At 43.3% G+C, this 144,179-nt stretch overlaps 1 protein-coding gene across 1 annotated transcript; it reads left to right on the top strand.

Annotated features, from left to right (window-relative positions):
* Positions 1-30,215: 30,215 nt before the first annotated feature.
* Positions 30,216-103,489, top strand: Depdc1b (DEP domain containing 1B). Its single transcript, XM_021180211.2, has 11 exons — positions 30,216-30,313; positions 38,166-38,431; positions 70,828-70,963; positions 75,623-75,750; positions 76,856-76,986; positions 82,246-82,293; positions 87,141-87,281; positions 96,151-96,317; positions 98,122-98,298; positions 100,714-100,899; positions 102,479-103,489. The coding sequence occupies exons 1-11, from the start codon at positions 30,266-30,268 to the stop codon at positions 102,638-102,640; spliced, it is 1,590 nt and encodes a 529-aa protein (XP_021035870.1). The 5' UTR covers positions 30,216-30,265; the 3' UTR covers positions 102,641-103,489.
* Positions 103,490-144,179: the final 40,690 nt, after the last annotated feature.

Raw genomic sequence — 144,179 nt, 5'->3', positions numbered from 1 at the left:
CACATATGATTCATATATGTTATATATGCACGTTACATTTGCTTACACATTTCTTTTTAAATATTTTTTTATATTATTTAAAACAATATATATGTGTGTATATGTATGTATGCATGTATATGTATGTGTATATGATATGATATGCCACAGGGTTTCATATAACCCAGGCTGTCCTTGAAATCACTATGCAACCAAAGATGACACTTGATCCTCCTGCCTCCATCTCCTGAGCCCTGAGATTACAAACAGGCACCACTACACCTATTTTATGGCTGCGCGTTAGGCCAACATTCTGTCAACGGAGCCATATCCCAAGTCTCTGACAAAGTTTAAACTGCTCTTATGTAGACCCTGATCGTAAAAGGTTTTTAGAAGGCCTACATAAATAGTAAATAAAACCAAGGCAGGCTACATGTTGCCAAGTGAAAAGTTTGTTGCAAAAATATGAGACCTTTCCCTAATAAATACAAATTTTCTACAAACATTAGAAAAGAAAATGGGAAACTTTTGACTGAAAATAGAGAAAACCTAAAAACGTAGAAAAATGATTAACAGTGGCTGCTTTTACTTTCATTTTATCCCTTTCATTTGTCACTGAGAGTGACAGGACTTGTAATCATGAATTTAAAATAGCATACTTGCCCACAGTGTTGAGAGAGGTTCACAAACGATTGGCCACCTCTTAACATCGCCTAATGTGATGTTACCAACATCAACTATGACATATGTATGGCATATTCTCATTAGAAACAACCTACATCCTTTTCTTTCCTTTTTTTAAAGAAACACCTATTTTACATTTTTGTTATAAAACATTATTATAAAATATACAAGGAGATATAGTCTCATTTTATACTTGAAATAATATTTCCTGTGTTTTTGTAAATCTATGTGTTTTATTTACTTGCTTACATATTTCTTTTTAAGGTTTTTGTATCATTTAGAATAATTTTATTTTATTTTATTTTTATTTTTTTGAGACAGGGTTTCTCTGTATAGCCCTGGCTGTCCTGGAACTCACTCTGCCTCCTGAGTGCTGGGATTAAAGGCGTGTGCCACCACGCCCAGCTTAGAACAATTTTAAATCTAAATAAAATTTGACTATATTTTCTCCCACCAAGTCCATCCAGATCCTCTCTTCTTCCCTACCCACCCAACTTTAAATTCTTTCTCAAAAAATAATCCACAAAATCAATACAACAAAACGCCCAACACCTAGAAAACAAAATACAACATCACTTCCCCACTATGAAACAAAAAAACTCATCAAATTATAACCAAATAAAAGCATATATTGAAAACCTTAGGTTCCATTATTTGTTGGTCTGCTTTTCCTGAACATGAGATCTGCCCCGGAGTGGTTGATATAACCAGTGTCACTCCATTGTAGAAAACTGACTTCCCCTTTCTCAACCCACAAATGCCAGTTTGATTGTTAACCCTTAGCCTACAGTGGCTAGGTTTGCACCCATTCAGTCATTTTTTTTTTTTAATTTAACAAAGTAAAACATAATGAGATAATACAAAAACCATCACATCCAAGTTGGATAAGACAAACCAACAGAGGGAAAAGAGCCCAAGAGAAGGAACGAGAATCAGAGACCTGCTTGTTCATACACTGGGCAATCCCATAAAAACATTAAACTGGAAGCCATAACAGAAGCACTGGGTGCAGATCCCCGCCCTGCCCTGCCCCGCCCACCCCACCCTCGCCCGGTGGACGCTGACTATGCTGTCTCAGTCTCTCTGAGTTCATAGGAGCTTTGCTCAAGTTGATTTAGAAGGCCTTGTTTTCTTGGTGTCCTCCATGCCCTCTGGCTCTCACACTCTTTCTGCCTCTTCCTCCAGTGGGTTCCCTCGCTCTGAGCGGGAGGGATTTGATAGCGACATCCCATTTAAGGATTGAGTCTCTAGCTCTCTGCATGATGTCTGGAGAAACAGCTTACATCCTTTTCAGTCTTCCCCCGGGCAGCCTATCCCTGTGTGGGCAGATAAAGAGCAGCATCTGGGGATGCTGAGAGATGCCTGAGGTTCTACAAGCACAGTCCACCATTCCCTGCGCCCCACTAGTCTCTTTGGAAAGGTGGCATTACCATAAGTACAGGGCATTTAGCCAGGCAGAGATAAAAGGACCTGGTAGATTCGTCAGTCGCCCAGTGACGTCATGGCAGAATGTCTGAGGCAATTAACTTGCAAAGAGAAAGAAAGCATTATTTTGGCTCACGGCTCCGGATGTTCCAGGCCAAGATGAGGTAGGTGTTCTCCACTTTGGCATTCTGGTAAGGACAGCAGGCCAAAGCACAAACACATGGCAGAGAAACTACTTAAGGTTCAAGCCAGGAATCCGGAAGAGACTGGGTCCCCACAATCCTCATCAAAGACATATCCAAAATGACCTATGGACGTCGAAAAGTCCACTGTACCTAATACTGCTACCAGGGAATCAAACCTTTGACACATGGACTGGGGGGAGCATAGACCTAATTGTAGCTCCTGGGATCTGGACTTAGGTCGGCCCCAAATGTAGAAAGGAGCTGCTGAGTCCTCTGGGACTCTGAGCCCACAAACGATGAGCACATAAAAGAAGCTCCCGAGGTCTGAAAGGAAAGTAGACGATAGAAGTAGAGAAAAGTCAATACCTTGAAGTAGATGAGCAAGGAATTCTTAAGTGCCACAAGAGGCTTGGAGAGATGACTTCCTGCTCTTTCAGAGGACCAGAGTTCAATTCCCAGCACCATCACCATGTTGGACTCATAATCTCCTATCACTCCAGCTTTTGGGGGTCTGTCCTCTGAGGACACCCGCATACGCACGTGCACGTGCACTTGAGTGTATGTGTGTGCACACACATACACACACAAATATGAATGCAAGAGGCCATGATTTGAGATCAAGTTTTGTTTCTTAATTTTTTAATTTTTGTTTCACGTTTGTAAGTGTTACCACAGTGTATGTATGGGTTCCATGTGTGTACCTGGTCCCTGCAGAGACTGGAAGTGTTGGATCCCTGGTGAATGGGATTAGAGATGGCCAGGAAAGTGCTGGGAGTCAAACCTGGGTTTTTCAGAAAAGCAGCCAGTGCTCTTAACTGAGGAGCCGTCTCTCCATCCTATGAAGACCCTTCTTTTCTGTGGGTCAGATGATTTCCTGGGCATCCTGGGTGTAAAATGATGGAGAAATGGAGTTAAATGCCAGCATTATCTCACTGTCTCCTGGTTATGCATGTGATGTGACCATCTGCTTCAAGCTCCTGCTGCCCTGATGCCTCTGTCCTGATGGACTGAATCCTTGGACTATAAACCCAGAACAAGCCCTTTCTCCTGGAAGTTACTCTTGTGGGAGTGTTTTATCACAGAGACAAGAAGATTAAGCAAGCGGTTCTGTGCCTGACAGACTATGCAAGCGGTTCTGACTCCCTGACTCTCAAGTACAACCCCCTGAACTAGCCAGTCTGTCTTCTGTTCCCTTACTTGTGCCTTCTGCGGCCTTTATTTGCCTATGAAATAACTTCTTCTCAGATCACTAGAACACCAACTCTATTTCATTGAACGAAGTGTCGAAGTGTCGCTTGATTCCAGCCTAGACAATCAGTGGAGGGAAGAGCTCTAAGCTAAATGAGTTGAATTCCGTCCTTCAATAGATCCATATTTGATGTTACGTACACAAAACTACACTTAGCCTTGGCAAGGAGGTGGACATTATTTTCAGAGTCCCACATCTCTGAGGTCTCTGAATCAGACACAAATGATTCAGAGCTCAATGCAGCTTCTGGTTGCTATTGATCATCGGCCCTATGGTGTCTGTTGTTTGACTGAGTTGGCAGCAGTGTGTACCTTCCCCTCCTATCTATCTTCCCCTACTGAGCACTTTCCCCTCTTTCCCACACCATGTAATCAGCGAATGGATGCAACCAGGATCCAGCTGTAAGAGTATAAGGTGCCACGGAGAGAGCCGCTATCTTGTGAACCAGAATCGGTTTAATGCCTGCAGGGGCTGTGCAAGCCTCCTGTGGTAATTCCTTCTTCAAAGCACATTTCCAGGTTGTCATTTATTTCCTGTACTGGGGAACACTTTGCATAAAGAGGAATATATTTTGTCTGCATGTGTTTTGTTTGTATAAGCAAAGGAGCAACCCCTTATTTCTTGACCTTGGCCAGAAGAGAGAGGTCCAGTAGTTGATCATCCAGCTGTTGTGGTGCTGGTGTGTGTGTGTATGTCTGTCTGTCTGATCTATCGATCTCCTTCCTCTCTCACTCCTTCCCAATGGGTGACTAGTGACTCCGGTGGATTGATTAAGCAGGCTCTAGACCTTCAGAGTACAGAACAGCAGATGAATCAATAAAACGGATCCAATTTCTGCTTTTGGGTTTCGTGATAATCTGCTGCTCCCAGGGACATTTGCATGGTGGCACAGAGGCTGCCTTATCCCCCTCACAGGTAGCCAGGCTGGCCTGGAGGCTGTCACGCAGCTGAACGTGACCTTGAACTTATAATCTTCCTGCCTCCACCTCTCAAGAGCTTGGTTTTCAGAAATGTGCCTCCATGCCTGGATATGTGTGATGCTGGGGACTAACTCTGGGCTTTGTGCATGCCAGGCAAGTACTCTGCCAACTGAGATACATCCCCAGATGGTTGTCACCTTTTAATCTTTTCCTTTTTAAAAAATAAGCTTCCTTTTAACTTTTTTTAAAAATTTTTTTATTAGGTATTTTCCTCAATTACATTTCCAATGCTATCCAAAAAGTCCCCAATACACTCCCCCCCCCCCAGTCCCCTACCCACACACTCCCACTTTTTGGCCCTGGCATTCCCCTGTACTGGGGCATATAAAGTTGGCAAGTCCAATGGGCCTCTCTTTCCAGTGATGGCCAACTAGGCCATCTTTTGATACAAATGCAGCTAGAGACAAGAGCTCTGGGGTACTGGTTAGTTCATAATAATGTTCCACCTATGGGGTTGCAGTTCCCTTTAGCTCCTTGGGTACTTTCTCTAGCTCCTCCATTGGGGGGCCCTATGATCCATCCAATAGCTGACTGTGAGCATCCACTTCTGTGTTTGCTAGGCCCCGGCATTGTCTCACAAGAGACAGCTATATCTGGGTCTTTTCAGCAAAATCTTGCTAGTGTATGCAATGGTGTCAGCGTTTGGAAGCTGATTATGGGATGGATCCCTGGATATGGCAGTCTTTAGATGGTCCATCCTTTCTTCACAGCTCCAAACTTTGTCTCTGTAACTCCTTCCATGGGTGTTTTGTTCCCAATTCTAAGAAGGGGCACAGTGTACTCACTTTGGTCTTCATTCTTCTTGAGTTTCATGCGTTTAGCAAATTGTATCTTATATCTTGGGTATCCTAAGTTTTGGGCTAATATCCACTTATCAGTGAATACATATTGTGTGAGTTCCTTTGTGATTGTGTTACCTCACTCAAGATGATGCCCTCCAGGTCCATCCATTTGGCTAGGAATTTCATAAATTCATTCTTTTTAATAGCTGAGTAGTACTTCATTGTGTAAATGTACCATAATTTCTGTATCCATTCCTCTGTTGAGGGACATCTGGGTTCTTTCCAGCTTCTGGCTATTATAAATAGGGCTGCTATGAACATAGTGGAGCATGTGTCCTTCTTACCGGTTGGGACATCTTCTGGATATATGCCCAGGAGAGGTATTGCTGGATCCTCCGGTAGTACTATGTCCAATTTTCTGAGGAACCGCCAGACTGATTTCCAGAGTGGTTGTACAAGCTTGCAATCCCACCAACAATGGAGGAATGTTCCTCTTTCTCCACATCCTCGCCAGCATCTGCTGTCACCTGAATTTTTGATCTTAGCCATTCTGACTGGTGTGAGGTGGAATCTCAGGGTTGTTTTGATTTGCATTTCCCTGATGATTAAGGATGTTGAACATTTTTTCAGGTGCTTCTCTGCTATTCCGTATTCCTCAGGTGAGAATTCTTTGTTCAGTTCTGAGCCCCATTTTTTAATGGGGTTATTTGACTTTCTGGAGTCCACCTTCTTGAGTTCTTTATATATATTGGATATTAGTCCCTTATCTGATTTAGGATAGGTAAAGATCCTTTCCTAATCTGTTGGTGGTTTTTTGTCTTACTGATGGTGTCTTTTGCCTTGCAGAAGCTTTGCAGTTTCATGAGGTCCCACTTGTCAATTCTCGATCTTACAGCACAAGCCATTGCTGTTCTATTCAAGAATTTTTCCCCTGTGCCCATATCTTCAAGGCTTTTCCCCACTTTCTCCTCTATAAGTTTCAGTGTCTCTGGTTTTATGTGAAGTTCCTTGATCCACTTAGACTTGACCTTAGTACAAGGAGATAGGAATGGATCGATTCGCATTCTTCTACATGTTAACAACCAGTTGTGCCAGCACCATTTGTTGAAAATGCTGTCTTTCTTCCACTGGATGTTTTTAGCTCCCTTGTTGAAGATCAAGTGACCGTAGGTATGTGGGTTCATTTCTGGGTCTTCAATTCTAGTCCATTGGTCTATTTGTCTGTCACTATACCAGTACCACGCAGTTTTTATCACAATTGCTCTGTAGTAAAGCTTTAGGTCTGGCATGGTGATTCCACCAGAGGTTCTTTTATCCTTGAGAAGAGTTTTTGCTATCCTAGGTTTTTTGTTATTCCAGATGAATTTGCAGATTGCACTTTCTAATTCGTTGAAGAATTGAGTTGGAATTTTGATGGGGATTGCATTGAATCTGTAGATTGCTTTTGGCAAGATAGCCATTTTTAAAATGTTGATCCTGCCAATCCATGAGCATGGAAGATCTTTCCATCTTCTGAGATCTTCTAGAATTTCTTTCTTCAGAGACTTGAAGTTCTTATTATACAGATCTTTCACTTCCTTAGTTAGAGTCACGCCAAGATATTTTATATAATTTGTGACTATTGAGAAGGGTGTTGTTTCCCTAATTTCTTTCTCAGCCTGTTTATTCTTTGTGTAGAGAAAGGCCATTGATTTGTTTGAGTTAATTTTATATCCAGCTACTTCACCGAAGCTGTTTATCAGGTTTAGGAGTTCTCTGGTGGAATTTTTAGGGTCACTTATACATACTATCATATCATTTGCAAAAAGTGATATTTTGACTTCATCTTTTCCAATTTGTATCCCTTTGATCTCCTTTTGTTGTCGAATTGCTCTGGCTAGGACTTCAAGTACTATGTTGAATAGGTATGGAGAAAGTGGACAGCCTTGTCTAGTCCCTGATTTTAGAGGGATTGCTTCAAGCTTCTCACCATTTACTTTGATGTTGGCTACTGGTTTGCTGTATATTGCTTTTATCATGTTTAGGTATGGGCCTTGAATTCCTGATCTTTCCAAGGCTTTTATCATGAATGGGTGTTGGATTTTGTCAAATGCTTTTTCTGCATCTAAGGAGATGACCATGTGGTTTTTGTCTTTGAGTTTGTTTATATATTGGATTACGTTGATGGATTTCCGTATATTGAACCATCCCTGCATCCCTGGGATGAAACCTACTTGGTCAGGATGGATGATTGTTTTAATGTGTTCTTGGATTCGGTTAGCAAGAACTTTATTGAGTATTTTTGCATCAATATTCGTAAGGGATATTTGAAGTTTTCTATCTTTGTTGGGTCTTTTTCTGGTTTAGGTATCAGAGTAATTGTGGCTTCATAGAATGAGTTGGGTAGAGTACCTTCTGTTTCTATTTTGTGGAATAGTTTGTGAAGAACTGGGATTAGATCTTCTTTGAAGGTCTGATAGAACTCTGCACTAAACCCATCTGGTCCTGGGCTTTTTTTGGTTGGGAGACTATTAATGACTGCTTCTATTTCTTTGGGGGATAAAGGGCTGTTTAGATCATTAACCTGATCTTGATTCAACTTTGGTACCTGGTATCTGTCTAGAAACTTGTCCATTTCATCCAGGTTCTCCAGTTTTGTTGAGTATAGCCTTTGGTAGAAGGATCTGATGGTGTTTTGGATGTCTTCAGGATCTGTTGTTATGTCTCCTTTTTCATTTCTGATTTTGTTAATTAGGATGCTTTTCCTGTGCCCTCTAGTGAGTCTGGCTAAGGGTTTATCTATCTTGTTGATTTTCTCAAAGAACAAGCTCCTTGATTGGTTGATTCTTTGAATAGTTCTTCTTGTTTCCACTTGGTTGATTTCACCCCTGAGTTTGATTATTTCCTGCTGTCTACTCCTCTTGGGTGAATTTGCTTCCTTTCGTTCTAGTGCTTTTAGGTGTGTTGTCAAGCTGCTAATGTGTGCTCTCTCTAGTTTCTTTTTGGAGGCACTCAGAGCTATGAGTTTTCCTCTTAGAAATGCTTTCATTGCGTCCCATAAGTTTGGGTATGTTGTGGCTTCATTTTCATTGAACTCTAAAAAGTCCTTAATTTCTTTCTTTATTCCTTCCTTGACCAAGATATCATTGAGAAGAGTGTTGTTCAGTTTCCACGTGAATGTTGGCTTTCTATTATTTATTTTGTTATTGAAGATAAGCCTTAGTCCATGGTGATCTGATAGGATGCATGGGACAATTTCAATATTTTTGTATCTGTTGAGGCCTGTTTTGTGACCATTTATCTGGTCAATTTTGGAGAAGGTACCATGAGGTGCTGAGAAGAAGGTATATCCTTTTGTTTTAGGATAGAATGTTCTGTAGATATCTGCCAGATCCATTTGATTCATAACTTCTGTTAGTTTCACTGTGTCCCTGTTTAGTTTCTGTTTCCATGATCTGTCCATTGGTGAAAGTGGTGTGTTGAAGTCTCCCACTATTATTGTATGAGGTGCAATGTGTGCTTTGAGATTTACTAAAGTTTCTTTAATGAATGTGGCTGCCTTTGTATTTGGAGCATAGATATTCAGGATTGATAGTTCCTCTTGGAGGATTTTACCTTTAATGAGTATTAAGTGCCCCTCCCTGTCTTTTTTGATGACTTTGGGTTGGAAGTCAATCTTATCAGACATTAGAATGGCTACTCCAGCTTGTTTCTTCATACCATTTGCTTCGAAAATTGTTTTCCAGCCTTTCATTCTGAGGTAGTGTCTATCTTTTTCTCTGAGATGAGTTTCCTGTAAGCAGCAAAATGTTGGGTCTTGTTTGTGTAGCCAGTTTGTTAGTCTATGTCTTTTTATCAGGGAGTTGAGTCCATTGATATTAAGAGATATTAAGGAAAAGTAATTGTTGTTTCCTGTTATTTTTGTTGTTAAAGTTGGCATTCTGTTCTTGTGGCTGTCTTCTTTTAGGTTTGTTGAGGGATTACCTTCTTGTTGTTTCTAGGGCGTGGTTCCTGTCCTTGTATTGGTTTTTTCCTGTTATTATCCTTTGAAGGGCTGGATTCATGGAGAGATAATGTGTGAATTTGTTTTTGTCGTGGAATACTTTGGTTTCTCCATCTATGTTAATTGAGAGTTTGGCTGGGTATAGTAGCCTGGGCTGGAATTTGTGTTCTTTTAGTGTCTGTATAACATCTGTCCAGGATCTTCTGACTTTCATAGTCTCTGGTGAAAAATCTGGTGTAATTCTGATAGGCTTGCCTTTATATGTTACTTGGCCTTTTTCTCTTACTGCTTTTAGTATTCTATCTTTATTTAGTGCATTTGTTGTTCTGATTATTATGTGTCGGGAGGTATTTCTTTTCTGGTCCAGTCTGTTTGGAGTTCTGTAGGCTTCTTGTATGTTCATGGGCATCTCTTTCTTTAGATTTGGGAAGTTTTCTTCTATAATTATGTTGAAGATGTTTGCTGGTCCTTTGAGTTGAAAATCTTCATTCTCATCCACTCCTATTATCCGTAGGTTTGGTCTTCTCATTGTGTCCTGTATTTCTTGGATGTTTTGAGTTAGGATCTTTTTGGGTTTTACATTTTCCTTGATTGTTGTGCAGATGTTCTCTATGGAATCTTCTGCACCTGAGATTCTCTCTTCCATCTCTTGTATTCTGTTGCTGATGCTCGTATCTATGGTTCCAGATTTCTTTCCTAGGGTTTCTATCTCCAGTGTTGCCTCATTTTGGGTTTTCTTTATTGTGTCTATTTCCCTTTTTAGGTCTAGTATGGTTTTGTTCATTTCCATCATCTGTTTGGATGTGTTTTCCTGTTTTTCTTTAAGGACTTCTACCTGTTTGATTGTGTTATCCTGTTTTTCTTTAAGGACTTGTAACTCTTTAGCCATGTTCTCCTGTAATTCTTTAAGTGAGTTATTAAAGTCCTTCTTGATGTCCTCTACCATCATCATGAGATATGCTTTTAGATCCGTGTCTAGCTTTTCCGGTGTGTTGGGGTGCCCTGGACTGGGCAAAGTGGGAGTGCTGGGTCCTGATGATGGTGAGTGGTCTTGGTTTCTGTTAGTAAGATTATTACGTTTACCTTTCGCCATCTGGTAATCTCTGGGGTTAGTTGTTATCGTTGTCACTGTTTAAAGATTGGAGGAGACTCTGTGTTCCACTCACCCGAAGTCTCAGGATCCTGTGGTGGGTGTTATGGGTAGTTGGCGAGTGTCAGCCGACCCTGCGCCCTAGCTACCCCTGTGCTGTTCTGACCGGAAGAGGCTTGTGGCCCTACTCAGGCCGGATTTCTGCCTCCCCAACCAAAGCAGTCTCAGGTCCTGTGTGATTGGACTGGAGCAGAAGCTGTGTTCCACTCACCAGAAGTCTCAAAATCCTGTGGGGGGTGTCGTGGGTAGCTGGAGGGAGTCAGCCGATCCTGCGCTCTAGCTACCCTGGTGCTGGTCAGGCCGGAAGAGGCCTGTGGCCCTACTCAGGCCGGTTTTCTGCTTCCCTAACTAAAGCAGTCTTAGGTCCTGTGCGCAATTGGATTGGAGCAGAAGCTGTGTTCCACTCACCAGAAGTCTTAAGATCCTGTGGCGGGTGTTGTGGGTAGCTGGCGAGTGTCAGCCGACCCTGTGCCCTAGCTACCCCGGTGCTGTTCTGACCGGAAGAGTTGGGTTTTCTTCATTGTCTCTACTTCCCTTTTTAGGTCTTGGATGGTTTTATTCAATTCCATCACCTGTTTGGTCTGGTTTTCCTGCAATTCTTTAAGGGATTTTTGTGCTTCCTCTTTAATGTCTTCTACCTGTTTAGCAGTGTTCTCCTGCAATTCTTTAAGGGATTTTTGTGCTTCCTCTTTAATGTCTTCTACCTGTTTAGCAGTGTTCTCCTGTAATTCTTTAAGTGTGTTATTAAAGTCCTTCTTGATGTCTTCTACCATCATCATGAGATATGCTTTTAGATCCAGGTCTAGCTTCTTCGGTGTGTTGGGGTGCCCTGGACTGGGCAAAGTGGGAGTGCTGGGTTCTGATGATTGTGAGTGGTCTTGGTTTCTGTTAGTAAGATTATTACGTTTACCTTTCGCCATCTGGTAATCTCTGGGGTTAGTTGTTATCGTTGTCACTGTTTAAAGATTGGAGCAGACGCTGTGTTCCACTCACCAGAAGTCTTAAGATCCTGTGGCGGGTGTCGTGGGTAGCTGGTGGGTGTCAGCCGACCCTGCGCCCTAGCTACCCAGTGCTGGTCAGACCGGAAGATGCTTGTGGCCCTACTCAGGCCGGTTTTCTGCCTCCCCAACCAAAGCAGTCTCAGGTCCAGCACGATTGGATTGGAGCAGAAGCTGTGTTCCACCCACCAGAAGTCCCAAGATCCTGTGGCGGGTGTCGTGGGCAGCTGGCGGGTGTCAGCCGACCCTGCGCCCTAGCTATCCTGGTCTCCTTTTAACTTTTAAAAAGGCATATATATATATCTACCTATTTATTATTTACTTATTTATGTTGTGGTAAATATTATTTGTGTGTATGGGGGTTTGACTCCACCTAGACCATATAGTTTCCACATTAAAAGCACTAGAGCTGGGTAGATATCAGCCCTCTATTCTATTCTGTTTACTTCCCCGTCAAAAATCCTGAGACATTACTTGCCATATGTTCCACTTGGGCTGCTTCTGCTCCAGCAGGCCAGCCCTCATGGCTATGTGCTCACGACCCATGTTATCCCATGGTAACCTTCTCCTTCTTCCTCTCCTCAGGGTCCCTCCTCAACCCCCCAGGCCCATGAACCTTTCTCTGCCCCTTTCTTCTGCCCAGCCCAGTCTGTAGGTATTAACCAATCGGATAACTTAGGTGGCAAGATTTATACAACAAAAGCTGATATATGATAGGATCCTTTTGTCCGTGAAGATCTCCCCATAGGGTGGTGGGGGTAATGATATCTTCGAGTACAGAACTCAGCATTTGAAAATAGTAGCACCATACCAATCCCCTATGTATGTAAGTGTATGTATGTGTGTATGTATGTATATGTATGTGTGTATGTGTATATATATATATTTGTGTATGTATATGTATGTGTGTATGTGTGTTTGTATGTATGTATATGTATGTATATGTGTTTGTGTGTGTGTATGTATGTATGTATGTATACATGTGTGTTGCTATGCTTGTGCTATAGCACATGTGTGGAGGCCAAAGGACAATTTCTGGGAGTTTTCTGTTTCTACCATGTGAATCTTGGAGATCAAACTCAGGTTATCAGAAGCTGAGCCTCTTGTGTTGTTATGAGCCAGTATAACAACAGATGCTGAGGTACTAAACAAAAGTAAAATCTCACGTGGCCTAGCAACTCCACTTGGGGCTACATACTCCCTCAAAATCAGGTCTTTGAAAGACATTTGTATGCCGTGTTCACTGAAGCATTGTTCACAAAAAGTAGGAAGAGCCAAAATGACTCATTGACAGGAGGATGAGTAAGTAAATTGTAAAACCAATGCAATACTGTTCAGCCTTCAAAAAGAACAATTCTGATAATGTCCCAATAGGGATGAATTCTGAGGTCACCACAGTCAGTAAAATAAACCAATCACAAATAGACAAATGTTGTATAATCCACATTGGAGGGAATTGCAGAGTAAATAGAACAATAACTGGTGATAGCTAAGGGTTGGGAGAATTTGGAGCTGGTTTTAATTAATTAAAACTCACAAGAGGCCATTGTTTTGGATCCTAAGTTCTTGCATTTGACCCCAAGAGACCAGGCTAGAAATCAAAGTACAGCCATGGTGCATGTATGCATGCATATGTGTATGTGAGTATGTGCATTATGCATGTATGTTTATGTGTATGCATATGTGTTTGTGAGTACGTGCATCTGCGTGTATGAATATGCATGTATTTATGTGTTTGCAATATGCATGTGGGTATGTTCATTGATGTTTATGTGTCTTAGGGTTTTATTGTTGTGAACAGACACCATAACCAAGGCAACTCTTAAACGACAACATTTAGTTGGGGCTGGTTTAGAGGTTAAGAGATTCAGTTCATTATCACCAAGGCAGGAGCATGGCAGTGACCAGGCAGGAGTGATGTAGGAAGATCTGAGAATTCTATATCTTGTTCTGAAGGCAAACAAGAGAAGACTGGCCTCCAGGAAGCTAGGATGAGAGTCTTAAAGCCCATGCCTACCATGACACACTTCCTCTAACAAGGTCACACCTCCTCCAACAAGACCAACCCTTCTAATAGTGCCACTCCATGGGCCAAGCCTCTTCAAACCATCACAGTATCTGTGTGTATGTTTATGTGTATGCATATGTATATCTATACATGTGTATATATATATATATATATATATATATATCCACATGTATTTATATGTATATGTGCATATGCCAGGTGTGTGTATATGTATGTGTGTGTGCAAGGATTTCAGGGACACATCACAGTGTCTGGCTTTTACATGGTGTTGGGGGGTCAGATTCCTTAGGCTTTCATAGCAAGTAAGTACTTTACCCACTAGGGATCACCCCAATTCAAAATGGACTCACTCTTGCTACAACTCCACCCCTAAAACCCAAATCAAGCTATTTATCTTCCCAGAGAGATCATGACTAGAAAGAGAGCTAACTATCCCCTCCAGTCCAGTTTCCATTGGTGTGAAATTCCCTTGATTCGAATCCTACGTAAAAGTGGTAGCTTCCTTGTGCTGGTGAAATATTGTGGTCCTACAGCTTGGGAAGTAGAGGCAGGAGAGAACACTTGAGGCCAGGCCTGGTTGCACAAAAAATAACACAATAACCTGAAGTAACCAGGCATTAACCAAGGGGTTTGTTTTCTGTTCTTAAATCACTCTACACCTGCCTTATAATGAAGGCACTTTGAAATGTGTTGGATTTTTATTCTTTTTTAAAATTTATTTATTTTTCAGCCCCTTTCTGACTACCAGACTAGTCTCCTCTGCTCTATTTTTGAAACATTTTATTTCATAGCTCAATTGTATATGCTTTTACCTGTTTGCATGTTTGTTTGTTTGTTTACTTATTGTCTTAGTTAGGGTTTGACTGCTGTGAACAGACACCATGACCAAGGCAACTCTCATAAGAACAACATTTAATTGGGGCTGGCTTACAGGTTCAGAGGTTCAATCCATTATCATCAAGGAGGGAAACATGGCAGCATCCAGGCAGGCACGGTGCAGGAGGAGCTGGGAGCTCTACAGCTTCATCTGAAGGCCACTAGGAGAAGACTGGCTCTCATGTGGTTAGTAGGAGGGTCCCATTGCCCATCCTCATAGTAACCTACTTTCTTCAACAAGGCCACACCTCCTAATACAGCGCGCTCTGTGCTAAGCATATTCAAACTAACACACTTATTTTTCTGGTTATGTTGAGATAAAGTCTTGTTATGTTGACCAGGTTGGTCTTGAACTCTTGGGCTCAAGTCATTCTCCTGTCTCTCTGGAGTAGTGTGTACAGCTTTGTACGTACTTTTATTGTTGTTGTTGTCATGGAAACAATGTTTCATGCAACCTATACTGGCCTCAAATTCACTCCATACAGGAGAGAATGAACTTGAGAGACTGTGGGGGCATACCTAACCACACCGGCTATTTATTCATTTAGACAGATCCTCACTATGTTGTCCTGGGTAGCTCCAAATTGTAACCCCTCCCTGTCTCAGTCTCGCACGTGCTGGGACTATTGGTATGATCAAGTATACCTGGCTCTATATATGCTTGAAATAACTTTTTATTGATTCTGCATAATTTCACATCATGCACCCCAATTCCACTCATCTTCCTGCCCCTTCGTATCTGCCTTCCACCACTGCAGCTTCCCTCAAAAGAAAACAAAAAATAAAAACTATCTCACGGTGGAAGCTACAGTGTGTCCCACAGTGTACCCTTGGTCCACACATTTTGACTTGCAAAGGTTCATTGCAGTGAGTCATTGGTCCGGTTCAAGGCCTCTGGCTTGTGCTATCTTCTCAATACTGTATCTTCATGGGGACTCCTCTAGGATATCCTGTTGGTTTGGTTCTATTGAATCAGCCTGTTGAGCATGCTCCAACAGTTCATAGATGGAGAAGATGTTGGGGTGGGACAACTCAGAGCCTTGGATCTGGGCCTGGGTAGAAGTTGAGCTGGTCAGCCAGCCAACAATCCTGGGTCTGGGCTCCAGGGGCCAGCACTCACTCCTGTTTTGCCCAGATGAAGAGTGGGGCCAACTCTGCTGAGCGAACGTGCCTTTAATCCTACATTTCAGGAGGCAGAAGCAGGTGGATCTCTGAGTTTGAGGCTAGCCTGGTCTAAAGAGCAAGTTCCAGGACTGGCTGGGCTACCCAGAGAAACTCTGTCTTGAAAAACAAAAACCAACCAACAAATAAATAAACAAACAAACAAAAACTGTTTTAAGCAATACTCAGCATTATCTTCCTTAAAAAAACAAAAACAAAAAACTGTCTTTCAGCTAGCTATCAAGGCTAAAATTCCCCATCCCTCACCAACATCTCCCCGAAGCTCTCCATCTTTTCCTGTGCTTCCCACTTAGAGCTGCTCCTTATTTCAGACTCTTTCCAGGGCTGTGTCTTACAGAGGCAAAAGGACTTCCCGGCGTGGGAGAGTGAAACCAAGCCTGTGCCTCTCTCCCTCCTCTCTCCCATCCCTCCTCCCCTCCAAAGAGTCAAATTAACTTCGAGCTCCTCCACATTTCCTCTCCCTCCCCCATACATCTCCGCTCCACTTAGGAAGCTTTTGATGTTTTCAGACTCCGGTATGTTTGTGTTTCCAAACTCTCAGGGTCAAACTCAACCTCATCGTGGCATTTCCCTAGAAGGCATAAAAAGGGGGGATGAAGAGGGGGGCGGGTTAGGATAGAGCGCTTAGGTTAGAGTTTAGTTAGACTCCTTATTGCTTGTAGAAACCTTTAGGAAGCCACAGAAAGGGTGTGTGCTTGTTCAGTGGCAGGAAGTGACAGTGATGTTTCACAGGCCCCGCCCTAGAATGTATTTGCCAGCATCCTGTGCTGCCAGCAGAGCCCTCTGTCTGGAGAGCTAGCATGCCTCCTTGCTCCAGCCAGTATGCTCCATTAGCCAATTTAATGGTAAAACACAGACTTAATTATGCATCTCTGTGTAAGCCCTGTAATGGCTTTTGGCTTTGCTGGGTTGGGAGTGGGGGAGGGCTGCCCTCAAGACCCCACAGAGACAGCATCTGCCCAGCTTCACAGTCATGGTTATTGTCCATTTTGATCTCTGGATTCTCAGCTGTTGTAAGTTTCTCTCTGTGCCTCTGTATGGCCCTGGTCACCAGACTACCTCTCCATATCACCCTCTCAGGCTGCCCCACCCCCCACCCCCAGTGACACAACCCCCATCCCTTGGCCTGAGAAATCCCTATCAATATTTTAGATTATTTTATCTCAGTTCAAATTCTTAAGGATGCTATGTCCCTACTACTTAGAACCAATTCCTGATATGTTCCCAGAAAGTCAAAGAGCCTACTTTTCAGAGCTTCTACACCATATTGATTTAAATATATATAATCACCCAGCTCACGTTTATCTCCCCCATCAAGATAAGCACTCTAAAGAGAAAGTCTGTGTGTCCTGCTGAACACCCCCATCCACACACCCCCTCATGCACGGGCTCTGTGGCTAGCCCCAGCACATGTGAGTGTGCTGGTGACATTCAGTGGCAAGGGCACAGAACAATCGTCTGAGGTATGTTAAGCTCTGTAGGCTCCCCACCCTGACCCCCACCCTGACCCCCAGAGGTTGGGGGGGCTGTTTCTTGCCTATTTCATAATTTGTTGAGACTTTTTTTTTTTTTTTTTTTTTTTTACTTTTAAGTTAAGAAGAGATCTTGTTGGGTTTGGTCATCTAGGCCTCCTAATTCCATCACTGGAAGTTTAAGAACAGCTTCAGTTAACCTCACACCAAAAATGGATGTTTAGGCTGGGCCAGGTAGCACAAACTCGCTCCTACAATTCCTAGCATTCAGGAGGCTAATACAGGAGGTTGTGAATTTGGGGCAGCCTGAGCTACAGAAAAAAAAAAAAAAAAAAACATTGCTTAACGAAATAAACCCAAACCATGGATCTTGAATGCATAGTGTTCAAGTGCTCTACCGCTGAGCTAGATAGCCCTGGGACTGTTTGTTATTTATTTATTTGTATGTGTATGTGTGTGTGTGTGTGTGTGTGTGTGTGTGTGTAAAATGTATGTGATGCATGTGTGTGTCTGCGATGAGTGTGTATGTGTGTGTTGTATATTGTGTAAAATGTGTGTGTATATAAAATGTGTGTATATCTGTGTGATTTCTGTGTATGTGTGTGTATATAGGTGTATGTGATGAGTATTATATATATATATATATATGTCTGTGTCATGCATGTGCATATGTGATGTGTATGTAAAATGTGTGTGTACAATGTGTGTATGTGCTTGTGAGGTGGGTGTGTATGTGTGTGGAACAATGTGCGCGTGATGTGGATGTGGTGGGTGCATATGTATGTGGTATGTGTGAGAGGCAATGTGTATGTGGTGGATATATATATATATATATATATATATATATACACACACATATATGTATATATATGTGTGTGTGTGTGATGTATATGTGGTATGTGTGTGATGTGTGTATATGATATGTGTGTGGGGCAATGTGTATTTGGTGGGTATATATATGTGTGTGTGTGTGTTTGTGTGTGTGTGTGTGATATGTATGTGATGTGTGTGTGTGTTGTAGTAGCATTGTGTGTATCATAGTAGCATGCCTTTGCCATAGTGCACCAAACCATATCCCCAGTTGGTTTTTATTTTTTATTTAGATACAGGGTTGCCACAGTTTTCCCAGCCAGCCTTGAACTCAAGGCCTCCCTGCATTAGCTGGGGTTACAGACCTAAATCAACTTTAAACAGTAGCTTTAAGTGTAAAAGAAGATAGAAGACTAGCAGTGACCCCTTATGCACCTGCCATCTAGCTCCAAGGGCAAATAATTCACACACAGTCTTCTCTTTCTGTCCCTGCCTATGTTCCTTCTTCTACCCTGCCTTAAAGTGTGCCTTGGACATTGTATCATTGTATCATACATGTTCTCAAAATACAGTTTTAAAGCAATGCTGCCCAGCATGTGGTCCTTGGACCTTCATCACCACAATCAACCTGGAAACTTGTGGGAAACAGTTTCAGGCCCAAGGAAGTCATTCTGAATTAGAAATTCTGGGAGCAGGGCCCAGTAACCTGTTCTAACAAGTCCTCTAGGGTTTCTGACATAATCCAAAGCCCCAGAGCAACCTTGCCAAAAGATAACTGCAATTACCTGCCGCAAAACTGGCTCATTCTTCCTTCCTTCCTTCCTTCCTTCCTTCCTTCCTTCCTTCCCTCCCTCCCTCCCTCCCTCCCTCCCTCCTTTCTTCCTTCCTTCCTTCCTTTCTTCTTTCTTTCTTTCTTTCTTTCTTTCTCTCCTTTTTTCCTTTCCTTTTTTCTTTTCTTTTCTCTTCTTTTTTTTTTTTTGAGACAGGATATCAGGCTGGGCTCAAAGCTATGAACTTCCTGCTTCAGCCTTCTAAAAGCCAGGATTGCAGATGGGTGACTCCCCACTGCTGGCTGTGAATTGCTTCCCACTTCTTTAAAGAGTCCCCCACTCCCCACTCCCTCCTTCTTCTTTGAAAATATAAACACTGGGCCACTTTTAAACCTTTCATATTCCAAATTCTTCAGGGTATAACAGCCCACAGCTTATAGCAAGTGACATGGCCAGCTTGAGGTTCAGATTTGTTTTCTGGGTGTTTTGTTTGTTTGTTTTTCAGGCAGAATTGGTAGACGCAATCACAGTTTCTCATTCTGTAGAAGCTCCTTGTGAGACTTGGTTCTGGTGCGTGCACTTTAGCTCTCCAGCTGTTCCAGGCTCTGCCTGGGACCTTCCTCTTATCACGTGGGCTTCTTCTAACAATTCTTCCAGCATGCTATCTTTGGTAACTGGGAGCATAATGTACGCAGGAGCCATTGACTCCCTCCACCCTGTCCTGGTCCCCCTGATGTTGCTTGACAGGGCTTTCAGAGCCCAACTCCAGTCCTCAGCCTGTGGGAGGAGGTCAGGTAATCACTCCTTCTGTCTCCCTAGAGAGGCTGCTCCCAGAGCCCTGAAGTCAGGTCTGAGACAGGTCTGAGGGTAACATTGAGTGAGAGCTGCAGAGCCTGCTCCCTACCATCCTCTTATTGGAACTGCAGCCAAGCCATTGCCTGCCAATCAATTCCAGAATCCAGTCAACTAGCACTTTTCAGAGAAAGCTACATTTAAAAAAAAATGCAGTCAAACAGGTTTCAGGGTCTGGAAAGTCTCGAGCTTTAAATAAAAGGAAGAAACTCACAAATGGTATATCTAGTAAAGGCTGACAGCAAATGCTTTGAGCAATCCTTTAAATAAAACCCCTTTATTCTTTCTCTCTACAGGCACACACACATTTCAATCAATCAATCAATCAAATAAATAAACAAATGTAGTGAGCCTGCTCAGTGGGTAAAGGTGTGACTGACGGTCCTGAAAGTTGTCCTCTGACCCCTACGGCAGGTGTGTGCCTCCAATAAACAAATAATAAGCGTAACCTGTATATTATTTTAGATATTCAGAAGATTTATAGGTTTCAAAGTATTTAATATGGTCAAATGATAGGCCTGCAATCTGAATGATCATTAGAACTCTCGAAAATTAGCAAAAAAAAAAAAAAAAAAGATGCGAGATGAAGAAAGATGGAAAGAAGGGAGGGAGGGAGAAAGAGAGCAGGGGAAGGAGGGGGGAAGAAGGCAGTGGGAGAGAATAAGTAAAAGAAAAACACACCATAAAGTAATCATTATTACTAAGGACAAAAGTGTAAGATGACGCCCAAGCCCAAGCGAGTGTCAGCCACAGGGCTCTGAAAGGGTATAAGGGCCACAGTGTTGGGAGGAACACAAAGGTGCTTGTTGCCTTTGTGAGCCTGACACACACACACCCCTTCCCCCCAGCCGGCTCACAGGCCTCCCTTGTTCCCTGAGAGGCCTAGCCTCTCGGTCCCAGTTTCATCCAGTTTCTAGCTTGGTGCTGCAGAGCACCAAAGCACTTCAGATTCCAGTGTGGGGGCTAACACCCCATCCCCACCCCACATTGTGCGCCACTGGCCCGGGCCTCCCAGGATCCTTCGCGATTGTTGCCAGGAGTAGGAAATTTGCTGTTAAATATTTTTGCCTGGCAGGAAGTCCCTTACTACTTCCAGGTGTTGCCTGTGAAGCCATAGGCCTTCTCAGCGTTCTGCATATTCTCCTCTGACCTCCTTTTGTGAAATGATGCCCTCCCCCGCCCTCCAGCTACATCAAATATGTTTGCTATTCAGGGACCATTTGTGATGAAGCCTTTTAAAACCTAGATGATTTTAACCAGCTTGGTAGGTTTCTTTCAGAGCTGAGCTTAGATGCCGCGACTCAGACAAATCATCCGCTAATCCAGGGACTTTAGCCTTTCATTCATTGTTTGATGGCAGCCAGCACACTCTTAGAATGTGCCATCATTATACGTGGCGTGCACTGTAATTCGGCAGAGGCCAAACTTTAATCTTGTACCTTTAAGAGTAACTTAGAGGAGGCCTTTGATAGCTGGAGGACGATCCCTTATTATAACTGTTGCAGCCACAGGACAAGCTGTGGAGGGAAAGGCTGGGGTGGACAGACAAGCCTACATACACAGTGAAGCAGTAGGGGCAAGGGTCACAGGACCCGGTCAAGGCAGCAGAGACAGGGTCTGAAGTAGAGGACTGGCTGTATTTTCCCCTCTCTCTGTTCTTCCTCCTCCTCTGTCTTCATTCATCTCATTGGCTTCTCTTTCCACCGCTGTGGCCTCACTTCTTGCGTGAATATCTGACTATGGGATCTCCTTATTTTCAGGGTTCACTAGCAATCAAATGTATGTCTAAACTCCAACTTCCTTTTATTAATTAGAAAAAAAAATTGTGTCGATACCGTGTATTTGTGCGGTGTATGTGTACATGTGTGTGTGCGCAGGTGCTCATGCTTGCATATGTGTGGAGGGCAGAGAAAGTTGAGTGTCTGCTCCATTTATCACTCTCTGCCTTATTTCTTTGAGACAGAGTAACTCAATGGACCTGGAACTAGGCTGATAGCAAGCCACAAAGATACTCCAGATTCTGACCCTGCCACCCCCCCACCCCCCACCCCCTGGTCCCCCAGTGCTGCGTGTATAGACAACACTATGATGCTCAGCTTTTTCTGTGATGATTCAGGATTTGAACTCAGATCGGCAGACATGCATGGCAAGCGTGCTTACTGAGAAATCCATCTCACCAGCTCTAAATTCCAGCCTCTTCTGGCCTTTGTTATTCCAAGGATCAGAGCTGATGACTTTGGTGAATTTTCGAATAGCAGAACAGCATATACGTTGCTTACAGAATACATAGGCATGCAAAGCAGAGAACTGTGAGGTCACCGTGCACCAGCGTACAGCATGCAGAGGCACACAATGAGCACAGCATAGCGAGGTCATTATACGCCCGCAATTGTAGGTGTTTGGGTGAGGTCACTTACAAACTGGGGAATAGCTTATACTTGATTTCCAGGGTGAGAGTTTCATTGAGATTAGAAATTTGTGCTTGTCATAAGTATCTGAAACTCTGTTAGTAATAGTCAAAACCACAAACCAGCTATGGAATCTAGGTATGTCTGTGTATAGAATTTGTAAAATTGGATCATAAGCTACTGTCTTAGTCAGGGTTTCTATTCCTGCACAAACATCATGACCAAGAAGCAAGTTGGGGAGGAAAGGGTTTATTTGGCTTACACTTCCATACTGCTGTTCATCACCAAAGGAAGTCAGGACTGGAACTCAAGCAGGTCAGGAAGCAGGAGCTGAGCAGAGGCCATGGAGGGATGTTCCTTACTGGCTTGCTTCCCCTGGCTTGCTCAGCCTACTCTCTTATAGAACCCAAGACTACCAGCCCAGGGATGGTCCCACCCACAAGGGGCCTTTCCCCCTTGATCACTAATTGAGAAAATGCCTTACAGTTAGATCTCATGGAGGCATTTCCTCAACTGAAGCTCCTTTCTCTGTGATAACTCCAGCTGTGTCAAGTTGACACAAAAATAGCCAGTACAGCTACCTTGGTGGTTTGGGGCATAATGAAGTCTGTATCCCTTCATATTCTTTCTTATTTACACAGACATCTCCAGTTTCCTTGTGGCTTGTGGCTCAGTCTTTCTTGCAGTGACTTTGAAGTCACATTTGATCCCTCACTGCTACCCTACCCCCCACATCCCTTATAGCTAGTCACACATTAAATATTGACATTCTTTTTATACTTACTGTCCTGTTGTGGCTATACCAGGCAAACACTTGAGAGTTTTGTCTATAAAATGTGTATGAGTTTTCTATTGTTATACAAGAAGTGACACAAGCCTAATGGATTGTATACAACACTTAAAGGCTCACAGCTTTCAGATCACAGTGATCTGACCTGGTGTGGCTGCCTCTGCTGAGAGTTTCAGGTGTCAAGAATGGAAATCAAGGTATTAACTAGGCAGAGATTGGCGGAGAAAGTAGTCAAAACCATAAACCAGTTACGGGATCTAGAGGCCTCTGGGTATAGAATTCACAACATTGAATCATAAAACACCTTGGTGATTTTGAGCATAATGAAGTCTGTATCCCTTTGCATTCTTCCTTGTTTATACAGACATCTTCTGTTTCTCCTGTGGCTTGTGGATCAGTCTATCTGCTTGTGACTCATTTAGGTTTGTAGAACCCAGTTCTGCTATAAATCTCTGACGTCAGCTCTAAGACCAACTGGAGTGTACTGGCTCATGGGGCTCATGTGATGAAGCCAGCCTTATCTGGGGTCCTGTTATAGCTCTAGTATGGTAGATAATGGATTGGGGACTTTAGCTGTATGTGCAAAATGCCTCAGCACAATACCTAGTGTGGTGTTTGGTAATCACTGAAAGGTCTGTGTGCTTCAAATTGAGAACTACAGTTCATCTCATGGAGCAACTTGACTGGGTCAAAGGATACCCAGGTCAACATTATTCTGAGTGGTGTGTGTGTGTGTGAGAGTATGTATGAGTGGCGTGTGTGCATGTGTATATTTGCACATGTGTGGGCATGTGTGCATGCAGGTGCCTGTGTGCTTGTGAAGGCCTTAAGTTGACATCTGGAATTTGCTTGGACTTTTCTTCCACCGGATTCTTTTGATGCAGGGTGCTGTGATCTGCACAGCTTAGGGACTAACCTAACTGCGGCCATGGGGGAATGAAGAAACAGCAGACACATATACAGAAAAGCTGCAATCAGGCAGGTCATGTGCTCTGATAGAGAAATACCAGAAATAGCCTGAAACCTCAGCACATTTGTTTCATAAGCTGAAACAAAGGAGCAGGTGTATTCTATATACCCAAATGAAGAGGCAGGTTTCTTATATACAGCTGACCAAGGAGATGGGTTTAGCTCAGCTCAGTAGGGTGGGTCTCTGCAGGGAAGCCGTCTCAGGCTGTAAACACCTCGGAGAAGGAGGTTCTGCTTGACATTTTCTGTACACAATGGCAGTATCTGTACATGGCCCCCAGACTTGGTCAGTCCCATGAGTTTGGAGTCCTTGATGGATTGTCTTTACCAGATGGGTCTCGTGGACATGTTTGTGGGGTATGTTCTTGATTGATGAGGAAGAACACAGGCCACTGTGGCACTCCTGAGCAGGGGCTGAGTTGTATAAGAAAGCAAGCTGAGTACAAGTCAGGTGGGGGTGGGGGATGGGGGAAGGGGAAGGATGGAGGGAGGGAAGAAGGAGTAGAAGGAGAAGAAGGAAGAAGAGAAGGAGGAACAAGAGGTAGAGGAGGAGGAGGAAGAGGGGAGGGAGGAGGAGGGGGACGAGGAGGAGGAGGATCTCAGCAAGCAGCCTTCCTCTGTGATTCTTGCCTTTGTTCCTGCATGGGTCTCTGCCCTGGCTCCCTGCAGACTGTTACCTGGATGTGTGAGAGATGAAATGAACCCTGTTCTTCGCAAGTTGCTTTTGGTCATGGTGTTTATCTCAGCCATAGAAGCTTAACTAGAAAACCAACTGAGCCATCTCTCTAGCCCCTAACTTCTCACTTTCTAATTGATTTACAATCTTTGTACTTATGGGGTTAAGTATGATAATTTAACACACACACACACACACACACACACACACACACAATCTAGAATCATCAGGTTGGGGGAATTAGCATTGTCATCTTGTCAAATATTAAAAAGTTTGTAAATCTTTAAACTCTTTTCTTCTATGTCTTTATAAACATGCGATAATTACTATGTACTTTACCATACAGAATACAAAACATTAGAATAACTTCCTTATACTTCTTATTACACTTGCTATCCATTGTTCATCTTCTCTCTCCTCCCTCCCACCTACCCATCCTCACCTCTTGATTTTTGTTCTGTTCTCTACTGCAATGTGGTTAGACTTTTAGCTTCCTCAAATGAGTGAGAAAATGTGTTTGTCTTTCTGTGCCTGGCTTCCTTTATATATATGTAAAAGTTCACCCATCATTCACCCACTGCTGGACACTGAGGCTGATTCCACATTGGGCTATCGGGCATGGTGCTGTAATAAACCTGGGAAGTGTGCAGCCATCCCTCCTACACACTGATTTCAATTCCTTTGACTAAACCCAATAGTGAGGCTGCACCACACAAATGGACCCACTGGTATAGGAGCAGAGGTACTTCCCGCTGTCATGTTACCTGTGGATGGAGATTTCAGATGTTATGAGACATGTGAAGTTGTATGCATTACTGTGTGTCCCAGAGAATTCAGACGACACCGGAGATCACCCTACATGACACACCTGTCCTGATAGTATATACATTGAAGACCTTTCAGCCACCAAACTATGTTTCCTCTGCAGCCTGCTTCTCCCTCAGAGTGTGTCCTTTCTTAAATTCTCTTGCTTTTCTTGTTTTCCATGTGTCTCTGTCCACCTCATCCCAGGCAATAAGAACCTGGAACCCCTTGCAGAGGTGTCCACTGGACTCTCATCCACCAGTGTCAAGAACACATACTATTTCCACACACCACTCTCTTACAGTTGCAATTTCATGTCTATAGTCCTCCAGTGATTTGCTAAATGGATTTCCTATCTCCAGGCTCTTCCTCTAATCCATCCAACATTCCCCAGACCAGTGTTGGCTACAAATTGCTTTTCCATCGTCTTACTTTTCCAGCTATTGAGAAATACACTTCGCTGTAAATGCTATTTGGCATGGCCAAGATGTCCCAGAAGTTGAGCTTGTACCCAAATATATAACTCCACTTAGCAATGTTCTTTGGCAAAGGCGTATTTAGAACAACTTTGGAATTGTAACACAAGAACAAGGTGACAGTAGGTGGAGGGACTGTCATAAACCAAAGCACCGGGTGTGAGTGGATTACACTTTCTAAACTCAAGAGGGAAAGCAAACACAGACAACTTTGATGAGAAAAATTAGCAGAGGAGCAAACTCAGACTCAAATTTGATAGATGATATGAAAATATAAAAGGCAGTTATTCTGTAGAGTGCGTTTACATATGAAATGTCAACTACAGAATCAACCAGAATTTCCTTTTAAGAAATTAGTAATTTTAAAGTATTCATGGTTGCAGTTGTATGTGTTAGTGTGTGTCTTACAGTTATGTAAGTGCACTGTGCACATGCTTTGTACCTGAGGAGGCCAGAGGAGGGTGCTGATCACCTGGGCCAGGAGTTACTGATGGTGGTAAGCCTTCACGTAGGGGCTGGGAACTGAACCTGGGTCCTCTGCAAGAGGATATCTCTAGCTGCTGAGACATCTCTCCAGTCACGAGAAAACATGATGATGATGATGATAAAACTGAGACAGAATCATTTTGTATTTAGAGCTTGCTTTGGATTCTTGATTCTCCTGGCTATTCCTCCCCAGTGCTGAGATTACAGAAGTCAACCCACATGCCTAGAATAGAAATGGATAATTAAACATTTTACAATTACAATGGTTGGTTGATTGATGTGTGTGTGTGTGTGTGTGTGTGCACGCACACACACGCACATGCATGCACATATGTCTAGGCACATATGTTGATCACAGAAGACAACTTTTGGTGTGAGCTCTTTCCTTCCACCCTGTAGGTGTAGGCCTTGGGATCAAACTCAGGTCTTTTTTTTTTTTTTAATCTTTATTCAATTATTTCATTTATTTACATTCCAAAAGTTGTCCCCCTTCCCGGTTCCCACTCCCCAAGTTCTTTGCTCCACCCACCCCTGGATCTCTGAGAGGGTGCTCCCTCACTTGCCTGCCCACACCCACCTCACCTCCACCAGCATCCCTCTTCCCCGGGGCATCAAGTTTCCACAGGATTAAACACAATTTCTCTCACTGAGGCCACAAGGCAGTCCTCTGCTACACACATGCCCACGGCCATGCCTATGTATGCTCCTTGGCTTTTGGCTTAGTCTGGGATCTCTGAGGGATCCAGGTTAGTTAACACTGTTGTTCTTCCTATGGGGTTTTAATCACTTTCAGCTCCTTCAGTCCTTCCCCTAAGTCTTCCATAGGGGCCTCCAACCTCAATCCAGTGGTTGGCTGTAAGTATCTGCATTTGTCTCAGTCAGCTGCTGGTAGGTACTCAATATTTTACTGGTAGAAAACAAACAACCAAACAACCAAATAACAAAACTCCAAACAACCCCCAAAACCAACCCCCATCCTACAAAATAAAAACCCAAACCCAACCAACCAACCAACCAACCAAACAAACAAACAAAAAAATCTAAGTAGATGTTAAGTGCTATGAAGATAACAGAGCAGTTCAGGAGTAGCGTGGTTTGAAACCTCACAGCAGAGGCCAGGGAATAATTATAGGAAGACTGTGGGGTAGCACTGATGGAGAAGGCTGTGTAAGGAGTTTGGGCAAGCACAGTCCTGGCAGGAGTCTGCAAAGGCCCTGAAGTAGAAAAGAGTATGTTTGAGAAACAGAGAGAAGGCTGACCAGGAGTGAAAAATAGGTGAGGGGGGAAGAAAGCACTGGATTTAGGGGGATGGAGAGGGTAGGAATTGTTGAACTGTTTTTTTTTTGTGTGATCCCAAAGGTCTGATAGATGGCCAGCAGTCCCTTTACATGACATCTACAAAGGCTGCCTTTGTGGCTTCTGATATGTGGATCTTTGATCCTTTTACGTTAATGGAAATTATCATCTGTGGCTCATAGAGGACTTGGGAAAATGCTGAAGAAAGCTAGTGTGATTTTGTTTTCAAAGGTAGCTTCTTGAAAAATATTTTATTTTTAATTATGTGCGGGTGTGTGTGCCTGTGTGTGGGTACGTGCATGTGAATGCAGTTGCCCGTGGAGGCCAGAATAGGCACTGGATCTTCTTGAGTTACAAGACATTGTGAGCTGCCTGTTGTGGGTGCTGAGATATGGACTCTGGTATTCTGCAAAGGCAGTGTGGGCTGTTAACTGCTGAGCCATCTCTCAAGTCCCTGAGGTCCATCTTTTCTATACTGGGCACCATTTGAGTACCTGAATATATCATATCAAGTCCTTATATCAACTCTGCAAGACAACCATCAAGATTTCCATTTTGCCAGTGAGCAGAGGGGAATTAAATACTGAGTTTTAAGTCACTCGGCTTGTTAGTACACTGGTTGTTGTTGAAGTTGAAGTCTAGATGCAGCAAATTTCTGTTTGTGATTTCCATGGAAGTCGAAAGCTGCATAATTTGAGGATGGGCAAGCTTTGTTGCAGGATTCTAGCTTTACCATCATGGTGGACAAGACTAGAATTTTTTTTCCATCTGCCTCTTGTATTAAAGTATATAGGCATACTTTGGCAACCCTCATCATAGACAAGCAGGACCATTCCACAACATTTGGAGGTATAAGAAGTAAAGTTACCTCTTTTTAAATTTACAAAAGTAATATATATATATATATATATATATATATATATATATATATATATATATACAGCATATATAAGACCAAACAGGTTTTGTTTTTTGCTTGTTTTTGTCTTTCATAACAAGACTAAATATACACCTGGACAGGGTAGGATGAGATGGGGGGTTTCATTCTTTGTTCAGCAATCTCTGTTTTGAATCTGGATTGGTTTATTTTATTATGTTTGTGTGTTTGTGTCTGAGCATGACACAGCACACTTGTGAAGGTCAGAGCATAACTCCTGGCAGTCAGTTCGCTCCTTCCACCATGTAGGCTCTTAGGAGCAAACTCAGGGCATTCATTGGCCTTAGCAGAAAGTGCTTTTACTACTGAAGCCGTCTCACCTCAGGCCCTCAAAAATCTGAACTGAGCGTATCCAGGCTTTAGTTTGTGATCTTGGTTTTTCTTTTAGTGACTGTACTGGCTAGTTTTGTGTCAACTTGACACAGCTGGAGTTATCACAGAAAAAGGAGCTTCAGTTGAGGAAATGCCTCCATGAGATACAACTGTAAGGCATTTTCTCAATTAGTGATCAAGGGGGAAAGGCCCCTTGTGGGTGGGACCATCTCTGAGCTGGTAGTCTTGGTTCTATAAGAGAGCAGGCTGAGCAAGCCAGGGGAAGCAAGCCAGTAAAGAACATCCCTCCATGGCCTCTGTATCAGCTCCTGCTTTCTGAACCTGCTTGAGTTCCAGTCCTGACTTCCTTGGTGATGAACAGCAGTATGGAATTGTAAGCTGAATAAACCCTTTCCTCTCCAACTTGCTTCTTGGTCATGATGTTTGTGCAGGAATAGAAACCCTGATTAAGACAGTTACTCACTGAGTTTAATTAGGGCTTTGAACATGAGCATGGGTGTCAGGCTCTTTACTGGAAGAAAATAGATGGCATCTCTCAGCAGCCATTCATTTCCAATAATCTCCTCACTACTGGTCTCATACGCCCTTCCTGCCCTGGTATGCTAGAATATTGATTGACAGGCTCCATCGTGTGTAGGTCTTGCTGTGAATTCATGAGCCAGGTCAACCATATTATGTTCGGAAGACAGCATCTTACGGGTGTTCATACCAGTGTCCCATGCTCAGCCCTATTTATTCTCAGGACTTTCAACAGTTTTGAGGGTCTGAATTAATCACTATCTATTGAATTACTCACTGTCTAATATGTCTATTGCCTATCACCTTCTACGATCAAGGTGGAGTTGTTCAGCAGTCTTCACGGAGGAGTCCAGACACAGATTCATAGTCACCGAGTTAAAGGCATACAGTATAAAGTGAAGTCATTTGTCTCTTTCAACAGTTGCAAGTCGGACCTGCAATTCCCACGGGCAGGAGATGTGTAGGTGATTCAGTGCAGAGAAGACGAATTCATCAACCCCACAAAGGACTGACAATTTCAGCCAGATTCCTAAATACAAAACCTAAGTTCAAGGAGGAGAAAGATTACTGTACTTTATCAAGGGAACACAGCAGACGCTGACCATGCCTCTCCTTATCGCTCTTTCTACACTCCTTATGGCGGGTTGCCTTTATCTGCTTTAGAAATGTCCTTCCCCTTGGACAGCTGTCAAGTCAACTCGCTTCCTTTCACCACCCACTTCTTCCTCTTTGCTAACCTCCGGATTCTCTGCCCTGGGTGCTGACAGGAATTATCTATCGGTTTCCAGCTAGGTTTGGCTCACTGGGCTCCGAGGCTGCAGAGCTGGTGTTCCGAGTGGACTCGCGGCAGGGACAGTCCCGGTAGGTTTTGGGCAGTGTCATCCATTGTGTGCCGGCGGTACGCTGCGCGATCAGTCACGTCCGCGAGCATCCGAGCGCCCACTGGCGAGGAGAAAGTGTTCTTTCCTCCTAGCTGCTGGAGGCGCAACCCCGGGGTAGTGAAATCCAGGACACAAACAGCCCCGCCCACCACGCAGTTCCTGTCACGTGCCCTCGCAACGTCCAATCAGCGCCCGGAAGCTCCGGGCTTGTGATTCAAACTGCGGCGGGGCGAGCTCTGTCTGGAGTCTCCGCTGGCGTTGCCCCGCGACTGCTGCGGGTTGGCAATGGAGCACCGCGTAGTGGGACCCGGGCCGTACCGGGCCACCAGGCTGGTGAGTGAGAGTGGGGCCGAGCCGACCCCGCGCCGCAGTCACCGCCGAGACTCGGGCTGTGTGCAGTCGCTCGGGGGCTGCCGGTGCTGGTGGTCGCTGCTACACATTCTGTCCCACAGCGGGCAGACGAGGCCCGGAGCCAGCCCCACCAAGGTGGCATGAACTTCTTCTGCCGCCGGTAGTTGGATGCTCGGCTTTGGACGGCGCCTTCAGCCTTAACAGGGAACCGAACCTCAGGCGATCCCGTTCTCCTTTGTCCTAGGGACCTACTCTAGCTTCCAGGGCATGATCGACCGTGGGTGGAGCCATAGGACCACCTATGGGTGTAGCTCTTGCGGACTGCGGTGCTCCAGGCAGGGCGTGACTCCTTCCTGAGTGACACTGTTGACACTTGACAAGTCCTTTGTAACGGTGCACTGCACGGAGGTGGATTGCCCCTCTAAGGTTCCTGCCCCTGGAGTTTCAGTTGTCAGCACTTACTTCAAGTAGCGGATCAGCTCTAATAGGTGATCTAAAAGCTTTGCTGATGCACCAGGGTGAGGGTCTTTCCTGTGGAAACAAGTTTTGACACTCAGAAACTTATTTCTAGGAGGAAGTACTTTTACTGACTTCTGCCTCAAACGGATTAGGACAATGGAATAGACAGAAGGTTTTAGAGGACTTTTGAGTTTTGTCTGTGAAGACTCTTAGCTGCATTACCTTGCAATAAAGTCTCACTGCTCTCTACTCTGGAAAAGGTGGGATGAATATCCAAACTCATGTTTTAGACTCATATGCTAGAGACGTAGTTTTCCTTCTTTCCAGAGCCAGGTAGTCTGTGTTCTGCGGAGTCAAGCCACCTTCCACGGATGAGAAGTTAGGTTTCAGGCTGCTTGACCTTTGTTTTATTAGACTTAAGGGACACGTGGTGAATCAAATAAAGATTATGAATCTTCACACAAAAGATCACATGGCACATGTAAAGTTTCCCTTACGATTTTAGGGTCTGTGGTATTGTTTCATTTGGCTGAAAACAACACATATTTGCATAGGGTCATTGGTCTGGGCTGGACTCATGTCAGTGGTTCTTCCAATGGAAATCATTCATGTGTCACTATCTGGTGATTTGACTGGCACTGGGTGGTGTCACGTGGTACCCTGGTCTTCAGTGTTGGTTGAACCAAGTTTTGACGGGTTTGCTCAGATTCTTCATATAGTGGGCTCATGGTGTCATGACGTTTTGTTCACATCTTATTGGCCAAAGCAAATGAAATGGCTGAGCCTATAATCTAGACATTCATTTCTATTAAAAAGAAAGCATTTTCAGGTTGCCAGCCTTGTGTGGCAAGGACCTTTACCCACTGAGCCACCTTGAAGGCCCCTTTTCTACGTTTTAGCATGGAGAGGTGGTAAAAGCCACATTGCTAAGGTGCCTGTGAAGAGGCTAGGAGGCATCGTTGTGTAATTCACAGAACCCCCAGAATGGTCCCATTTATTTTAAGAAATGGTGAAATGAATAATGGATGTAGGTTTTCTTTAGGGCTCATTTCTAAGAGGTATGAACGGCGACAAGATAAAGAGAGTCTCAGAAATGGTGTATTCCTAATTGCATCCTCAGAAGGGGCTCTACCGTGTAAACTACCTGGGGTCATGGCTACTGTTAGTTCTGACTTGAGGGAAGATAGGGGTTGTTCTGTTTTAATGACTTTTGCAAACTATAATGGCAGTCCTCCCTTATCAGGAAAGGAAATTTTGCAAGAACCCCAGTGTGGTTGGTTTGAATAAGATTGGCCCTCATAGGCTCATATATTTAAATGCCTCTGTTCCCAGGGAGTGGAACTGTTTGAAAAGATTACAAGGATGGGGAGGTGTGGCCTTGTTGGAGGAAGTGTGTCACTGGGGGGTCGGTTTTGAGGTTTGAAAGCCCATGCTAAGCCAAGAGTCTCTGTCTCAGTCTGTGTATCAGGATTTAACTTTTAGCTGTTTCTCCAGTGCCTGCTCGCTCCCTATCATGATAATGGTTGAAGCCCCCAAAACATTAAACAAGCCCCCCAATTAAATGTTTTTCTATAGAAGGGATGCCTTGGGTCATGGTGTGTCTTCACAGCAATAGAACAGTGACCAAGACACACAGAAACTGCTTAAAAGTATGATAGTACCAGATCCCATATGTATTATATATAGTATACGCTTTTTGTACATATACCTACGATGGTTTAATTTGTAAATTAATACACTGAGGGATCAACAACAACAATAACAAATATATATTCTACTAGAGTTCACTGTAATACTTTGGAGCTATTGGTCATTAAAATATAAAGATTACTTGAGCACGCACACTGTGAAACCTCACCAATTGGCCTGATAACCTAAATACCATTAAGTGACTCCTGTGTGAGTGGCGTACTTGGTGTGGACACCGTGAGCACTGAGCCCATTCACATACTTGATGGCATGAAGCAACGTCGCTGTGCTTCCCAGAGCTGCATGCAGCCGAAAACTTAGGAACTGTAAACGTTTGGAATTTTCTATTATGCAGGTTCCTGTTTACCGTGGGTAACTGAAATTTTGGATACACATTGACTATCCCTTCCCTTCCTTTCCCTTCCCTTGTGAGCCCATGAAAGGCAGCTAGGTTCAAACCCCAGAGATCCATCAGATTAATCTGCAATGGATGGAAGGAAGTTTGCCACACACTCTCAGACCCTAGGCTGACACGAGGCCCCAGCTCCATAATTCTGTGGCCATCAGTCATGTAGGGCAAAGCCCGAAGTCCCTGGTATTCTGTCCGGACTCCACCCCCACAGTTACCTGGCAACAACCAGGTAGGCCGGCCCACTATAAAAGGGGCTGCTTGCCCCCTCCTCCTTCTCTTACTCTCTTATTCCTGCTTCCTACTTGCTTCTCTCTTGCCCCCCTCACCCCCCCAACATAGATATGGCCCGCCTCTACTTCTCTACTTACTCCCTCTCTCTGCCTCTACTCTATGACAATAAATGGCTTAAAACCATGGGCTGCCTCTTCTCATCAGGATCTGCCATGCTGGAGCTGCGTGCCTAACCTCCTGTGGGAGCCCAACCTCCTGTGGATGCCCTCCCTGTGTTCTCAGGCACAGTGACCAAGCCAAGCAACCCTCCTGAGTAAGCCAGAGACTCTCTTCTCCCCACAAGAACTTGCTGGAGCCCTCTCCTCCTGCCCTTTTTCCCTTTGGCCCTGGGATAGAGCCAGTCATCCTGCCGGCCCATACTCGGTTCTCAGTTCTTTTGCAACACCGAGTGGCATCTGCAACATTTTGCAACACCAGGTGTCCAGGAGCCTGAGAATCTGCAGTCCTAGGCCTCTGCCTCCCGTTTGCTGGGATTAAAGGCATGCGCCACCATGTCCGGCTTCAAGGGCTCATATATTTGAATGCTTTGTCATCTACTTGAGAAGGATTAGTTGTGGCTTCGTTGGAGTAGGTGTGGCCTTTTTGGAGGAAGTGTGTCACTGGGGTAAGCTTTGAGGTTTGCAAAAAGCCAGGCCAGGCCCAGTGTCTCTTCTCGCTGCCCACTGCTGCACATGTAGATCTCTCGGCTGCTTCTCCAGCACCATGTCTACTTGCACATTGCCACGCTTCCCTCCATGATGGGAATGGACTAAACCTCTGAAACAGGAAGCGAGCCCAGATTTAATGCTTTCTTCTGTAAGAGTTGCTGTGGTCATGGAGTCTCTTCACAGCAATAGAACACTGACTAAGATCGTTGTCTTGGCAGAACTGTGTGGGGTGCCTGTCTCCATGCTTGCAGAGGTTCAGTGTATAGATGCTGCTGGATTCTCTGTCACATTAACATATTATCAAAGGAGTCTGTGAAGAAAAATGCTTTCTCTGGCTGCTTTTACCCCTACCTCCCATGTCATTCAAGCTCAGCGCAGGCTTATGAACTGGTTAACCAGAAGAGCATATGGGTGATTGATAAAGACCCTTCAGCTTTACCAGAATTTTGCAATAGTCAATTCAGCTTTCAGTTCTATTATATATTTGAGAAACCGAATGTTAAACATTGAGATTTGGAAGATACATTGATAGCCAGTTTTTCCCCCTAAGTGTGAGGGTTTCAGTTACCAGAAATTAGAGTTCTCATTACAGTTGTATTTTATAAATTTAATCCAACCATGTCTTAAAGCGTTTATTGAATAAGAATTTTTTAAAACTTGTTCTGTCTTGTCCTTCAAGGTTGGCCCTCCTTCCCTTTTTCTTGGCCCTGCTCTTTCTTTCAACACCACTCCCAGCTTCCTGCCTCTTCAGCAGGAGCCTGGAGAACCTGTCGGCACACAGTGGGAGGTGGCTGTATCCTCCTCACTGGTTTCCTGTACTGTCTAATAATGCACCTCAGCTTCAGTTTATTTTTTTCTTTTTTTTTAAAAAAGATTTATTTATTTATTATATTTAAGTACACTGTAGCTGTCTTCACACATCAGAAGAGGGCGTCAGATCTCATTATGGATGGTCGTGAGCCACCATGTGGTTGCTGGGATTTGAACTCGGGACCGCTGGAAGAGCAGTCATCCGAAGACTGCCGAGCCATCTCTCCAGCCCAGCTTCAGTTTCTTAAACACTGACGTATGGCTTGAAAATAAAATTTTACAGGTTAGGTAAATTTTTGTGGTGAAAATGAAATGAAAGACCCAATTCATGACAGTATAGGAGCTAGTCAGCTACCTATTCATCATCATCGAAACAACTGTCCTTTTTTTGTTTTTTAAACTCTCATAAAAATAGTTTATGGAAGACTTCTACTACATAGTTTGGAACAAATCCCTAACTTTTTGGAAGGTAGTCGCTGTCAGAACCTGGTTCATGAATGAGGCTGGGTGAGGAGAATTTTTGAGAACTCGTGAGATAACGCCAAGGCAGAAAGTCTCCTAATCTCAGTTTGTCTGTAACATGGGTTGAACTTGGAAGGTGCTTTTGTGTCCCACCCCAGGTGTCATAAGTAGGAGTGGGCTTAGTTTAGATTACCTGTCATCTTATCCATCACTACACAGCATGCCCTTCCTAACCGTGAGCTGTCCTTGAATACAGCCTAAACTCATGCCAACTTTGCCATGACCTTGCCTGACCGTTAGAACATACCTCAGAATATACATTGCCTGATGCCCTGAAGAAGAAGGATGGCTCTTGCTTGAGGCTTTAGTCGGCTTCCTTTTTAGTCTCCACTCACTTAGGTTCACGAGGCCCATAGAAGGGTAACAGTTACTATGAGGACCATACAAAGGCATGGTGGGGAGAAAGATTGGAACATCAGCCTGCTGTCTGAAGAACCAAAACCGACAGCCATCCACGCCTACGTTTACATCCTAGAAGCAGAGGTAGTCAAGAGCCTCGTGAGGGTGGGATGAGTTCTGAGGCAGGAGCGTGGCTGCTGTGGTGGTGTTGTCTCTGGCATAGGCTGTTTTGAAAGCCCTGAGTGTTTCTGCATATTGACCGCGCTCTCTGATGCTCTCAGTAGCCACCCACTGCTGCCTCTGTCAGTGGGACTGCTGGGATGTGCCCTAGGTAGGTCCTAGCAGAAAGCTCCCAGCAGGAGTGGCTCACGTGTAAACAAGGAGGAAGAGGCTGAGTTGTCTTGACATCTAGAGCCATCTGTTTTTTGTCTGTTGACCACGTTGTGGCTCATTGATTCTATCTGTGGCATTTGGGAACAAAGGGAAACTGGATTATTTTTATGGTATGTAATGTGTACCAAACCTTATGTAAACAGTGAGTGGAAGATCTGGGATTAAAACCTCATGTTTGCCCCATTCTTCAGGGATTGATTCTGTCCTTTTAAAGTGGCCCAACCTCTCTTTAAGTTCAAGGCCAGAATCACTGCACTGTGAACATCACAAGCCATGTACTAGAGTGAGTGAGACAATATGCACTAATCTGATGGGTTTGGTTTTTAAAAAGGCTCATAAGCCACGTTTTAGCAGGGGCCACATGGCTCTGATTGACTGGATTGCATTGGACCAGCACACTGAATATGCATGCTCCCTTGTTTCTTAGCAGGCTGACCCTGGATCAGCACACTGAACATGCATGCTCCCTGGTTTCTTAGCAGGCTGACCTTGGACCAGCACACTGAATATGCTACCTTATTTCTTAGTAGGCTGACCCTGGGAAACACCTACCTCTGTGGCTTTTCTTTTGATTGCCTTTTTTTGGGTGGGGGGAGGGGTGAGGGAAACAGGAGGGATATCTTGTTTTGTAGCTCAGCCTTGAACTCATTCCTCTTGCCTTTACCAGCAGAGTATGGTACATGCCGCCACACCAGCTAGCTTCCATGATTTTCATATATCAGAAACTCAACTGTTTTGAGTTTTAATTTGCTATGCATTTCAACAGAAATGTGGTAACTGGGCATAGCTATGTGTTTATTGACAGAGACTAGACCGAATCCTGGAGACTCATCAGTTCAGGGGTCTTTTCTATATACTTGTTCAGCCTTAATGGCCACACCCACTCCGATAGTAAAGGTGATAGCAGTCTGTGAGTGAGATTTCCTGAATACCTGTGTTAGGGCAGACACTGCGATAGGCTTTCCATTTTTATGTTTTATGTCTCCAGTCTTTGTTGCTGAGGCTGTGCATGCTTGGCTAGCAGTGAGTGTGAGGCTGGCCTCCTGGCCACTAGTGGAACAGGCTGTGATTCCAGTCATACTGAGCAGCCGAGCCTAAGCTCTGTCTATTCAGCCTTCTGTGTCCTTGTGGCCTCTGAAGGTGCCATGCCCAGCTAAACTGTATTCTTCTATAAGAGCCTTGAAACCAAGCATCCCCACAGGCAAGCACAGGATGTGAGAGAAGTTCACTGCAGCAGAAAAGCAGAAGTGCTTTGCCTTACAGTTGGTGTGTATGACTGGAAATTCCTAACTATCGATTTGTTTCAAACAGCCTTCTTTTGCAAATACTCGGAAATTTGATGCTATGTAAGTGTTCTTCTCAACTGTCTTGAGCTCATTAGTGTTGGGTAGTTTATCTTGATCACACGCAGCTCTCTTCTTTCCCCATGTGATTACTCTCACAGAATGAACAGTCTATAAGTGTTTGATGAATGAAGTCTTAGTAAACATGGGACTTCTGAAAAGGAATTACATGTGATGGGCAAGATTTTGGGGGGTTGTTAGGCAGTGTTTCACTATATAGTCTAAGCTGGGTCTGGACTGGCCTTGAACACAAAATCCTCCTGCCTCAGCTTCCTGAGTGTTGGGGTTATAGCTGGAGTGTGCAGGACTGTGCCCCGCTATAAGCATAGGTCCACCCAGTGCTTACTCCCATTGGTTTCATGCAAGTGAACTCCAGCAGTAGCAGAACTTTGTAGAGGTGTCTGCAGTAACTGTTGCCTGAACAAATACAGGATGACTAACCCTTGAGAAGTTGCCTTTTGCTTGTCTCTCTGCTGTGAATAAGTTCTGCTCTTGCTTCAGTGGTAACAAAGTAACCCTAAGGTGGACTATTGCAACTGTTTCTGAGTATGTAGTTACAGCGGTGGCATTACTTGCAGTCACAGTGTTTTGTAATCATTACTTTGTAACTGCTCATCCTTTAGGACTTTAAGAGTTAGAAGACTGCAAATAAAATACCGCGCCTCCATCAGTTATTCCAGTGTGTTTTAATTTAAAAATTTTGATTTTATCCATCTACCTATTTACCCACTTACCTACCAATTATCATATCAATTTATGGATCAATCTATTTATCATCTAACTTCGGGTCTTGTATACGCGAAATAGTCCCTACTCTTCAAGCAGTTTAAATGGAAAACTGGTATTCCTTGGCTTAACTATTTGGGATGATTAACCTTTATACAATACTAGTTGATGACTAAATGGAAGCTCTTGTGTCCTTTGCCTAGTGGAATGAAACAGTGGAGCTTTTCCGGGCCAGGATGCCTTTACGGAAACATCGTTGTCGGTTCAAGAGTTATGAGCATTGCTTCACTGCATCGGAGGCTGTGGACTGGCTGCACGAGCTTCTGCGGAACAGTCAAAACTTTGGGCCCGAGGTAACTCGCAAACAAACAGTCCAGCTGCTGGGAAAATTCCTGAAGAATCACGTTATTGAGGACATCAAGGGGAAGTGGGGCCAGGAGGATTTTGAAGACAACCGTCACCTCTACAGGTAATGGCAGGGTGTAAACTCTTAAGAAGGAACACAGGGCAAGTGAGTGCATCGGGTCAGCATCTGGAAACTTCCCGAAGTGAAAGAATTTGCTGTGTCCATCGAAGCGATGCTTCTGGTTGTAATGTGCTAAGTACCTAGCTGAATGGGCTGTTAAAGTAAAACCGGCACCATTGGTCCTGCTCTGTCAGGGCTCCATAGAGCAGGCTTTTGTTGCAATGATTTTCCAGTAGGGAAAATTTCCATGCCTTCTGCCTGCCTGGCAGGGTGGGGGTAGTAACTTAGTACTTCTAGAGTACTGGGTCTGCAGTAACTTAGTACTTCTAGAGAACCTGAAGGGGTGCAACAAAACCTCTGGTTTAGCTTTGCTGAGCATTAAGGATTGGACTATTCAGGCAGATTGTCTGGTCTTGAAACAGCTCAGGGACTGTGGGTGGGATTGTGTTAGACGTCCTTAATGTCTCTAACGGAGCCTGCCGCTGCAAGCCTGCCCGCCTCCATAGGATTTGCTGACAGTGTTTCATGATATGGACATCTACCACTAAGTAATCCGAGGGATAATGGAGCTCTCTCTCCTTACAGTGCCATCTCACTGTACATTAGTGTGTTTGATTGCTGGAGGCCAAGGAGACTCACCTGAAACCCAGGTGACAGAAGAAGACTAAAAAAGAATGAGGTCACACAAATGAGAGAAGAGCTGTTCTGCTGTCTGTAGAAGCCTGTCGGTGCCAAGCCCTAGAGACAGGCTAGCGGAGGGAGTCGAGCACAGACTTACCACTTGCTTTCCCGTCCCTAACAGAAAGATGAGGGTCCTGACTGTAGCACATTCAATGAGCTGTTGGCCTGGGACGTGTGGCCTTGAGCTAAGAGATGCTGCCGTCTTATACCCGAGCTCTTTCTTTGTTTCTCTCAGACTAGCTTCTGTGCAGAGTAGAGCAGGCTGAGGTGGTTCTAAGCATGTCGTGGTAAAGATGATGCTGTTACGCATTTCCCACCAGACCTCCTCCTGGAGCCTCCTGTGCCCACACGTCAGGATTGTCCTCTGAGCAGTCAGTCATCTCCATCTGGCAGTTATTTGCTGATCTAACTTTTAATTAGGGTCTTAGAGAGTCTCAGCTTATTCTGAGGCCTGGTTGCTTAGTGGGGAGTGTAATCCTGACTCCAAAGGCCAGGCTGCATTGGGGGTTCTTAAGTGACTACCCTCGTGGGAGCTTCCTTGCTTGTACCCATCACGATTTAGCTAGGACCTTTCTGAAAGGCTTCTCTGGCCGAGTAACATCTAGGTTTTCTGTTGTGACATTAACTAGGCCATCTCCCATTGAGTGCCCCCGAGGCTCTGGAATCCTCAGAGCACTGCCCACTGAGCACTGATCACTAGAACATTTCATTGCAATGTTAAGACTTAGTCATCCCTTTGATGGAAGAATTCACAAGACAGATGATGGTTCCTTATGACATGTCGTGGTCCTTCAGGGTCCACCAAGTATTGGTTCCAGGAACTCCCCATATATATCCAAAAATCTGCATATGCTAAAATTCCTTATGTAAACTATAGCTTTGCATATAACCTACACACATCCCCTACACTTTAAATTCTCTCTAGATTACTGATAAAACTTAATGTAAACACTATATAAATAGTTGTGGTGTGTTGCTATGAATTAATGACCAAAGGTACATATATTCTATCCAGATGTAACCACTGTATTGCCGACAAGATTCTGAACAGGATGTGAGGTGAACAGGATGTGAGGCAAATAAATATACTGAGGAGAGACTGAGGTCGTGTGGGATGGTAGTGGGCTACAGCAGTAACTTTCCACTCCTGGGCTCAGCATCCTACTTGGTACTTGACAAATCCAAGTTTTGCTCTTTGGACTTTAAATTATTCTTTTTTTTTTTTTTAAGATTTATTTATTTATTATATATAAGTACACTGTAGCTGTCTTCAGACACTCCAGAAGAGGGTGCCAGATCTCATTATGGATGGTTGTGAGCCACCATGTGGTTGCTGGGAGTTGAACTCTGGACCTTCGGAAGAGCAGTCGGGTGCTCTTACCCACTGAGCCATCTCGCCAGCCCCGCTCTTTGGACTTTAATCTTTGAGATGGGAGCCTTGCTTTCTTGTTCACTGACCCTGCTGCTTTAGTGTTCTGAAGAACTGGGGATAGGAGCCCTTGCACTGGCTGGAAGTTTTTTCTTCACATACCTTTGACCCATGTTTGGGTGAATCTGAAGACAGAACTCATGGACCTGGAGGGTTGACTCTGGGTTCTCCCTTGTGTCTTAGTGTTGGTGACAACGTTTGTGAGGAATGAGTAGGCCGGCATTTTGTTATTTAGTATCCTAAGAACTCACTGCCCCTTTTTTTCCCCTGCATGGGAATTCTGTAAATTAGCCACTGACTTTTTCCAGTTAGCTAGATTCGACTTGGATGGAGTGTATTTAAACCTGTAAATCATTGGTGAAGATGCCCGTGACTTGCATTGAGAGCGAGCTGATTAGGGTAGAAGCCAGCTGTTGCGCATGCGCAGGCTTCTGTGCCTGGTGCTGGAGCGAGATAGCAGTCCACACTAGTGCTCTAGGGAGGGGCCGCCTTTGATGTTCTGACTGGTGTGTCTGGATCCAGCGCCTTACCTCAGGTGAGATGTGCTAAAGCCAGGTTCTCATGGAAGCTGAAGAGGAGAGAGTAAGCCAAAGCAGGGTAGATTCAAAATGGATGGAGAGTCAGCCGTGGTGGAATTGAGGGAATACTTTAAAAGACTCAGATTTACGGTAGGGAGTGCTTTTTAAGTAGTGTAGAAAGTGCTGGGAAGGACAAGAAGAGGAGCTCTTGTTGGAAAGAAAGAAACTAACATTCCAGAGCATCTCCTGTGTTGCAAACTCAATATGTCATTTGTCATTTAACTCGACTCCTGAAGATGTGTCGAGAGTAAGCTTCTAATTACGTGACTTATTTTCTCTCTTTGGAGAGAGAGAGTCCTACTCTCTAGTCCAGGATGGCTTGAACTTGTGACAGTCCCGGCCCAGCCTTCCGAGTGCAGAGATTACGGGTGTGCATCACCACCCCGAGCTTTCCTAAATGTGAAGGGTGGGAAATGAATCAAGCGAGGCTTACAAACAGAGTCGTGCGTTAGACAGGGAGAAGCCATCATTTGAGTCAAGGACTGTCGCTGAAGTCTGTGTTCTTGTGCTGTGCCAGGCTATCTCAGCTTCCACAAGATGAGGTTGACGTAGCTTAACAGAGAGATGAGTGGTGAATAAACACAGGGACTCATGGGGACGTCTGGTGTGGCCAGCACACCTGTAACCACCTCGTCCATGTGATGCTTAGTGACTAATACATGCCTCCGTAAAGAAATTCTTCTCAAATGAAGGAGGTGTGGGCAACAGTCAATCTAAACTTTGCTCACCTAAACACAGCAAACCAGTCTAAACCAGTCTCCCAGGTCTGTGCGATCAGAGTCACACAGATGCAAAGACTCCACTGTTATCTTTTGTTTTGTTTTTTGTTTATGCACTAATGGATCAAACTGAGGGTCTTGTACTACCTCTGAACTGTATGTCTGCCACCTGCCTGTGTGTCTTGAAGAGAGAGATTACATGCATGCGTTGTATAATTTTATAACGGGGTGAGGAATGGAGCCGTCATTTTGTACTTTTAGTGGAGGAAGGGTTTGTCTGGTTGTAGCTCTTTGGTGTGATTGCTCTGCAGTCTGGTGACCCGTGACCTCCCATTACTAGTGGGTAGCCAGAGGGACTCCAAGCTTGCTTGCGTTTATTTATTTATTTATTTATTTATTTATTTATTTATGTATTTATTATTTTAAACCATCTTTAAGACTTTATATCTTTAAGACTTTATATTTTTAATTGAAAATATTTGTATACACTACTTTTTCATGTTTCCCCTCCCCCAGATTCCTCCCAGGTCCTCCCCACCTCCATACCCATGCAACTTTATGTTCTTTCTCAAAAAAAAAAAAAAAAAAAAAAGAAGGATAAAAACCCGACCCCCCCCCATAAAAAAACAAAAACAAAAACAAAGCAAAACAAATAAACCAAAACAAAACGAAACCCCATCTCCTGCAACAGAAATCAAAATGAATAAGTAGAAGATCAATAAGACAGAAAGGTGCCCCGACCAAGTAGAATGAGACAAGGCCACACCAACTGCTGAGTTGTTGTTTTTTGTTGGCCAAGTATCCTGTGTATGGCACTGTCCTGAACTGTGGTTAATGCACCTAGTGAGACTTCATTGGAGAAAACCTACTTTTTTTTGCTAATGAGTATCAACTGTACATAGTATCTTGATTAGAGGTGAGGACCCCTGTCCACTCTCCTTCTCAATGTTAGGCTCTGTCTGGCTTGAACCTGTGCAGGCCTTATGCATGCTTCCAGTCTCTTGGAGTTCATATGTGGGTCAGCAGATCAAGACCCTGGCTCAAAATGAAAATGTGTTTTATTTTTCAGATCCTTTCTTTTTTTTCTTTTCTTTATTTTTTCATATGGGGTGCTTTAAATATTCTGTGATCCAGAAAATTCTGAACCCTAAACCACTTCCGGTCTGAAGCATTTTCGATGAAGGTGAAATTAAATCAGAGAAGGAACAGACACATAGAACAGTGGGGCACAATAGATTCAGAACCAGCTGTATACAAATACAGTTGATAGAAAAGGATCTTGACAACAAACAGTTCCGGCACTGCCGGGTGTTGAACCCGCTAAACTGTGTGCACGATAGGAAGCTGAGCTGAAGACATTGCAAGTGATTTCCCAACATTTGGAGATCCAAGTGTGTAGATGCAAAAATAATTCACAATGACTCTCAACTTAAACCTCATAAGCTCTATAAAAGTTAATTCAAAGTAGATCATCATCCATTTAAGCATAAGGCCATAGGGTTACATCTTGAAGTCAGGCAGGGAGTCGTTCAGATGGGACAGCAAAAGCACCTGTCGCAAAAGACGAGACGACAGATTGGAAAAATATCAAAATGGGAAAAAAAAAAAGATGACGTGAGACAGCACTAAGCACGGAAAGGAGTCTGGAGAGTTGGCTCAGCAGCTCGGAGCATTGTTGTCGCAGAGGACTCAGGCTCCTTCCTAGTACCCACATGGCAGCTCCAGTCCCAGGGCTCTGAAGCCCTCTCTGACCTCCAGGCACACATGCACAGTGCACCAAAACCACGGTCACACATTCAAAATAAAACAAGGCAAAAAACTAACAAAGAGGACAAATAACAGGCAGAGATGTCTGCAAACCACACGTGGGACGGTGGCCTGGGACCAAGGACATAGGAAGAACTTTCGAACTCAGCAGTAGCGGAGCAACAATTCAAAGAACGAGCAAGGGGTTGAACAGGTGCTTCAAAATGCGTAGAAAGCAGATCAGCCGCCGTCGTAAAGAGGTAACATAGTAAACCTTACGGAGGTGCACAGCAAAGCCACAGCGGGGTGCTGCCAACTATTACAGCTGGTAAAATAAATGCATCAGCAGCGTCAAGTGCTACTGAAATGCAGAGGTGGAAACCTCCTCTGACCTGGGCAGGAATCCCAGGTTGGCAGTCACTTTGGAGTTAATAAATATAGATGGTCTCAGTCATTCCTGTTCCTAGCGGATATTTCCCCTAGAACAATGTACGAATGGTAAATGTATGAGTGTTGGCAGGCTCTACTAATAATTGCCAGTAACTGATACAGCCTAAACATCCCAGGATTGGATAAACAAGTACAATTCATCTATAAACTAGAACCCTGTCAGGTTGGGGAAGGGTGTTCTACCGTCCAGTGAGAGAAAGAAAGGGTGTTTAGAGGAGTAAAGAAACTGCTGTTCCTGGATGGATGGTGTGGCTACAATGTGATTGTGTTAAAACTGATGCAATTATATTACACCCTCACATCAACTTTTCTGTACGCCTACGATAATAAACAGAGATTTGAAAGGTCTTATTTGAATCTGATGCCAGAAACTTGAACAGACGTTTGAAGCTGTGTGACCTCTTAGTCATTTTGTCTGTCACCCTCTGAAACATTCTTGCATCATTATCTTGGGAGTCTTGAAGGGACTTGTTCTAGTTACCACACCTCCAAGTGGATGGACCATTTACTCCCTCTAGTGGACATCTTTAATTTTTGTTTTTTAAACTAGGAAAACACAAAGTGTATATTATGTGATTTTGTTTTCTTTCTCTCCTCTTTTCACCAAGTCCATAAGAGATCAGTTTTTCAGGTACTAGGTTTAAATGTCGTAGGCACTAAGACCAACGCAGGGTGTGGATCTGTGGGCTCAGAAACCTGGCTTCACCTTAAGTGAATGGAGGGTAGGTATCCAGGATCTACCTGCTCAGTTGAATTTGTGGGCGGAAAGTAGAAAGTGTGCCTTTTCTCTTCTTTTCTTTTCTTTTCTTTTCTTTTCTTTTCTTTTCTTTTCTTTTCTTTTCTCTTCTCTTCTCTTCTCTTCTCTTCTCTTCTTTCCTTTCCTTTTCTGTTTTCTTCTCTTTCCTGTCTTTTTTTTTTTTCTTGAAGAAATTGGTACAAACTCATACCTGATAATCTTTTGCTAGAGGTTTCTTTATTGCAACATATGGCCTGCTTTTAGTTCTGACAGCACTGATTTAAAAGAGAGAACTCGTGACTTCATCAGATTATTTTGTGTCTGTGGATGCTTGTTGCTTTAGGTGTATTTTTGTCTTAAGTTGACCCACTAATTGCTTATTTGTTGGGTATGGTGTGGCGTTTCAGTGCAGGGGTAATACCCCGTGTTTATGACCAGATCCCACCCACTGCACTTGTATCACCTCAGACACGGCTCATTGATTTTCTTGTTGGAGACATTAATTCCCTTCTACCTCTGTAGAAATACGCACTTGATTTTGTTACTCGAAGTTACTCTATTGCGCTCAAGATTTCACAAGTGGCTCCCATGCAGCTGTACCATGGAGGGTCAAGGAGTTAGACAGATTCCCTGGTGGGCAGACAGGCCAACAGGAGCGGGCCATGGCTAGGTAATGAAGATGGCAGGCTTCTTCCTCATCTCTTTGCTTGAGACAAAAACCTGTCAGCTTTACACAAAGGCCTTACAGGCTTTTGTCTCTTACTAGGTAGAAGACTGGCTCCACAAGTTCAACGCTGGCCAGGACATGTTACATAACCAGTGTGGGCCAGTCAACCCCTTCTTTCCTAAAAGAACTGTCTTAGTCTATTCCCACACAAACATCACGACCAAGAAGCAAGTTGGGGAGGAAAGGGTTTATTCAGCTTACACTTCCACACTGCTGTTCATCACCAAAGGAAGTCAGGACTGGAACTCAAGCAGGTCAGGGAGCAGGAGCTGATGCAGAGGCCATGGAGGGCTGTTACTTACTGGCTTGCTTCCCCTGGCTTGCTCAGCCTGCTCTCTTATAGAACCCAAGACTATCAGCCCAGGAATGGCACCACTCACAATGGGCCCTCTCCCTTTGATCACTAATGGAGAAAATGCCCCACAGTTGGATCTCATGGAGGCATTTCCTCAGCTGAAGCTCCTTTTTCTGTGACAACTCAAGCCTTTGTTGACTCACAAAACCAGCAGTACAAGGACTAACCCCAAGTTGGGGGAGGAAAATTTTCTGAGACTTAAAAATCCCTAGCCCTCACTTGGGAAGAGTCTGGATTCATTTTGGTTTTCTGAGCCCCTTCTCTGCTTCACAGAGGGTCATATTCTCTGTGTTTCCATTGTGTGTGCTTCCCCACCCCCAACAAACACCTTTCTTCAAGTGCTCCCTCAGACTGTCTGCTCCTGTTGGCAGTGTCTGCGATTCCTCCACTGCTGTCTGTTGTGTTCAAGGCTTTCCCTGCCTTTTAATCCTTTACCTGGCAGGAAGAAGGAACCCGATGAAGACCCCCTGGGCCACCATCGTCCATCCTTTCCCCACCCCAGTGATGAGCTCGGCAGGTTCTTGCTTTCCCAGGAATTCGCTTTCCCAAATAGAATCACAGGTTGGCGAGATCCTTTGTTCTTTCCCCCACTTCTTTTGCTTTGCTGTTTTTGCTGGTGCTGCAGATTAGACCCAAGTTTTCATGCTCCTGTGCGCTGCTCCGAACTGTCTCTCTCCACTTCTGCTGATAATACTACATCTTTAAAAGAAATGATTACTTTCCCTTTGTTCTTTGACAGTTGCATCTATGTGTTTTATTATTTCTCGAATACACCTCTCTTATCTTCTTCCCACTCCTGTCAGCCCCCCTCCTTCCTTTGAGCCCATATCTTATATTCATGTCTCTCTGTTTTGTTTTGTGACCCTCCAAGTATAGAGCCCTCTATGTGGCTATGGGTGTGAAGCTGTCCATTGGTGCTCACGTGGCTGACTGGCAGTTACAAAGTGAGGCTGTCATTCTTCTTCCAGGATCCATCCATAACGAAAGCTCAGCAGGGAGTGGTAGGGCCCCCAAAACTGCCCCCTGGCCTCCAGTCGGCTGTAGCCAGGCCCAGTCTGGTGCAGGCTCCAGAGTGGCAGCTGTAGATGCTATGCCACCATGACTGCAGTGGCCCTGGTAACATCTTACAGCCCTTCTTGTCTTATGGTTCCTGCATTCTTCCTGTTCTCTGTCCCTCTGTGTTGCCCGAGCCTGAGACTGGATAGGACACACGTCCTGTTGAGGTCTGAAAAATTCAACTATTGATTCTTCTCTTTAGTAGCTGTGAGTCCTTGCATTCACTTCTGTTCATTGCAAAGGGAAAATTTTCTCAATGCTCACGAAGGCACTGCCCATGCCCATCAGTTGGTAGAGCCAATGCTGTGAAAATGACCATAGTGCCCAAAGCACTGAAAGATGCAGTGCAACCCGAATTAAAGTCTCTGTGCCACTCTTCAAAGAAAGAGAAAAACAATCTTAAGAGTTCATGTGCAAATTAAAGAGCTTGGGTAGCCAGGGCCAATCAGGGTCAAAATGAATGCTGGAGGTATTGCCATATCTGATCTGAGGTTATACTACAAAGTCATAGTAATCAAAGAAGTACACAAACTGATTTTTATCAACATAGAAGCATTAGGTTATGACTTAAAAAAAAAACCTTTTCCCCTTCCGATCTCCTTCCTCTGTTTTATCCTCCCACCCCAGACCTCCTTTCCAGTTTCATGTCCCATCTGTCCTTTTGCCTACCCTGCCCACTTTGACACCCTGTCTCCTCCTTATGGTCTGCTACTAATTCATAGTCTATACCTATCCTCCACCCCTCATTTATGTACATACAAACATATAACATCAGGATCTACATACGTGCGAGAACATGTGACCCGGGTCACTGCATTTAATGTAATACTCTCCCGATGCTTTTGTTATGCCGCAGATTTCATTGTTGTGTATAGCTGAATAAATTCCACCATGTGTATGAGACAGTCTACTTTTTCACCCATCTACCGATGGGCGTATAGGCAGGTCTCCATTTCCTCCTTCTTGTGAATAATTTTGAAATAAGTGTGGATGTGCATATCCCTTGTGGTAGCTTCTTTTGGGTATGTGCCCAGGAGTGACAAAGCTGGGCCACGTGGTGACAAAGCTGGGCCATGTGGCAGTTATGGTTTTAAGGTTTTAAAAATGTTCATAGCAACTTCCATAATGGCTGTCCTAGTCAAGTAGATCTTTAAGTGCTATGCCGTGTGTGTGTGTGTGTGTGTGTGTGTGTGCGTGTGCGTGTGTGTGTGTGTGTAAAATCTCTGAGAGGTTGGTCTTACCTTGTATACATAGCATAATGCTAGTCTTGAACTCCAAGTCCCCCTGCCTCTGAGTGCTGGGATTACAGGTGTGTGCTGCCAAGCCTCCTCTAAGGTCCGTTTTAAATGACTCTAAATATTGAGTCTCGTGCTTCCCATACCAAGGCAGGAAAGAAAGTGTAACAGGATTCTTCCTGTTCCTGCCTTTGCAATGGAGAGGATAAACAGACGAACCAAAGCATATTTAATTAATTACCTACAGGAAACCATAGCAAATAATAAATGAGAATCGCTATCCAGGCAGTCCGTGGAGTGACTCATCTATTTTGCTTGGTCGGCATAGTAATTTTAGTTACTGTTTTATGTCTTCCTGTTTCCGTGCTTTCTAATTTTTTTTGGGGGGGTGGGGGGGACAGTTGGGAGCAGGGCTATGCTTCCATGTTGTTAAGATCTTACAAAATACAGAAGATACATACAATGCCGAGCCTCCTTCCTATCGCTTTCCTGAAGCCAAGCACTTCCATTCCTCGGTGACACCTAGTGTTACTAGTTGTGGCCATGTCTTAGAACATGCTGCTGCTGCTGCTGGCCAGATGTGGTGTGCCAGCCAGATGTGGGGTACTGTAGCTCAGTCACTTGAAAGGCAGGCTGATTACTTAGATCCAGATGCTTGGGCAGCAGAGCACGAGGCGACCTATATTGAGACAGGAGGGTTAGGAGCTCACCAGGCTCTTGATGGCACACACTCCAGTGGGCACGCTCTCTGCCACTTCCCTTATGATTATGTTATCTGCCTGGCTTAGGTAGGAACTGCATCCATGATGCAGTCAGTGTAGAGGGAACACTTCGGGGCCTTGTATGGAGAGAGGGAAGGAGGATTATTTCAGCAGGGCTCCTGTGGGTAGGATAGGATTTGGACAGTAAAGGATGGGAGGTAAGACCAAGGCTGCCAGTCGGAAGCCCACCAGTCAGAAAAAAAGCGGTAGGAGAGAAACATGGCTGGTCAGAGGGGCAAATTAGGTGGAAGTTTTTAATTAATGGCTATGGAATAGATATTTTTATATTTATTTTATGTGTATATGAGTGTTCTGCCAGCATGTACGGGCACCAGGGGGTGTCAGATCCCCTTTGTCCAGACTTAGAGGTGGTTGTGAGCCAAACCTAGGTGCTGAGAATGGAAGCTGGGCCCTCTTCAGGAGAAACACACGCTCTAAAACACTGAGCCATCTCTCCATCCCTAGAGAGGACCTGTGCTTCGTGAGAAGGCAGCTGAGGCAAGAGCTTTGACCAGCGGTGAAGCCTGTGTTCTATGTAGTTAACTTAATGATGTGGATGGCATGGACTGTAAAGCAGCTGGGATTGCAGGATGGGAATGCTGGAGTGTGTGGGAGGGCTTCGTCTTCCTGCTTCCTCACAGGCTACACTGAGCCTTGTCTGAGGTCCGATAGTCTGTTTTTTTTTTTTTTTTTTTTTTTTTAGTTTTTTCGAGACAGGGTTTCTCTGTGTATCCCTGGCTGTCTTGGAACTCACTTTGTAAACCAGGTTGGCCTTGAACTCAGAAATTCGCCTGCCTCTGCCCGCCAAGTGCTGGGATTAAAGGCGTGCGCCACCACGCCCAGCGAATAGTCCGTTTCTTATTGTTCAGGAAATCTAGATTTTCACTTAGAACCTTTAAAAGAGATCATGTGTGTGTGTGTGTGTTTGCCTACATGTGTGAGTGCATGCATGTTACTGTGCATGCATGCATGTTACTGTGTGTGTGGTAGTGGTCAGAGGACAACTTGCAGGAGTTGTTTGCCCCACCATGTGGGTCCCTGATGTTGAACTCAGGGAATCAGGCTTGGAGGCTTTTACCTGATGAGCCATCTTATTTAGACTTTTTATTAGTGTTTAACATTTTCTTATTGACGCTTGGACTATAATCTTAGTCTTTTTAAAGCCATAATAGTTTTCAGTTCTTCATAAGCATCGTCAGTATTTACTGGGGGTTTGTGGTACCTTTGTTCCTCGTCAGTATCTTGAGGAGTATGTATGCTGCCTTGAGGAGTGGGTAAGCATCTCAGAGACTCTCCCTCTAGCTCTGTATCTCACAAGGGTCAGTGATGAGCTGCCAGGTTGGCGTTCTGGAACACTGGTGAAAAGTGTATACATACATGTGCTTATATTTATACGGCACTTTTAACTTTCTCTTGTCGCCAGTCATTCTAAATGTTTCTGTTTGTGGGAGCTCCCGTTTGTGTGGTGCTTGGTGGGAAGGAAGGAAGGCCATTAGAAAGCCTGAGGGATTGATCCCATTCTCTTGCTCCCTTGTACCACACAGCCTGCTCCTGGCTGTTTAGGTGTCCCCACCCAGGACTGAATCTTCATGCAGAGGGAAAAGATGGCTTGGAGCTTCTTGTGACAGAAGCAGTAGCCTGTCGGAACAATGATGGAGGCACGCAGAGACATGGTCCCAGTGCTGGCTCTGGGACCAATCTGTTCCTAGGGCGTGCTCTCACCTGTGGTTCTGACTGTGTTTGCCACCTGGCCTTCTGCTTTTGTTGGGGATGAGCAAAAGAAACTTGTTCTAGATACTACAGCTTCATTTCCAGACTCTAATTAGTCATAGGGAGAAGCCAAGTTCAAGGTCCCGGGTGCTGGGAGAGCTGGGGACTTCCCAAAAGCTGAGCATCTTCTATTGTAAGGAAACAGTTGTCTGAGTTTAGACATCCTAAGGACAAGTTCTCCATGTTGCTGTCAGGATCCAAATAAGTTTGTGTCCCCAGGAACCTACTCCTAACCTGATTGGTGAAAACTCCACTATTAGCCCCTATGTCAAAATATGATTGGATGGTGCTACAGCCCACCCCGTCCCTCCTTGTTTTGTGGTCTTATCCTTTAAATGTGTTGTGCAACTTCTCTTCAGGGTCATAGTTCAGCTCCCAAATCTGTTTGGCGGCCCAATTGACCAGTAGTGGATTGATTAAAATGTATTTTTGTCGTCTGCGTTGACCTGGTGTTTGGGTTTATATGGACCCCACAACACTTTTTTCTCTGCTTTATTATTTTTTTTTTCTTCATCCTGTTCTCTAGCTCTCTATTGATCTTGTGAGCTATTTGATGTTTTCAGAGTCCTCTCCAGTTAACTTTGCCAGGATGGGTTTCTGTTGTTTACAGTAGCAAGAACCTACCCTGATGGAACAGACAGTGGCTGCTGAGTAAAGTTGGGGCAGCTTTTTAGGCCTAGGAAACTGTGTGGCCTGTCTGAAAGCGAAGCAGTGACTCAGACCATTGTATAACCTTCTGAGGTGGGAGGGATCTTTGGAGTTCCCGGTAAACCTGGAGGCACAGGGGAAAACCTGTCAAGGATAGGAGCTTTGCCAGCTGAACCCTGGACTGGGAACTGTTGAATCAGCCTGACTCTGGGGGGTTAGAGCCCATCACTGCCATCCTCCAGTGTGGAAGCTGCCCAGGTGTTGGTGGGCATGCCAACAGGATGTTGAAATATGCTGTTCTGATCCTGATTGCCAGCCCTGTTCTGTAACATCCCTCCTAAGGTGTGTTGGCGATTAATTCATGCCAAATTCAAGCCTATGAGTTGCTTCTCTGGCCTGACCCCAAAATGTTTCTGCATTTTACACCTTGCCAGGTTTCTTTACCCATTTCCTCTGTATTTCTTTGGCTTGTCCGTTTGGCCATTTCCCGTTTGTCCTTGATGTCGCCGTTTTCTTTGATCCTTAGTTATGTGTCTCTGTGAATTCTCACTGCCTGTTTTTACCCACCAGCTTCAGTAGAGAAAGGAGTTGAAATTCAGATGGCTAGCTCCCTTTAGACAGCAGAGAGAGCTCTTTTGACGCAGGGGCACAGGAGGAGTGTACCATATGTTATGTACACAGAAACAAACAAAGACTTGTGGGCATTAGTCCTTTCTATTCTAAACTATGGCTCCCCGAGAACAGTGGGGATTTGCTCTGAGATGCAGATTGTAAGATGAGGTGTTTTGAAGTTGCTGAAAGGTGAAACAGACACACCATCTGGATGTGTAGAGCTGGCAAGAAACTAGGAATGGAAGGCGTTGGGAAGATGTGTCCCGTGAGCCTCAGGAATGCAGTTGAGTAATCATCCGTGCCTTTCATGCCAGCATCTTACCCACTGCTTGCTTGAAACTTGTGCTCTGAGATGAGGGTGGGTCATTGTGCGTGTGTAAAACTTGAAAAAAAATTGAGCTTAAGTTCCGAGACGTTTTTATTTTTTTAGGTTTTAGTTTTATTTATTTATGCAGTGGAAGGGGTGTACCACAGTGCATGTGTGGAGGTCAGCTTATGAGAGTTGGTTCTATCCTTTCGTCATATGGGGCCTTGGGATCAATCTTAGGCTGTTTGGCTTGGTGGCAAGTGATTTTAGTTGCTTAGCCATCCTGCTGGTGGCACAGTTCTGAACTAATTTGTTAGAAGTTTGTGTTGGGACTGAGGGTCTCTGTTGATTATATATCCCTATATATTCTGCTTTGCTCTGTTTCCTGTTATTTCTGTTGCTGTGAAGAGACACGACCACAGTGACTCTTGTAAGGAAACATTTAGTTGGAGCTAGCTCACAGTTCTGAGGCTTAGTCCATTACCACCAGGACAGCAAACATGGCAACACAGGCAGATAAGGTGCTGGAGAGAGAGCTGAGAGTTCTTTCTCATCCAGATCAGCAGGCAGCAGGAAGAAGACATTGGGAGTGGCTTGAGCATCTGAGACCTCAAAGCCCACCCCCAGTGACGCGTTTCTTCTAACAAATCCAGTCTACTCCAGTACGGCCACATCTCCTAATAGTGCCCATGGGGGCCATATTCATCCAACTATTATAATCCTGGATGTCTTGTTCTGGGCCCTCTGATAGGACATCATTTCAGGGTCGTAGAAAGGTTAGCTTTGCTCGAGTCCCTCAGAGAGGTTTATTTCCAAGGTGCCACTCAGTCGAATCTTTATCAGTAGCAGGTGTTGCCCATTGAGGAAGCCAATAAACAAACTGGGTGTCATTATACAGGGAGTGGGGGAGATAAGGATGAGGGGAATTTCCTTTTTATCTGGATGTCTCCCTAATCCAAGAAGAATGCCCAGAGTGCATTGAGGAACAAAGTCCGAAGGTCAGTCAGTAAAGAGTGAGCTCCTGTCCTTACTGTAAGCAAGCAGTTCTCACCCCACTCTCTTCCTAGTAAAGGAGGCTGTAGCTGAAACCACATCCCGTGAGCAGTGTTGGAGTAGTATGCTGTGAGGTCAGCAACAGGAGGCTTGGAACAGAGGCTTTGGACTGGGCTCTCATCCCAGCTGTTTACAGCTTTCCACCCGTGCAATGGTAAAGAAACTGCTTATAGTTTTTGACCTTCTGGCCTCATTTACAAACTAGGAATGCCAACATCTTGGTCTTGGCCCACACTTAGAAGTAGGTTTTTAATGATTCTCCTGCAACTTATAATATTCAAACGGAATGTGCCTGCTGTTGGCACCACAGTGGGACCAAGGTTCGTCTGTCTGTATAACTTCCAAGCAAATACGGTTACATCTGTCTTTAGACCAGGGGTCAGCAGCTTTGCTTTATACACGGCCAGATAGAAGACAGTGGGTCATGAAGCCTCTGTTGGCACAGCCTGACTCTTCTGCTTTATGCCAAAAGCAAGTATAACTAGTATATAAAGAGTGCATCAGTAAGACTCTATTTGTAAAGAAAATAATGGGCTTTTACCTTGAGGATCTAGTTGTTAGACTTTAAGGTTTACCCAGTTGTGTCTCATATGTGGCAGGCACTTCTCTTTCTTGTATCCATGTGAAGTCATTACATACGAATGAATGTAAGCACGGGATTCTTTGGGACTTTGGAGTAGACAAGGAGGTGACAAGGCAGGACTAGCCCTACGTGGTCTTTAGTGCCGGAGGTAAGGAGTACCTCGAGGGATCTGTGGAACAGACAGCCTGCACACTGTGATGCAAGTGTGACCTGAGAGGGAGGGAAATGCAGGAGATCAGGACCTGCGTGGAGAGTTCCCAAACGAAGACTGTTGCCGGAGTCCGTGTCTTCTGGAAAGAGATGATTCTGTCATCTGGTGTGTTCTGTGACGGGCTAGAAGCATCGTGGAAAAGCAGGATTGATATAGCAGCCGGGAGCTGTGGGCCTGGGAGAGATGACCTGATACCTCTGTGGCCAGCACACACTGTTTTGTGTGCGGCATAGAACCACTTTTGTGTGTACATTTGTGGTGCAGTTTTCCTAAGTGGGGACCAGGAAGATAGAAACGGCTAGGAAGACCACAGTTCCTGTCCCCACCTGTCTTGGTTGCTTGTCCACACCTTCTTTTCCACTGTGAGTTGTCATTGCACATGCTTAGAGTGCCATGCTTGGCAGAGTGACCCACTTCATTAATGAGGGTCTGGACCCTTGATCACCTTGTACTTCTCACACTAGTATTTTTGTACTAGCCCATTCACAGTTGCAGCGGGACAAGAAGGTCCCGAGGGGTGCTATAGATATTCCTCTTGCCTCCTCTGTGCAAGCACCGTTGTCCTTCCCTCTCATCTGGATCGCTTACCCTTGCCACGGTAGTAGTTGTCACCTTCTGCTCCCTGGCCACAAAGAGAGTAGACCAGAGTGCTCCACTAGGTTCCCCAGCAAGAGCTTATCTCTGCAGTGCTACCTGCTGAATACAGAGTGGTGGTCAGCAAGGAGCACAAGGTGGTTACTAGGGTGGTGAGCAGGATTACTTTTGTTCCCATCCTTTGATGCCCCCCCCCCCCCCCCCCGCCTTTATTTATTATGTATACAGTGTTCTGCCTGCAAGGATGCCTGCAGGCCAGAAGAGGGCCCCAGAGTGCACTATGGATGGTTATGAGCCACTATGTGGCTTCCAGGATTGAACTCAGGTCCTGAAGAGAAGCCGGTGTTCTTAACCTCTGAGCGATCTCTCCAGTCCCTATCCCTTGGTTTTTGATTCACTTGTATTCTTAGGGGAAGCTGTCCCATAGTGATCCCTTAGTCCCCAGCCAGTTCCATTGCTGTAGGCCCCACCTGTGTGTCTCCTGAGAGATTTTGTCCTGGTCACCGTAGCTTTCTGACAGTGCTGGAGGTCAGCTTCCTGTCAGTCCTCCATCCTTGCTCTCTTTTCAGATTAATTCTTTGTTTGTTTGTTTGCTTGTTTTGAGACAGGGTTTCTCTGTGTACCCTGGCTATTCTGGACTTGTTCTGTAGACCAGGATGACCTCTGCCTCCCGAGTGCTAGGATTAAAGCACACTTGTTCTAGAATCATTGTGTTTATCTCTGTAACAGGTCCTCCTGGGACTTTTGAATTGAGTCTTGTGGAATCACTAGATTAGTTTGGAATTTAACAACTTCTTCTTCTTCTTCTTCTTCTTCTTCTTCTTCTTCTTTTTTCTTTTTCTTGGATATTTTTCTTTATTTACATTTCAAATGTTTTCCCCTTTCCAGGTCTCCCCTTTGGAAATGCTCTATCCTATCCTCCCTTTCCTTGCCTCTATGAGGGTGCTCCCCCACCCACCCACTCCCATCTTCTTCCCCTGGAATTCCCCTACACTAGGGCATCGAACCCCGACAAGATCAAGGGTCTCCTACTGATGTCCAACAAGGCCATCCTCTGCCACATATGTGGCCAGAGCCATGTGGTCCTTCCATGTGTATTCTTTGGTTGGTGGTCCAGTCCCCAGGAACTCTGAGGGTCTGGCATGTTGACACTGTTGCTCCCTCTATGGGGCTACAAACCCCCTCAGTTCCTTCAGTCCCTTCTCCATCTCTCCCATCGGGGACCCCAGCTCAGTCCAATGGTTGGCTGCGAGCATCCACCTCTGTATTTGTCAGGCACTGGCAAAGCCTCTCACGAGACAGCCATATAAGGCTTCCATCAACAAGAACTTCCCAGAATCCACAATAGCGACTGGGTTTGGTGTCTGTATATGGGATGGATCCCCAGGTAGGGCAGTCTCTGGATGGCCTTTCCTTCAGTCTCTGCTCAACACTTTGTCTCTATATTTCCTCCTGTGAGTATTTTGTTCTCCTTTCTAAGAAGCACTGAAGCATCCACATTTTGATCTTCCTTCTTCTTAGGCTTCATATGGTCTGTGAATTGAATTTTGGATATTCCGAACTTTTGGGCTAATAACCACTTATCAGTGAGTGTACACCATGTGTGTTCTTTTGTGACTTTCTTTACCTTACTCAGGATGATATTTTCAAGTTCCATCCATTTGCCTGTGAATTTCATGAAGTCATTGTTTTTAATAGCTCAGTAGTATTCTCGTGTAAATGTACAACATTTTCTGCATCCATTCCTCTGTTGAGGGACATCTGGGTTGTTTCCAGCTTCTGGCTATTATAAATAAGGCTGCTATGAACATAGTGGAGCATGGGTCCTTATTACATGTTGGAGCATCTTCTAGGTATATGCCCAGGAGTGGTATAGCTGGGTCCTCAGGTAGTACTATGTCCAATTTTCTGAGGAACCGCCAGACTGATTTCCAGAGTGGTTGTACCAGCTTGCAATCCCACCAGCAATGGAGGAGTGTTCCTCTTTCTCCACATCCTCACCAGTATCTGCCGTCACCTGAGTTTTTGATCTTAGCCATTCTGACTGGTGTGCAGTGCAATTTCAGGGTTGGTTTGATTTGCATTTCCCTGATGACTAAGGATGTTGGACATTTCTTTAGGAGTTTCTCAGCCATTCAGTATTCTTCAATTTAGAATTCTCTGTTTAGCTCTGTTCCCCATTTTTAAAATAGGGTTATTTGGTCTCTGGAGTCTAACTTCTTGAGTTATTTGTGTATATTGGATACTATCCCTCTCTCGGATGTGAGATTGGTAAAGATCTTTTCCCAATCTCTTGGTTGGCATTTTGTCCTATTGACAGTGTCATTTGCCTTCCAGAAGCTTTGCAATTTTATGAGGTCCCATTTGTCAATTCTTGATCTTAGAGCATAAGCCATTGGTATTCTGTTCAGGAAAATTTCCCCAGTGCCCTTGTATTTGAGACTGTCCTCACTTTCTCTTCTATTAGATTCAGTGTATCTGCTTTTATGTGGAGTCCTTGATCCACTTGGACTTGAGCTTTGTACAGGAAGGTAAGAATGGTTCAGTTTGCATTCTTCTACTTGATAACCGCCAATTGTGCCAGTACCATGTGTTGAAAATGCTGTCTTTTTCCACTGGATATAGTTTTAGCTCCCTTGTCAAAGATCAAGTGACCATAGGTGTGTGGGTTCATTTCTGGGTCTTCAATTCTATTACATTGGTCTACTTGTCTGTCACTGTACCAGTACCATGCAGTTTTTATCACAATTGCTCTGTAGTACAGCTTGAGGTCAGGCATGGTGATTCCACCAGAGGTTCGTTTATTGTTGAGAATAGTTTTTGCTATTCTAGGTTTTTTGTTATTCCAGATGGATTTGCAAATTTCCCTTTCTAACTCTGTGAAGAATTGAGTTGGAATTTTGATGGTGATTGCATTGAATGTGTAGATTGCTCTTGGTGAGATGACCATTTTTACTATATTAATCCTGCTAATCCACGAGCATGGGAGATCTTTCCATCTTCTGAGGTCGTCTTTGATTTCTTTCTTCAGAGACATGAAGTTCTTGTTATACAGATCTTTCACTTGTTTGGTTAGAGTCACACCAAGGTATGTAATATTATTTGTGACTATTGTGAAGGGTGTTGTTTCCCTAATTTCTTTCTCAGCCTGTTTATCCTTTGAGTAGAGGAAGGTACTGATTTGTTTGAATTAATTTTATATCCAGCCACTTTGCTGAAGTTGTTTATCAGGTTTAGGAGTTCTCTGGTAGAGTTTTTGGGGTCACCTAAGTATCCTATTGTATCATATGCAAATAGTAATATTTTGACTTCTTCCTTTCCAATTTGTATCCTTTTGATGTCCTTTTGTTGTCCAATTGCTCTAGCTAGAACTTCAAGTACTCTATTGAATAGATAGGAAGAGAGAGGGCAGCCTTGTTTAGTTCCTAATTTTAGTGGGATTGCTTCAAGTTTCTCTCCATTTAGTTTGATGTTGGCTACTGGCTTGCTGTATATTGCTTTTACTATGTTTAGGTATGGGCCTTGAATTCCTTTCCAAGAATTTTAGCATGAAGGGATGTTGAATTTTGTCAAATGCTTTTCAGCATCTAATGAAATGATTATGTGGTTTTTTTTCTTTGAGTTTGTTTATGTAGTTGATTATATTGATGGATTTCCATATACTGACCCATCCCTGCATCTGTGGAATGAAGTCTATTTGATTGTGGTGAATGTTTGTTTTGATGTGTTCTTGGATTCGGTTTGTGAGTATTTTATTGAGTATTTTTGCATCAATGTTCATAAGGGAAATTGGTCTGAAGTTCTCCTTCTTTGTTGGGTCTTGGTATCGGCATATAACTGTGGTTTCATAGAACAAATTGGGAAGTGTTCCTTCTGTTTCTATTTTGTGGAATTGTTTGAAAGTATTGGTATTAGGTCTTCTTTGAAGGTCTGGTAGAACTCTGCACTAAACCCATCTGGTCCTGGGCTTTTTTTGGTTGGGAGACTTTTAATGATTGCTTCTATTTCTTTAGGGGTTATGAGATTGCTTAGATCATTCATTCATTCATCTGATCCTGATTTAACTTTGGTATTTGGTATCTGTCTAGAAAATTGTCCATTTCATCCAGATTTTCCAGTTGTGTTGAGTATAGGCTTTTGTAGTAGGATCTGATGATTTTTTTGGTTTTCTCAGTTTCTCTTATATTATATTTCCCGTTTCATTTCCGATTTTGTTAGTTTGGATACTGTCTCTGTGCCCTCTGGTTAGTTTGGCTAAGGGTTTATCTGCTGTTCACCATTTGGTTGTCTCTGGTGTTAGCTGGACTCGCTGTCTCTGACTATGTCTTGTCCCTCCTGCAAGCCTGTGTGTCAGTAGTCCTCGGAGATCAGTTTTCTCCTGGAGGAATTTGGGTTTGGAGAGCTGTGGCACAAGGTCAGCTCCGGGATGCAGACAGAAACCAGAAGGATCCTGTCCTGGCTGTTCCTTGGTTCCTGTATCCTGATGGCTCTGGGCTGGTCCCTCTTGGGTCAGGAATTTGAACATAAGTGGTGGTCTTACCTGTGCTCACAGGTGTGTCAGCGCTGCTGGGAGACTGACTAGCTCTCTCCTGGTGGGATTTTGGCATGTAGTTCTGTGGCACAGGATCAGGGCTGGAATTTTACTTATTAACGAAGTCAAGTCTTTTAAATCATAAACAGAGCACAGATCTTTCTGTTTAATGCCTATTGCTCTACAGTATTTTATTGTCTTAAGTTATTTTGATCATGAACTTGTTTCATTAGACTTTAAATTGTTCATGATTTTGATGATACTAATGAACCTGACACACCTTCAAGCAGTTTTGTGAAATATAATTATTAGCAAAATTTCAGTATTTACATGGTATTGTACCATATTTGCCATGTACACATATATGTACACACATGCATATATCATACTACTAGGTATGACAAGAGGCTTTATAGAGTACAGTTACCCCTTAGAATTGTTGAAGATCTGTCTAATTCCTGGATTTCTAATAAACAGCAGCCTTGGAGAGACGATAATTGATATCTGGCAGGGTTTATTGCTGAGTTTTGTTAGTATAAACCCTTAGGTCACTGAGGCAAAGCGACTGCTTGGCTGAAGCTGCTGGTGGTGCAAACTTTTGTTAATAAACAAGGAAGAATTTCAACATTTACTTGGAAGAGAGTCTAAAATAGGGCGAGAAATCTGTGACCTACCAGTCAAGTCTACAAAGATTTCTTGAAGATTTTATCTTTATTTTTGTTTATGGTGTGCGTGTGTTGGAGGAGTGCGGAGTGCGCCTCTTGGGATCTCCTGACGCTGGTGGTTGTGAGCTGCTTAATGTAGCTGCTGGGAGCTGAACTCTGCTCGTCTAGAAAGGCAGCAACTGTCCTAACTGCTGAACCATCCTGCTAATCCTCAGGGATTTAGAAAGTGTGTTTTCCTTATGACCTACATATTCTATAGTGCTTTTGATTAAAAAATAATTTTCTTTTCTTTTCAAATAAATATCCCAAAGGATGGAAGTTACAGTATGCATCTTTTTTTTTTTAAAGGCGCTTCCCTCCATTGTTTGGCAGTAGAGAAAGCACCAAGACACCAGGGTTGCCTTGTTGCTAGTCAGGGAGGCTGATGGCTTTTCTGCTCGCTCTCCATGCCTCCAGTATACACATGTGGACTGCACTATGCCTTCAACGGGACTTTACAATTCTGAAATTTATGACTTACAGTCTTTAAAAACAGTTGTAAAGGCTACCCAGCAGAGGGAGCCATGCTCCTTTGAATGTCCTCTGTGAAAGAAAGGCATCTTATGCAGGAGCTGATAGACTTTGTGCATCTGAACACAGTGTGCATTGACAGACAACGGATCCCTCTCTGTCCAGTTTCTTCTCCTCCTCAGAGGTTAGCAGTGTTAGGGGTTAGGTGTTAATTAATCCACTGCTTCTGGTTTATTTATTTTTTCTATAACCACTTATCTATATTGTCTTTAAAGAATTTATTACTATTTTCTAGCACTTATTTTATGTGTAGAAGTATTTTCCTACATGTATGTATGTATGTATGTATGTATGTATGTATATTATGTGCATATCTGGTTCCTGCATTAGTCAGAAGAGGGCATTGGATCCCCTGGAACTGGAGTTATAGATGATTATGAGCCACTGTGTGGATGCTGGGAGCTGAAGTTGGGTCTCTGTAAGAGCAACAAGTGCCCTTAACCACTGAGCCTTCTCCCCAATTTTGTTTTGGAAATATTTTCTCTGCCTTTGACTTTTATATAAAACTCATCAGAGTATGTGTTCTCATATATATTCTTTTTTTTATGGTTTTAGAGCTTTATTATAGAAATGCAGGGGCAAGAGAGAAGGTAGAAAGGAGGAAAAGAGAGAGAGAGAGAAGAGAGGAAAGAAGACAAAGAGAAAGGGAAGAGGAGAGAGACTCATATATTCTTTTGTTTCTTGTAGTTTTTAGAGATTTATTCATACTGATGTGTATAATTATAGCTTGTTGCATTCTCATGGCTGTTTGTCCTCTGTCTACCGATATTCTATACTGTTTCCCTGTCACTGGGGATTCGGGTTGCTTGCACTGTTTTGCCCATACAACAATGCTGCGTGGCCTGCCGTGGACACTCTGTTCTGTACAGGCCACTGTTATTTTAGGGTAGCCAGCGTTATCTAGGAGAGTATTACATTTAGAGGATTTGGGCACATTCAACTTGGAAATGACAAATTCTTTCCCAGAGTTCGTATGCTAATTTTTATTCTGCTGGTAGGACGTGTCTGCCAAGGACTGATTTATACCTCGCCCTCCCAGTGTGTATGAAGTGCCGTCTCACTGTGATGTCATTTGGGATTACCTTGGTGTCCAAGGAGGCTGAGTGTCATTTTATATGTGCTTATTGTCCCCAGTTCTGTATCTAGACATGTTTGCTTTACAATTTTGCCTTTCTTTAGAACTTTTTCTTCTTTTTTTTTTGTTTTTTTTTTAATTTTTTTTATTAGGTATTTTCCTCATTTACATTTTCAATGCTATCCCAAAAGTCCCCCATACCCCCCACCCCCAATCCCCTACCCACCCACTCCCCCTTTTTGGCCCTGGAGTTCCCCTGTTCTGGGGCATATAAAGTTTGCAAGTCCAATGGGCCTCTCTTTGCAGTGATGGCCGACTAGGCCATCTTTTGACACATATGCAGCTAGAGACAAGAGCTCCGGGGTACTGGTTAGTTCATAATGTTGTTCCTCCTATAGGGTTGCAGTTCCCTTTAGCTCCTTGGGTAATTTCTCTAGCTCCTCCATTGGGGGCCGTGTGATCCATCCAATAGCTGACTGTGATCATCCACTTCTGTGTTTGCTAGGCCCCGGCATAGTCTCACAAGAGACAGCTATATCTGGGTCCTTTCAGCAAAATCTTGCTAGTGTATGCAATGGTGTCAGCGTTTGGAAGCTGATTATGGGATGGATCCCTGCATATGGCAATCACTAGATGGTCCATCCTTTCGTCACAGCTCCAAATTTTGTCTCTGTAACTCCTTCCATGGGTGTTTTGTTCCCATTTCTAAGAAGGGGCAAAGTGTCCACACTTTGGTCTTCGTTCTTCTTGAATTTCATGCGTTTAGCAAATTGTATCTTATATCTTGGGTATCCTAAGTTTCTGGGCTAATATCCACTTATCAGTGAGTACATATTGTGCGAGTTCCTTTGTGATTGGGTTACCTCACTCAGGATGATGCCCTCCAGGTCCATCCATTTGCCTAGGAATTTCATAAATTCATTTTTTTAAATAGCTGAGTAGTATTCCACTGTGTAAATGTACCACATTTTCTGTATCCATTCCTCTGTTGAGGGGCATCTGGGTTCTTTCCAGCTTCTGGCTATTATAAATAAGGCTGCTATGAACATAGTGGAGCATGTGTCCTTCTTACCAGTTGGGACATCTTCTGGATATATGCCCAGGAGAGGTATTGAGGGATCCTCTGGTAGTACTATGTCCAATTTTCTGAGGAACCGCCAGACTGATTTCCAGAGTGGTTGTACAAGCTTGCAATCCCACCAACAATGGAGGAGTGTTCCTCTTTCTCCACATCCTCGCCAGCATCTGCTGTCACCTGAATTTTTGATCTTAGACATTCTGACTGGTGTGAGATGGAATCTCAGGGTTGTTTTGGTTTGCATTTCCCTGATGATTAAGGATGTTGAACATTTTTTCAGGTGCTTCTCAGCCATTCGGTATTCCTCAGGTGAGGATTCTTTGTTCAGCTCTGAGCCCCATTTTTTAATGGGGTTATTTGATTTTCTGGAGTCCACCTTCTTGAGTTCTTTATATATATTGGATATTAGTCCCCTATCCGATTTGGGATAGGTAAAGATTCTTTCCCAATCTGTTGGTGGCCTTTTTGTCTTATTGACGGTGTCTTTTGCTTTGCAGAAGCTTTGCAATTTTATGAGGTCCCATTTATCGATTCTCGATCTTACAGCACAAGCCATTGCTGTTCTATTCAGGAATTTTCCCCCTGTACCCATATCTTTGAGGCTTTTCCCTACTTTCTCCTCTATAAGTTTCAGTGTCTCTGGTTTTATGTGGAGTTCCTTAATCCACTTAGATTTGACCTTAGTACAAGGAGATAGAAATGGATCAGAACTTTTTCTTCTAATAGATTCTTAGTAGTTAAAATAAGATATTGTGTGAATTAATCTTCCATCAGATATATGGATTACACAAGTCTCTCACTCTCCCTTTTGCACTGCTAGGAAATGAGCTACACCTTCAGCCTTCAGTTTTGTCTGCTAATGCTGTGCTGTGCTTTGCCCCAGCCCTGCCCCCCCCCCCCCCCAGCTCTGATGGCTACCTGAATTTAGTCACTAGACCCTGGAAGGTGGACAAGAAGAACCAACTTCTGACTCCTGCAGTTGTGCTCTGTCCTGTACAAGCTGTGGCCTGCCAGCTTGTCCCCAGGAAAGACATATTTTAAAAAAGGCTTCTTTACCCGGAGTCTGAGAGTTATTTTCCTTATATTTTAATCTTAAATTTCATATTTTTGCTATGACTTGTACATGTGTGGTGTAGTGTGGTGTGGTGGTGGTGGTGGTGGTGGTGGTGGTGGTGGTGGTGGTGGTGTGTGTGTGTGTGTGTTTGTCTGTGTGTGTGATATATCAGGTATCTTCCCATTGAACTGAATGGTAGCATTGGCTAGGCTGGCCAGTGAGCTCTGGGGATCTGCCCTTCTCTGCCTTCCACTTATAGGGTTACAGGCATGGGCAGTCATGCTTGATTCTTTGCATAGGAACTGAGGACTTGAACTCAGGGCCTCAAGCCTGCATGCCTAGTGTTTTTACCCAATAAGCTATTTCCTCAGCCTCTATGATAATTTTTATTTTGAGAAAAGTAGTAAGATTTTTATAGTCGGAGTAAGTGACCATAACAGGAGATACAAACAAACCATAATTGCGATTCATGGTGTGAATTAGGCAGTGTTCTGATTTTCTATGGCTGGGAGACAATGTTACCCAAACTTCAGTGGCTTAAAGTCCTATTTTACAAATTTTAAGCTGTTATTTTTGAGAAAGACTTTATAACCCAAGGTGCCTGAGAATTCATGATTACAGCCCCGTATGGCTTTGAGCTCTCAGTTCCCCTGCTTTGGGATGGGATCATACATAATGTTCCATTATGCCCAGACTTCCCTCTCCCTCTCCCCTCCTCTGTCAAGAACTTAGGAGTGCAACTAGCAGGTTTCCACCTCTGAACAGTGGATCTGTGAGTTCCTTCTCTTGCAGCCGTGGCCTTTGCTGCATGTTGGTCTGTTCCTGGACACGAGGTCTCATTCTCCCAGGCTGCTCCCTGTGATACGGGCTTTGTGTAGTGTGATGGGGTTAGTGCAGTTTCCATACTTACATGTCTAGGTGACTTGGAAGAGATTGTGTGTCCAACATGAGCATCCCAAGTACAAGTATTTTCAGTAGGCAAGAAGAGGAAGTTGGCAGGCAGCCAAGGTCTGTGCCTAGAACTGGCAGAGCTTCACTTCTGTATTCTGCTTGTCAGAGCAATTGCATAGCCCTCTCGAATAGGGGGAGGGGTCTGGTAGAGAAACCTCCTGTGGATGGGAAGCTATCGGTCACATACTGGGTAGGACGAGCATATGGGACGAGAAGAGCAGACGGGATAGGACAGGAAGAACATATGGATGGGAAATATGTTGTGGCCATCCTTGGAAAATATCATCTGTCATAGTTTGCCTCTGGCTATAACAACTTTCTTTCATTTGCAACTCTACTTACCTCCTCCTGTAGGACAACTGAGTTTCATTCTAGCATGTCATCACATCTGCCGATGGCTGGCTGGTCCGTAGCACTTTGGAAATCAACTCTACTTACCTCCTCCAGTAGGACAACTGAGTTTCATTCTAGCATGCCATCACATCTGCTGATGGCTGGCTGGTCCGTAGCACTTTGGAAATCAACTCTACTTACGTCCTCCAGTAGGACAACTGAGTTTCATTCTAGCATGTCACCACATCTGCCGATGGCTGGCTGGTCCGTAGCACTTTGGAAATGCCATTGGATATAGGTCTGCCATTTCTGCCACTTCCTAGGGTTCTGTGTGGCTCATGGGTCTCCTCTAGATTCTCTGCTCAGCATTTGGAGTCATTTGTTTCACAGGAAATAGCCCGTGTCTGCCGTGGAATATCTTTCTTAGATACTTCCAATGCCCTGAAGGTTGAAAGTCCTGACTGCTCATTTCATTTTGAAAGGCTGAAGTGGGTTTGGTTTTCAAATTTTCATTTGAACTGTACCACATGGATGGTGGTGACTCTGGAACTATTGTTGCCTTAGGAATCTTGAGCTTTCTTAAGAATTGCTCCATTAGACAAAATCACGTTGTCATATCTCCTTGAGTCAGCTTCTGCTCTGCCTGGAGCTACTCAGAAGTCCTCTGCAGCTCAGTCCCCTTGCAGTTCTTAAGACATTTATGTTGGTGTGTTAAATGCATCCTCTGTCCCTGTCATAGAACTGCTAAGAGCCCTGGGATTTCCTGAGTGACAGGGGTGTCTTGTTACCTGTGACAGTCTGCTTTGATAAATGCTGAGTTTGTCACTGAAAGGTTGCATAGTGCCAGGGCCCTGAGCTGCTTCAAGATGGGCTCAGGCTTTGGAAAGACCCAGTGACTGGATGATGTGGGCATGTGTATCAGGACGTGCCAGTCAGTAGAGGCCAGCAGGGTTCCCAGATCTTCTTAGAAACTGGAAGAATGAATTGATGCTGGAAGTTAGAGAAGGTCTGTGCTGTGCAGTTGTGTAAATAACAGAAAAACTGACACCTGCAGGAACATGGGGAACAGAAAAGATGGCTCACGCTAAGGAATGCTCCAAGGTAACCAGTAAAAAGCAAACTGGTTCTTTTTGTTGAAAATTTTAGCCCCACCTATTGGAGTTTCTGGAAAGACTCTTGAGCAACAAAGCATTGTCTGGAGGCGCAGAAGGTTGGTGACCAAAGGGCTTCCATCCCATGCTTTCTCATACTGTCTCTAACCACTTCTTCATCTGGCTATTTACCTGGCTCATATGTCCTTTAGCATAAACTGGTGAATGTATATACAGTGTTCTCCTGAGTTATATAAGCTGTCCTCATAAATTATGGAGTCTGTTGGAGTGTGGTAGAGGTTTTGTGCAGACCTTAGCTAGTTATAACTTCTAGCCAGTTATTCAGAGTACAGCTCATAATCTGGGAACATTTACCTGACATCTGAAGTTAAGGGCGGTCTTGTGGGACTGAGCTCTTAAACCTATGGGATGTGGTACAGTCTCTGTGTAGTGGTGTCAGAAATGAAATGAATCGAATTCTACACCTCTGCTCATGTCCACTGGAAACTTCCTTGGTGGGGGTGGTGGGAAGGACCCACATATCCAGGCCTAGGAATGTGTGTTAAGTAGGAAGACTGAGTCAGAAAGTAAAGCAGAGTAATGTTTTCCCTTATAAAAGGATCTCTCTGAGTCACAGGGCCTCTGCAGCCCTGCCTTAAACCCTGCTGAAGTTAAAGCAAAGGCCTTTGCATATGCTGTCTTTCCTTGTGAACCTTTACTGAGAGGGGCTGGGGATGAGAAATTGCTTTGTTTTTTGAGTCACCCAGTCAGGGCTTTGTATGTTTTTCTGTATCTACTAAAACCCAGCAATAACAACTACAATAATAACAAATATGAACACAGCCTCGACCTGTCAGCTCCTTCCCTGCCCTTCCTGTAACTTGCCGCCACAAAGGAACCAGTTTGCTTTTTACTGGTTACTGTGGAGCATTCCTTAGCCAAAGCCATCTCTTCTGTTTCCCACGTTCCTGCAGGTGACAGTTTTTCTGAGATTTATGTGACTGTAGCATAGACCTTCTCTAACTTCCAGCATCAATTCACTCTTCATTTCCAAGAAAATCCAGGGACCCTGCTGGCCTCTCTCCATTCACTAGCACATCCTGATGCATATGCCCACGTCTGCATCAGTTACCTGTAGTGTAGTGAAGCCAGGTCCAACAGTTTAAAAAGTTGCTTTACTATCTGGGAAATATTCTTATTTCATCCAAATGAAATTTGAAGTAGATGAGCTCACAAGATGTCTAGCCCCAGATGACAAGAGTCAAATGTTCAGATTAACTGTAACTTCCAGTGTCTCCAGAAGTCACCTCCAGCAGTCACCACCAGAGAGCAGCACCCTTATGCATTTCCCCCCAGGCAAGGGTGTCAGACTGGGTGAAAACAGAGCTAGCTGCAGATGTCACTGGTAGGGAGGATCTCCAGGCAGGGTGAGGAGAGATGCATGTCCCCAGCCTCCGTTCTGCACAGAAGTTCTGCTGTACCTTTCAGAAGTCAGTTCTTTCTGAGTGTGGAGATCTGAGGATGAAGATTTTAAAGCAGGGGGAAATTGTAGACCACCTAACAGAACCATAAAGCACTATTTAGAGACGCTTTCCGCTTCCAAAGGACGTACAGGCAGTTCCTGAGAGACCAAGTCTGGATCAGGTCCCCAGGTTTCATACCATAATTGAGAGTAGGATTGGAGATGAGTGAGTGCTGGATGGGGGTTACTTAGTTCTTCATGAGCTGTGAAGTGGGTGGCCGATGAACCAGAATGATATGTGTAGGCGGGCCTGCCAGAGAGCTCAGGCCTAAGTTGTAACCTTGGCTGGAGAGAGGACCTTTGCTGTGATTGCTGCCTTTAAGAAGACAGATTGGACCTAGATGTGGAGGGTCCGTGATGTCTGCCATTTTAACACATGAAAGGCTGAATAGGAGGGATCTTGAGTTCAAGGCTAGCCTGGGCTAAATAGCAAGGCCCTACCTGAAAGAGGTAGAGAGGGGGAAAGGAGGAGAAGGGAGGAAGAAAGAGGAGAGAGGAGGTGAGAAGAGGAATAGAGAACAGAGAAGAATAGCATTGAGTGCCCTGAGACAGCCTGAACCACATAGTCGAATAGCTGCGGCTGGCTTAAAATTTTCATTTATTTTATATTTGAGCTTCCGATCGCCACATAAGTAAACTGATAGTTTCAGTTGATTTAACTTAATTTGATGATTTCCAGGCCTCATTGTTTTCCTTCGGATTCAAACTGACTTTGGAAATAGAGTGCGGTTATTAGATGTTCTTTTCAGAGAACACAGAGTTCAGCCTTTCTCCACTTCTCAGCTCCTTTCAAGTCTCTTGTGACTGTTCCTGAAGTGGTTTTCTGTAGAGCTCTTGTTATTGCTGTGTCTCCTGATTCACCTTGATATAAACTTTCTTTGAAAACTATCGGCACTTTTAAAACTCTCTGGTTTGCTATTTGCCTTAAGGAACACAGCTCAGAAACTCTCAACTAGTCCAAGTGTGAGAGTAAGTGTCCATGGTATGTTTGGCCACAAACAGGACATCTGTGTCACTGCTAGCATTGCAAAAGACAGGGATAGGAAGATGGTTAGACCAGGGGTTGGGGAGGACCAGGGCCAGTGTTTTCTGGATGTGACTGGACTCTTAACACTTAGTCATTCCAGTGGCTTGGTTTGTCTGCACAATATCACGCCGTTCACATTCCATCATGGATGGGATGGGGCTTATGCATTCTTACCCCAGCTGTGGAGCTACTGACAGCATCTTCTAGGGGAGCAAGAGTCCCATTTCTGTGAGGATATGGTCCCTCGTGATGCCCTTGCTCCGGAGCATAGCCTCATGCTCATGAGTGTATGCAAAGTACAAATTAGACTTGATGGGATTTTTCATTTAAAAAGAGATAAGTTGAGAACGGGTGGGAGGAGGAGGATGTGGGGGAAGCAGAGGTTGATAAATGACATTTGTGTACACACATGCAGCTCTCAATTAAGAAATGTTCTACAAGCCAGGCAGTGCTGGCGCATGCCTTTAATCCCAGCACTTGGTGGGCAGAGGCAGGTGGGTTTCTGAGTTCGAGGCCAGCCTGGTCTACAGAGTGAGTTCCAGGACAGCCACGGATACACAGAGAAACCCTGTCACAAAAAACTCAAAAAAAAAAAAAAAAAAACTCAAAAAAAAAAACCCAAAAACCTTAAAAAAGAAAAACCTCAAAAAAAAAAAAAAAAAAAAAAGAAAAGAAACGTTCTACAAAAGAACAAATATTTAATAATCCCATTTGTTTCTCCCATGGATGTTGCAGGGAAGAAGTTTTAGGAATTTACATGTGTGTGTTTGTCTGTGTGTGGGTGTGTGTATGTGAGCACAGCGCTCATGGGGGCCAGAATGGGCATCAGCTCCCCTGCAACGTGAGGGGCCAGCTGTTGAGAGCTGCCTGATAGCTCTGAACCAATGGGTCATCTACAGGAGCCATGCTCTTACTGTGCTGTCTCTCTGGTTCCTACGGGAAGATTCTAGGACTACATTAAAAATAAAAAGCCAACAACTAACTTATTTCTTAGATTTCTTTTTCTTTTTTCCTTTTTATTACAGTGCTGGGATTGGCTTACCCACACGACATGCAAGAGCCCCACCCTGAGCTGCCATCCACCCTACTGATGCATTTCACTGTATTCTTTTCTACTAAAGTTAGAGAGAAACATCTTATGGGAAAAACCCCACATCTTTAGCGTCACTTCTTTATTTGGTACCGTGTAATCCGTTTTGAGGAGAGTTTTTATGTTCAAGGTGGAATGGCTCTGATAAGCCAGAGATCCAAGAAGAGGGACAGGGTGGAAACAGGCGGAATAATGGCTCTAGACAGTTTCCTAGCTCCCTTAAGATGGATTTCTTGGTTGGTATTTTAATCTTTGTGTGACATGTTGGATATTGAAGGGAAGGAGAATTAGTCTTTCTGCGAAGTATTTATAAAAGTGAACATTGTGGGCTGGAGGCATAGCTGGGTTGCATAGCATGCCTGTCTGCTGTCTGAGGCCTAGCCCTGCCCCGGAAAAGAAATAAGTGAATGTCAGGGCGCCGTGCTGTTCCTCAGCGAGGGCTCACGAGGAGCTCTCTGTCCCTGATTTCTGTTTGGAACACACGAACTGTGAGCTTTAGCTATAGAGCTACAAGGCAGTGTGGATTCCAAGCTGGCTGAAATACAGGGGCTCCCTGTATTAACTCTGTTAAGAACATCTTTAGGATTAGGTGAGGTGGCACACACTAGTTACTGCTGTCCTGGAGGCACAAGCAGAAGGGTTGCTTGGGCTAGGAGTTCAAGCCTGGGTACCGGTAGTGAGACCACAACTTAAAGACAAAGGCAAAGAAAACAAGTAGGAAGCCTGACACAGTTGTACACACTGTAATCCCAGCATCAGAGAGGTTGGAGGCAGGGGGATTGCAAACTCACGGTCTGCCTGCACCACGTAGCAAGTTCTAGTCCAGCCAAGCAAACTTACTGGGACCTGTCTCAGTGCAATTTATGGAGAGCTAAGGATGTATGCATCTCAGTGGCAGAAGACGTGTGTAACATGAACAAGCCCCAGGTTCAAGCAATATTTATTATTAAAAATGTTACGTATATTTTATAACTTTTTTCTATAACTATTATTTGGCAGGCATTATGAATGAATATCTTGAAATTCGTTATTATCGAGCACTGCTATTCATGATTCATGTGCAATAATTTAATGAAGAATGGGCTCATCACTTATCTGTGCGCTGAAAACCCCGCTGTCTCCTGCTGTCTGCAATAATAGAGCTTTTCTTCTTGGATTTAGATTTCCTCCCTCCTCACCCCTGAAGCCATATCCAAAGAAGCCCCTGTATCAGAGAGATGTTATTAAGTTTCCAGAATGGAACGATCCCCCACCGGGCACTTCACAGGAGAACATTCCAGTGAGGCCGATTGTGATGGTAAGTTCCGAGAGTAAAGACCTGTGGGCTCCATGTTGGCAGTTCTGGCTGCGCGGAAGAGGAAGTCATTGTGTCTGCTGAGTTGCCATTGGGTAGTCACTCAGACTCCCGGTACCCATGCTCACACAGTTGGCCCCGGGTAAGCCCGGGGAGTCGCACAGCAGAAACAAGATAAAAAGAGATGGAAGAGAGATGGGGACTTGGTGGGCGAAGGGACCAGAGGCATGAGGAGGAGATAAGGGGGCAGACGGGTGTGACCACAATGTATTACATATATGTATGGAGTTGTCAATAAATACATTAATTAAAGCAATAGTCATGATTTTTTTTAAAAAAAGAAATTCCAGGAAGAATCAGCTAGTGGGCTTCTTCATCATCATCATCATAATGGTTTTTCCTTAAAATATTCCCTAGTACAAGACTGCCAAGATTGATTTGATGCTAAAAAATAAAACACAGAGAGCAACTTGGATGAGACAATTTGGGAGAACTTTACTAGCATTATTGACTTAGGTTAATCAGGTGTTCGAAGATTAGACATCAGAATACTTTTGTTTGCAAAGATGTGATGAAGATATTTTTAGCCAATCCAATTAAAAGAAAACAAAAACAGTGTTTTTTTTTTTTTTTTTTCACCCCCTAAGGAAATTATGTGATATCTCAGCTTGGAGAGGATAATTAAGAAACTCAGACTTATCAAAGATGATCAAGGCAAAGATGACACCAGAGACAAAATTGGGATCTCCCCAGGGCCTTGCAGATTTGTCAAGGGTTGGGATGACTTTGGGGACATTTGGTGATAAGGATGGCTTCTATGAAAGGGGAGCAGATGGGTGGAGACAGGACCCTGGGACTTAGAGGAGAGACTGTATTTGGAAGTCCCTCATTTACTTATCCGAAGAGATTTAATAAGAGTGTCCCTGGGGGGGGCAAGTGTGCCAAGCTGAGTAGAGTCAGTGATGTGTGACACATTCTTCACTCTCTCAGTCTGGTGAGAGAAAATTAGTGAAGTAGGAACTAAGGTGTTGGAAAGGAAATGGGGCCTGCAGGAGTGCTTTGCTGAGGATGGCTCATAGTTACAGAATATGTGATAACCAAGTGCTAGCTCCTAGCTGAGAAAAAATTAATATGCAAATACTACGAATTGGGTTCTCTTTTCTTTAGTGTGTTTAACACCTAATGGACCCCGATACTAGGGCTATTATTCAGATCAGAAGGCCAGTTTGTTTGTTTGTTTGTTTGTTTGTTTTACAGTTAAATTAGCAGGCTTTGAAGCCATCCATACTATTTCCCCTTTCTCTTCTTTGCAGTCTTAATGCTGCTGCTGCCCCTGGAAAGACTGTTTATTAGCATGTGTCAAGCAATATAATTGTACCAGTAATAATACCTCCCATGCTTGAGAGCCCAGAGTGTGCCAGTGCCTCTGAGCCATCCGACCCTCTGAACTCTCAGGCTGTCATTTCTTCTCCAGCTGTGTGCACGCATCTGTACTTCTCTTTGGATACATTCTGGTCTGTCTTCTCTAGTATCTCCCTCTGACGTGCTGGGCAAGGGCATAAGCTCCCCACTTGTTATGGGATCCACCACTGCTTGTCCCCTTCTTCCTGGAGAGTGTCCCAACCAAGAATGGTAGACGAGGGTCCTTTTCTTTAGGGGACCTTGACACGGTTTTTAGAATGAGGTTAATCATCAGGAAATAGACGCTTCATCTTTCTTTTTCTTTTTTTCTTTTTTAAGTTTCATTAGATATTTTTTTTATTTACATTTCAAATGTTATTCCCTTTCCTGGTCTCCCTCCGAAAACCCCTCCTCTTTTCTCCTCCCTGCTCCTGCTCACTAACCTACCTGCTCCTGCTTCCTGGCCCTGGTATTCTCCTACACTGGGGCTTAAAGCCTTCACAAGGCCAAGGGTCTCTCCTCCCATTGATGACCGACTAGGCCATCCTCTGCTGCATATGTAGCTAGAGCCATGAGTCCTACCATGTGTACTCTTTGGTTGGTGGTTTAGTCCATGGGAGCTCTGGGGGTACTGGTTAGTTCATATTGTTGTTCCTATGGAGCTATAAACCCCTTCAACTCCTTGGGCCCTTTCTCTAGCTCCTTCATTGGGGACCCTGTGCTCAGTCCAGTGGATGGCTGACAGCATCCACCTCTGTATTTGTCAGGCACTGGCAGAACCTCTTAGGAGACAGCTATATCAGTCTCCTGCTAGCAAGCCCTTCTTGGCATCCACAATAGTGTCTGAATTTGGTGATTGTATATGGGGTGGATCCCCAGGTGGGGCAGTCTCTAGATGGTCATTCCTCCAGTCTCTGCTCCATACTTTGTCTCTGTAACTCCTTCCATGGGTATTTTGTTCCCCTTTCTAGGAAGGATAGAAGTATCCACACTTTGTTCTTCCTTCTTCTTGAGTTTCATGTGGTCTGTGAATTGTATCTTGGGTATTCTGAGCTTCTGAGCTAATATCCATTTATCAGTGAGTGCATATCTAACCAGAGCAATTAGCCAACAAAAGGAGATCAAAGGGATACAAATTTGAAAGGAAGAAGTCAAACTATCACTATTTGTAGGTGATATGATAGTACATTTAAGTGACCCTAAAACTTCCACCAGATATCTCCTAAACCCGATAAACAACTTAAGCAAAGTAGCTGGATATAAAATTAACTCAAACAAATCAGTGACTTCATCTTTCGTAAAGAGCTTGAAAGGCTGGTGTGCTGGTGCATGCCTGGAGACTTAGGCAAGATCTTGAGCTGAAGCCCAGCCTAGGCTACTTAGTTCCAGGCCAGCCTGGGCTAACAGGCTCACTCCCAACAGGACAAAACAGAAACAACAACAAAAAACCCCTTTTATCATCTCATTCTTTTCTCTTTTTCTGGGTGGTGATGATTGCTGGGCCCTGCCTGACTTTTGTGAAGAGTGGCTATTTAAATATGGTTTCCTCTGATGTCTGTTGTGGTTTTGTGGAAGAGTTTTGACCAGTAAAACTAAGATGCCAGCACCCTGTGAGACAGAGGTACTGTGAGAGGCAGCTGAGTTTATACCTGTAAAGTGCTAAGACCAGAGTTCCTCATGCGTGTTCCCAGTAGCGGTCAAGGATGGCTTCTGTGACTAATTTGTTTCAGAGAAAGAAATTCTCTGTGACCTCTACAGAGATTTACTCCTGCTAACTTTTTTACTGTGTATCTTTTTGGTGTGTGTGTGTGTTGTAACACAGCGAGGGCACTCTGGGCTGTTTTGTGCCTCATGTTCTTCATGTAGAACAGTATGTTACTCCCATTTTTCTCATTAGTCAGCGTCTGACATCATTCTAGCATGCCTAATTTTCTCTTGCCTATTATAAAATTGATATAATTTACTTGTTCAGTCCTTTATTACTCGGTGCATTTTCCCAGCTTTATGACATGTAACAATCTAAACAATATCTTTACAGATTTTATATATATTCTGGAGTACTTTTTAGGATATCTTTGGAAATGGGTTTGCAGGTAAATTTAGTAGCCTTTCTACCTTCAAACCGAAAGACCTGATTTAGATATTTAAAAATTTACAACCTATCTGGTCTTTGAATTTCATTAGTAATTTGGTCATTTGAAAGCAAAGACGGGGACTGGAGAGAGGGTTCCGCAGTTAAGAGTACTTTCTGTTCTTGCAGAGGGACCCAACTTTGGTTCCCAGCAGCCATGTTAACAGGCTAGCAAACATCGGAAGTCGAACGCAGCTGGCGTCCATGGGCACCTGAAAACACACACACACACACACACACACACACACACACACACACACACACACACTTTTAAAAAAAAGCAAAACTAAAACCCTCAAAGTACAACTTTCCTGCTTTTTTTCCCCCTTCAAATTAGTAAGGTTTTTCTATAGTGTTATATTTGCAAGAATATATTCTAGAAATTTTGTTGTAAATGTTTTCTAACTTGTTTTGCTTCTTGCAGGCACATTTTTTCTCTGTGATAACAAAAGTGTTCGACTTGTGTTAAATAGTCTAGCTGTGGGCCCTGAGCTCCCAGTAAGAAGATGCAGAGGCTCTGTGGCTTGAGCAGACTGTCCTAAGCTTTCTAAGGCAGTGCTTGTCCCCTCCCCAGAAGGTGTCACCCCTATGTCCTAGGCATCCTTAGCTCTCCTTGTAGGGCACTCATCTTTCTGCCCCAGCAGTTGCTGCTTCAGACTGGGTTGCTTTCCATTGTTGTATGTATCTGATATTGCTCATAGAAGAGGATTACTTGAAGTTATATGACTCTTATTTTGAATGATTCCTCAGTTGGGACACCGTGAATTAAGACAAGCATTTCTGCACGTGATCTTTCTTGAATTTATAAAAATTGATTTCACTGGTTATTGGAACGCCCCCAGGAAATAGCAGTGCCTTAGTGACTCTGCATTTGCTCCTCTGCTATTCATCCTGGCACAGCCTGGTCTTGAGAGTCATTTCCTACTTCTCTGAGCCCATGCAAAGTTAGCCTGTAATCCTAACCATGATTACCAGTCAAATTTCAAGTAGGCAAGTCAAAACATTTCTTATAAACCATAGCATTTTATACTGACATATGTATTCTCTCTCCCACTATCCCACCCCCTTTTGTCCTTTCTCCCTCCCCACCCCCTTTTGTCCTCCCCCGCCGCCCCCCTCCGCCAAATTAGAATTCTGAGATGTGGTTCAAGCGCCACAGTATTGCTATTGGAGAGGTGCCGGCATGCCGCCTCGTCCACCGCAGACAGCTGACCGAGGCCAATGTGGAAGAGATCTGGAAGTCTACGACACTGTCATAGTATGCACATTTGACATCTGAGAATCCTAGAGATCTTCTTTCCGTCTTATCTCTTTCCTACTCTCTGCATATTTAGTGTTCTGAAATTATTCTTAAAGAAATCTCAACTTTGCATAATCTGTACTTTTGCTGTTTTATAAATATAATTTAACTGGATTTTAAGAAGTTTCTAATGTTAGATATGCAGTAGTTAGAACAGGAGTTTAAATTCTTTTTTAATTGTTATTTAATATATTTGCATATGCTCTTGCTGTGTAGTTGCTAGGTTGACCTTGACTTTTCTGACCTGCTGCTCCACCCTTTGGGTGCTGGGATTGCATGTGTATGCACTGCTGTTCCCAGCCTGAGGTCGCTAACCTTTGAGTAGCACTGACATCTTAAGTTTATTAAACATATAATGGAAAATTTAGCCTTCAGTAATTTTGCTTTAAAAAATTGCTTTTTGGAATTCAGTTTGTTATATGATTAATTAATTTAAGAAGTATGCGATTGGAAAATGATAAAAATATACCATGTATACATTTATCATGTGTATATCATGTGTATATTTTAAACACATTCCATTTCTAACCCATTTTCTAGAAAGTTTGGGTACAGTATGTGAAGATATTCCATCTTAGGGACTGCTCTTGTGAGGTGCTGAGGGGATGTGCAGTGGGTAAGAGAGCTTTCTGTGAAGGCAGGAGGACCTCAGTTCAAATTCCCTGTGCCCATGTAAAGACTGGCACACCCATCCTTGCCTGTAACTGCAGGTAGCACCTTGGGATAGAGACAGGTAGATTCTGGGGACCCTGCTGGCCAGCTAGCCTCACCGAGGTTGTGAGCTTCATGGTCAGACAGACCCTGTCTCATAAAACAGGGAGGTGGGCCACAGAGAAGACATGTGACATCCTTCTCTGAATTTCTCATGAGTTTACACGGGTGCACATGCTGGCTCACATGTGTACATACTATACCAAACATACACAACCACACACACACACGCACACACACACACGCACACACGCACACACACACCCACCCCTTTTGTATCGCTCAATTTTTAGCACTATAAAAATGATTAAAGTATTTTGAAAATTATTTTAAGAGTAAGTTACCTTTTTAGTTTACAGAAAATTCTTGGCCTGGATTCCTTGGAAGAAGTTTTAAACACCAAGCTGGTCAGCTCTAAGTTCATCATCCATAATGTGTACAGTGTCAGCAAGCAGGGAGTGGTGATCCTGGACGACAAGTCAAGTAAGTGCCGCTAGCCACTGGCTTCTGTCTGACCCACACCCTGGCCGCAAAGGCCTTTTAGTTCCCGTTCTATCCTTGTTAAACCCAGCTGAGTGCACTCCACGGTACACAGATTCTATTTCCTGCTGGTGCCTTTCATCTAATATTTGGTTTATTAAAATGGCATAAAAAGATGAGCGTCCAGGGTTAGGATTTAGCACAGTGCACTCTGAGGGTAATCCAGTGGTTTTCAATCGTCCTAATGCTGCGGCTCTTTAATATGGTTCCTCATGTTGTGGTGACCCCTGCCCATAAAATTATTTCATTGGTACTTCATAACTATAATCTTACTCCTTTTTTGGGGGAGGGGGGTTCGAGATAGGGTTTCTCTGTGTAGCCCTGGCTGTCCTGAGACTCACTCTGTAAACCTGGCTGGCCTCGAACTCAGAAATCCGCCTGCCTTTGCCTCCCAAGTGCTGGGATTAAAGGCGTGCACCACCACCCCTGGCCTTACTACTGTTTTGAATCATAGTGTAAATATCTGCTTCGGGGTATCTGATATGCAACCCCTGTGAATGAGTTGTTTGACCCTTGAGGGGTGAGACCCACAGGTTGAGAACCACTGCTCTAGCTTCGTGTGAGCTGCCTAGGTATTTAATGGTTCCATATTGTCCCGAGGAAAAGTCAAGACACAAGAGAATGTTTAGACCTAAGGAAGTGCCCAGGTCAAGTTTTAGGTCTCATTTCATTTAGGTTTCCTTTCCTTTTTCCTTTCCTTTCCTTTCCTTTCCTTTCCTTTCCTTTCCTTTCCTTTCCTTTCCTTTCCTTTCCTTTCCTTTCCTTTCCTTTCCTTTCCTTTCTCTCTCTCTCTCTCTCTCTCTCTCTCTCTCTTTCTTTCTTTCTTTCTTTCTTTCTTTCTTTCTTTCTTTCTTTCTTACATTCTTTTGATTAGATATATTCTTTATTTACATTTCAAATGTTATCCCCTTTCCTGGTTTCCCCTCTGAAACTCCCCTCCCCCATCCCCTCTTCTCCTGCTCACTAACACACCCACTCCTGCTTCCCTGTCCTGGTATTCCCCTATACTGGGGCATAGAGCCTTCACCAAGGCTCTCCTCCCATTGATGTCCCACAAGGCCATCCCCTGCTTACATATGCAACTGGAGCCATGGGTCCCTTTACTCTTTTAGTTTAGTCCCTGAGAGCTCTGGGGGTACTGGTTAGTTCATATTGTTGTTTTTCCTATGGAGCTGCAACCCCCTTTAGCTCATTGGGTACTTTTTCTAGCTCCTTCATTGGGGGCCCTGTGCTCCGTCCAATGGATGGCTGTAAGCATCCACTTCTGTATTTGTCAGGCACTGGCAGAGCCTCTCAGGAGACAGATATATCAGGCTCCTGTCAGTATTCACAATAGTGTCTGGGTTTAGTGATTGTATATGGGATGGATCCCCAGGTGGGACAGTCTCTGGATGGCCTTTCCTTCAGTCTCTGCTCCACACTTTGTCTCTGTATCTCCTCCTATGGGTATTTCGATTCCCCTTCTAAGAAGGACCTAAGTGTCCATATTTTGGTCTCCCTTCTTCTTGAACTTCATGTGGTCTGTGAATTGTATCTTGGGCATTCCAAACTTCTGGGCTAATATCCACTTATCTGTGAGTGCATACCATATGTGTTCTTTTGTGATTGGTTACCTTGGTATGGACTGGACTCAGTCCGTCCTTTCACCCTCAGGAGAATTAGTGTCCCGGAATAGGTGGGCAGGGAGTCAGTGAAAAGTGACAAACAGATGTGAACACAAGGGAGTGTTGTATCGGAATGTAATTTGTCAAAGTGAGCATTAGACTTATATATTGCAGAAGAAGTTACGGGATACAACAGCCAAGGTACATTGAAGTTATCTGACACAAAACAGAAATGCCTTCAAAAGACTGGCAGGAACCAGGAATGTTTACAGTTAAGATAAAAACAGCCCTGCCTAGAGTCAGCTAATGACAGGGGCCAGGTGAGGATTTCACACCCTAGTCACAATTTATTCTATTCCCTGAGCCTTGTGAAAGCTTGTGCCACGTGGTACTGCTCTAGCAGACCTTTTCATGAATAATGCAATACTGTAGTTCTTCCTTAAACCATAGCCCCCCTTCTTCCTAGGCCATGGTAAATTCCTGTGTATGGGAGTGACTCGGCTATTGTTCTAAGTACTTACTATGTAGTCTAGCCCTGAGATTTCTAGCTCTTCTCAAGTAAATTGTAATGCCTGATTTCTTTCCTGTCTCTCTTACAAGACTAGAGGTAATTTTTGAATGTTACTGAATAGGTAACATTCTTACTGAATTCCAAGTCCAGGGTCGGCTCAAGGACTGCCTAGGACATTGGAACACTGGTGGAGGCTAATCTAACTTAGCTATATGTCAAAATAAGTCCTTAAAGGCACTCATAATAAAACATTATTGAAGGAAAGCACACAGATCTGTTCATTGACTAAAGCAAGGATAGACTTGGAGCATTCATTTTACAGGATGCCACGGTTCCAGGAGACTGAGTTTCTGTGAAACTCTTTGCCTCGAGACTGTGACCAAGCCTTTAGGTCTGTCACACAGACTTCACTGGAGTGGGTATGGCATTACCTCACTCAGGATGGTATTTTCTAGTTCCATTCATTTGCCTAAGAACTTCATGAATTCATTGCTTTTAATAGCTGAGTAGTAAGTACTCCATTGTGTAAATGTATGACATCTTCTGTATCCATTCCTCTGTTGAGTGACATCTGGGTTGTTTCCAGCTTCTGGCTATTATAAATATGGCTGCTATGAACATAGTGGAACATATGTTCTTATTACAAGTTGGAGCATCTTCTGGGTATATGTCCAGGAGTGGTATAGCTGGGTCCTCAGGTAGTACTATATCCAATTTTCTGAGGAACTGCCAGATAGATTTCCAGAGTGGTTGTACCAGTTTACAATCCCACCAGCAATGGAGGAGTGTTCCTCTTTCTCCACATCCTCACCAGCATCTGCTATCACCTGAATTTTTGATCTTAGCCATTCTGACTGGTGTGAGGTGGAATCTTAGGATTGTTTTGATTTGCATTTCCCTGATGATTAAGGATGCTGAACATTTGTTTAGGTACTCTTCAGCCATTCGGTATTCCTCAGTTGAGAATTCTCTTTCTCGTTTTGGAGTTAGGGTGTTATGTAGTCGAAGCTAGACAGCTGAGGGCCACCTCCCTCGACCTTCTGAATGCTGCAGTCACAGGCATGTTGCTGTCATAGGCATGCTGCCGTCACAGGCATGCTGCAGTCACAGGCATGCTGCCGTCACAGGCATGCTGCCGTCACAGGCATGCTGCCGTCACAGGCATGCTGCCGTTACAGGCATGCTGCCGTCACAGGTATGCTGCAGTCACAGGCATGTTGCAGTTACAGGCATGTTGCAGTCACAGGCATGCAGCCGTGTGGTAGTGAGTTATATGGTGCTGACCATTGATCGCAGGGCCTGGTGCATGCTAGGCGGGCACGCTGCCAGCCCCACGTTTGCATTTCCGGCTTGTCTCGGCAGAGTGGTGTCAGTGAGTAAGTGTCTGGAAGAGTTCTTATTATTATCCATTTTTCTTTTAATGAGATAACTTTAAATGTTGAAAGTTTTTTTAAATCACTTATCCTTCAAGATGACTTATGAGTCTGTCAAAAACAAACAAACAAACAAACAAACAAACAAGCAAGCAAGCAAGCAAGCACCACCTTTGTTTTGTTTAAAGTTTGCAACAAGACAAGTTATGTTACCTATAGCGCCCTGAGGGCTACAGTCATCGGATTGATTATGTCTGGCTGTGGCAAGGTTTTGCTATGTAGTCCAGGCTGGCCTTGAACTTGAGATCCTCTTCCCTCAGCTACAGGTAGGTGTCATCATACCTGACCCAAGACTGATTTTAAAATGCCCTTTCTTCAGGTAAGGGTTAGATTAGAATGAGTTCAGCTCTTGGAGTTGATCTTTTAACTTAAATTTTGATGTTGTGCATTGGCCAGAACCAAGTGATCTTTGGATGTGAGAAAATGGTGCGGTATTTTGGGGACATAAGCTAAGTTCAGTGAGGCTCTGAGCCACTGGCAGGTACAAGAAGGAATCATCGTCTGTTAGAGGAGAAACGTCAGTAAGCGAGCCTCTGGACAGGACTGGTGTTTGCCTTGGCAGACGGGAGCCCTTCACCTGTCCTAGCACCTCCATCAGGAATGGAGGGCAGCAGTGCACAGAAATCAGTCTGGAAACGTCACGAGTTGCTGGGTTAATATTAAGCTGTAAGGTTAGGTTCCCTTGTGAGGAGGGGCGGACGTCTTTGAAACACTGCTAAAGCTGTCCAGATCCTCTGGTGTAGCAGGGTCGTCACCCTGAGCCGGCGCTTAGACGACTTTTAGTTTTGCTAAGTTTTTCCGGAAGGAGGAAAGGTTTCATAATTCTCGGGTTTGTTCATTAGGTGAAACTCAACACAACAAGCTCTTCCCATTTCATACAGCCACATATAAGCTCGTCTCTGCTGCAGTGCCCAGGGCTGTGACAAGTGATTTGGCTGGGAGGTCTTTTTTGTTTTTGTTTTTGTTTTTTGTTTTCTCACTTATGTGCATGTCTCTGTGTAGGTTTGAGTGCTATGCCCGCAGAGTCCAGAAGAGGGAGTTGTCCCCTTGAGCTGGCGTTGCATGTGACTATAAGCTCCTTGACGTGGGTGCTGAGAACTGATTCTGGTCCCATGAGAGAACATCTTGTGCTGCAGCCTCTAATCCATCTCTGGCCCTGGGCTGGGCTTATCCGAGCAATGTTACTATTATTGCAAGGCTGACCTTCTAGCAGCCTATGATTAATTTGTCAGTGGAATTTTTGTTACCGAGAACATTTGGAAAATGGTAACGGTAAAATGATAACTACATTGGACCTGCAGGATAGACATTTTTTTTCTCTTTTGGTGTTGAGGATTGAACCCAGGGCCTCGTGCATGTCATGTGTTTCTCTGGACAAACTGTTCAATTCTTACTTTTTACTGCAGTATTTAAAAGTGCATCTTATCCTTAGAGAAAATGTTATGCCTGATTTATTTAAGTACATGTTATAACATTGCTACTAAAGAAAGATTTCTATCTTTAAATGGTCTGGTACACAAATTGGTAAAATGTCTCCTATTACCTGGGCAAACGATACATTCTTATAATACTCTGTGTGTGTGTGTGTGTGTGTGATTGAGTTATAAAGAGATGAATAAGATATCTTTTGTATTTCCCTTTTTTTTTTCTACAGAAGAACTTCCTCACTGGGTCCTGTCAGCTATGAAGTGTTTGGCAAATTGTAAGTATTAATAATCTGCCAGTTTTATAGAATTAACAGGAGTTAGTGCCCTGAGTTAGAAAGTATTCCTGCCGTGGCCTGGGCATGGATTTGACAGCAGTGCGGCTGGCAGGAAATCGGAGAGCATTGTGCTTCGCTGTGATTCCTCCCTTAGAGGAAGGGTGGTTACGTTACAGCTTTAGAGGCACTCAGTTCTCCCATGCATATAATTGCACTGTAGCTAAAGTCCATGCCAGCTCATCATGGGGGAGAGAGAAGTGAGTGACGGTGTTTATATTATTGTACCTGCCACCTCCTAATGCTCTGTAGATTTTTAAGTGTCTACCATGTTTACATCCCCCGTTGGCTGGGCAGCTTCAGTCCCCTCCTGCTTTCAGAGGGCAGAGTTTTAAGAGGGACAGAGTGTTTTAGAGGATTGACTGACTGATCTGCTGCATGGCTTAGGAGAGAAGCTTGTATGCAGAGAAACGAGAAAGACCATCTCCGAGACCTGCATGGAAGAGCCATAGGCCTGGACTAGGGTGAGCCTGAGGGAATGTTCCTAGGCTTAGAAAACCTCTGCAGCATACAGGAGGCATACATCTCATTGGCTCTCATGGCCACTGTGAAGGAACTGGGTAGTAATTGCTTATAAACACTAGCACATGTTTCTTGGGACTTTCATGAAGAAGCTTAACCCAAATAGTGTGTTTGTGTGTGTGTGTTTGTGTGTGTGTGTCTGTGTATGTATGTGTGTGTCTCTGTGTGTGTGTGTTTGTGCGTGTGTGTCTGTGTGTGTCTGTGTATGTGACTGGTGTGTGTGCATACAGATGTGTGAATTCTGTGATGCATATGTAGAGGTCAGAAGATGACTTTTGGGAGTCAGTTTTTTCTACCGTGCATTCTGGGAATCCTTACTCGGATTCCCCAAGGAATCTTTACAAAGGAACTCTCTGATCTGCCCCAAACGTGTGATTTTAATGAGAATTCTCATTATTTTAGCTAATAGGTAACAACAGTATTTGGTTTCAGAGAAGCTCTTTAATCTCACAGCTACTTCAGGAAATAATCACTTTCTTATTTTTGTGTAGGATCAGGATATGCAGAGACAGGTGTATAAATAATTGAATTACTAAACTGAATTCTTGATGAGACTGGAGTTACTTTTGTTTGATTATAGAGTGAAACTAATCAGTGAGCCTCGTTTGTCTCCCTGGCCCAGCGTGGACTTACTTACCTCCTCTCACTATGAGTATGTGTAGCAATACCAGTTTGCAGAAAGCTCAGTATTTCAGTTTAGCTCTTGAAATTCTCATTGATTTTGGGTTGATATTTTGGACACTCTGAGATGTAGAGTAATGTGGCTTTAACTTGGGGAAGAAGTACTTAAATTTTAAAATTTATATGTAATATGTGGTGTGTGTGTTTGTGAGTATGTGTGTATGTAGCATTCCCGTGCCACAGCGAGAATGTGGAGGTCAGAGGACACTTGTCCAAGTTAGTCTCTCCTCTTGCCTTATGGGGTATGGGCATGAGACTCAGTGTCACTTGGTTGTGAGTGCCTTTATCCACTGTGCCTGCCATCTTGCTGGCCCGGAAGTGCTTTCTATTCTTTTTGCTCAAGTTCTTGAAGTAAAGTAAATATGAGTTTCCTCCTTGGCCAGAGTTGGCAGTGGCGGGATAAAGGTACAGTCACAAAGCTCTAACATTCCTTCTGAGCTCCCAGAGAACCAAGGATCTGGGCCAGTTGGGAATGAAACTGTGATGTGGGGGGAAACACCATAAGGTGTGGTTATTGCATTTGACTTACCATGATGGATAGGATGCAGGGAACTGTGTACTCAGTTATCCATCTGACATAGAAAGCCACAGACACCTGCAGCAAGGTTGGCACACCTGGACATTGGGTGGAGGCAGATATGATTTCATAACTGCCATGCGTAGGAAACAGAGTGCTGGAAGAGGAGCATGCCTCACATATGTTAAGAGCAACCTTCACAGAGGTTTGCTTATCTATCAAATATAAAAGGTGGCCAGAGGGCAAGCTCAGATTGTTGTATAGTTATTTGAAATTTCTAAGCTTTCCCAAATTGTGTTTATCAAAATTTACTTTGAGTCTGTCAAAGTCATGACATTATCCCTCTAAAATGGGACAGGCTGCCTATCAGATGTGTGGAGGGCTGCTTGCCTTCTTTTCTGCAAGCCTGCAGACAAGCCTTCCTTCTCTTTTAAGCACTTGAGTCACTGTAGCCTGTGCACACATGGGCCTGATGTCCAGGTGCGGGCCAAACCTTTCACGGATGCTCGAAGAATGAAGACTGATGTTAAGTAATACAAAGCCGACTCTCGACTCTCTTTGCTTCCCCCCCCCCCTCTGTGTGTGTGTGTGCATGCGTGCGTGCGTGTCAGAAAAGGAAATAAAGCAGCCAAATCATTTCATTCCGGAATCTGTCAGGAATAACATTTATAATAAGCTAGACTAAGAAAAAAAATGTTAACAGCTCAAGGTGAGTAAGAAAGAAAAGATCCGTGTTCTGTTTTCTTTTAGGGATATTTTTTTTCATATTTTTATCAAAGATAATGACATTCTCAGGCATATAATTGTTTAGAGAGAGCCACTGACTTCTGGAAAGCACTGATTCTGCAATGTGTCTGCTGACACAGCCAGCTTATATTTGATTAAGCTTGCTATGTGAGGAGGAAGGAAGGAAGCAACGTGATTTGTACGGTTGCTGCTAGGTTTATGTGCTACAACACATAAAGGTGTTTTATTATTTAGGCAATAAAATTAATTTTAAGGAGAAGAACAGAATATGAGGGATAAAAGAGTTTATCTTTTATCATGTGTGTATGCACACGTGTCTCTGAGTGGAGGTCAGGAGAGGGCGTGGAATCCCTGGAGCTTCCGTTGTAAGTGGTTATGAGCCATCTGATGTGGGATCTCAGGTCGTCTGTAGCAGCAGTGCTTGCTCTTAACCTCCGAGACATATTTCCAGCCCTCGGTAAAGGAGATTTTAGGGACACCATAAAGAGCTATTTTATAGTGTCCTAGGGGATTGAATGTCATGGTCCAGAATGGTTTCCTCCGTGTTACATCTAGAATTTCTTAGCTCCAGCAGTCCTGTGGGAAGAATTTCCTTGAATTCATCTTAGCTGCTTTGTTCATCCTCCTGGGCATAGCTAGTTAGCTGAGTTTGATGGCTTAGTCAACTGCCGGCCTGGAGCTGGTCACCACGACTGCATTCCTTTTCTTCCGTGGTCCTCTTGGGACGAGCTGTTTTCCTCAAGGCTCTGGCACCTCCAGTTTGCTTGTCAACATGGTATCATAAATCTGTGCTCATTGTGTCGTGTGCTGGGGGCATTTGCTGCCAAGTTGTACAGATCATCCTTTTATTCCTGGGGGACCCAGATTCCAGTGGCACTGTCCTCTGTCCGGTTGTTGGCATAGGACATGGTCAGGGCCAGACTACGTCAGAGTTTCCGAGTGCACTCCAGCTTTGCAGTGATTGGTTTTCATTTGATAGTTGGACAGATAGCCCTGGTTGGGCTCTATAATGAATTGACCAGATAGAATATAAAATCTTTCTTGTTATCTTTTTTAAGAAAGCATATAAATTTTCATTTGTCTGAAATCATTTGTTAGGAGAAACATCATTTCACTCAGCTGTATGTCTGATTGAAGGATATTATGGTATAGCTAATGAACTCAAGAAGCTATAAAAATTTCTTCGTAACTCATCTGTTACACATTAACAAATTGCTATTTTATTAACTTTATTTAAGACTAGGAAAATGTTGACTATTTTAAAGAAAATTATTTACATGAATAAGGCTGGCTTTACATAAAAAGAGAAAAGCATGCTTTTCTTTTAAAATGAATATATATTAGTGCTCTTCATTTTTATAATATATTCAAGTAAACATAAACATGGGAGCAAAGGTATATGCCATTCCATGTGAAAACTTGCCTGCGTATCTTGAATATCTGTGTTCTAACACTACAGTACTTACAAGTAGTTGCCACATTAATCGTTCTCTCTCCCTTTCATTATTTATTTATGCATTCACTCTATATCCCAATCACAACCCCCGTCCCTCCTCCCCTCCCAGTCCTATCCTTCCACCCCCTTCTTTTCACCCCACTCCCTGGGTACTAACCTGCCTTGGCACATCAAGTATCATTAGAACTAAGTGTATCCTCTCACACTGGGGCCAGACAAGGCAGCCCAGCTAGGGGAAAGGGAGCCAAAGGCCAGCAGCAGAGTCTGAGTCAGAGACAGCTCCAATTGTTGGGGGACCCACGTGAGCACTAAGCTTCACACTTACCACATATGTGTGTGTGGGGGTGTGTGGGTCCAGCCAGTGAATGCTCTTTGGTTGGTGGTTCAGTCTCTGTGAGCCCCTCAAATAAACTAATTAAAATATAGGGTACAGAGCTAAACAGAATTCTCAACAGAGGAATCCCTAATGGACAAGAAGTACTTCAAGAAATGTTCAGCATCCTTAGTCATCAGGGAAATGCAAATCAAAATGCAAATCAGATTCCTTCTTGGACCAGTCAGAATGGCAAAGATCTAAAATGCAAGTGACAGCAGATGCTGGCGAGGACGTGGAACAAGGAGAGCACTCCTCCATTGCTGGTGGGAATTGCACACTTGTACAACCACTTTGAAAATCAATTTGGCAGTTTCTCAGAAACTTGGGAATAGTTCTACCTCAATACTCAGCTTTACCACTCCTGGGCAGATACCCAAATGATGCTCCACCATCCCACAGGGATACTTGTTCAACTATGTTCATAGCAGCTTTGTCTGTAATGGCCAAGAACTGGAAACAACCCAGATGTATGTCTCTCTTTTCTTTTAAAGGGCCCAACTGTACAGACTGGAAGCAGCCTATGTACTTGGGATTTGAGAAAGATGTCTTTAAGACTATAGCAGATTACTACGGTCACCTGAAGGAGCCGCTGCTCACATTTCATCTCTTTGATGCTTTCGTCAGCGTCTTAGGTGAGTGCACAGCCAGCGTCTTAACAGATTGATGTTGGACCTTTTCTGCAGTCACTGTCTTGAAAGTTCCACTAGAAAAAGCTCAGAACATTTCCTTTTCTGTAGAAAAAATTTCCATTTGAAATTTTGTTCTAATGTCTTACTCTCTTTTTATTTTATTTTCAATATTTATATAAATTATTTGTAATTTTTTGAGATTACACACATGAATATTTCTTTTTATTAGCATGTATTAATTATATATAATAATAGGTCCCATGAAGACATTTTCATACATATAAATGATATATTATCCTTTCTTATGCCATCATATTTCTACTGATTCCTCTTTATAAATATAATTTCTACTTTCATCTCTCTCTCTTTTCTAATGCAAAGAGTTCCATTAGATTTCCTTATTGGAGCATTTTTAAGAGCTATTTATAGGATCATTGCACCTTTTACTGGTTACACCACTGAAGAAAATGCTTCCCCCACCCCCAAACAACCGTTGACTTCTGACAGTTTCTCTCAGGTAGAGTGGCAACTCCTGACCTCCCCCAGACATCTCTCACTGCCTATATAGACCTTTACCCACGATGCGGTGTTGATGTGCCTAGTCTTGTGTGGATAATCACAGCTGCTGTGAGCTCAGGAACACGACATGCCATGTCATGCCTGGCAGACAGCATTTTTATCACACCCCTGTCCTCTAGATCATATAGAATTCTCTTTTCTGTGAGGCTCCCTGAGCCTCATGGGGGTGATGGGATGTCCCAGATATGGTGGAAAATCGACAAGTCGCTTATCCTCGGCGCTGATCACTTACAAGTCTCTGCAGTAACCATTGTCACTGAGAGAAGCTGAGAGCAGCACCACCCTATGTCTGTGACCGTGGATCTTCAGAAGGCAGATGATGAGGTGGTGGTCAAACATATCCATTTACCCTAACAACAGTGGTAGCTTCTCCACTAGTGCTGAGGGCTCTTGTTCATTCTTTCTTTTTATAAGCCATGTTTGCGGTACCAGACATTCATCCCTTCCCATGGAGTAGGATCTCAAATCCAGGCAGCAAGGGGTTGGTTCCCTCCCTAGCCATCATGCTTCTGTCCCAGCAGTGCAGGGTCTACCGCTGGGTAAGACTGCTGGTGCCTCTTTGCCCCTAGCGGCCTGGGCAGTCCCTTCCTGCACAGTAAAAGCTAGCCACATAGGCATTTTGGAAATAAAAACCGACAGAGTGCTTACACGTTGCTTCAGAAAGGAGCAAAAGAAAACAGCTGACCTGTAAACCAGAGCAAAGACCAGCGAGTTGTCTTTGAAGGAAAAGCAGGGTGCCGTTCATCACTCTTCCATAAGATTAGAACTCTCTTGGTAAAGAATGTGAACTTGACATTGAGTCTTCATGGCTAAGTCTATTACTCTAAGTGTGACTTTGTGAACAGCGTAGGAGGTGCGTTGTCATTCAGAAGGTAATTGCTTTTTATTAGAAGACACAAGTTTTTATAGGACCATTCGATACTTAAAATATACAAAGTAAGTATATTAACATTATTCATGTAAAACTTGTTTCTATTCTTCATACAGATTTACACCTTAGAATTTACACCATGAAGGAAACATGGTGGATGGGAGGGTTGGGAGGCCGTTTTTACTATTGTCCCTTTCCTTTTGGAAATCAGAGTACCCTGTGAGCTGTAAAGGTTTTTTTGTTGTTGTTGTTTTTTTCCTTGTCACAATGCATGTTGTGTGAATGGCCTCAGTCCCACTGAGTTGAGAGGTTTTAGCGTGCCCTTGCTTCCTCCGCATCCTGGCTGTTAGCAGTCCTCCCCTTCCCATGTGTGCGTCCTTCGTTTTTTCTTTACATCCCTTTACTTTCCCCTTTCTGTCTTTCTCTTTGCAAAGTGTGGCTGCTGTCACAACATCTGAACGCGATGTCAGACGGATGCGAATGTTCCTGGAGCTCACAGCAGTGAGCTTTACATTCCTGCTTCTGTAGGTGCTCTGACGATAACAGATACAGACACTGTCAACCATAGATGCAATGGTAGCTACTTCTAACATCTTTATTTATTACTGGGTGTCTGTGTGTCTGTGTTGTGTACATGATGTGTGTGGGTGCGCATGCCATGGTTCACATGTTGAGATTCGAGGACAACTTTGTACAGTTGGTTTTCTCTTTTCAAATTTACATGGTTTCCACAGCAAGTGCTTTTACACTGAGCCACTTTGTCTTAGGAGTGATCATTTTTAGACATGTCATCACTGGAGATAAATGGAGGACCTAGTTTATTATGGAATTTTAAAACCACTACGTCTTTTGGGTATTTTATTTAAGCCCAGTTGATCTAGTATGGTTTTGATTTGATTTATAGATAGAGTTTCATTTAGATCCAGGTGGCCTCGAACTCACTATAGCTCAGGCTGACCTTGAACTTCTAACCCCCTCCTCTTCTCCTGTATGAGCTGTAGAGTACAGGTGTGTGCTACCAACCCAGTTCTGTTATGGGGTCTTGAGACTGTTGAGTCTTGTTGGTATTTTGTTTCCAGCTGAGTCTGATTGGGGGCTTAAACACTTGTGCATCTGTGACTAATGATGTTCCTCACTGTGCTGGACTACGTGAATAGATTTTCCTTATCATACCCAGACTTCTAAAGACTGGACTGAAAATCAGCTCTTATTGTTCCTTCTCCTTTTCAATTTTTATTACTAGTCTGTAGGAAAATTATTTGACTTGGAAACAGAATGAATTGAAACATTTTTTTTTAAAATACAAATTCCAATTTGAATCTGTTGACTTTAAAAAAAAATCATTTGTCTTTCACAATTATTCATTTTGAGCTGAGGTAGGAGTTAAAACTGGCTTCATGCCAAGTTGCTGTTAGAGTTTATCTAGAGTTTATCTAGAGGGTTTGAGGTAGAGGAAGATGGGGATTTAGAAACTTAATGCTATTAGCTATCAGACAAAGTAGACCATTGAGTGTGCCTGGTAATGATGTATTCTCAGTGTTTCCCAAGTGAGTGTGTGTGAGTGTGTGTATGAGACATGTGTATTGAAAATCATTTTCTAAAAATACCTTCCTGTAGTGAAAGAAGAAAAACCTAGACTGGAAGATTATAATTTGTTTATATGATTAACAAAAAATAGCTCATTGTCGATGGATAAAAGGAAATATCTAAATATGCTGGTTGAATTTAATAGGGTTTATTCATCTCCTAAACTTCGTGGCTTTGGTTGAAGTAGGATGTTGTCTTTTAAAGTAAGCAACCAGTCTACTTTGTATGCCTTTGCTTGATTGAACATGGTAGACCTCATGACTAGTGCTATTGATCAGTACTGATGTATGAAATTGGGCATGTCAATAAAAGGCCACAGGTGTGGTGGCCCATGTCTATAATCCCAGCACTTAGGGGAGACAGGGAGAACTCGAATTTGAGGCCATCCTAGGCTACATAGCAAGACCTTCTTTCAGGAATCAAACAACGTTTAAAAATATGGGAAGGGGATCAGAAGGAAAAAAAAAATCTTATTTGACATGTTTGGCGATGTGAATCTTATTCTTTACCAATAATCACAAAATACTCAGTTTGGTTCAGCAGTCTAAGACACCAACTATCCACAGTTGATCTTTATTTTCCAAGATGAGTGTCTGACTCTCAAGTCATGAATGACACATTCCAGCGCACAGTCCACTGACTTGTGTAGCAATGGCTCTTTACATACTGAGGCTAGATGACGGTGAGTCAGCAAACAAGATGGAGTCAAGCAAGGTGTTTAGAAACAGAGGTCCATGCTTATGTAAGCATCCTATAGCTACATCTAGTTTGAACTTTGTGAATTTTTTAAAGAAACTTGAGTAATTTACATATTTTAAGAAACAAGATTCATATACAAATTTATATTTATGGCTTTTAAAAAGAAAAATGGAAGTATCTGGTATTCTGGGGCTTGCGGTTTTGGCGGTACAAGTTGATGCTGTATGGATGCTTCCAGCAGAAGGGGCCACTGTTTGTGAACATTGTTTCCAGCTCGCTGCTGCCATTGCTTCTCAGGCATGGATGGAGTTCACTGGGCTCCTGCTTCACATACACATGTTTCTTGAATGTGGGTCGGTAGGGAGTTCAGCTGTGCTGCCTGCCTTCCTTGTCAGTGAATGGGAAGGCTGGGTGACAGCTCTTTGTTGTTTATTGTTCCCTCCTGACCTGGAGCTTGAAAATGGCCTTGCCACTCTCTAGAATCATTATGCACTGGATCATCTGACTCCGTAGTCTGAGATCCTTTGTGTGTGTGTGTGTGTATATGTGTATGTGTGTGTGTGTGTGTACATGCCAGGGAGTTGTGTATGTTTATAGTGCAGATTATCCAAATGACTGGGTAGTGTTCACTGTCCTGTTTGTTTGTTGGTTTTTGGTCAGGTGACTCATAGAACATTATGCCATCTTTACCTGACCCTATGTTCTCCAGGCTACCGCCGTTTTTGGCCCTTATTAGCTCTTTTCTCGGAGAGTGGCTAGTTAGTGTGCTTGTGTAGACTGGGCTTTAGTTTCTGTGTACCTCACGGTGGTGGTGGTGGTCATCTGCTTTCAGGGCTCAGGTCTTGTTTTGGAGCTTTTGAGGATGCAGATGGGCCAAGATACAGATGTCTGTTCACCCTCAAATATCTCCTATGATTGTTGAAATAAAGTAGAGTTAGGTATTCCGTAAAGGTAGCAATTTAGAAAAATGTCTAGATTTTTCTTTGGATGTAACCGAATGTATACGTTATTTATATCAGTGATCAGTAGGGCGATTGACAAAACTTTTGGGAAGAAAGTCCAAGAATCTTCCCATAGTATCTCAGCAACATGAAGCTATAAAATATTTTTAAATGCTACATGAAATCTTCATCCAATATTTGGACGAGTAAAGACCTTTCTGAGCTTAAAAGCCAAAAGAATTATTGAAGTGCTGCGTTTGAGATTCATGCAGGAAAGCACCCTGTCTTGAGCACGGAGAACCTATATCTACTTTTGAATAATTTCCCAATGTAACCTTCTTGCCTTCCCTTGAAAACAATCTCCAAAGGAGTAGTTTCTCTCACTGTGTCTTTCTTTAAGCAAAAAGTTCTTGCCAGCTGATGTGCATTTTAAATCCTTTGCTTCAATGTAATCCTTTTTCTTCTTTTTATCTGTTTTTTATAAACATGAAACTTTGACCCCACCCCCACCCCCTTGTTCAACAGACACGACTATGGCCTTTCTGGGACTCTCAGGGCCTCCTAAAAGTGTTCACATCTCATTACTCTTTTGAACAAGTCCAGAAATAGTTTCGTATACCAATAGCAAGTGGCTTTTCAAGAGAAACTAAGAGACAGGATAGTGCTCCCAGGAAATGCCGTCAGAACAACTGGCAACAGTGGGCTTTTCTGTTCTCTTTGCACTTGTTCTTACCTCATATTAGAGTGGACCATAGACCATAGATCATAGACATAACAAACCAAACTAAAACCTGCCAGAGGAAAGTGCAGGAGAGGATCCTTATAATCTCGGGTGGGCAAAGATATACATACAGAAAGCTTAAACAATGAATTCAAATTCAACCAAATTGACTTCATTAAGATTAGACACGTCTCCTGTTTGGGATTCTCCATCAGGAAATGTAGAGAAGGGTGTCAGAGAGACTAGACTTGTGGGTTTTTCTGAGAATGGTAGATGATATTACTGTGGCCCCAAGTAAACGTTTATTCACCAGCAGTGTTGTGTAATTTCGTTAAACCACTGATGCCCCTGCACCAGAACAGCAACCACTGTGAGGGAAACTATGGCCTGTGGGCATGAGCCACTCCTGGGTAGAACTGTCCCCGAGCAGCAGCAACAGCCCTTTTCTAAGACAAAGGCATTTCTTTAGTATGAATTTAGAGTTGCTGAAAAGTAAACAAAAACAATAAAAATGTAAGACATAAGAAAAATATTCCAGACAATAATAAATACATTTAAAAAAGGAACACACCATTAAAATGCAAAGAAAAGAGACTAGAATGACACACACTGATTATATGTCTGAGGTAATACTCGAAGCCAGATGTTATGCTTAATTTTGGGTGTGAAATTAGTGGGATTTAGAGTCACCATTAGAGGGTCTGGAGAGATGGCTCAGTGGTTAAGAGTGCTGGCTGCTCTTCCAGAGGACCCGTGTTTGATTCCAGTACCTACATGGTGGCTGATGCAATGCCCTCTTCTGGCCTCCATGGCACCAGGCACACATGTGGTATACAGACATACACGTGGGCAAAGCGCCCATGCACATAAAAGAATAGTCTAGAATGGAGTCAGTGTGGATGCGTGTGAGCTCTTACCTGGATTAGCCCCGCTGAGCTGGGAAGACCCTGTTCACTGTGAGCAGTGCCATTCCAGCCCCACACTGACCACGAGGGAGGAGTGGACTGAGTGTGAGTATTCATCACTCTCTCCTTCCCCACTGAGCGTACTGTGTGACCAGCCACCAGAGCTCCTGCTTCAGGGCTCCCTCCCCCTCTTGATGATGCCCTTAAACTAGAGGCCAAAAGTTCTTCCTCCAGTTGCTCTTTTTCTAGGATTTTGCCACAGTAACATGTAAAGTAACGAACACATTGAAAGATATTTGGAACGCTTCAGGATGGTGCCATGTCTTGGTGATGAAGCGCAGCTATTTTACACTTTTGAATCACATTTCTGTTGTGCATGGGTATGCATATGCGTGTATGAGGATATACACGACATGCCATGTGGAAGTCAGAAGACAACTTGTGGGAGTCAGTTTTCACTTTCTACTCTGTGAGCTCCACATCCAAACTTGAGTCAGAGGGCTTGGTGGCAAGTGCCCTCACCTGCTAGGCCATCTTGTTTCGCTAGAGCTGATTTTCTTCTTAGTTTTTAAATGAGAAAAGCATCAAATAGTCCTGTATAGCTTTTTGGCGTTATTAATATCTGTTGCTACTTGACTATGCAATGTCATATGTCCCAGGGCCTTCTAGTTGCACTGACTGCTGCTTAGCACACATTGGTCAACACTGGCACGTCACTTGGCCTGTAGTAACCATCAATTATCGACTCTTGGGTCTATGGAATCAGTTCATTCAGATTCCATGTGTGATCGAGGTCACGAGGCACTTGTCTTTCTGTCCCTAGTTTATGTCATGCCAAGCCTTCAATTCCAGAATTGGGATGCTGAAGCCAGAGGGGTGCTGTGGCCTTGAGGCCAGCCTGTCTTTTGTGTTAGAAGTTTCATGATGTCAAGTATTGACACTGAAGTTTTTATCCATTTGGGGGCTGCATTTTGTGAGACTGTTAGGATCTCACGTCACCCCCGTGTATGTGGATGTCTTTCTGCACTGTTGGGATGGCTGTCCAGGGTGTGTCCTTAGCACCTTGGCTGGAAATCAACTGGTGGCTCTAGGATCTATTCTGTTCCTTTTGTTTGGACAGTATAGTTATTTGTGTGTATGTGTCTCTGTGTCTAGTGTCAGCAGGGTCCCGAAGAGGGCGTTGGATCCCCTGAAGCTGGAGTTATCAGCACTTGTGAGGTGATTTGAACAGGTCTTAACCGCTGAGCCATCTCTCTAGCCGTCATAGTGTTTTAAAGTCAGGTGGCAGAATGTCTCCAGCTGTGTGCTGTTAAACACAGATGTGTGGAATAAGAAATGGGGAACGGGAGCATGTTTGTCAATACAGAAAAAACCCTTTGATTTCCTTCATCCGTATAATGCAACCCATCTTTCGGTCTCTCTGGTTCCCTGTGTCTCTTTGTCTCTGTGTGTGTGTGTCTCTCTCGCAAGCAATAGTACATTCTTAGTCTTCCCCTCCCCCTTCCTCTGTGTGTATGTGTGTATGTGTGTATGTGTGTATGTGTGTATGTGTGTTGGGACACGTGTGGTCAGAGGGCAACTTTTGGGTATTGGTTTTCCCTCTACCTCATTTCTGAGCAGATTGCTGCCTGCCCTTCACTCTCCAGGCTAAGCAGCCTGTGCTTCCAGACCATTCCCTGTCTGCCTTCCGCCTTACTGTAGGAGGCTTACAGATAGATGAGTGGCAGCATCCGACTTTCTACAAGGATTCCAGGGATCAAATTCTGGCCATCAGGTTTGTCTGTCCGAAATGTTCACCCGTTGAACCATCTCTCTGGTCGCAGCGGTTTATTACCGCAAATGGCGTTCACTGTGTGTACTTATGGTCCTTTGAGGTTTTTGTTTGTTTCTGGAGATGAATTTTTTAAATGATTTATTTATTTTTATTTTATGTGCAGTGGTGTTTTTCCTGTATGTATGTCTGTGTGAGGGTGCCTGAGCCTCTGGAACTCAAGCTACAAACAGTTGAGAGCTGTCGGGTGGGCACTGGGAACTGAGGCCAGGTCCTCTGGAAGAGTAACTGGTGCTCTCAGTTGCTGAGCCATCTCCTCAGCCCCTCACTATGGTCCTTCTGGTCCTAATTTGTTGAGGACTTTTTTTTTTTTTTTTTTTTTTTTTTTTTTTTTTACTAAATGTCTTTCTGTGGCTATTGGGATTGATCTTGGATGTCCTGTTAGTAGTACACATTTTTAATACTACATTTTTGATCACTTTAGGCTTTGTGGTTAGGTTTCAGTGCTAGCTGGACTGCTCCTGGTTTACAGGGAGAGAGAGCTATGAACTTGTTCTCTCTGTCTACGTGGTTGTGTTTGTCTCACAGTTCATCCCTGCTTAAGGGTTTGTATTTTCTACACTGACTTGCGAGTCGCAGTGCATGTGTGTTGTATGCCTTGCTGGGTGTAATTGAATATGTGAAAACCTTTTTTTTTTTTTTTTTTTTTTTCCTATAACTTTAACTGTAAAAATGTGGGGAAAGAGGCACAGGCAGGCAGGCTTTGTACTGGATGGTGAAACTTGTCTTTTTTATCAGGTTTGCTGCCGAAGGAGAAAATGGCCATTGAAGCGTTTCAGATTTGCTGTCTCCTCTTGCCTCCTGAAAACAGGAGAAAGTTACAGCTTTTGATGAGGATGATGGCGAGGATCTGCCTAAACAAGGAGATGCCCCCACTGAGTGATGGCTTCGGCACCCGCACACTGGTAGGTTGTTAACGGCTGCTGGGACCTGGGCTTTTAGGCTGAAATACAGCCAAGTCAGGGTTCTGATTCCAGAAGCCAGACGAGAGCACAGCCTGCTGTCTGCCCAGACTCTCTGTGCTTCCTGTCTAAGGCCCTTGAAGAGCAGAGTGGAAAGTGGAAAGTGGGTAGGGAACAGGCTCTCCTTGTAGAGATGGCTGCTGTGTCTTCTCTTGCCATTTTATAAATGACTACCTACCATCAACACAGAGACAGTGAAGGTGAGCAGACAGGAAAACCACGTTCTCCTGTTCCAGAACAGGAGACACAGTCAACTCTTTCATCACAAGCCAGGGAGATAGCACGTGTGATGGGAGGAGCAGCAGCAGGCGTCCTGGATTCATGTAGGAGGGGGTAGGTGCCCAGCTGCTCTGCACACTAACTTAAGAAGAGGGAGAGTCTCATATAAGTGCGGACTCATGTGCTGGTCTGATGTATGGACTCACAATAGAAATATTTAATTAAAACTAATTAATATGCCCATCACAGCGCCTATTTATTTATTTATTTATTTATCCAGCCATATCTGTGGACTGGAAATTTACTTTCACAGCAGTTTTGACACATTCCATGTGTTTTCATTTGGTGGTGGATAGATTCCTAGACTTTCTCCCCACTGGAACTCGTGTGCTCCAGCCAGCATCTCCCTGTCACCCTTCTTCCAGTCACTGTTGCTGCAGACTACACTCTACTTCTCCCGGTTTTCCTCACACAGTCTGGTAGTGAGATTGTTTCTCTAATACCATGTGTGTCCTCTCCATGCTCTTAGAACCACTGCTTACTTCCTGGGGATCCCCTGGGCCCACTTTAGAGGAGCAAGACTGCCCACTGGGGTGACTCTTGATCCCTTCTTGGACTAAAGAGACCTTTTTGAAAAATCCAAGAAAACTCGTACATCTTCCCTATAGCAACACACAGGCACACACACACACACACACACACACACACGCATGTATGTATGTATGTATAAAGTGTTATACATGATTTCAAAACTTTCATAAATCTATTGAAGCTTTTCTTTTCAAGCAGAAATTTCTGCGTCTCTCTCTCTCTATGTGCAAATATGAAGATGAAGTGACAGTGTTAAGTCGTCTTATTCCTTAACAGTCTGCACCATGTGACTTTAATCCAGAGCATAGAATCAAGTGAATTAGTAATAGGAATTTGTGTAAATTATATTGTTTACATTAGCTATTACATTTTTATATTTGTATAAAATATATTTACATAAATATATATTGATATTTTTGGTTATAACATAGTCTTGTCATGTGATACACAGTTTCTTTGTTCAAAGTCAATTCTCAAGTGTGTATTTCAAACTGTAGCGAAAGCAGTTTAGCCAAGGAAAAATGCCATGGTTGAGGAGGAACAGAGAGTCAAGTCAGGCATGACACTGGGATAGTCTTTGGCCAAGTGGCTAGGAAGTCGTTGAACTTTAAATTGCTACATTCATACAAATTTCGGAATATATGTGTGTGTATGCATCCATGCAAACATATATGTGTATTATACCTTATATAAAATGGGGAGTTGTAACAATTCCTCAGACAACCTTCTCTCTACTGAGCCTCTTCGGGGGAGATTCCCATGTGAGTTGGCCCCATGTGTCTAGGTGCCTGTGGGATGTGCACCCTTGGGCCACATCCCCCCAGCTATTCACGCTTGTCTTGCAAACTAACTGGCATTCAGTTTAGAGAAGGCCAGAAGGCCGCTCAAGGCTGTGCATTTTCACCAGCTCCCTGCCTTCTGTTTTGTTTTGGTCCAGATGGTTCAGACATTTTCCCGGTGCATCTTGTGCTCTAAGGATGAAGTAGACTTAGATGAGTTACTAGCTGCTCGATTGGTGACATTCCTGATGGACAATTACCAGGAGATTCTGAAAGTGCCTCTGGCCCTGCAGACCTCCATAGAAGAGCGTGTGGCTCATCTGCGAAGAGTCCAGGTAAGGGAGGAGACGTCATCTGTTCTGTAAGATGGGCAGGAGGGAGTCAAGTCAGGTTGCCAGCCTCCTCCTGACATTTTGTACCAAGGATTAAAGTGCTTAGAGCAGGTCTGCTACTAAACATGGCATGAGTTTGCTGTCATCATGAACAACCATGGGATGCACGCTTGGTTTATTATACCAGTCATTGCCATATGCGTATCAACCCGGCACACTGACCCCGTCATACATACACAAAATGAGCAGAGTAAGAGATACACTAAAATGTTCACAATATGTATCTGTTTATCTTTTTCTTCTCTCCTTTCTCCATTGTTTCGTCCTTCCCTTTTTTTTTTTAGTAACTTAGTTTTCCTTACTTAGTAACACAGTGGAACATCTCCCATCTTCAAATATTCTTTATTGACACTTGTACCGAGAGCACACTCTGGAGGCAGATACTGTGTGCATTGACGGTGTGCCCTTTTCTTGCTGTGTCTCCTCATTAGGCAAATGCAACTATGCTACCGTGTCTCAGCATCTTCTCTTTTCCGTCTGTAAAATCAGAATGATAACCAATATTTTGTTTGTCCGGTACATGTAGAAAAGTGCTTACAATAATGTTTTAATGTTTATCGCATAGCAAACCATATCACATGGGTGACTGCTGTGAAGTTATTGTTATTATATGATTAATACCACCTATGTGATTTTACATATATTTGAATAATGTCATATTGACATCACATTCCACTATAGAAATGTATACATAATTATCTTCAGTGTGATGTGCTAGGCTTTACACATTTTTAGTTTTTAGTTTCATTTTACTTTATGTTTTTAGATACAGGGTCTCATGCTGAAGATCCAGGTGACCTCGAACTCATTATGTAGCCCAGGCTGGCTTTAATTTGGAGCTATTCCTCCTGCCTCAGCTTCCTGAGCCTGAGGATTCTGGGCATGAGCGTCCATCTCCAGCTAGCTGTGTTTGGCATTTAGGTTCTCTCTGTTTTGCAAGCAATATATTAGTAAATATTTTTATAGCTAGGTTTTGGGGGAGGGAGCTGATTTACAACTATTGTCTAAGAGGAAATTCCTAAATGCATCACTGCTAAGTCAAACACCTTAAATATATTTTAAGTATTGACCGCATGTGGCCAATAACCTTTTAATTTGATTGTTTGAATTTAATTTATGTCAGTGGCATAAGAAAATACAAGTTTATTTTACCTTTGCTTCTGTGTTGGATATAATTACCATGAAAAAATATATACATATGTATCACACTGTTGCCATTTGCACTGGTAAATACATGTTCTTATTAGTGCTTTAGTTTACGATTTTTTCCTAGTTTTTTTTTTTTAATTTTTGAAGTATTTTCTTATTTTTTTTAATTAGGTATTTTCTTCATTTACATTTCCAGTGCTATCCCAAAAGTCCCCCATACCCTCCCCCACCCACTCCCACTTCTTGGCCCTGCTTTCTTTCCACTGATGGCCGACTAGGCCATCTTCTGATACATATGCAGCTAGAGACACGAGCTCCGGGGGGTACTGGTTAGTTCATATTGTTGTTCCTCCTATAGGGTTGCAGTTCCCTTTAGCTCCTTGGGTACTTTCTCTAGCTCCTCCATTGGGGGCCCTGTGATCCATCCAATAGCTGAATGTGAGCATCCACTTCTGTGTTTGCTAGGCCCCGGCATAGCCTCACAAGAGACAGCTATATCAGGGTCCTTTCAGCAAAATCTTGCTAGTGGACCATGTAGAGACTGCCATATCCGGGGATCCATCCCATAATCAGCCTCCTAGTATTTTTATGAGTCAGACTTTTGATGAGTAAGATGAGACGCCTCCTCAGGTCTTCACCAGGAAAGGCTAGAGCAGGAGCTGCCTCTGGGTCCCGCTGGGTCTGTGTGCTCACGTACACAGCAGGCAGGCCACAGGAGCTCCGTGCTTTGGAGGATCCAGGGTGGGCTGTGATGACTAATTTCCCTGCATGTATAAGCTTGGCCTTGTCAAGGCAGAGGACTTGTGCTATGACCGAATAAACTCAATGAGGTCTATACACAGCTCCTGGGGATCACATCCAGGTCTCCAGGCTTGTCTAGAAAATGCCTCTTCCCACTCAGTAGCCCTTGATTTCTGTTTAAATTTCAGATCTTATTGAAGGGCATATACAGGGCACATTTCCCTGTTGTTGTTATTGTTGATTTTGTTTTTTGTTTGTTTGTTTGTTTGTTAGAATGGGTCTCAAGTTCAGAAAAGTAAAATAATCTCATATTTTAAATTTAAAACTGTGACTTTAAATATTATTCTTTTAAAAGTGTGAAACACTTCTTTCCAGTATGGCTTCCCCCAAGCAAACTGAAGGAAATATCCCACTCCTGCCAGGAGGCATGCTGGTTTTGACTTAATCTAATTCTGTGCTTTGTCTCAGATAAAATACCCAGGAGCTGATATGGATATCACTCTGTCTGTACCTTCGTTTTGCCGTCAAATTAGTCCCGAGGAGTTTGAGTACCAAAGGGCGTATGGCTCCCAGGAGCCCCTGGCAGCCTTGTTGGAAGAAGTCATAGCCGACGACAAACTCTCCAGCAAGGAGAAGAAGAAGAAGCTGAAGCAGGTGACCAGGCTGTTCTTCTGAAGGCGCCTCCCTCCCCTCTTCTCAAGTTGTTCCTTCCTTCCATTAGCGCTCCGATTTTATGGCTTCATGTAAATCTCATAGGCATGAGTTTCTGATTTCAGTTCTGCGTTCCGGGAGTTTAGCTACATCGCTTCCCCAGTTGTATCGTTTTTTTACATTACTGAGCATTTCTTTTGTAGAGTTTGGTTCTGATAGTTGTCATTTGTTTTGCTAATGACAGGATATGAATCAGCTAAACTTCAGAAACTGACTGGAAGGAAAATATTTAGAGTGTGTGCTCATGTGTGCACATGTGTGTGCATGTGCAGGTGCATGTATGTAGAGGTCACAGGAGCTGTTAGAGTCCATTCTCTCCCGCACCTTGGTGTTAGGCGTTTGCAAAAGCTCTTCTACCTTGCAGAAATTTGTCTTTAGATGGGCAATGTCAGCGTAGTTTCTTGTCTCAGACTTCACTAAGTATGCCAGTCAGCCAAACTCAGGCCCTCCTGAGTGAGGCAACAAGCCAACGGTTTTAGAGAACAGTTTTCATTGAGAAAGGTGCACTGCACCCCTTAGCTTTTGTCAGTGTGACGGGAAGCCTGATAGAAGCACCGTAAGGGCTGGAGGAGAGTTTGTTGGCTCTGGTATCAGGGGGCTGCTGGTTGTAGCAGGTGAGGGATGCTGGAGCAGTTGAGTGCCTGGCAGCAAGATTATACAGAGAGGTACAGAGAGGTCATGTACCTGCAGGGACCTGCTTTTCCAATGATTGACCTCCTCCAGCCAGGCTCTCTGGGAGAGCTCGCTCTCTGGGAGTTCCTCCCAGTTTTCAAAACCTCCCAAAGTCATTGGAATCAAAAATTTGAACCATGGCACCAGGAGGGCTTTCCCATCCTTAAAGTCAAGTCTTACTGTGATGGGTGGTGTTTAGTTTTCACTCCGCAGTGCAGGCCAGCCTTTCCCTAGCCATCTTCCTGTCTCCGCCGCCTGAGTGCAGGCATTAGAAGCAGACCTCAACACTCTTGGTCTGTGGTTCCCTGTACAGCTGGATTCCCGACAGGGCATACGTCGGATTATTCCCTGATCATCAGGGCTCTGGTTTCTCTCATTTTTCTTCTGTTAATGTTGGAGGAGAGTTGAGTGGTGAAAAGTCAGAGGACGAATACATTCCCTTCCTTTACAATGTCCGTGGGGGTGATCCCTCCAGTGCATCCTCTCTTCTCTCTGTTGGGTAGAAGGTAGCCGGTGTGTGTTGGAGAAGGAGAGAGATGGTAAGGCATAGCTAGGCCAGACCTTGTGTAGAACAAACGTTATTTTAACTCAGATTTACTTGTGGCTGCTGTTCACAGTGAGAGATAGTGATAGTTGACAGGGGAGTGTTTTGAGAGGTTTCCTTACAAGGAAAACTTCATCTGAAGACTGGGTCGCAGGAAAGATGAGGTAGTGCTGCAGGCATCAGCATCAAACAATTTAGCCAAAACAAAGGAAAGCAGGGACCAGGAACTCCTTCAATTTGATTGTAATTTTTGTGGTTCTTTGGTGTCCTTTTTTTTTTTTGGACTCATATTGGACTCATATTCAGTTTCAGAAATCTTACCCTGAGGTCTACCAGGAACGATTTCCTACCCCAGAGAGCGAAGCACTTCTCTTTCCTGAAAAACCCAAGGCCAAGCCGCAGCTGTTCATGTGGGCACTGAGGAAGCCCTTCCAGCCGTTTCAGAGAACTAGAAGTTTCCGGATGTGATGCAGGGATGGAGCTTGAGAGAACTCTGCGGCAGAGACAGTTTGAGTCAGCGGAGGCTCTGGAAGGCTGGTGTAAACTACTGCAATATGGAGTCTCAGAGCGTCCAGCCGATCGCCCAACTCCTCGTGCTGAGCCCTTGTCAGTATTCTTATAAATCTTGATGCTGTTGGTAGAGATGTAAATGAGTGGACGATTGTGAGTCTCGTGGGTATGGGTGGTGTGAACAGGCTTGGGATGGTTACAAAATCTAAAGGTAAAACATTCGTTCCCTTCCTTCTGTTTGTTGTTTTCTACGGTGTGTAAAGTCCTTGTGTGTGCTCCCTGCTCACGTATGCATCTGTGAAAACCAAGCCTAGGAATACTGTACATACTTGAATGAGAACAATCCTGTGTGTGCTGTTACTGTGGTAGCCCTGACCCAATGCATATTCTGATTTCTCCTGTGTAAGTCCCACTGGTCGTTGTTTGTTTGTTTGTTTGTTTGTTTTTATTTTTTAATTTCTTGTTTGTTTGGTTAGTGTGAAAAGTCCTACTGTTTTGCACTGTGATTGCCATGTCTTGTATTGCAGATTTGCCTGTTGCTCTTTGATTGCCTGTATGCCGGGCTGGGTGTTCGCGTGGCTGGATGTGGAATGGTGTGCATCTGCCCACTGGCCTGCAGTCCGGGTCTCAGCTAAAGACGGCAGGTTGAGCTGGATGACGTCTTTGGGTTCCCTTAGACCTGCAAACCTAAATTAAGTCTGGTTTATGAAAAGTATAAAGGGGTTGAGTGAGATGAATTACGTCCTTATGAATATATTTTCTCAGCTTCTTCATTGTTTTGAAAGTATACATGGAATGTAAATAAATACTGAGTTGTTTTTATATATATATACACTATGCCTTGTGTTTTTCTTCTTTGCTCTTTATTTGGATAAGTTAGGGAGTCTCCTCAGATGGCTTTGCCAATGTTTTCACATCACTCTGTGTGTGTATCATGAAGGAAGTGAGGTTTACTTTTGGCTTTTGTATTGGCTTCAGGAAAGTGTGCCCCCCCATGTCTGTCTGTCTGTCTGTCTGACTCTGTGTTTGTCTCTGCCTCTCCTTTCTTTTCTTCCTCTATTCTGTTCTTCCTCCTCTTCTATCTTCTCACTTCATTGTTTCTTCTTCAAAATAGTGGCACATCTGAACTATCTCTGAGATGAATTACCCGGAGTTGATGTGTATGTTCTTGTATGGAGATCTATCTGCCCCTGTGGCAGAGTACTTTCTATCGCTGACAGAGATTTTGCCCATTTAAAAATTGATAAGTATTCCTGTTCCAGACATTTAATGTGATTTTTCGACTTTGAGTATTCTTAGACTGGACATTCTGTTGAAGCAAAGTATAGTACCACTCAGTCTCGCTCTGTGATGGAGAGCTCTTTTGTCTGCTGTATTTGGAAGTGAGTGTGTGTGTGTGTGTGTGTGTATGTGTGTGTGTGATTGCTTTCTGTTTTATGCTTGCTTCTTGAGACATTCGTATGTATAAACACTGTAAGTCAAGTATAGCAGTGATGTTACGTAGCAGCAGTGTCCAACATAGTTCTGCCAACTAGCATGTGCGCCATCGGTGTGTGCTTTTTGACTCAGTGATTTCACCAGAGCTGGCCTTGTTGGGTTTGAGTCCTTGGTGTGTAGGCGAATACTGGTGTCTCTCTGATTACAGTTTCACTCTGATTTTAATATAGCTGTACAGTTTTTCCATAGAGTTTTAGACTTTACATTTTTATAAAAGTTTAACTACTTCTCATTTATATACACTTTGGTGATTACTGCTATATTTTACAATTGTGCCACTTAGTTTTTGACAGAAAGCAGGAACCTCAGTTGAGGATTTGCCTCCCCAAATTGTATTGTGGTTGTGTCTCTGGGGCATTTTCTTGATTGATTGATTGATTGATTGATGTGGGAGGGCCCAGCCCACTGTAGTTCGTTCCACTCTCCAGCAGGTGGCTGTCTAAGAAAGCAAATTAAGTAGGCCACAGAGAGGAAGCCAGTGAGCAGCATACCTCTGTGGTCTGTGTCAGTTCCTGACCTGATATCCCTTCAGTCCCCCTCATGCTGTTTCCAGGAAATGTAAGGAAACCCTTTCCTTCCCATGTTGTTTTGGGTCATGGTGTTTACCACAGGAACAGAGACGTGAACAAAGACACTGTTAGTAAGCCTTCCAGTCATGAACCCACCATTAATTTTTGGTAGATGATAATGTTTAATTTTTTTTTAAAGTTTACATGTTATTTGTTTCTAAGTATTCAATACTTTGAAAAATGTTAGTATCAATATGTTTTTATTCTAAGTGTCTGGAAGCTCTTTTGCTTCTATTTGTATGGATTATAAACCTGAGTTTTCTGACTGACTGTTGTGACCCTGCTATACTTTCTCACTAATTCTAAATATTTACTGTGACATCTTTGTTTGCTTTTCTCCATTTCCTACAGATTAGCAAATAATCAGTTTTGGGTTTTCTTTTTTGTATTTGAGCTATTCTCAGTAGTCTCTGTCTTCTGATTCTTAATTTTGAAAACAATTACATTTGTGTGTGTGTGTGTGTGTGTGTGTGTGTGTGTGTGTGTGGTGTGTGTGTGGTGTAGGTGTGTGGGAGGGCTGTCAGTTAGAGGGCAGCTGCAGGAGTCAGTGGGTCATGGGATTGAAGAACTCAGGTTGAGAGGTCTGGCAGCATCCCACCTGTCCCTGTTAAGCCTTCTCTCCAGCCATTCTTTTTTTTTTTAATTTTTAATATTTTTTATTACGTATTTTCCTCAATTACATTTCCAATGCTATCCCAAAAGTCCCCCATACCCTCCCCCCCACTTCCCCACCCACCCATTCCCATTTTTTTTGGCCCTGGCGTTCCCCTGTACTGGGGCATATAAAGTTTGTGTGTCCCATGGGCCTCTCTTTCCATTGATGGCCGACTAGGCCATCTTTCGATACATATGCAGCTAGAGACAAGAGCTCCGGGGTACTGGTTAGTTCATAATGTTGTTCCACTTATAGGCTTGCAGATCCCTTTAGCTCCTTGGGTACTTTCTCTAGCTTCTCCATTGGGAGCCCTGTGATCCATCCACTAGCTGACTGTGAGCATCCACTTCTGTGTTTGTTAGGCCCCGGCATAGTCTCACAAGAGACAGCTATATCAGGGTCCTTTCAGCAAAATCTTGCTAGTATATGCAATGGTGTCAGCGTTTGGAGGCTGATTATGGGGTGGATCCCTGGATATAGCAGTCTCTAGATGGTCCATCCTTTCGTCACAGCTCTAAACTTTGTCTCTGTAACTCCTTCCATGGGTGTTTTGTTCCCAATTCTAAGAAGGGGCTCTCCAGCCATTCTTGATAGCTAATGCTTATGTTGTCTCTTTTCCTTGAATGTGGGATAAGGAGAGGCTCAGCATGTGAAAGCTGCTTCATCTTATCAATATTAGGACGCAAACTCAGACAAATGGCTGAGGAGCCTAGTTAACATACCACAGCAGACCTGGCCAGCTCTCCCAACATCTCTCAGTTCCTACCTGATACGGTTGGCACACCCTACTCTAAACTTTTCCAGACGGGGTTGGGCTGCCCTTCCCTATATAACCCAGCCATTTTGTCTACAGGCCTTTGGTTTGGTCCACCCTTTACCCTCCCGGCCTCTTGGTCTGGCTCTCTCCTTTCCCCCTCCTCACATGCCCCTAGCCTCAGGGTCCTGCTTACTCTGGACTCTCCCAGACGTCCCTGCCTCCGGCTATGCTCTCCCCTTTATCTACAGTAAACTTTCTCCCTAACCATACCTATGAACAGTCTTGTCTGTCCTTCCTTCCTTCCTTCCTTCCTTCCTTCCTTCCTTCCTTCCTTCCTTCCTTCCTTCCTTCCTTCCTTCCTTCCTTCCTCCCTCCCTTCCTCCCTCCCTCCCTCCCTCCCTCCCTTCCTTTCTTCTCTTTTTCATTCAGTCAACAGCCAGTGGAAATGAGAGGCCTGGCAATAGCTTTGAAGCCCTACCTTAGTCCATTTTGAGGTGATTGGCCCCAGCTGAAGTACATTCTTTGAGAAACTCAAGAGGCAAAAGGACTGAACTAAGCTGGATTTTCAGACACAAGAAACTATTATATGGTATGTATGTATATGTATATTATGCATTCATAATAAATAACTTGAGGTGTAATTTTTACTGCAGTAATTGAAATGATATGTTTAAGTCCCACCCCAACTGCCCAGCCCCTGTATAATGCTGAACAGAGATAACACCTGTCGCTATTCTTGATTTTAAAGGGAAAACTTTTAGGATACTAAAAAACTTTTAGAGTATTTGTGTATTACTTTTTATCATAGTAAATTAAGGTATTTTTTTAAAAATTACCTTTTCATGTATATGCAAGTGTGGTAGAATATGCCCACTGGTACTGGCAGGTGTGCATCGTCGTGGAGGCCATAGGAAACCTTGAGTTGTCTTGCTCCATTGCCCTCCACCTTGTTCCTTTGAGACAATGTGTCTTACTGGACCTGGAAAAAAGCTGGTAGCCAGCAAGCCCTTGGCATCCTCCTGTCTCAGCCCCACTCCCCAGCACTGAGGTTACAAACAGGCATAGCTTTTCCTATGGGTGGTGGGATTTAAACCCAGCTCCTCAAGCCTAAGAAGCAAAAGGCCTTCTCTGAGCCACCTCTCCAGCCCCGTGAGTTTCCTTTCTCTTGCACATGGGGCACATCCTAGTAGTGAATCCAGCATTGAATTGAGTGGAGAGTGGTGCAAATGTAAGTCACAACACATCATAGTATACATTTAATACATGGCTAGATTCTTTGGTTAACGTGTTGTGTGTGTGTTTGTTTGAGACATTATCTTGCTGTGTAGACAAGGCTAGTCCTGAGTATGGGATCCCCCTGCCTTTCTATTCCATGTGAATATTTTACGTCATGTTGTGGAACACAATGCTCCCTTATGAACACTGTAGTTCGTCCCTTCTCCCCGCCCCCCAACCCGATCAACAAATTTTGCTTTTATTTCTTAATATTATTTACTTTTTGACAGTGTGAACCGAAATGTGCTGGTTGTGTAGCTTGTTTGTACATGCAAATCATTCTTATTTGATCTCCTCACGCCTCCCCAATACTGCTTCCCTCTCTTCCTCCCTTCCTCCCCCTAAATTGCCCTCTGCTTTCATGACTTTTATGACTTTCATGACTTCATACTTAACATCACTTTCTCTTGTTCCCTGACCCCTGTTTGGATTGCTTTCATTTCTACTTTCATGTTTTACACATACTCATGCGTGCACACACATACACACACATACACACACATACAAACACACACACACCTACCTATGTATGTGTGAGAAAACACACTTTTTATCTTTCAGAGTCTGCCCTCCCTCTTTCACTTGACATAATAGTCACAGTTTCAACTGTTTTCCTTTGAATGCTATAATTTTGTTTTTCGTTACAGTTCAATAAAATTCCATTGTATGTATACATGTCGCATTTTCTTTATACATTTATATGTTGAAAGACATCAAGTCTGGTTCTGTATTTTACCTACTGTGAGTACAACGGCAGTACACATGGGATGTGCTAGTATCTGGGTAGTTCTCTGACTCACAATCCTGTGTTGCAGTGCTAGAGCTGAATCATGTAGGAGTTCTCTTAGTCTCCTTTGGGGCCGATAGAAATGGTTGCCACCAGTAGCACCAATTTACATTCCTGTCTCTTGTGGTTGCATCTCCATTTCTCTACATCTACCTCTCATTAGCATTTCTGTCATTGGGTCTTTGAAATATTTGCAGGCTGTTGGCATTTCACCCTACCCAAAGTGTGTATTCAGTTTATCAGGCCAGGCTTTGATTAGATGATTGAGCTTTGACTTTTCATGTTTGAAACTCTCTACAGACCCTAGACATAGTTTCCTCATGAAATGCTGTCCTGCTGAGCTTTCTATTGCTGTGGTAGAACCGTCATGATGGAAAGCAGCGTGGGGAGGAAAGGGAGGCCCGTCACCTCACCTAAGGAAGCTAAAGCAGGATTATTTGAGGTTTGAAGAGCAACGATGCTGTCTTCAGTAGGCAGCAGGTATGTTTATAAGTTCAGCAGAATAAGGAGTACTCAGGACTTTTTAATGTTTCAGTGTTTGCCTAACTTACCATTAGGCAATCTACCTTCCAATTCAGGGAGAGAAACTGGGAGTGGGAAGGTGTTAATAACCCTGTGGAATGCTGCTTTAGTTGTTTAGTGCATGTTTGTTTTGTTGTAGAAAATGTCGGTAAAGATCTTTTCCCAATCTGTTGGTTGCCATTTTGTCCTATTGACAGTGTCCTCTGCCTTACAGAAGCTTTGAAATTTTATGAAGTTCCACTTGTCAATTCTTGATCTTAAAGGATAAGCTATTAGTGTTCTGTTCAGGAAATTACCCCTGTGGACCATGTGCTCAAGGCTCTTCTCCACTTTCTTTTCTATTAGTTTCAGTGTATCTAGTTTTATGTAGAGTTCTTTGATCTACTTGGACTTCAACTTTGTACAAGGGGATAAGAATGGATCAATTCACATTCTTCTATATGCTAACTGCCAGTTGAACCCGTACTATTTGCTGAAAATGCTGTCTTTTCCCCACTGGATGGTTTTGGCTCCTTTGTCAAAGATCAAGTGACTGTAGGTGTGTGGGTCATTTCTGGGTCTTAAGTTCTATTCCATTGATCTACCTTCCTGTCACTGTACCAGTGCCATGCAGTTTTTATCACAATTGCTCTGTAGTACAGCTTAAGGTCAGGGATGGTGATTCCCCCAGCATTTCTTTTATTGTTGAGAATAGTTTTTGTTATCCTGGTTTTTTTTGTTTTTGGGTTTTTTTTTTTGTTATTCTAGATGAATTTTCAAATTGCGCTTTTTAACTCTATAAAGAACTGAATTGGAATTTTGATGGGGATTGCACTGAATTTGTAGATTGCTTTTGGCAAGATGGCTGTTTTTACTATATTAATCCTGCCAATCTATGAGCATGGGAGATCTTTCCATCTTCTGAGATCTGTTTCAGTTTCTTTCTTCAGAGACTTGAAGTTCTTATTGTACAGATCTTTCCCTTGTTTGGTTAGAGTCATACCAAGGTATTTTTTTTTTTGTTGATGACTATTGTGAAGGGTGTTGTTTCTCTAATTTCTTTCTCAGCCTGTTTATCCTTTCAGTATAAGAAGACTACAGTATCTGACAAATACAGAGGTGGATGCTCTCAGCCAACCATTGGACTGAGCACAAGGTCCCCAATGAAGGAGCTAGAGAAAGGACCGAAGGAGCTGAAGGAGCTTGCAGCCCCATAGGAGAAGCAACAATATCAACCAACTAGACCCCCAGAGTTACCAGGCACTAAACCACCAACCAAAGAGTACACATGGAAGGACCCATGGTCCAGCTGTATATGTAGCAGAGGATGGCCTTGTTGGCATCAATGAGAGAAGAGGCCCTTGATCCTGAGAATGCTGGATGCCCCAGTGTAGGGGAATGTAGGACAGGGAAGCAGGAGTGGGTAGGTTGGTGAGCAGGGGGAGGGGGGGAGAGGATAGGGGATTTTTGGAGGTGAAACCAGGAAAGGGGATAACATTTGAAATGTAAATAAAGAAAATAGCTAATAAAAAAAGAAAGAAAGAAAGAAAATGTCACCATATTCTAGAGAATCTAAAACAAAACAAAACCTAAAAGTAACTCAGGGGTTTGGTTAGGTCTCTTTCGTCCACAGCACACCTCCTGCTTCTGCTGTCCCAGTGAGAAGATGGACAGCATTCAGAACTTTTTCTGAGGAACAGAAGGGAGGCTCTCTCATCTACACATCACAAGCAACAGACTGCTGCCAGCCTTCCTCCACCAGTCCTAATAGGAGGGTCTTCTGGAGTGGTATGTGCTATTATTCTGTGTTTAGCAAAACAAATAAAGCTTTATTATTATTATTATCATTATTATTATTTTAAAAGAGGCCTAAGGATTGTTTTCATGGAAATAAGTAAGCTGTAATTGGCATCTGGTATTGAAGTCCCTTTGTTTTGATTGCTGTGGACAGCATGGGAATGGAGAGGTCTTTTACTCACTATTTCCATGAGGGACTCGTGACCTTTGAAGAGGCCTGGCAAGGAAAGACTCAGTGTTAATTTACTAAGACAGCAGGGCTTGGCTGCTGAAAATAGTTATACAGGATAATGCACTGCCTGACTCTCTAAGATCTCATGGTTCTAGTATGTCTGGAGCCATAGACACCGGCATCTGTGTACCTGTATTTTAAGGTCGGGTGTGTTAGACTTAGCAGTTAGTAAAAGCTCAGAGTCAAACTGTCGGGAGAGACTTTTAAAAATTAGAATCATGTGGCTGGAAACTACGTCACATGATGACGAAAGTCACACAGGAAACATAACACATGATATCAGACTTCTTGCTTAGTCATTGCTTAATTTAAGAAAATTAAATCTGCGTTTCTGCTTGAATGACCATTGATTCTAAGACAGTGCCTCACTATCTTGCCCAAGGCTGGTCTCAAGCTCCTAGACTCAAGTGATCCTCATGCCTCATCTTCCTGCGCGGCTGGCTGACCTTTGTAAAGGGTTTTTGGGGTTAGGCTAGAAAGATGGCACAGTGGTTAACAGAGCCCCTGTTGCTCTTGCACAAGACCTTGGGTTTGGTTCCTGGTACCCACAGGGTGGCTCCGGGTCCAGGGGACCTGATCTCATCCTCTGAACTCTGCATGTGGTGCACATAAGTACACGTAGGCAAAACTTTCATACACATAAAATAAATAAATATTACAGAAGAGTTTTGGTGCTTAGAAAACCATGTAAGTAAGAAACAGAAGATGATCAAGCCCACTGGAGTCACCACAACTCAGCATTTTATCTCCATAACTGTCTGACTTCTGTCTACGTTCCTAAGCACGATACTGGGTATCGTGAGAAAGAATTCCTGCCCGCAGATGATGGCTCTGATTTCAGAAAGTCCCTCACTTTGCTTTTTCAGAGTTTGCACTTCGTGATGTATTAAGGCCCCAGGAAGTGTCTGATTTAGCGTATTTGACTTGTCAGAAGCCACAGTGCATCCAACCAGGGTGACTTTCCAAGCACAGTAGAGTTCGTCCTAATTTAATAATTATTGTATCATATGGGGAGGAGTAGTGATTTGTCCAGTGTACTTCCATAGCTCATTAATGGTGCGAAGGTGATGATGCCCTAAAAAAGCATCCATCTTTATAGTAACCGGAGTGCGTCCACTAAATCATCTTTAAAAAAATGGGAGAAAAGAATAATCACCGAAGTTCAGCAGCAAATAATTTGGAGTAAGTGTCTGATTACTGGGTTTTAAAATGAAAAAAATTTTTTCTGCATGTTCAGTTTGAGCAGAAAAAGTCTGAGGTGGGATACTGTGTCCAAGCCAGCCCTTTGCCTGAGCTCTTTTCTCTGTAGTCTGGAGGTAGCAGGGCTTGCCATCTTCATTATGCTGCCTTGTTATAGGACGCAGACAAAAATCACTGTTGTCATCTCTAAATCAGACGTGTTATAGTAAGTATACAGATGGCCATCTGAGGCAAAGCATAGTTCTCCAAGTAATTCTTTTGGAGTTTCCAGTGCTAACATATAACAAACAGTTCAGAAAGCATAGCTGAGCTCTAAGATGAGAGGCAACTTCATGCACAGTTGATATCATAATAGAAGGGATAGTAAGAGGCTCTATCTTACTTATCTCAGAAGAGCTGGGGGAAGGAAGCCTTGGTCTCCTCTGTGCTACAGGTATGTAGTGCAGAGGGGGATTGTGGAGGGACTGGGGTAACTCCCGATCTGTTACTCATGGTCTTTCAGAAAGAGTGGAATTTGTAGCAGTCATATTGGTTAGAACAGAGAATTTGGGTTTCCGTGTGCAAGCTGCTAGTGAGCAGTTGGGCAAGTGACACTGTGTAAAGCACAAACTCTCCAAGCTTTGGTTTTAACCTTGGTTAAGTGAGTTAATAGTATTTGGAGGTTACAAACGCCCATGTTTCCCAGAACCAAGAAGGTATCAAGAAGTTGCTCAGAGTGAAGGGGTCACCGAAATAAGGAACTGTGGGGCCCGTGCCACAAACGGCTTGACGTGGATTGAAACTGAATACTCTAGTCAAAGTGGCCAGCCATTGAGAAAAGAGGTTCAGAGAGACACCCGCTCACAAATACCAGGCTTGAGCTGTAGTGTTTTCCTTGAACATCCACAGGACTTCCCCCTTGACGACACTAAATCCTGCTGCACAGGCAGGGGATGTGGCCTTGGTCTGAGCAAACCTCACAAAAGGAGAATTAGTTTTCTTTCTCTATCTCCTTCCCTTTCTCTCTCCCTCAATAAGTTTATTTTTGCTAGAATTAATTGTGCACATCATTCGGCTTCCCTGTGCGAGGCCTGTGTGTGTTCGCACTGTGTATCATTACATCACTGCTGTTCCTCTCGCTCCAGTCTTTCCTCCCTCAGTCCTTCTAATTTCAGGTTTCTCTGTCTCCCTGTCTTCCTTTCTTCTTTCTTTTCCTCCATCTTTCTTTCTTCAGTCTTTCCTCTAAAAACAAACAAACAAACAAACAAGAACAACAGCAAAAACAATTCATGCATCTATTGAGGCATCTAAGCTGATTCCGTGCCTCTACTTTCATCATCAGTGATGCTACAAACATGGCTGTTTGTTTCTTACATGATGTCTTGATGTCCTTTGGATGGATACCCAGGAAGGGGACAGCTATTTTCCATGGTAGCTGAATGGATTTACATTCCCGCCAGTTAGTGCGGAGATGTTTTTTTTTTTTTTTTTTTTTTCCTCCACATCCTGGTCACCAGCATTTGCCATTTTTATTTGTTATATAGTAGCCACTGTAACTGGAAAAATATAGAATCTTATTGTAGCTTTGATTTTCATTTCCTTCTCGGGTAGTAATATTGAGCACCTTTTCAATCCTGACTGGTCATGTGAATTTCTCCTTTGGGGAAGTATTTAATCACTTGAGCATTTTTATAATTATTCATTTTTGCCATTTTTAAAAGTTCTTTATATATGCTGGTTGTTAACCATCTGCCAGATAAATATATGCCACAGCGTCTCACACTGTGGTGTGCATTGTTTGTTCTGTTGTATCTTGATGTTTGGAAGCTTTTTAATTTGATGTGTTTGCCTTTGTCAATTCAAACTTCAGTTTCTTGTGGGTCTGGAGACCTATACAGGAAACTGTCACTTGTATTTAATGATGTACAGTATCTAGATATCATGGTATCTGGACATGTTTTCTTTAGTAGTTTCAGATTTTACTTTAGGATCTTTGATCAACTTCAAGATTTTAAATTAGTGTGTATCAATCATAAAAAACAATGTGGCTCATTATGACATCTCACACATGTGCATAATATAGTTTGCTCTTATTCAACCCTCCACTACCTTCTCTTGCTCCATCTTTCCCCTCCTGGTCCCCTTCCCTGGCTTGATTTTTGTGAAGGGTGAGATATGAGGATCAAGTTACATCATCTACATGCAGATATCCAACCACCATCTTTGAAGAGACTGCTCTTTCTCCAGTGTATGCTATCGATGCCTTTGAGGAGACTCAGTGGGCTGCAGATAGATGAGCTCATTCCTGGGTCCTCTATTCTATCCCATAGGTCTATATGATGTTTCTATTGTTTTTGATATATAGTGGTATTATCTAAAAATTGGTATTAATCTACCTCTTAATTTGCCTCTTTTTGCTCAATTGCTTTGACTAGTGTGCGTATTTTGTGCTTTTATATAAACTTAGATTTTTTCCCAATTCCATGAACAAATATCATTGGTATGTTGATGGAAATAAAGTTGACAGTGGTGTGCTGTGAGTGATATTTCCTCTGAGACCAGGAGCACAATAAGGATGTCCAGTCCCTCTGCTCTTCCTCAGTCTGTAGAACTAGAAATTGCAGCTACAGCAAGTATGAGAGAGCCAGAGATGAAATAGAAAGTCATACAAGTAGGAAAACGAACAGTCAGGTTCTCCCTGGATCTCTGATTATATACATGGAAAAACCAAGAGACCATTTCAACTCACAAAGTTAGCAGAGTACCAGGACATAAAATCAACATGAAGATTCAGTAGCTTTTCAGTTCACCAGTTATGAATTTGCTGAGAAAGAACTCAAGAAGGCAATCCCATGTGTAGTATAACATACATACTATGTATATTACATTATATGTTTCTTGAGCATTGTTTTTGTCTAAGACATTTTCAGGATTTGGTCAAACAGTCCTTTGTTCTTTTCCTTCAGGATCACTTCTGTTGACACCAACGCCCTCAACAAAATGTATTCAAGCTGTAGGAAACCCCTTCACAAAGATTCGTTAGCCCTCTGTTTAGTTAGACCCTTTTCTTTCTTCAGCTTATTGTGGAACCTAGTGTGTGACACCAAAGGCTTGACGATGAGAGAAAAAGAGATGTCTGCAACTATACAAAGGAAAGCAGGCAAGGGACTCAGTGTTATATGCAGTACAGCACTGAAGGGGAGAGCTAAGTTCTCTAGGGAAGGAAGCTGGCGGGAGATGAGAGTCACTAGGAGCTATCATTTAAGATGACCTCTGAAGATGTGTTGTTCATCAGCAAGGAACGTAGTACGGAAGGCACCTTTGAGGGAACAGGCTCTGGTGACCAGCAGAAACAATTTAACATCCCACATTTTCCAGCTAGGCGTGACACTTTGAAGTCTAAAGGGTCTTTACAGGAATGGGCAGCAAGGGACTCTGAACTGCAGCCGGACAGAAGGACTCTTTTTTTTTTTTTTAAAGTGCAGATGCTTTTGAGCTGGGTCCATTTAGTGCTCTTTGGAATTCTGCATCCTTTCCAGGTGGCTGCTCCGCTATCTTTTCCCCTCCCATTTTTTCCCGCAGGGCTCACTTGTGTTCATTCGCACCCATGTGCTGACACTGACTGGATCCAGGGCATTGCTGGCATTGCTGGTGCTGATGAACAGTCCCCGTTCTCTGTTTCAGATTCTTTTATTATTGGCTTTCATTTTGCTACCGGCAGCCTAATATCCCGTGCCCCTGGGTCTGTACTGTTCTTTTTCATAACGCTTAATGAATGTTAGAACCAGCTTCACAAATGCATTGCCTGAGCCTATTGCCTGAAGTGAGATGCTTTTAATATTTTCTCCACATGTGAACTCCGTGTTTCCCTTAGCCGTTCTTTGATTTCCGTGTGGTTAATCTCTTGCTCCTGCAGGAAGCCTGGATCTTCAGTGATTTGCCTTTGGAATTCCGTGAATACATCAATCACAAGAAATGGTCTTTTCACCAAATGTACTGAGCTACATTTATATAAAATATAACCTTGTTTTATATCACTATTGGTGTTAGTGATAATTTTTGGGACTTGGAAAACTCGTCACCACAAAGTATCAAGTAGACCCAGGAGGCTAAAGATTGAATGACATGTCACGATGATTGCTCTCAAGTTTAAATCATTGAGCCAGGACCAGGAGCCTCTTAAAAATGTGTGAGTGTGTGTGAGTGTGTGTATGTGTTCCTAAATGTCTCAATAAATAATGAGAATATTAAATAGGCATCTCTAAATTATTTTAAGCTCCCTGATAATATTTTTGATTAAAACAAAATCAAACAGGTTCTCTCACTGTAGTATGGGCTTGCCTGAACTTCACAGTGATTCTCCTGTCTTGGGATCCTGAATGCTGGAATTACTGGTGTGTGCTACCATTCCTGGATGATTTACTACTGAATATTTTTGTAAATAAAATCTAGCTTCATAAGCCTATACAGTTGTGAATATCCATAAGCTGTTAATGTTGGTCGCATACTTATTTTTTTCATTTAAACTTTTGAGTATTGACTTCCCTCCATTTTTCTTTTCCTTCTAGCTCTTCCTTTACCCCCTCTACTCCCTTTCAATTCATGCTCTCTTCTTCAATTATTATTGTTTTACACACACACACACACACACACACACACACACACACACACACACACACCGCCCTACTGATACACAGTGTAGACGGGAAATTTGATTGATCAACAATCAATGGCTGCTGAAAGGGAGAATCCATTTTCTCCAGAGTCAAACTGCCTAATTGCTTATCCAGTCCTGAAGCACACACACACATACACACACACACACACACACACACACACACACACATATATATGAGCTTTATTTTAACAGACACTACAAGGATGGTGTTTTAATATTCGTCTTCATGCTTTTATTTTATTTTTTTCATGTGTGGATTCTTTCTCCTGCCCCCGTGCATACTGTCAATTTATAGGTAGCAGAGAGGGCTGAACTTGACAAAGCTTGGCAGGTCTTGTATTTCTGTTTTTTAGGTAAAAATAAACTGGGCCCTGAGACCACCTTTTTTTTTTTTCCCCTCCTTTAGTTTTGAGATTTCTCACAGGACAGCTTTCAGCAGTACCCTGTACTTGTGAGACACTGGGCACAATCTTTCTTCCATAGGACACGAGGACCCAGTACTATCCTCCCTGTCATGTCACTGCTCATTCATGGTGCTCAGCAGAAGCTGCAGATACCAGTGACACTTCCAGGCTTCCGGGTGTACGTTTCTTTTTATTTCTTTACTGCCCTACTTGACTGTAGTGACGTTTGGGAGCACTTACATACTTGCTTCAAAAGCACAGTTTTGTGTCTTTTTTTCTATAGTGAATTCTGGAAGATTTAAAAAAATTCTTTGAGAATTTTATACAATATATTTTGGTCATACTCACTCCAACTATACCCCCTAACTCTTCCCAGGTCTCTCCCCATATCTCTACCCCTACATCACGTCTTCTTTTTTTTTGTAATTTAATAACTCATTGACTCCAATTTGTCCTGTCCATATACTTCTGGATGTGGGACCATCCGTTGCAGCGTTATTGACCCCCTAGCCCTGTCACCCTAAAAGAAAACCAACTCTCCCCCCCCCCAGAAGAAAGCCAGTGTCTATAATCGTCTCTCAGTTAGGGACGTGGCTCATGAACTCAGTTTCCCTCCATGCTAGAATTTTGATTGGATTGATCTTGTGTAGGGCACTGCAGCTGCTTTGAGTTTGAGCACAGTGCTCTTATGTCCAGAAGGCAGTTTTACTTCAATCCTCCCAAACTTCTGGCTCTTCCTATCTTCTACCACCCTCTTCTATGATGGTCTCTGAGCCTTGTGTAGGGACTGTGGTATAGATGTCCCATTTGGGGCTGGTACATTTTCAGTTACCTACTAGCTAAACTTTGACCAGTTAGGTGTTTCTGTCTTAGAAACTACTTACTGCACAAAGAAATTTCTCAGATGAGATCTTAGAGCTGAACTAAAGTATAGGTGGAGAAATGCCAACTTAGAAAGAAGGCAGTTTGATACTATGCCTACTTAGAAAAATAACAGTAGTAGGTGTACCCTGAGGCTCATGAGCTCCATGGCTTCTTGGTCAGATTTTTTTTTTTTTTTTTTTTTTTTTTTGGTTTTTCGAGACAGGGTTTCTCTGTGTAGCCCTGGCTGTCCTGGCACTCACTCTGTAGACCAGGCTGGCCTCGAACTCAGAAATCCGCCTGCCTCTGCCTCAAGACGTGCGCCACCACGCCCGGCTCTTGGTCAGATTTTTATCTGAAAAAGATTTGTATCTGATCAGGTATGTACGTCCTTTTGTGGAGTGGGCCTTAAATCCAATCATAAATGTGAGGAGCGGGTATGGCCGTGACCCCAAGATGGCGCCCGGGACTGCTGCCCAGTCTTTTTTTTTTGTTTTGTTTTTTCGAGGCAGGGTTTCTCTGTGTAGCCTTGGCTGTCCTGGAACTCACTTTGTAGACCAGGCTGGCCTCGAACTCAGAAATCCGCCTGCCTCTGCCTCCCGAGTGCTGGGATTAAAGGCGTGCGCCACCACGCCCGGCTGCTGCCAAGTCTTATGACTAGCACCTGACTTCTTCATATCCCTCAAGATAGCCATGTACCTTGAGCTGCATTGTGCAGATGCACCACGACGTAAGATTGGATGATGTGACGAATGTAGTCCTGAGCCAATGAACTGTGCCTTCGTGGACTGGGATGATGGGGAGTGGACTAGACGGTATAAAGGGGGATGGCTGAGAGAGGTCGGAGCATCTTTTTCCTGCACATTGTTAAGTTCCTGAATAAACTGCTTTGAGAAGGACATCGACTTCGTCGCTTCTTTTCTGCTGGTCGAGAAGGTAGTGACACATAAAGGGGTTGGTTACCTCTATAACATTGTTGCAGTTCACAGGATTTGTGGCTAGGGAAGACATTTGATGTTTCTCCCTAGCAGCCCAGACAGTACATTTGGCAGTATGAAAACTACTTAGAAGGGAAGAAACTTCCCTATTATACCAGTGTATGTAGTGTCTTCCACAACAGGGTCTTACCATCAACTTTTAGTGAGTAAGCAAGAGCTATGACAATGTCTTAAATTGTTTTGGAGATCTCTGAGACACCGCTGACCACCAACCTGAGGGAAGGTATCCAACATCTGGCACTGGACCTTTAATATGGTGATCTGTGACTTCAGGGATGAGCACAATTTATGTAGGCTAACTCCAATTAAACTCACCTATCTATCTATCTATCTATCTATCTATCTATCTATCTATCTATCTATCTATCATCTACCATCTATCAACCATTATATATTTATCATCTCTCTCTTCTTTCTCTTTCTCTCTCTCTCTACACACACACACACACACACACACACACATATATATATATATATATATATCAATCATCTATCCATCTATCATCTATCTACCATCTATCAATCATCTATCTATCTATTGATCAATCATCTATCACCTATATCTATCTGTTCATTATCTTTTTATCTATATATCATCATTTAAGAAGCTTATACAATAGGTGTTTATATAGCATTTTCAAAAATCTTTAGTTTGTTATTTCTCCCTAAACTCCTTCTCTGCCCTATTTTCTGATTCCTCTCCACATTAAAACTTCCCTTCCCATTATTCCTTTTTCCCTCTCCACCTGTGTTCTACTATCCCCACCTTCCTTAAAATCTTTCTTCCCACTTTGGACCAATGGTTCCTGTTGGGAATTGGTTCTAATGCTTTGTCTTATTTTGGCTTCCAAAAGCCACCCTTCCAGACCCGAGGGGCCCTGGTCCCAGCTGACTTCCATTGGTAATAAAGAATTTCTGAATAGCCAATGGCTGGGGAGGAGATGGAGCGGGACAAAGGACTGATGGCATGTAAGAATCCAGAAAAGTGGCCCTAGGGGCCACTCCCCCAGTTGTGTCTGGGTAGCAGACATGAAAAATAGATTTTAAAAGATATTAACTCAGGAATACCAGACGGGAATGTTTGCTAGCCGGGGAGGTTTAGAAGTGCTCAGCCATTGAACTAGTCAAGGCATCTCAAAATTAGTATGTGTGTCTGTCCTTCATTCATGAATCCAGAGCGCTTGGGCAGGTGCAGCATGCGCAGCCCACCAGAAGCCAAACTGGATTAACCAATTGGCTACAGGTCCCTTTCTACTTTTCTGGATTTCTAGTTTTCTACAGGTATTCCAAATTAAATACACAAATCTAAATATTTAATACTAAATCCACATATGAGTTAGGACATATCGCAGTTAGTTGTCTTTCTGGGACTTGATTACCTCACACAGTATAAAGTTTTCCAGTTCCATCCTGAAAATTTCTCCTTTCTTTGTAGCTGAATACAATTCCATTATTCATTGGTACCACTGTTTTGTTATTTGTTCATCCGCTGGTGGACATCTTGCCTGATTCCATGTCCTAACTATTGTGAACAGAGGATCTATGAACATGATGAGCGTGTGTCTCGTTTATTTGGTTTCTACTGCTATGGTAAATATCATGACCATAAGCAACTTGGGGAAGAAAAGGTTTAATTGGCTTACACCTCTATATTACAGTCCATCATCTAGGGATGCCAAGGAAGGAACTCAAGACCGGAACCTGGAGGCAGGAACTGAACAGAGGCCATAAAAGCATGGTGCTTATGGAGTAACTCCTCGCGACTTGCTCTTTTTTTTTTTTTTTTTTTTTTAATGCAAGGTGGCCCTACCCACTATTGGCTGGGCACTCTCATGATGAAATGCCCAACAGGCTAATCTTTCTCCAGTTGATGTTCATTCTTTCCAAATGACTCCAGCTTTTGTCAAGTTGACAAAAACATAGCTAGCACAGCTTATGTCTCTGTAGTAAGAAAGAGTCCTTTGGATAAGCGCACAGGGTCATACGGTAGATTTAGTTCTACATTTCTGAGGAACTGTCACCGTACTGGTTCCCACAGTGAGACACCAACCTGCACTCCAGCCAGCAGCGTGCGAGGACTGTCTGTTCTCCACAGCCTCCGCAGCTTTGCTGTCTTTTGTTTTCTTAGTCTTAGCTATTCTGAATGGGATAAGATAAAATCTCCAATTAGTTCATTTGCGTTTTACTGACAGTATTTGAATTCCTTGTATATTCTAGACTCTGATCTTCCTTGGTTAGATCTATAGCTGCTTTCATGATCTAGCCATCTCTACTTCTACGTTTCCTTCCTTTGAAGACATGCTTTATAAAGATCTGTATTTCAGGATCCCTGAAACTAAGATGCATACATAATTCAGTGACTTCGTCAGACTCCACTGGCAGCAGTTTTACTTTTTCTTTTTTTTTTTTTTAGTATTGCAAAAATTATCTTATCAGTGCCCACATTTTCATAAAGTTTTGTTCTTATCTTCTAAAGACAGACAATGGAAGTCATTTATTGTCTCAGTGGCCTCAAGTGTTTTACGAAGTGTGCTTTCCTGCACACTCTGAGCTTGTCTCTTTTCCGGAGTTTTCTTTGCTAGCCTATCGTCTAACTTATTCATTCATTCATCCATTCATATCACTCATTCATTCATTTTCAATTACTAGTGGGAGATAAGGTTCTAACTATAATATATAGTTATATAATATATTAATATGAAATAGATAACTAGTATATTATATATTATAAAGTAAAATATGAGTGATTTTGAAATATGTACCCCCCCTCCTAAAATTTTATGTACATGATTTTATACCTGGTTTGGCCAAGACACCTTTTGGTAGCCATGGTTGGGAAATGAGAAACTGAGATGAGGAGTGAAGCCAGGGCTTTTATAACGAGCATGAAAAGAATCGCCTCTCCAGCTGCTGAGATGGCTCAGAGGGCAAGAGCACTGACTGCTCTTCCAAAGGTCCTGAGTTCAAATCCCAGCAACCACATGGTGGCTCCCAACCACCCATAATGAGATCTGATGCCCTCTTCTGGTGTGTCAGAAGACAGCTACAGTGTACATTTTATAATAATAAATAAATCTTTGGGCCAGAGGGAGCAGGGACTGAGTGAGCAGGGCTGACTGAGTGAATGGGGCTGACCGGAGCGAGCAGAGGTCCTAAATATAATTCCTGACAACCACATGAAGGCTCACGACCAACAATCTATACAGCTACAATGTACTCATATACATAAAAATCATATACATAAATATGAGTCTGGGGTTCTGTTAACTTAATTAGGGTAAAAAAATATATAAATCTGAAAAAAAATGCCTGTTTGACTTTTTGTTACTATAGGCTTCTTTAAACAGGGAGGGCAGTGTGGGACGCTCATCTTGATCAAACGAACCTAGGAGCCTTTGAATTTTTATATATCTTAGAATCTGAGTAAAAGAAGAAAAAATTGTGTCAGCCTGAGCTTCATAGCAAGATAAGTGAAACTGAGATATGGAAAAATCTGTTTTTTTAAAAAAATGGTAAAGGCGCGGGACCTGAGACTGCATTAGTTAGGGAAGCAGAAACCGGCCTGAGTAGGGCCATAGGCCTCATCCGGCCGGATCAGCACCAGGGGAGCTAGAGCGCAGGGTCGGCTGACACCCGCCAGCTACCCACGACCCCCGACGCAGGTTTTTGGGACTGCTGGTGAGTGGAACACAGCTTCTGCTCCAGTCCAATCACGCGGGACCTGAGACTGCATTAGTTAGGGAAGCAGAAACCGGCCTGAGTAGGACCACAGGCCTCTTCCAGCTGGACCAGCACCGGGGTACCGTCAGCTACCCACGACCCCCGCCGCAGGATTTAGAGACTGCTGAAACCAAGACCACTCACCATCATCAGAACCCAGCACCCCCACTTCGCCCAGTCCAGGGCACCCCAACACACCGGAAAAGCTAGACACGGATTTAAAAGCATATCTCCTGATGATGATAGAGGACTTCAAGAAGGACTTTAATAACACACTTAAAGAAATACAGGAGAACACTGCTAAACAGGCAGAAGACAAGAAAGAGGAAGCACAAAAATCCCTTAAAGAATGGCAGGAGAACAATGCTAAAGAGTTACAAATCCTTAAAGAAAAACAGGATAACATAATCAAACAGGTAGAAGTCCTTAATGAAAAACAGGAAAACACATCCAAACAGATGATGGAAATGAACAAAACCATACTAGACCTAAAAAGGGAAGTAGACACAATAAAGAAAACCCAAAAGGAGGCAACACTGGAGATAGAAACCCTAGGAAAGAAATCTGGAACCATAGATATGAGCATCAGCAACAGAATACAAGAGATGGAAGAGAGAATCTCAGGTGCAGAAGATTCCATAGAGAACATCGGCACAACAATCAAGGAAAATGTAAAATGCAAAAAGATCCTAACTCAAAACATCCAAGAAATACAGGACACAATGAGAAGACCAAACCTACGGATAATAGGAGTGGATGAGAATGAAGATTTTCAACTCAAAGGACCAGCAAACATCTTCAACAAAATTATAGAAGAAAACTTCCCAAATCTACAGAAAGAGATGCCCATGAACATACAAGAAGCCTACAGAACTCCAAATAGACTGGACCAGAAAAGAAATACCTCCCGACACATAATAATCAGAACAACAAATGCTCTAAATAAAGATAGAATACTAAAAGCAGTAAGAGAAAAAGGCCAAGTAACATATAAAGGCAAGCCTATCAGAATTACACCAGATTTTTCACCAGAGACTATGAGAGCCAGAAGATCCTGGATGGATGTTATACAGACACTAAAGGAACACAAATTCCAGCCCAGGCTACTATACCCAGCCAAACTCTCAATTAACATAGATGGAGAAACCAAAGTATTCCACGACAAAACCAAATTCACACATTATCTCTCCACGAATCCAGCCCTTCAAAGGATAATAACAGAAAAAAACCAATACAAGGACAGGAACCACGCCCTAGAAACAACAAGAAGGTAATCCCTCAACAAACCTAAAAGAACACAGCCACAAGAACAGAATGCCAACTTTAACAACAAAAATAACAGGAAACAACAATTACTTTTCCTTAATATCTCTTAATATCAATGGACTCAACTCCCTGATAAAAAGACATAGACTAACAAACTGGCTACACAAACAAGACCCAACATTTTGCTGCTTACAGGAAACTCATCTCAGAGAAAAAGATAGACACTACCTCAGAATGAAAGGCTGGAAAACAATTTTCCAAGCAAATGGTAGGAAGAAACAAGCTGGAGTAGCCATTCTAATATCTGATAATATTGACTTCCAACCCAAAGTCATCAAAAAAGACAGGGAGGGACACTTCATACTCATCAATGGTAAAATCCTCCAAAAGGAACTATCAATCCTGAATATCTATGCTCCAAATACAAAGGCAGCCACATTCATTAAAGAAACTTTAGTAAATCTCAAAGCACACATTGCACCTCATACAATAATAGTGGGAGACTTCAACACACCACTTTCACCAATGGATGGATCATGGAAACAGAAACTAAACAGGGACACAGTGAAACTAACAGAAATTATGAATCAAATGGATCTGGCAGATATCTACAGAACATTCTATCCTAAAACAAAAGGATATACCTTCTTCTCAGCACCTCATGGTACCTTCTCCAAAATTGACCACATAATTGGTCACAAAACAGGCCTCAACAGATACAAAAATATTGAAATTGTCCCATGCATCCTATCAGATCACCATGGACTAAGGCTGATCTTCAATAACAAAATAAATAATAGAAAGCCAACCTTCACGTGGAAACTGAACAACACTCTTCTCAATGATACCTTGATCAAGGAAGGAATAAAGAAAGAAATTAAGGACTTTTTAGAGTTCAATGAAAATGAAGCCACAACATACCCAAACTTATGGGACGCAATGAAAGCATTTCTAAGAGGAAAACTCATAGCTCTGAGTGCCTCCAAAAGGAAACTAGAGAGAGCACACATTAGCAGCTTGACAACACACCTAAAAGCACTAGAACAAAAGGAAGCAAATTCGCCCAAGAGAAGTAGACGGCAGGAAATAATAAAACTCAGGGGCGAAATCAACCAAGTGGAAACAAGAAAAACTATTCAAAGAATCAACCAATCAAGGAGCTGGTTCTTTGAGAAAATCAACAAGATAGATAAACCCTTAGCCAGACTCACTAGAGGGCACAGGGAAAGCATCCTAATTAACAAAATCAGAAATGAAAAAGGAGACATAACAACAGATCCTGAAGACATCCAAAACACCATCAGATCCTTCTACCAAAGGCTATACTCAACAAAACTGGAGAACCTGGATGAAATGGAGAAGTTCCTAGACAGATACCAGGTACCAAAGTTGAATCAAGATCAGGTTAATGATCGAAACAGCCCTATATCCCCCAAAGAAATAGAAGCAGTCATTAATAGTCTCCCAACTAAAAAAAGCCCAGGACCTGATGGGTTTAGTGCAGAGTTCTATCAGACCTTCAAAGAAGATCTAATCCCAGTTCTTCACAAACTATTCCACAAAATAGAAACAGAAGGTACTCTACCCAACTCATTCTATGAAGCCACAATTACTCTGATACCTAAACCACAAAAAGACCCAACAAAGATAGAAAACTTCAGACCAATATCCCTTATGAATGTTGATGCAAAAATCCTCAATAAAGTTCTTGCTAACCGAATCCAAGAACACATCAAAACAATCATCCATCCTGACCAAGTAGGTTTCATCCCAGGGATGCAGGGATGGTTCAATATACGGAAATCCATCAACATAATCCAGTATATAAACAAACTCAAAGACAAAAACCACATGGTCATCTCGTTAGATGCAGAAAAAGCATTTGACAAGATCCAACACCCATTCATGATAAAAGTCTTGGAAAGATCAGGAATTCAAGGCCCATACCTAAACATGATAAAAGCAATCTACAGCAAACCAGTAGCCAACATCAAAGTAAATGGTGAGAAGCTTGAAGCAATCCCTCTAAAATCAGGGACTAGACAAGGCTGTCCACTTTCTCCATACCTATTCAACATTGTACTTGAAGTCCTAGCCAGAGCAATTCGACAACAAAAGGAGATCAAAGGGATACAAATTGGAAAAGATGAAGTCAAAATATCACTCTTTGCAGATGATATGATAGTATATATAAGTGACCCTAAAAATTCCACCAGAGAACTCCTAAGCCTGATAAACAGCTTCGGTGAAGTAGCTGGATATAAAATTAACTCAAACAAATCAATGGCCTTTCTCTACACAAAGAATAAACAGGATGAGAAAGAAATTAGGGAAACAACACCCTTCTCAATAGTCACAAATAATATAAAATATCTTGGCGTGACTCTAACTAAGGAAGTGAAAGATCTGTATAATAAAAACTTCAAGTCTCTGAAGAAAGAAATTCTAGAAGATCTCAGAAGATGGAAAGAACTCCCATGCTCATGGATTGGCAGGATCAACATTTTAAAAATGGCTATCTTGCCAAAAGCAATCTACAGATTCAATGCAATCCCCATCAAAATTCCAAATCAATTCTTCAACGAATTAGAAAGTGCAATCTGCAAATTCATCTGGAATAACAAAAAACCTAGGATAGCAAAAACTCTTCTCAAGGATAAAAGAACCTCTGGTGGAATCACCATGCCGGACCTAAAGCTCTACTACAGAGCAATTGTGATAAAAACGGCATGGTACTGGTATAGTGACAGACAAATAGACCAATGGAATAGAATTGAAGACCCAGAAATGAACCCACACACCTACGGTCACTTGATCTTCGACAAGGGAGCTAAAAACATCCAGTGGAAGAAAGACAGCATTTTCAACAAATGGTGCTGGCACAACTGGTTGTTAACATGTAGAAGAATGCGAATCGATCCATTCCTATCTCCTTGTACTAAGGTCAAGTCTAAGTGGATCAAGGAACTTCACATAAAACCAGAGACACTGAAACTTATAGAGGAGAAAGTGGGGAAAAGCCTTGAAGATATGGGCACAGGGGAAAAATTCCTGAATAGAACAGTAATGGCTTGTGCTGTAAGATCGAGAATTGACAAGTGGGACCTCATGAAACTACAAAGCTTCTGCAAGGCTAAAGACACCATCAATAAGACAAAAAGACCACCAACAGATTGGGAAAGGATCTTCACCTATCCTAAATCTGATAAGGGACTAATATCCAATATATATAAAGAACTCAAGAAGGTGGACTCCAGAAAGTCAAATAACCCCATTAAAAAATGGGGCTCAGAACTGAACAAAGAATTCTCACCTGAGGAATACCGAATGGCAGAGAAACACATGAAAAAATGTTCAACATCCTTAATCATCAGGGAAATGCAAATCAAAACAACCCTGAGATTCCACCTCACACCAGTCAGAATGGCTAAGATCAAAAATTCAGGTGACAGCAGATGCTGGCGAGGATGTGGAGAAAGAGGAACACTTCTCCATTGTTGGTGGGATTGCAAGCTTGTACAACCACTCTGGAAATCAGTCTGGCGGTTCCTCAGAAAATTGGACATAGTACTACCGGAGGATCCAGCAATACCTCTCCTGGGCATATATCCAGAAGATGTCCCAACCGGTAAAAAGGACACATGCTCCACTATGTTCATAGCAGCCCTATTTATAATAGCCAGAAGCTGGAAAGAACCCAGATGTCCCTCAACAGAGGAATGGATACAGAAATTATGGTACATTTACACAATGGAGTACTACTCAGCTATTAAAAAGAATGAATTTATGAAATTCCTAGCCAAATGGATGGACCTGGAGGGCATCATCTTGAGTGAAGTAACACAATCACAAAAGAACTCACACAATATGTATTCACTGATAAGTGGATATTAGCCCAAAACTTAGGATACCCAAGATATAAGATATAATTTGCTAAATGCATGAAACTCAAGAAGAATGAAGACCAAAGTGTGGACACTGTGCACCTTCTTAGAATTGGGAACAAAGCACCCAGGGAAGGAGTTACAGAGACAAAGTTCGTAGCTGTGATGAAAGGATGGACCATTTAGAGACTGCCGTATCTAGGGATCCATCCCATAACCAGCTTCTAAACGCTGACACCATTGCATACACTAGCAAGATTTTGCTGAAAGGACCCAAATATAGCTGTCTCTTGTGAGACGATGCCGGGGCCTAGCAAACACAGGAGTGGATGTTCACAGTCAGCTATTGGATGTATCACAGGGCTCCCAATGGAGAAGCTAGAGAATGTAACCAAGGAGCTAAAGGGATCTGCAACCCTATTGTTGGAACAACATGATGCACTAACCAGAACCCCGGAGCTCTGGTCTCTAGCTGCATATGTATCGAAAGATGGCCTAGTCGGCCATCAATGGAAAGAGAGGCCCATTGGACTTGCAAATTTTATATGCCCCAATATAGGGGAATGCCAGGGCCAAAAGAATGGGAATGGGTGGGTAGGGAAGTGGGGGGCGCTATGGGGGACTTTTGGGATAGCATTGGAAATGTAATTGAGGAAAATATTTAATAAAAATATTAAAAATTAAAAAAATGGTAAAATTACTTTCAGAGTGTGGAGGGTTTGGTGTCTCTTGAAAGGACAAGCTGGATTAGAGCAAGCAGAGGTCTTTTCTGATCTCATATGAGAAGTGACTTGACTTTTTAAAAATTAATTAATTAATTAATTAATATCTTGATTACAGCTTCCCCTCCTCCCTCCCTTCTAGTCCCTCTCTCTCACATCCCCACCTCCCCCTTCTCCACGTCTCTTTAGAGAAGGAGAGTTATGGCTATCACCCTGCCTAGGCATATCAATTTGCAGTAGGACTAGGTGCATCTTCTCCTATTGAGGCTAGACAAGGCAGCCCAATGAGGGAAAAGGGATTCAAAGCCAGTCAACTGAGACAGGGACAGCCCCGGAGACTTGCCTTTTACACAGTCCTTGCTATCTCAGATAAAGACCACAGAAACATCAGGAAAATATGGAGCGCTTAACTTAACGGTCTGTTCAGATCTGGGCCATGATCCATGAAGAGAAAAAGCAACTGATATTCAGAGAAAGCCAGGAGGAGACTTTAAACTGTGTTCCCAGTTTGTCTATGTCCTGTAGTCTCTTCCTATAGTCTCAGAGATGCTGGAAGGACACCTCACTGCTGTGAGGGTGAAGACTCTTGATTGTGTTCTGCCCCAGCCATTGGTTCAAAATGTGACGTCTCCTGATCCCGTCACAAGCAAGAGCAGCTGAGCTGACCATGTTCCCATACTCACTCCAGGCCTTTTGTCTGCTCTGCTATATCCAACTCTCTCACCAAGTACCCCTTGGTGAGCCATTGTCTGGGACTCACCTGCCAATTACTAGTCTCTACAAAATTGTCACCAGCACTTTCATCCCCTCTGTGTACCTCCTCTCTAGACACACCTCTGTCCCTCAGTGTGCATCCAAGATGGTCCTTCTTGCTCCCTGAGAGTGTAAACAGGCTCTGGAATGGCCAAGTCAAGAAAATCTTCCAGTCTCTATAGTGATCTGGTGACTCATATCCTCTACTGTGGGCTGAATCCAGCTTCAGGGCACCTGCCATATATAACTTTCCTTGAATTCCCAGAGTTTATGGCATCATAGACCATTTTATTGCATCTGATAGTGATTCTTTTCCAGTTTGATACGTCGTCTGCATAGTAAAATGTTTCTGTTCAAGTCACTGTGTGGGCTCCATCGTATGGGCTCCCATCATGTGGGCTCCATCTCTTGACTAAAGGAAGACCATGTCCCTGATCTTCCAGAGTCGCTTCTGCGCCCCTTCTATCATCCCAAAGATGGTGTTCAGGCACACAAAGTAGACTGCTGTATTCTCTTCGCAAGAGAAAAGCAGGGCTGGGGCTTCAGAGATGGTCTCTACTGTACTATGTGACAGGTGAGTAGTTTGGTCAGCAACCTCAAGTAGACACTTTTGAGAGCTTTATCATAAACACCAGAAAGGGAAACACATGAAGGCTTTCCACCGTTGTCATGGAAGGTGCGTGGAAGTGCTTGGAAGAGGGAAGTTTGGAACCGAGAAAACCATCTAAGTGTTTGTTCTGGAAAAAAAAAAAAAAAGAGCAAAACCGCAAAACCAAAACTCTCATCCTAATGATACTCTGTTGGGCTAATATTTTCTCTGTGGCCTGCTGATTAACAAAGTCACTGGTTCAATCAGTGGCGTCTGTATCCTCCATAGGTATATACAGATACATGCCCATTGCATAGTGTTGACTGACCAGAGCCAGTCAGTTGGCTGTCCTCTAGCATACTTTCTGCTTTATCCTCGTACTGTTTGCTAATTTTATTTAACCCCAAATTTGTTCATAGTGGTTGTAATGGGTGTCCATTCCTAAACCCATTTGTACTACTTACATTAGCCTTTTAGTTCATAATAGACTAAAACCTAGTGGTTTCAAAAACAATAGGGTGATGGTTTGAATATGATTGACCCAGGGAGTGGCATTATTAGGAGGTGTGGCCTTGTTGGAGTAGGTGTGGCCTCATTGGAGGAAGTGTGTCATTGTGGGCGTGGGCTTTAAGACCGTCATTCTAGCTCTCTGGAAGCCAGTCTTCTCCTAGTTGCCTTAGATGAAGAGTAGAACTCTCAGCTCCTCTTGCACCATGCCTGCCTAGACGCTGCCATGCTCCCCTGCCTTGATGATAATGGACTTAACCTCTGAACCTGTAAGCCAGCCCTAATTAAATATTGTCCTTATAAGAGTTGCCTTGGTCATGGTGTCTCTTGAAAGCAGAAAAATCCTAACTGAAACAAACAGTGACTGTTTGCTAAACGTTAGTACCTATGAGTCTGGGGTTCTGTTAACTTAATTAGGGTAACTGCCTGGGAAATCTTTTGGAAATTGTGACCAAGTTACTGGGAGGTTTTGCAACCCTCTGGGTGCTTGACAGGGGCTAGTAGGAGCCATCTTAATGCAATTGATGAGCTGATGGTCGCTGTCAGCAGGAGGCCTTTGCTCCTTGCTACAGAGTTACCTCCATAAACAGGCTGAGTGCTCTCATGACATGACAGTTGGCTGATCCCAGAGTGAGTCATGCTAGAGGGAACAAGATAAAAGCCATCATGCTGTCTAGAACAGTGTCATAAGCCATGCATGGTCATTTCTGTTAGTTTTACAACGCAATTCTAGTCAGCATCCAAGGGGGCAGTATTAAGGTATATATTACAGGAGAGGGCTACTGGAGGCTGTCACAGAATCTGGTTACCAAAGTAGTTACCTATTACGACTATATCACAAAATTCAACCAGAAACTATAAAAATCCCAATGAAATGTGAATACAAAAATACTTTTTGATGAAAATTAAGATTAAAAACTTAATTAAAAGACGTGTAACCTTGGGCTTTTCCGCCCACTCATGTTCCCGGAAATAATGACTCCAAGGCTGAATTATTTATGAATAAATGCCTAGGCTTAAAGCTTTTGCTCATGCCTGTTAGCTCATAATTCAATTATCCTGTTTGTTCTATTCTAAGTGCTGCCATGTAGCTAATTACCTACCTCTCCTCAAGTCGATGAGACCATCTACATCAGCATTTGCAGTGAATTTCTTCCTTCACCTGACTCTGTCCCAAGATCCTCTCACACTGCTGGAACTCCCACCTCCTATTTCCTGCCTAAGCTCATAGGCCAAGAGCTTTTCTTATTGCCAGGTGGTACTTCCATACAGCACACAAGAGGTTCTCTCTATAGCAAAGGTGAATGAATGTAAATAAAAAGCTGTCGAAGGAGCGGAGGGTAAGAGATTAAGGCCGGTTTGTAAGAAGCTGGGCAGGCTCTGTTGCCAAGTAACTTTTAAAACACTTTTAAAAAATTTTTATTTATTTATTTTATGTGTAATAAGTAAATACATACAGTATATGTATTATGTCTACATAAATACAGTCCAGTACACTGTAACTATCTTCAGACACACCAGAAGAGGGCCTCGGATCCCATTACAGATGGTTGTGAGTCACCCTGTCATTGCTGGGAATTGAACCCAGTACCGCCGGAAGAGCAATCAATGGTCTTAATCGCTGAGCCATCGATCCAGCTCCCCAGGTAACTTTCAAAAGGGCCTGAACTTTTTATTTTACTTTAATGAAATGATTGGTAATACAAAACAGCTTTGAACTAAGAGCAGGTTTGAGAGTTAGGAGAATGAGTGAGCTTACTCCATCTAGAAGCAACGTGCCTTTGCTGTCCTCAGAGGTCATGAGAGGGAGTGGCCGTTGGAGAACATGGACGGAAGGACATTCTGTAGTACATAGGACGCTGCCTGCAAACGTGCTTTCAAAGAGAAGAGCCGAGGTGAGACTTTATTTATTAGCTCAGAGGCACTTTTATTGCAAAAGCCAGTGCTCGTGCATGCACGGATAGGAACCTAATGCTTTTCTCTCTGTGGCTGATTTAAGGGCAGAATCTGGCAATGAACTTGCTGCCATTTCTCCATCTCAGCAGTAGGGCCTACACCTACTATTGGCTGTCTTTTGTCATTTGACCTTAAATTCTAGAGGGCTCACAGATCCTATGGCGGCATCGGGCAGCCGAGCTCTGTCCAGTTCACTGTTCTGGCCATGGCTTGAGCTGAGTTTCTACAGAGGACAGTTCATCTCTGCCCTGGGGGCACAGCCACCAGCAAGAAAGCCTTTACTGGAAACAGTGCAGTTATTGCCAGCAAGCACAAATCCACTAAACAATTTTTTTTTTCTGGAGTCACGGTACTATCTATAGAGTACACCAAGAATATTGGTGTTTATGATTTTGGGAAATCAACAGATTTTAAAAAGAAATTTTTTTTTACTCCAACATGAATGGCTTTTAGAATTTCAGCCTATAGTGACACATTGTGCTTAAAACGTGGTTTCAAACAGTCACAATCAATGTTATCTTTCAAACAAATGATACTGTGGAGTATGAATGGATAGGGAACAATAGATGTGACTGGTGGAGCTCTACCAAGTCATGAGCCTCATCTGGGAAGACTGGTGGGCTCAGCATCATTCTGAGGCCAAGAGCTGGAATATCTGGAAGGATCTTTTGTTTTATTGTTTTAAGATAGCTTCTCACTCTTGTGACTTCTAACTCTTTTTTTTTGCTGTTTTTTTTTTTGTTGTTTTTTTGATTTTTAATATTTTTATTACATATTTTCCTCAATTACATTTCCAATGCTATCCCAAAAGTCCCCCATAGCGCCCCCCACTTCCCTACCCACCCATTCCCATTCTTTTGGCCCTGGCATTCCCCTATATTGGGGCATATAAAGTTTGCAAGTCCAATGGGCCTCTCTTTCCATTGATGGCCGACTAGGCCATCTTTCGATACATATGCAGCTAGAGACAAGAGCTCCGGGGTTCTGGTTAGTACATCATGTTGTTCCAACAATAGGGTTGCAGATCCCTTTAGCTCCTTGGGTACTTTCTCTAGCTTCTCCATTGGGAGCCCTGTGATACATCCAATAGCTGACTGTGAACATCCACTCCTGTGTTTGCTAGGCCCCGGCATCGTCTCACAAGAGACAGCTATATTTGGGTCCTTTCAGCAAAATCTTGCTAGTGTATGCAATGGTGTCAGCGTTTAGAAGCTGGTTATGGGATGGATCCCTAGATACGGCAGTCTCTAAATGGTCCATCCTTTCATCACAGCTACGAACTTTGTCTCTGTAACTCCTTCCCTGGGTGCTTTGTTCCCAATTCTAAGAAGGTGCACAGTGTCCACACTTTGGTCTTCATTCTTCTTGAGTTTCATGCATTTAGCAAATTATATCTTATATCTTGGGTATCCTAAGTTTTGGGCTAATATCCACTTATCAGTGAATACATATTGTGTGAGTTCTTTTGTGATTGTGTTACTTCACTCAAGATGATGCCCTCCAGGTCCATCCATTTGGCTAGGAATTTCATAAATTCATTCTTTTTAATAGCTGAGTAGTACTCCATTGTGTAAATGTACCATAATTTCTGTATCCATTCCTCTGTTGAGGGACATCTGGGTTCTTTCCAGCTTCTGGCTATTATAAATAGGGCTGCTATGAACATAGTGGAGCATGTGTCCTTTTTACCGGTTGGGACATCTTCTGGATATATGCCCAGGAGAGGTATTGCTGGATCCTCCGGTAGTACTATGTCCAATTTTCTGAGGAACCGCCAGACTGATTTCCAGAGTGGTTGTACAAGCTTGCAATCCCACCAACAATGGAGAAGTGTTCCTCTTTCTCCACATCCTCGCCAGCATCTGCTGTCACCTGAATTTTTGATCTTAGCCATTCTGACTGGTGTGAGGTGGAATCTCAGGGTTGTTTTGATTTGCATTTCCCTGATGATTAAGGATGTTGAACATTTTTTCATGTGTTTCTCTGCCATTCGGTATTCCTCAGGTGAGAATTCTTTGTTCAGTTCTGAGCCCCATTTTTTAATGGGGTTATTTGACTTTCTGGAGTCCACCTTCTTGAGTTCTTTATATATATTGGATATTAGTCCCTTATCAGATTTAGGATAGGTGAAGATCCTTTCCCAATCTGTTGGTGGTCTTTTTGTCTTATTGATGGTGTCTTTAGCCTTGCAGAAGCTTTGTAGTTTCATGAGGTCCCACTTGTCAATTCTCGATCTTACAGCACAAGCCATTACTGTTCTATTCAGGAATTTTTCCCCTGTGCCCATATCTTCAAGGCTTTTCCCCACTTTCTCCTCTATAAGTTTCAGTGTCTCTGGTTTTATGTGAAGTTCCTTGATCCACTTAGACTTGACCTTAGTACAAGGAGATAGGAATGGATCGATTCGCATTCTTCTACATGTTAACAACCAGTTGTGCCAGCACCATTTGTTGAAAATGCTGTCTTTCTTCCACTGGATGTTTTTAGCTCCCTTGTCGAAGATCAAGTGACCGTAGGTGTGTGGGTTCATTTCTGGGTCTTCAATTCTATTCCATTGGTCTATTTGTCTGTCACTATACCAGTACCATGCCGTTTTTATCACAATTGCTCTGTAGTAGAGCTTTAGGTCCGGCATGGTGATTCCACCAGAGGTTCTTTTATCCTTGAGAAGAGTTTTTGCTATCCTAGGTTTTTTGTTATTCCAGATGAATTTGCAGATTGCACTTTCTAATTCGTTGAAGAATTGATTTGGAATTTTGATGGGGATTGCATTGAATCTGTAGATTGCTTTTGGCAAGATAGCCATTTTTAAAATGTTGATCCTGCCAATCCATGAGCATGGGAGTTCTTTCCATCTTCTGAGATCTTCTAGAATTTCTTTCTTCAGAGACTTGAAGTTTTTATTATACAGATCTTTCACTTCCTTAGTTAGAGTCACGCCAAGATATTTTATATTATTTGTGACTATTGAGAAGGGTGTTGTTTCCCTAATTTCTTTCTCATCCTGTTTATTCTTTGTGTAGAGAAAGGCCATTGATTTGTTTGAGTTAATTTTATATCCAGCTACTTCACCGAAGCTGTTTATCAGGCTTAGGAGTTCTCTGGTGGAATTTTTAGGGTCACTTATATATACTATCATATCATCTGCAAAGAGTGATATTTTGACTTCATCTTTTCCAATTTGTATCCCTTTGATCTCCTTTTGTTGTCGAATTGCTCTGGCTAGGACTTCAAGTACAATGTTGAATAGGTATGGAGAAAGTGGACAGCCTTGTCTAGTCCCTGATTTTAGAGGGATTGCTTCAAGCTTCTCACCATTTACTTTGATGTTGGCTACTGGTTTGCTGTAGATTGCTTTTATCATGTTTAGGTATGGGCCTTGAATTCCTGATCTTTCCAAGACTTTTATCATGAATGGGTGTTGGATCTTGTCAAATGCTTTTTCTGCATCTAACGAGATGACCATGTGGTTTTTGTCTTTGAGTTTGTTTATATACTGGATTATGTTGATGGATTTCCGTATATTGAACCATCCCTGCATCCCTGGGATGAAACCTACTTGGTCAGGATGGATGATTGTTTTGATGTGTTCTTGGATTCGGTTAGCAAGAACTTTATTGAGGATTTTTGCATCAACATTCATAAGGGATATTGGTCTGAAGTTTTCTATCTTTGTTGGGTCTTTTTGTGGTTTAGGTATCAGAGTAATTGTGGCTTCATAGAATGAGTTGGGTAGAGTACCTTCTGTTTCTATTTTGTGGAATAGTTTGTGAAGAACTGGGATTAGATCTTCTTTGAAGGTCTGATAGAACTCTGCACTAAACCCATCAGGTCCTGGGCTTTTTTTAGTTGGGAGACTATTAATGACTGCTTCTATTTCTTTGGGGGATATAGGGCTGTTTCGATCATTAACCTGATCTTGATTCAACTTTGGTACCTGGTATCTGTCTAGGAACTTCTCCATTTCATCCAGGTTCTCCAGTTTTGTTGAGTATAGCCTTTGGTAGAAGGATCTGATGGTGTTTTGGATGTCTTCAGGATCTGTTGTTATGTCTCCTTTTTCATTTCTGATTTTGTTAATTAGGATGCTTTCCCTGTGCCCTCTAGTGAGTCTGGCTAAGGGTTTATCTATCTTGTTGATTTTCTCAAAGAACCAGCTCCTTGATTGGTTGATTCTTTGAATAGTTTTTCTTGTTTCCACTTGGTTGATTTCACCCCTGAGTTTGATTATTTCCTGCCATCTACTCCTCTTGGGTGAATTTGCTTCCTTTTGTTCTAGTGCTTTTAGGTGTGTTGTCAAGCTGCTAATGTGTGCTCTCTCTAGTTTCCTTTTGGAGGCACTCAGAGCTATGAGTTTTCCTCTTAGAAATGCTTTCATTGCGACCCATAAGTTTGGGTATGTTGTGGCTTCATTTTCATTGAACTCTAAAAAGTCCTTAATTTCTTTCTTTATTCCTTCCTTGACCAAGGTATCATTGAGAAGAGTGTTGTTCAGTTTCCACGTGAAGGTTGGCTTTCTATTATTTATTTTGTTATTGAAGATCAGCTTTAGTCCATGGTGATCTGATAGGATGCATGGGACAATTTCAATATTTTTGTATCTGTTGAGGCCTGTTTTGTGACCAATTATGTGGTCAATTTTGGAGAAGGTGCCATGAGGTGCTGAGAAGAAGGTATATCCTTTTCTTTTAGGATAGAATGTTCTGTAGATATCTGCCAGATCCATTTGATTCATAATTTCTCTTAGTTTCTCTGTGTCCCTGTTTAGTTTCTGTTTCCATGATCTGTCCATTGGTGAAAGTGGTGTGTTGAAGTCTCCCACTATTATTGTATGAGGTGCAATGTGGGCTTTGTGATTTACTAAAGTTTCTTTAATGAATGTGGCTGCCTTTGTATTTGGAGCATAGATATTCAGGATTGATAGTTCCTCTTGGAGGATTTTACCTTTGATGAGTATGAAGTGTCCCTCCCTGTCTTTTTTAATGACTTTGGGTTGGAAGTCAATATTATCAGATATTAGAATGGCTACTCCAGCTTGTTTCTTCATACCATTTGCTTGGAAAATTGTTTTCCAGCCTTTCATTCTGAGGTAGTGTCTATCTTTTTCTCTGAGATGAGTTTCCTGTAAGCAGCAAAATGTTGGGTCTTGTTTGTGTAGCCAGTTTGTTAGTCTATGTCTTTTTATCGGGGAGTTGAGTCCATTGATATTAAGAGATATTAAGGAAAAGTAATTGTTGTTTCCTGTTATTTTTGTTGTTAATGTTGGCATTCTGTTCTTGTGGCTGTGTTCTTTTAGGTTTGTTGAGGGATTACCTTCTTGTTGTTTCTAGGGCGTGGTTCCTGTCCTTGTATTGGTTTTTTTCTGTTATTATCCTTTGAAGGGCTGGATTCGTGGAGAGATAATGTGTGAATTTGATTTTGTCGTGGAATACTTTGGTTTCTCCATCTATGTTAATTGAGAGTTTGGCTGGGTATAGTAGCCTGGGCTGGAATTTGTGTTCTTTTAGTGTCTGTATAACATCCGTCCAGGATCTTCTGGCTTTCATAGTCTCTGGTGAAAAATCTGGTGTAATTCTGATAGGCTTGCCTTTATATGTTACTTGGCCTTTTTCTCTTACTGCTTTTAGCATTCTATCTTTATTTAGAGCATTTGTTGTTCTGATTATTATGTGTCGGGAGGTATTTCTTTTCTGGTCCAGTCTATTTGGAGTTCTGTAGGCTTCTTGTATGTTCATGGGCATCTCTTTCTGTAGATTTGGGAAGTTTTCTTCTATAATTTTGTTGAAGATGTTTGCTGGTCCTTTGAGTTGAAAATCTTCATTCTCATCCACTCCTATTATCCGTAGGTTTGGTCTTCTCATTGTGTCCTGTATTTCTTGGATGTTTTGAGTTAGGATCTTTTTGCATTTTACATTTTCCTTGATTGTTGTGCCGATGTTCTCTATGGAATCTTCTGCACCTGAGATTCTCTCTTCCATCTCTTGTATTCTGTTGCTGATGCTGGTATATATGGTTCCAGATTTCTTTCCTAGGGTTTCTATCTCCAGTGTTGCCTCATTTTGGGTTTTCTTTATTGTGTCTACTTCCCTTTTTAGGTCTAGTATGGTTTTGTTCATTTCCATCATCTGTTTGGATGTGTTTTCCTGTTTTTCTTTAAGGACTTCTACCTGTTTGATTGTGTTATCCTGTTTTTCTTTAAGGACTTCTACCTGTTTGATTGTGTTATCCTGTTTTTCTTTAAGGACTTGTAACTCTTTAGCCATGTTCTCCTGTAATTCTTTAATTGAGTTATTAAAGTCCTTCTTGATGTCCTCTACCATCATCATGAGATATGCTTTTAGATCCGTGTCTAGCTTTTCCGGTGTGTTGGGGTGCCCTGGACTGGGCGAAGTGGGGGTGCTTGGTTCTGATGATGGTGAGTGGTCTTGGTTTCTGTTAGTAAGATTATTACGTTTACCTTTCGCCATCTGGTAATCTGTGGGGTTAGTTGTTATCGTTGTCACTGTTTAAAGATTGGAGCAGAAGCTGTGTTCCACTCACCAGCAGTCTCAAAATCCTGTGGCGGGGGTCGTGGGTAGCTGGCAGTACCCTGGTGCTGGTCCAGCCGGAAGAGGCCTGTGGTCCTACTCAGGCTGGTTTTCTGCTTCCCTAACTAATGCAGTCTCTGGTCCCGCGCGCAATTGGATTGGAGCAGAAGCTGTGTTCCACTCACCAGAAGTCTTAAGATCCTGTGGCGGGTGTTGTGGGTAGCTGGCGAGTGTCAGCCGACCCTGGGCCCTAGCTGTCCTGGTGCTTTTCTGACCGGAAGAGGCTTGTGGCCCCACGTAGGCCGGATTTCTGCATCCCCAACCAAAGCAGTCTCAGGTCCCACGTGATTGGACTGGAGCAGAAGCTGTGTTCCACTCACCAGCAGTCTCAAAATCCTGTGGCGGGGGTCGTGGGTAGCTGGCGGGTGTCAGGTGATCCTGCGCTCAAGCTACCCCTGTGCTGATCCAGCCGGACGAGGCCTGTGGCCCTACTCAGGCCGGTTTCTGCTTCCCTAACTAATGCAGTCTCAGGTCCTGCGCGCAATTGGATTGGAGCAGAAGCTGTGTTCCACTCACCAGAAGTCTTAAGATCCTGTGGCGGGTGTTGTGGGTAGCTGGCGAGTGTCAGCCGACCCTGCGCCCTAGCTGCCCTGGTGCTTTTCTGACCGGAAGAGGCTTGTGGCCCTATGTAGGCCGGATTTCTCTCTCCCCAACCAGAGCAGTCTCAGGTCCAGTGTGATTGGACTGGAGCAGAAGCTGTGTTCCACTCACCAGCAGTCCCAAAATCCTGTGGCGGGGGTCGTGGGTAGCTGGTGGGTGTCAGGCAACCCTGCGCTCTAGCTACCCTGGTGCTGATCCGGCCGGATGAGGCCTGTGGCCCTACTCAGGCCGGTTTCTGCTTCCCTAACTAATGCAGTCTCAGGTCCCGCGCGCAATTGGGTTGGAGCAGAAGCTGTGTTCCACTCACCAGAAGTCTTAAGATCCTGTGGCGGGTGTTGTGGGTAGCTGGCGAGTGTCAGCCGACCCTGTGCCCTAGCTGCCCTGGTGCTTTTCTGACCGGAAGAGGCTTGTGGCCCTATGTAGGCCGGATTTCTGCCTCCCCAACCAGAGCAGTCTCAGGTCCCGCGTGATTGGACTGGAGCAGAAGCTGTGTTCCACTCACCAGCAGTCTCAAAATCCTGTGGCGGGGGTCGTGGGTAGCTGGCGGGTGTCAGGCGACCCTTTGCTCAAGCTACCCCTGTGCTGATCCGGCCGGATGAGGCCTGTGGCCCTACTCAGGCCGGTTTCTGCTTCCCTAACTAATGCAGTCTCAGGTCCCGTGAGCAATTGGATTGGAGCAGAAGCTGTGTTCCACTCACCAGAAGTCTTAAGATCCTGTGGCGGGTGTTGTGGGTAGCTGGCGAGTGTCCGACTTCTAACTCTTGACAATCCTCCCTATTGCGGCTTCTTTAGTGCTGGGATTACAGGTGTTAGCTTAGTTCTTCATGGCATTTGGTGTTGAGGACAGAGCTGCAGCACGTGCCCGTGGTCTCTCTGTGTGGTCCCTATATTGTGGTCCCTATATTGGTGTTAATTAGGGCTTCCTTACAGCACACCAGATACTTTCCTAACTTCTTAGCAATGAGAAAACAGAAAAAAAGATTCTTTTTTTTAAAAAAAAATTTTATTAGGTATTTTCCTCATTTACATTTTCAATGCTATCCAAAAAGTCCCCCATACCCTCTCCCCCACCCCCCCTACCCACCCACTCCCACTCTTTGGCCCTGGCGTTCCCCTGTACTGGGGCATATAAAGTTTGCAAGTCCAATGGGCCTCTCTTTCCAGTGATGGCCGACTAGGCCATCTTTTGATACATATGCAGCTAGAGTCAAGAGCTCCAGTGGTACTGGTTAGTTCATATTGTTGTTCCACCTATAGGGTTGCAGATCCCTTTATCTCCTTGGGTATTTTCTCTAGCTCCTCCATTGGGGGCCTTGTGATCCATCCAATAGCTGACTGTGAGCATCCACTTATGTGTTTGCTAGGCCCCGGCATAGTCTCACAAGAGACAGCTATATCAGCGTCCTTTCAGCAATATCTTGCTAGTGTATGCAATGGTGTCAGTGTTTGGAGGCTAATTATGGGATGGATCCCTGGATATGGCAGTCTCTAGATGATCCATCCTTTTGTCTCAGCTCCAAACTTTGTCTCTGTAACTCCTCCCATGGGTGTTTTGATCCCAATTCTAAGAAGGGGCAAAGTGTCCACACTTTGGTCTTCGTTATTCTTGAGAGAAAAAAAATTCTAAAGGCTCTTCAGGTTTTAACCTTTGGAAGACATATGTCTTTACTTTCTATGTAGTTACAAGTGTGTTCTAAGAGAAAAGACCACACAGCCTAATTTTTGATGGGGGCTAAGATGCAAATCACCATGTAAGAAGGCTAAACACAGAGGTGCATGCTTGGAGCCAACCATTGGACTGAGCGCAAGGTCCCTGATGGAGGAGTTGTAGAAGGGACTGAAGGAGCTGAGGAGGTTTGCAGCTCTGTGTGTGTGTGTGTGGGGCAACAGTGTTAACAGTGTCAATCAGCCAGAACACCCAGCCCCCCCAGTTTCTAGGAACTGGACCACTAACCAAAGAATTCATAAGGAGGGACCCATGGCTCCGGCCCTGTATGTGGCAGAGGATGGCCTTGTTGGACATCAGTGGGAGGAGTGGCCCTTGGTCCTGTGGGGGTTTGATGGCCCAGTGTAGAGGAATGCTGGGGGTGGGGTGGGGAAGGCAGGAGTGGGTGGGAGGGCACCCTCAGAGGCAGGGACAGGAGGGATGGGATAGGGAGTTTCGGGGGGGGTGGGAAAGGGGCTAACATTTAAAACATAAATAAATATCCAATAAATGGAAAAAGAAAAGAAAAGAAAAAAAAAAGATGAGGGTTATGCAGATTGAGAAGGGCATGAGATGAGCATAGCCACCCTGGGCTGTGCAATTCTTTCTGTGTATATACCCATACTTAACGCCGAGGGCACTCTGGCTGCCAAACACTGTGAGCCTTAAGGATAGAGTCCTTTTACTGCAGGATAGTAAAAAAAATTAAATTCATTTTTGGAAAGATGAAATGTAATGGTATGTCATATAATTGAAGGGATTTTTTGTTTGTTTGTTTTTATTTTCATGGAAAAGTCACTGTATGGTTTAGTACTGGAGTGAAATGTGTTCAGAAAAAAAGACAACCCAAACTTGCAACTAGCTATGCAGGAGAAATGGGCAAGAGATTCACACAGGGGTTTTCCAACTTCCCAGGCTTGTTACTCATTAGCTCAGTAGATGCTAATGATAGACAAAATTTTAACTTTGTAAGCTATTTGTGACTAAGATGAAACTGACCATGATTTAATAAATTCTGCTCAGTGGAAAGGCAAACCGAAGAGGTGACAGGGTGGGACACAGTGTGAGACACCAGCAAGCTTCGTATGTGTTTTGTCACTTACCTTACAGACTTTTTTAAAAAAATTTTTATTAGATATTTTCTTCATTTACATCTCAAATGCTATCCCAAAAGTCCCCTATACCCTCCCCCTGCCCTGCTCCCCTACCCACTCACTCCCACTTCTTGGCCCAGGTGTTCCCCCGTACTGAGGCACATAAAGTTCCTTGCAGACTCCTTATCAGTGATTCCCTTCCCTCAGCCCCTTGAGTCAGCTTTGCTAGTTTCTCTTATACAGTGATGGTTGCCACATTGATGAAGCAAGTGAATTTTTCATAAATGTTTACTTCATATTTAGGTCAGAGTCAGGCTCTTAACTTTTTTGAAAAGTATATGTTGTTGCTTTTTAATTGCCTCTTGTCTCAAATTCCTGACCTTTTCTTATTTTATATATACATGTATATATTTACATATATGTATTTTATATCACCTCCCACCTTCTGAGACCATTTAGTGTTGCTGAATGGCACAGTATACATTGGGACTGTATAACATCAAGGAGCTTATCTCTGAGAACCCGGATACTCCCTCTCTTAGTGGCCCTTGGCTGCCTGTAACACTTTGACTTGGGGTAGGGCCTTGTGAAAATTTTCTGTCCACACTGGCGTGTGTCCTGTTATTGTCATTGTGAAGGTCTTGTTTCAGCTGCCACATTGTTGAGGGTTTATGGGAGCAGCTCCTATCTTTTCAGCAGAGCTCTGGCATGATTATAATACAGAATGGAAACTGGGGAGTAAGACCACCGGGACACAAGATCCAGAATGCTCACTGTCTGTTTCTTTTTTTCTTTTTTTTTTTAATTTTTAATATTTTTATTACATATTTTCCTCAATTACATTTCCAATGCTATCCCAAAAGTCCCCCATAGCGCCCCCCACTTCCCTACCCACCCATTCCCATTCTTTTGGCCCTAGCATTCCCCTATATTGGGGCATATAAAGTTTGCAAGTCCAATGGGCCTCTCTTTCCATTGATGACCGACTAGGCCATCTTTCGATACATATGCAGCTAGAGACAAGAGCTCCGGGGTTCTGGTTAGTACATCATGTTGTTCCGACAATAGGGTTGCAGATCCCTTTAGCTCCTTGGGTACTTTCTCTAGCTTCTCCATTGGGAGCCCTGTGATACATCCAATAGCTGACTGTGAACATCCACTCCTGTGTTTGCTAGGCCCCGGCATCGTCTCACAAGAGACAGCTATATTTGGGTCCTTTCAGCAAAATCTTGCTAGTGTATGCAATGGTGTCAGCGTTTAGAAGCTGGTTATGGGATGGATCCCTAGATACGGCAGTCTCTAAATGGTCCATCCTTTCATCACAGCTACGAACTTTCTCTCTGTAACTCCTTCCCTGGATGTTTTGTTCCCAATTCTAAGAAGGTGCACAGTGTCCACACTTTGGTCTTCATTCTTCTTGAGTTTCATGCGTTTAGCAAATTGTATCTTATATCTTGGGTATCCTAAGTTTTGGGCTAATATCCACTTATCAGTGAATACATATTGTGTGAGTTCTTTTGTGATTGTGTTACTTCACTCAAGATGATGCCCTCCAGGTCCATCCATTTGGCTAGGAATTTCATAAATTCATTCTTTTTAATAGCTGAGTAGTACTCCATTGTGTAAATGTACCATAATTTCTGTATCCATTCCTCTGTTGAGGGACATCTGGGTTCTTTCCAGCTTCTGGCTATTATAAATAGGGCTGCTATGAACATAGTGGAGCATGTGTCCTTTTTACCGGTTGGGACATCTTCTGGATATATGCCCAGGAGAGGTATTGCTGGATCCTCCGGTAGTACTATGTCCAATTTTCTGAGGAACCGCCAGACTGATTTCCAGAGTGGTTGTACAAGCTTGCAATCCCACCAACAATGGAGAAGTGTTCCTCTTTCTCCACATCCTCGCCAGCATCTGCTGTCAC

The sequence above is a fragment of the Mus caroli genome, unplaced genomic scaffold (assembly GCF_978045245.1).
Source record: "Mus caroli unplaced genomic scaffold, Mus_caroli_1 scaffold_15, whole genome shotgun sequence".
Taxonomy (NCBI): Eukaryota; Metazoa; Chordata; class Mammalia; order Rodentia; family Muridae; genus Mus; species Mus caroli.
The sequence above is the reverse complement of the archived record's forward strand: the minus strand, read 5'-3'. Positions and strand labels throughout refer to the sequence as shown.

Coding starts and splice junctions, on each gene's coding strand:
- Depdc1b (XM_021180211.2), top strand. CDS start 30,266: ATGGAGCACCGCGTAGTGGGACCCGGGCCGTACCGGGCCACCAGGCTG. Junction 75,751..76,855: donor AAGTCTACGACACTGTCATA/GTATGCACATTT, acceptor TTACCTTTTTAG/TTTACAGAAAATTCTTGGCC. Junction 98,299..100,713: donor CTCATCTGCGAAGAGTCCAG/GTAAGGGAGGAG, acceptor GCTTTGTCTCAG/ATAAAATACCCAGGAGCTGA.